This window comes from Oncorhynchus mykiss, chromosome 9, assembly GCF_013265735.2.
Source record: "Oncorhynchus mykiss isolate Arlee chromosome 9, USDA_OmykA_1.1, whole genome shotgun sequence".
In the NCBI taxonomy this organism is placed as follows: Eukaryota; Metazoa; Chordata; class Actinopteri; order Salmoniformes; family Salmonidae; genus Oncorhynchus; species Oncorhynchus mykiss.
Window position 1 is genome coordinate 65045599 of NC_048573.1, and position 143539 is coordinate 65189137.

General features: G+C 44.5%; 5 protein-coding genes and 1 long non-coding RNA gene across 12 annotated transcripts in view; 5 read left to right on the forward strand and 1 right to left on the reverse strand.

Annotated features, from left to right (window-relative positions):
- Positions 1 to 7005: 7005 nt before the first annotated feature.
- On the forward strand, positions 7006 to 16276 carry LOC110532679 (molybdate-anion transporter-like). Of its 3 annotated transcripts, none has more exons than XM_036988699.1 (3): positions 7006 to 7182; positions 12792 to 13183; positions 14522 to 16276. In XM_036988699.1, the coding sequence occupies exons 2-3, from the start codon at positions 12872 to 12874 to the stop codon at positions 15659 to 15661; spliced, it is 1452 nt and encodes a 483-aa protein (XP_036844594.1). In that variant the 5' UTR covers positions 7006 to 7182; positions 12792 to 12871; the 3' UTR covers positions 15662 to 16276. The 3 variants fall into 3 exon arrangements, with proteins under 3 accessions (XP_036844594.1, XP_036844595.1, XP_036844596.1); XM_036988700.1 differs by lacking the exon at positions 7006 to 7182 and adding an exon at positions 7239 to 7621; XM_036988701.1 differs by lacking the exon at positions 7006 to 7182 and adding an exon at positions 7239 to 7616.
- A 2598-nt stretch (positions 16277 to 18874) lies between these two features.
- On the forward strand, positions 18875 to 27808 carry LOC110532681 (protein lifeguard 2-like). Its single transcript, XM_021616773.2, has 12 exons — positions 18875 to 19120; positions 20143 to 20263; positions 20381 to 20487; positions 23141 to 23205; positions 23971 to 24024; positions 24114 to 24164; positions 24287 to 24326; positions 24493 to 24530; positions 25038 to 25125; positions 25259 to 25354; positions 25613 to 25666; positions 27305 to 27808. The coding sequence occupies exons 1-12, from the start codon at positions 19106 to 19108 to the stop codon at positions 27455 to 27457; spliced, it is 882 nt and encodes a 293-aa protein (XP_021472448.2). The 5' UTR covers positions 18875 to 19105; the 3' UTR covers positions 27458 to 27808.
- Positions 27809 to 31846: 4038 nt separating this feature from the next.
- LOC110532682 (sentrin-specific protease 1) lies at positions 31847 to 48547 on the forward strand. 2 transcript variants are annotated; one of them, XM_021616775.2, is made up of 17 exons: positions 31847 to 33044; positions 33478 to 33542; positions 33680 to 33903; positions 34171 to 34252; positions 34337 to 34532; positions 34774 to 34924; positions 35175 to 35293; positions 39256 to 39533; positions 39767 to 39830; positions 39923 to 39961; positions 40148 to 40232; positions 40458 to 40601; positions 41101 to 41232; positions 45858 to 46061; positions 46300 to 46464; positions 46578 to 46673; positions 47233 to 48547. In XM_021616775.2, the coding sequence occupies exons 1-17, from the start codon at positions 32902 to 32904 to the stop codon at positions 47293 to 47295; spliced, it is 2250 nt and encodes a 749-aa protein (XP_021472450.2). In that variant the 5' UTR covers positions 31847 to 32901; the 3' UTR covers positions 47296 to 48547. The 2 variants fall into 2 exon arrangements, with proteins under 2 accessions (XP_021472450.2, XP_021472449.2); XM_021616774.2 differs by having other exon boundaries at positions 34171 to 34532.
- Positions 48548 to 51022: 2475 nt separating this feature from the next.
- LOC110532684 (RNA-binding motif, single-stranded-interacting protein 2) lies at positions 51023 to 85741 on the reverse strand. 2 transcript variants are annotated; one of them, XM_036988703.1, is made up of 13 exons: positions 85587 to 85741; positions 74497 to 74669; positions 62347 to 62405; positions 61758 to 61849; positions 58479 to 58636; positions 58026 to 58105; positions 57802 to 57911; positions 57552 to 57598; positions 57340 to 57433; positions 54210 to 54263; positions 53893 to 54003; positions 53634 to 53714; positions 51023 to 53529 (listed from the first exon to the last, which is right to left on the reverse strand). In XM_036988703.1, the coding sequence occupies exons 1-13, from the start codon at positions 85656 to 85658 to the stop codon at positions 53473 to 53475; spliced, it is 1188 nt and encodes a 395-aa protein (XP_036844598.1). In that variant the 5' UTR covers positions 85659 to 85741; the 3' UTR covers positions 51023 to 53472. The 2 variants fall into 2 exon arrangements, with proteins under 2 accessions (XP_036844598.1, XP_036844599.1); XM_036988704.1 differs by lacking the exon at positions 85587 to 85741 and adding an exon at positions 78208 to 78278.
- Positions 85742 to 121056: 35315 nt separating this feature from the next.
- LOC118966190 lies at positions 121057 to 122832 on the forward strand. Its single transcript, XR_005053456.1, has 3 exons — positions 121057 to 121823; positions 122015 to 122245; positions 122303 to 122832. It is a non-coding gene; the product is annotated as an uncharacterized LOC118966190 (long non-coding RNA).
- An 18138-nt stretch (positions 122833 to 140970) lies between these two features.
- LOC110531237 (low-density lipoprotein receptor-related protein 1) overlaps positions 140971 to 143539 on the forward strand; it is a 214679-nt gene continuing 212110 nt past the window's right edge. For all 3 annotated transcript variants that reach the window (XM_036988705.1, XM_036988706.1, XM_036988707.1), the window contains exon 1: positions 140971 to 141555. In XM_036988705.1, the coding sequence (XP_036844600.1) occupies positions 141378 to 141555 (178 nt within the window). In that variant the 5' untranslated portion in view covers positions 140971 to 141377. The remainder of the gene's footprint in view (positions 141556 to 143539) is intronic.

Genomic DNA, 143539 nt, shown 5'->3' on the forward strand with positions numbered 1-143539 from the left:
AGAAAGGGACAGGGTTTTGTTCTTTCTGGATTCCATTAGAATGATGATCACAGAGAAAGGGACAGGGTTTTGTTCTTTCTGGATTCCATTAGAATGATGATCACAGAGAAAGGGACAGGGTTTTGTTCTTTCTGGATTCCATTAGAATGATGATCACAGAGAAAGAGACAGGGTTTTGTTATTTCTGGATTCCATTAGAATGATGATCACAGAGAAAGGGACAGGGTTTTGTTCTTTCTGGATTCCATTAGAATGATGATCACAGAGAAAGAGACAGGGTTTTGTTCTTTCTGGATTCCATTAGAATGATGATCACAGAGAAAGGGACAGGGTTTTGTTCTTTCTGGATTCCATTAGAATGATGATCACAGAGAAAGAGACAGGGTTTTGTTCTTCCTGGATTCCATTAGAATGATGATCACAGAGAAAGGGACAGGGTTTTCTTCTTTCTGGATTCCATTAGAATGATGATCACAGAGAAAGGGACAGGGTTTTGTTCTTTCTGGATTCCATTAGAATGATGATCACAGAGAAAGAGACAGGGTTTTGTTCTTTCTAGATTCCATTAGAATGATGATCACAGAGAAAGGGGCAGGGTTTTGTTCTTTCTGGATTCCATTAGAATGATGATTGTAGAGAAAGGAACAGGGTTTTGTTCTTTCTAGATTCCATTAGAATGATGATCACAGAGAAAGAGACAGGGTTTTGTTCTTTCTAGATTCCATTAGAATGATGATCACAGAGAAAGGGGCAGGGTTTTGTTCTTTCTGGATTCCATTAGAATGATGATCACAGAGAAAGAGACAGGGTTTTGTTCTTTCTGGATTCCATTAGAATGATGATCACAGAGAAAGAGACAGGGTTTTGTTCTTTCTGGATTCCATTAGAATGATGATCACAGAGAAAGGGGCAGGGTTTTGTTCTTTCTGGATTCCATTAGAATGATGATTGTAGAGAAAGGGACAGGGTTTTGTTCTTTCTAGATTCCATTAGAATGATGATCACAGAGAAAGAGACAGGGTTTTGTTCTTTCTGGATTCCATTAGAATGATGATCACAGAGAAAGGGACAGGGTTTTGTTCTTTCTGGATTCCATTAGAATGATGATCACAGAGAAAGGGACAGGGTTTTGTTCTTTCTGGATTCCATTAGAATGATGATCACAGAGAAAGGGACAGGGTTTTGTTCTTTCTGGATTCCATTAGAATGATGATCACAGAGAAAGAGACAGGGTTTTGTTCTTCCTGGATTCCATTAGAATGATGATCACAGAGAAAGGGACAGGGTTTTGTTCTTTCTGGATTCCATTAGAATGATGATCACAGAGAAAGGGACAGGGTTTTGTTCTTTCTGGATTCCATTAGAATGATGATCACAGAGAAAGAGACAGGGTTTTGTTCTTTCTAGATTCCATTAGAATGATGATCACAGAGAAAGGGGCAGGGTTTTGTTCTTTCTGGATTCCATTAGAATGATGATTGTAGAGAAAGGAACAGGGTTTTGTTCTTTCTAGATTCCATTAGAATGATGATCACAGAGAAAGAGACAGGGTTTTGTTCTTTCTGGATTCCATTAGAATGATTATCACAGAGAAAGAGACAGGGTTTTGTTCTTTCTGGATTCCATTAGAATGGTGATCACAGAGAAAGGGACAGGGTTTTGTTCTTTCTGGATTCCATTAGAATGATGATTGTAGAGAAAGGAACAGGGTTTTGTTCTTTCTAGATTCCATTAGAATGATGATCACAGAGAAAGAGACAGGGTTTTGTTCTTTCTAGATTCCATTAGAATGATGATCACAGAGAAAGAGACAGGGTTTTGTTCTTTCTGGATTCCATTAGAATGGTGATCACAGAGAAAGAGACAGGGTTTTGTTCTTTCTAGATTCCATTAGAATGATGATCACAGAGAAAGGGGCAGGGTTTTGTTCTTTCTGGATTCCATTAGAATGATGATCACAGAGAAAGAGACAGGGTTTTGTTCTTTCTGGATTCCATTAGAATGATGATCACAGAGAAAGAGACAGGGTTTTGTTCTTTCTGGATTCCATTAGAATGATGATCACAGAGAAAGGGGCAGGGTTTTGTTCTTTCTGGATTCCATTAGAATGATGATTGTAGAGAAAGGGACAGGGTTTTGTTCTTTCTAGATTCCATTAGAATGATGATCACAGAGAAAGAGACAGGGTTTTGTTCTTTCTGGATTCCATTAGAATGATGATCACAGAGAAAGAGACAGGGTTTTGTTCTTTCTGGATTCCATTAGAATGATGATCACAGAGAAAGGGGCAGGGTTTTGTTCTTTCTGGATTCCATTAGAATGATGATTGTAGAGAAAGGGACAGGGTTTTGTTCTTTCTAGATTCCATTAGAATGATGATCACAGAGAAAGAGACAGGGTTTTGTTCTTCCTGGATTCCATTAGAATGATGATCACAGAGAAAGGGACAGGGTTTTGTTCTTTCTGGATTCCATTAGAATGATGATCACAGAGAAAGGGACAGGGTTTTGTTCTTTCTGGATTCCATTAGAATGATGATCACAGAGAAAGAGACAGGGTTTTGTTCTTTCTAGATTCCATTAGAATGATGATCACAGAGAAAGGGGCATGGTTTTGTTCTTTCTGGATTCCATTAGAATGATGATTGTAGAGAAAGGAACAGGGTTTTGTTCTTTCTAGATTCCATTAGAATGATGATCACAGAGAAAGAGACAGGGTTTTGTTCTTTCTAGATTCCATTAGAATGATGATCACAGAGAAAGGGGCAGGGTTTTGTTCTTTCTGGATTCCATTAGAATGATGATCACAGAGAAAGAGACAGGGTTTTGTTCTTTCTGGATTCCATTAGAATGATGATCACAGAGAAAGAGACAGGGTTTTGTTCTTTCTGGATTCCATTAGAATGATGATCACAGAGAAAGGGGCAGGGTTTTGTTCTTTCTGGATTCCATTAGAATGATGATTGTAGAGAAAGGGACAGGGTTTTGTTCTTTCTAGATTCCATTAGAATGATGATCACAGAGAAAGAGACAGGGTTTTGTTCTTTCTGGATTCCATTAGAATGATGATCACAGAGAAAGGGACAGGGTTTTGTTCTTTCTGGATTCCATTAGAATGGTGATCACAGAGAAAGGGACAGGGTTTTGTTCTTTCTGGATTCCATTAGAATGATGATTGTAGAGAAAGGAACAGGGTTTTGTTCTTTCTAGATTCCATTAGAATGATGATCACAGAGAAAGAGACAGGGTTTTGTTCTTTCTAGATTCCATTAGAATGATGATCACAGAGAAAGAGACAGGGTTTTGTTCTTTCTGGATTCCATTAGAATGGTGATCACAGAGAAAGAGACAGGGTTTTGTTCTTTCTAGATTCCATTAGAATGATGATCACAGAGAAAGGGGCAGGGTTTTGTTCTTTCTGGATTCCATTAGAATGATGATCACAGAGAAAGAGACAGGGTTTTGTTCTTTCTGGATTCCATTAGAATGATGATCACAGAGAAAGAGACAGGGTTTTGTTCTTTCTGGATTCCATTAGAATGATGATCACAGAGAAAGGGGCAGGGTTTTGTTCTTTCTGGATTCCATTAGAATGATGATTGTAGAGAAAGGGACAGGGTTTTGTTCTTTCTAGATTCCATTAGAATGATGATCACAGAGAAAGAGACAGGGTTTTGTTCTTTCTGGATTCCATTAGAATGATGATCACAGAGAAAGAGACAGGGTTTTGTTCTTTCTGGATTCCATTAGAATGATGATCACAGAGAAAGGGGCAGGGTTTTGTTCTTTCTGGATTCCATTAGAATGATGATTGTAGAGAAAGGGACAGGGTTTTGTTCTTTCTAGATTCCATTAGAATGATGATCACAGAGAAAGAGACAGGGTTTTGTTCTTCCTGGATTCCATTAGAATGATGATCACAGAGAAAGGGACAGGGTTTTGTTCTTTCTGGATTCCATTAGAATGATGATCACAGAGAAAGGGACAGGGTTTTGTTCTTTCTGGATTCCATTAGAATGATGATCACAGAGAAAGAGACAGGGTTTTGTTCTTTCTAGATTCCATTAGAATGATGATCACAGAGAAAGGGGCATGGTTTTGTTCTTTCTGGATTCCATTAGAATGATGATTGTAGAGAAAGGAACAGGGTTTTGTTCTTTCTAGATTCCATTAGAATGATGATCACAGAGAAAGAGACAGGGTTTTGTTCTTTCTAGATTCCATTAGAATGATGATCACAGAGAAAGGGGCAGGGTTTTGTTCTTTCTGGATTCCATTAGAATGATGATCACAGAGAAAGAGACAGGGTTTTGTTCTTTCTGGATTCCATTAGAATGATGATCACAGAGAAAGAGACAGGGTTTTGTTCTTTCTGGATTCCATTAGAATGATGATCACAGAGAAAGGGGCAGGGTTTTGTTCTTTCTGGATTCCATTAGAATGATGATTGTAGAGAAAGGGACAGGGTTTTGTTCTTTCTAGATTCCATTAGAATGATGATCACAGAGAAAGAGACAGGGTTTTGTTCTTTCTGGATTCCATTAGAATGATGATCACAGAGAAAGGGACAGGGTTTTGTTCTTTCTGGATTCCATTAGAATGATGATCACAGAGAAAGGGACAGGGTTTTGTTCTTTCTGGATTCCATTAGAATGATGATCACAGAGAAAGGGACAGGGTTTTGTTATTTCTGGATTCCATTAGAATGATGATCACAGAGAAAGAGACAGGGTTTTGTTCTTCCTGGATTCCATTAGAATGATGATCACAGAGAAAGGGACAGGGTTTTGTTCTTTCTGGATTCCATTAGAATGATGATCACAGAGAAAGAGACAGGGTTTTGTTCTTTCTAGATTCCATTAGAATGATGATCACAGAGAAAGGGGCAGGGTTTTGTTCTTTCTGGATTCCATTAGAATGATGATTGTAGAGAAAGGAACAGGGTTTTGTTCTTTCTAGATTCCATTAGAATGATGATCACAGAGAAAGAGACAGGGTTTTGTTCTTTCTGGATTCCATTAGAATGATTATCACAGAGAAAGAGACGGGGTTTTGTTCTTTCTGGATTCCATTAGAATGGTGATCACAGAGAAAGGGACAGGGTTTTGTTCTTTCTGGATTCCATTAGAATGATGATTGTAGAGAAAGGAACAGGGTTTTGTTCTTTCTAGATTCCATTAGAATGATGATCACAGAGAAAGAGACAGGGTTTTGTTCTTTCTAGATTCCATTAGAATGATGATCACAGAGAAAGAGACAGGGTTTTGTTCTTTCTGGATTCCATTAGAATGGTGATCACAGAGAAAGAGACAGGGTTTTGTTCTTTCTAGATTCCATTAGAATGATGATCACAGAGAAAGGGGCAGGGTTTTGTTCTTTCTGGATTCCATTAGAATGATGATCACAGAGAAAGAGACAGGGTTTTGTTCTTTCTGGATTCCATTAGAATGATGATTGTAGAGAAAGGAACAGGGTTTTGTTCTTTCTAGATTCCATTAGAATGATGATCACAGAGAAAGGGACAGGGTTTTGTTCTTTCTGGATTCCATTAGAATGATGATCACAGAGAAAGGGACAGGGTTTTGTTCTTTCTGGATTCCATTAGAATGATGATCACAGAGAAAGAGACAGGGTTTTGTTCTTTCTGGATTCCATTAGAATGATGATCACAGAGAAAGGGACAGGGTTTTGTTCTTTCTGGATTCCATTAGAATGATGATCACAGAGAAAGAGACAGGGTTTTGTTCTTTCTGGATTCCATTAGAATGATGATCACAGAGAAAGAGACAGGGTTTTGTTCTTTCTGGATTCCATTAGAATGATGATCACAGAGAAAGAGACAGGGTTTTGTTCTTTCTGGATTCCATTAGAATGATGATCACAGAGAAAGAGACAGGGTTTGGTTCTTTCTGGATTCCATTAGAATGACATCACAGAGAAAGAGACAGGGTTTTGTTCTTTCTGGATTCCATTAGAATGACATCACAGAGAAAGTGACAGGGTTTGGTTCTTTCTGGATTCCATTAGAATGACATCACAGAGAAAGAGACAGGGGCAACAACTCTTACAATTACAACTATTGAATCCTGCAAGATACTGTTCTTAATTATACTACTACCTTTTTTAGCAAAAGCAGAGATGCTGCAAAAAAAATGGTACAGAAGTCTATATCGGTCTGCTAATACGAATAAAGGCCCAGTGTTACACCTATATATTTTTTGTAATCTGATTTTTCAGGGGGTGCTACAGCACCCTCAGCACCCCTACTTTCCGCAGTTATGCATAAGGACCTTATATTTCATATCAGCAAGAAATAATTGATTTGTTTTATTGATACTCAACTTTATAGGGTTCCCACACAGCCATATGTCCATGTTACAGAGCTTGTTCACGGAAAACAGACAGAATGCAGAGTAGACTACCTATGCGAATTAGCTATCTGCTTCTCTGAACACTGACAGATGCCACAAACTTGATGTCACTGAAAAATACCATTGGCTGCAACTGTGGTAAAACCAGTTAAAACAGTGTCCAGTAAAATGTTGTTTTGCATTTGTGAAAAGATTGTGATTTGATATGAAAGTAAAGGGATTTATGTTTTTATAACTGTACTGCAATTGATAATCGATTCACGTTTAGATGGAGTATTTGGCTGTTTTGGCTTCCAGAGACAATTCACCCTTTAAACAGAACATATAAGAAAGTCCTTGGAAGGTGGAACGTTAGGCTCCTAAATCCAATATTGGGAAACTGCAAGGTTTCCAGTAGTTACCACAGCCATAAAGTCTAAATTGCTCGTAAAAATTCATGAAAAGAAATGTGCTATTAACACTTAATTTAAGGATAGGGGGTTAGCCATAAGGTTAGTAGTGTGGTTAAGATTAGGTTTAAATATCACAGTTTAAGAAGATGAATTGTATAAAGGTTTACGACTTTGTGACTGTGGTAACTAATGACGACCCAACTTCAAGTGCAGAGATGGAAGTCATGCACAATCGGGATAGAAAAAGAAAGGCTGCCCCCAAGTGGTGAAACTGAAATCAGAACCCGGAAATAGGTGGTGAAATTAGGACGTTGTAGGACACGGTTTATCGGAGCTATCTCCTCTTCTTACTCGTAGTTAAATAACTTTTAAACCCTACTTTAATTTTAAAGTGTCATGGAGCATGTATCAAACAAGATGGTAAGCATATCAGTGAGGTTGTTTGACAAGTTTCGGTAGCTAGCATAATACAAAAAGGATTATGGTGAGCGAGATAGCTAGCTGTGTGTCTAGCTCTGGTCCATTGAGTTACGTGCGGCTTGAGCTTCCTTCATCGCCCTACATGCAAATATATGTTTTAGAATTAACCCAATATAGACCACAGCATTTCGTTTCCAATGGGAACTAGTTGTGGAGAGTCGACTCCAAAAGATTCGATTCCTCGACTTCTATTTCTGGGTGTCAAGCTTCTATTCCGACTTCTAAGATTCTGTATTTTTGCAACGGATGAAACTATTTTCCGTAGACTACTTCGAGAACACAAACTCTCGAATCTTTCACAGGGAGAGAGATGGGAGGGGCACAGCCTGGCCTGTCTGCCACCTGGCAGAACCGTGCATCGGTTATCAAAAGATGTACGGTAGGCTATCGCAATTTACTGGTTTTGTAATGTCTCGCGCAAATTCACTAAAGTAGGGGTTATCAATGAAAAGGCTGAGATATTCTACACGCATTAGACCAAAGACACACTAGTGTTTTTCATGGAGAAGAGAAAGGGGAGCAGGCGAGGGAAAGAGGATTGGAGCAGGTAGAAAGTCAGAACCGTGCTCATAGTCTGTATCTTGGGCATCTATCAATCAATGCCTTCTAAATTCACCAAAAGTATATCCAAAAGTATATTAAAGTAGGCTATATATTAGGCTATAAATGAGTATGGCTAAGCTATTCTTAATAGTGCCAGCGAAGGGGAACAGGTGAATTGAAGTTAGCCAAACATAGCCAAATGCATCAGTTGAATTGGGCCTAAATGATCTTATTTAATGAAACCCTGTCTAGCTATATATGTCCTAGGTCAAGGCTCTCCAACCCTGTTCCTTTCTGTAGGCTTCTCCTCCAACGCCAGTTGTAACTACCCCGATTAAGTTTATAAACCAGCTAATTATTAAATCAGATGCGCTAGACTCGTTTTGAAGTGAAACCCTACATGATGGTAGCTCTCTACGAACAGGGTTGGAGAGCCCTGTCCTACCTAGGCAGTAGATCGCAAAATATCATCCCCGCTAAACATTTTGGAAATGGCAAGTTCACTTTCTCATCCGTAAACACAGTCAAGTGGAAATACGGTTGAGTAACTCAAATCAGCAGGATGTGGTACATTGTTATTGGGAATAACGTCTAACATGGATGGATCGCTAAAATCATGTTTATGATAACACTTTATACATTTAAATATTATGGGGAGACCTATACATTTGGCAGCCAAGCACGAGTTATCAGTGTAGCGTATTGTCGTGTGGACATGACGTTGAAATTAACGAAATATCTGCAGGTCTACAATAAAAGCCTCCAGGCTCCCGTCATAAGAGTCCATTTGAAATAATAATAATAACAATTACAGGGGGCAGTTTGGAAATACTAATCCTGTGTGAATTGGCCTCTGGAATAACGCACATGCTTGGATAATAGTTACAAAACCAATGCCTAGTAGTAATATCCGTCCAATAGGGCTGTAACATGGCAAAGAATAGGTTTATCAGAATAGTGTGTGCCGCATCACATGGGATCCGTCAAGGCTGCACACAGCGGAAATATTCCAGTTTCGACACATCACCTTATATATTCAAACAAAATGGGCAGCCTCGTGCTCATATCAGTCCTCTAGAATGCAAATGTAGTCTTCCTAATAGGATTGCAATAATGAGATGGTGTGTATGTTTGTGCGCATCCGTTTGTGTGTTTTGGGAGTCGACTCCAATCACAGGAGTCGGATTTGGAGTCGAATCCAAAAGTCCTGGAGTCTTGCGCCACAAATGAGTCATAGTGGGCAGGACAAGGGGGGCAGCCAGGGTACTGGTACAGTGTCAACATGCCGGGGGCACCGGTTAGTTGAGGTAATATGTACATGTAGATAGAGTTATTAAAGTGACTTTGCATAGATGATAACAACAGAGTAGCAGTGGTGTAAAGGGGGGGGGGGGCATGCAAATAGTCTGGGTAGACATTTGATTAGGTGTTCCATCTTATTGCTTGGGGGTAGAAGCTGTTTAGAAGCCTCTTGGACCTAGACTTGGCACTCCTATACCACTTGCCGTGCGATAGCAGAGAGAACGGTTTATGACTAGGGTGGCTAGAGTCTTTGGCAATTTTTGGGGGCCTTACTCTGACACCGCCTAGTATAGAGGTCCTGGATGGCAGGAAGCTTGGCCCCAGTGATGTACTGGGCTGTTCGCACTACTCTCTGTAATGCCTTGCGGTCGGAGGCATAGCAGTTGCCATACCAGGCAGTGATGCAACCAGTCAGGATGCTCTCGATGGTGCAGCTGTAGAACCTTTTGAGGATCAGAGGACCCATGCTAAATATTTTCAGTCTCCTTTGTATTTCCCTCTTCATGACTGTCTTGATGTGCTTGGACCATGTTAGTTTGTTGGTGATGTGGACATCAAGGAACTTGAAGCTCTCAACCTGCTCCACTGCAGCCCCGTCGCTGAGAATGGGGGTGTGCTCAGTCCTCTTTTTCCTGTAGTCCACAATCATCTCCTTTGTCAGTGATCATGTTGAGGGAGAGGTTGTTGTCCTGGCACCACACGGCCAGATCTCTGACCTCCTCCCTATAGGCTGTCTCGTCTTGGTCGGTGATCAGGACTACCACTGTTGTCATCGGCAAACGTAATTATGGTGTTGGAGTTGTGCCTGGCTGTGCAGTCATGAGTGAACAGGGAGTGCAGGAGGGGACTGAGCACGCACCCCTGAGGGGCCCCTGTGTTGAGGATCAGCGTGGCGGATGTGTTATTACCTACCCTTACCACCTGGGGGCGGCCCGTCAGGAAGTCCAGGATCCAGTTGCAGAGGAAAATGTTTAGTCCCAGGGTCCTAAGCTTAGTGATGATCTTTGAGTGCACTATGGTGTTGAACGATGAGCTGTGGTCAATGAATAGCATTCTGACATAGGTGTTCCTTTTGTCCAGGTGGGAAAGGACATTGTGGAGTGCAATAGAGATTGCATCATCTGTTGGGGCAGTATGCAAATTGGAGTGGGTCTAGGGTTTCTGGGATAATGGTGTTGATTTGAGCCATGACCAGCCTTTCAAAGCACTTCATGGCCACAGATGTGAGTGCTACGGGGCGGTAGTCATTTAGACAGGTTACCTTAGTGTTCTTGGAGATAGATATATATCTATCTGACTCATTGTTCTATGACAATGAGTCAGTTACTCCAAACTCGTGAAGGTGACAAACTGACATGTTTTCATTTTCGTCAAAAACAACTTTATATTGAAGGAGTGTCTTTGATTTGACCGCCTGCACATGCGCAGTTCAGCGCGAGACGATGTGTTTCTACACATGAGCTTAGCTAGCCAACGTCACCATATTGGAGAAGCAGTTTTAGCTTATCTTCAAACCAGGTTTGGTACCTTAATTGGGGAGGATGGGCTTGTGGTAATGGCTGCAGCAGAATCAGTGGGATGGTATCAAACACATGGTTTGATGCGGTTCCAGACATTATGATGAGCTGTGCTTCATACTGTACCGAAATAATCATATTTCAGATGTGTATCTTACTTAGTTTTTATTTGATTACTTTATTATTTTGAATTCCTTAAAGTCGTCATCTCTGCTGAGGCAGTCGAAGCCAGACAACGTTCTGTGTTTTCCATACTGTACCGTCTTTAGTCATTCTATTTAGCTAGGCTTGCCTGCCCAAGCATGCTGCAAAGATGTCTGACGAAATAATAATAATAATCTAAATCTACTTTCACGAACAGTCTCTATCCCTCTCTCTTGTCGTTGTGAACATGTCTATCTTATGTGGTCTGGAAAAGCCTGGAAAAACAGGTGCAATGGATTATGGTCATTGTAGTTAATTACTACGTTTCTGTGCTGAACTAGGTTGAATATTTGCTTAATGAAACCTACAGCTCCCTTCAGCCCAGAGTCCCACATAGTTATTGACTTGATTTCTGTCAACAATTATTAGATTTCTCTCTAGAGAAATGGCACGTTGGGCTCACAAAAAAAACTAAAAACTAAATGGAGTACTTGAACTGATGTCGGTCAATTAGTTGTTTAACCAACATTGAGTTGTTGTTTTTTGTTATTAATCACTCAGCACTTCATACTGATGGCTGAACGAACCAGAGGTAACTCATTTGGGGGTTTTAAGACTACAAGCTGGCGAGCTCTATTCACCCCTCCATATAGGGCTTTTTTCTCCACCATTTTGTTTAGTTAACAGGCTTCAATATACTTTTGTTACTCACCAAAGTAAAGATGTTGCTGGAGTGCTGACTAACTTTTCTCTGAATGCCGCTAGAATAGCTGTAGGTCACATATGCGTCAGATGCAAAATGCACGTGGATGCATCCAGAATGGAAGAGGCATTCATTGCGGCATCTCGTGGTGCAGATCCAACGCTCAACTCTATTATTTTTTCTTTTGGAGAAACAACAGTTTGCGCAGACAGAGAAATGTTCTAGCCGATTTCATGGTCAATCCAACATCTAGCATTTACAGCGACGCGGTCGCCGCAGAAGTCAGAGCGTTCAAACTTCTTGCACTTCAGGGCGCTGTCATAGTGATTCAGGGCCAGTGGTGTCAAGTACTTCAGTAAAAAATACTTTAACGTACTACTTAAGTAGTATTTATGGGTATCTGTACTGTATTATTTATATTTTTCAGAACTTTTACTTTGACATTCCTAAAGAAAATATGTACTTTTTACTCAACATTTTCTGTGACACCCAAAAGTACTCGTTACATTGTGAATTCTTAGCAAGACAGGAAAAGTGTCCAATTCACACACTTCTCAAGAGAACATCCCTGGTAATCCCTACTGCCTCTGATTTGGTGGACTCACTAAACACGCATGCTTCATTTGTAAATGATGTTGGAGTGTGCCCCTGGCTCCGCAATTGTGTCACAATTAAGGAGCCTCTGGACCACATTTCGCGGAACAAGCATAAATCGGCTTTTAGTTAGCACTCTAGTAACAAATTCCTCCGTGGGGTGAATGGAAAGATGCAGGCTGTTGAAGAAAATCATCCGGACATATTGGCCTGGACCAGAGCTACTAATGTTATCTGCCAAGCTTATGCTAGCTGTTTAGCTATCTTTTGGAAGCAAACTTACAAAATGTACATTGGTGTCCAAGAAGGTTGCTACCTGCCAGATCTTTGGTTTAATTTGAAGCCTTTGAAACAAACAAGGGAAGTATTTTGCTGCCTCGTTCACGTCTTGTCGGAAACTCTGACATCTCTGACTTGCTAACCTTGGCGGGAGAGTGGTATCAGAATCAACCAATGGGAAGCTCTACGCAAATAACTTACATTCATTTGAACTCCGAGGTCCCGAGTTTCCGACATGACTTAATGGTGGCATAACACCTGCAAATCTGTGTACACAACCAATAAACTTTGATTTGACTTGTAGTCCTCTCATCCAGATGAGATGACAACCCTAAGCAAACATCTTCTTTAGATAGCTAGTATGGACACCACGTTTACATAACTTGGCTTTATGTTATTTATGTTGGTAGATATTCACAATAACTCTCTTTATGGTGCCGTTAGTAATGGAGTCTCTGTCTCCACAGCCTTTGACTGAGCCACAACGGATAAGACAGGAGTGAAGAGACCTCCCTGCCCCTAACAGTCACACTTGGACAAACCCATCATGTTGGTGACAGCCTACCTGGCCATGGTGGTCCTATTGGTGCTATGTGTCGGTCTGGAGCTAACGGCACGTCGCCTCACCCCACCTCAACCCACCCCCTCTGCCATGGGCACCAACCCTGCCTTCCGTAGGTTCCAGACCGTGTTCCTCCGAGGCTACCTCTTAGCCTTGTCAGCTGACTGGCTGCAGGGGCCATACCTCTACAAGCTCTACCGCCATTACAGCTTCCTGGAGTCCCAGATAGCCATCCTGTATGTCGTTGGCCTGGCCTCCTGTGTGCTGTTTGCCCCCGTGGCTAGCTGGCTTCCTCAGGTAACAATAACCAGGACCACACTGTAAATAAATCAAATTAAAATGATCTAAGTTTATTCATCAAGTACACCGTTTACTGCAGGTATAAATGATGCATTGTAATGCCTACTTGCAAGCTCCCTCAACAGTGCAGTGTCAATATAATCCAAATTTAAATGTAAAAAAAATAACAAGTAGTAGAAGAAAGTGGTATGCATTTTAGTAATAAAACTGATACAGTATAAATTATGAATGTGCTATGTCAAGTGTGACTATTTAGAAATATGAAATCAATGGTGTCTTGGGTGGGCAATTGAGTAAAATAGTATATAAATAGAACAGCACAGTTGACTGTGTGTGCTTGTGTGTCAGGGTTGACTGTGTGTGCTTGTGTGTCAGGGTTGACTGTGTGCGCTTGTGTGTCAGGGTTGACTGTGTGTGCTTGTGTGTCAGGGTTGACTGTGTGCGCGCTTGTGTGTCAGGGTTGACTGTGTGTGCTTGTGTGTCAGGGTTGACTGTGTGCGCGCTTGTGTGTCAGGGTTGACTGTGTGTGTGCTTGTGTGTCAGGGTTGACTGTGTGCGCGCTTGTGTGTCAGGGTTGACTGTGTGCGTGCTTGTTTGTCAGGGTTGACTGTGTGCGCGCTTGTTTGTCAGGGTTGACTGTGTGCGCGCTTGTTTGTCAGGGTTGACTGTGTGTGCGCTTGTGTGTCAGGGTTGACTGTGTGTGCGCTTGTGTGTCAGGGTTCACTGTGTGTGCGCTTGTGTGTCAGGGTTGACTGTGTGTGCGCTTGTGTGTCAGGGTTGACTGTGTGTGCGCTTGTGTGTCAGGGTTGACTGTGTGTGCGCTTGTGTGTCAGGGTTGACTGTGTGTGCGCTTGTGTGTCAGGGTTGACTGTGTGTGCGCTTGTTTGTCAGGGTTGGCTGTGTAGAGAGTCCATGTAAATAGTCTTTAAGGTGCAGGTCTGAGCAGGTAGACAGCTAACGTTAGCCGTTCAGCAGTTTGATGGCCTGGTGGTAGAAGCTGTCTCAGAGCCTGTTAGTCCAAGAACCGATGATCCGAGAGCCAATAAAAATAAGTCCTTAAACCATTGTTTCCCAATCCTGGTCCTGGGGACCCAAAGGGGTACGCAGTATTGTTTTTGCCCTAGCACTAACACACCTGATTCAAGTAATCAAAGACTTGATGATTAGTTTAATCAAGTTTGTATGTGCTAGGGCAAAAACCATAATGTGAACCCCTTTGGGTCCCCAGGACCAGGATTGGGAAACACTGCGTTAGATTTTTTACAATGTATATGTTGTTGAACTGCTACGACTGAGGTAACTCTATGTATTTAAAATGTGTATTAATTAATTCAGGTCCTGGGGCGGAGACGGACCTGCCTGCTCTTCTGCGTGGCCTACTCAGCCTGTTGCCTCACCAAGCTGTCCCGTGACTACTTTGTCCTGATCCTGGGTCGCGTGCTAGGAGGCCTGTCCACCTCTTTGCTCTCCACAGCCTTCCAGGCCTGGTACGTGCACCGACATGTTGACGTCCACGACTTCCCTAAAGAATGGATCCCCAGTACCTTCACCAAGGCTGCTAGCTGGAACCACGGGCTAGCGATGGGGGCTGGGCTGGTGGCTAACATGTTGGCTGAGTGGCTCCACCTGGGGCCTGTGGTGCCCTTCCTCCTGGCCGTGCCCTGTCTTGGGGCCTGTGGCTGGGTGGTGCTGACTGATTGGGGCCTGGAGGAGAAGGATGGAAGCCTGGAAGGGGACAACAAGAAGCCCTTGCTCGGTCCTTCTAGTTCAGCACCTCTGGCCCGGGCTTCTGCACGGGCCCGGTTCTGGCGCAGCTGTCAGGAAGGCCTCCGCTGTCTCTTATCAGACAGACGGGTGATGCTTCTAGGAGGAGTCCAGGCTCTATTTGAGAGTGTCCTCTATATATTCATCTTCCTGTGGACCCCCGTCCTGGACCCCTATGGCCCTCCGCTGGGCATGGTCTTCTCCTGTCTGATGGCAGCCAGTATGGCGGGGTCCCTGCTCTACCGCCTGGCCACCTCCACCCGCTACCGCCTTCAGCCTGGGCACCTCCTCTGCTTCTCCATGCTGCTCGCCTTTTTCTCCTTCTTCATGCTCATCTTCTCCACTGCACCGGGCCAGCCCAGACCCCACGAGTCCCTGCTGGCCTTCCTGCTGCTGGAGCTGGCCAGTGGCCTCTACTTCCCTGCTGTCAGCTTCCTCCATGGGAGGGTGATCCCAGAGGAGAAGAGGGCCGGGGTGCTGGCCTGGTTCAGACTGCCTCTGCACCTTCTGGCCTGCCTGGGGCTGCTGGCGCTCCACAGGGAGGTGTCGGGGACCGGAGGGGGTGAGGGCGGTAGTGGAACCAGGCATATGTTTGGTGGTTGTGCTGTTTTGATGCTAGCTGCACTCTTGGCTGTGGTCAGTCTCTTTACACTGGGAAGGAACGATGTGGATCTCAGACTGGATGGACCCAAAGGAGAGGGAGATATATGACATTTAGATTCAGAAAACTGAACTGTCCCAACATTGGGCAATGCCATGGAGGAGGAGGACTAGGAATACACTTACTGCTTTGTTTACAGCGATGAAGAGTTGTTTGGGAACTGAACAACTTTTGTATGACTGAAAACTGAAGCTTAATCAACATAGGAGTTGCTAATATAAGACAATGATTTAAAATAATCTGGTGTTGGTAAGGTATATATTTTTTGTTGCAAGATTTCCTGATATTTATTTGTTTTAATTTTGTTAAGACTAGCAAATATCTTGTTAGATTGTTGAGTATATGAAGAAAATGTGTTTATTTGGATTTACTATGTGGCGGTCTGCATCTTGTCAAGGGGTTGGGTTAAATGCAGAAGATACACTTTGGTTGAATGCATTCAGTTGTGCAACTGACTTATTTCTTTAAACACACACACACACACACACTCTGACGCACTTGCTTGTGTATTAATGTTGCACCAGTTGGTAGCTCCAGGATGTTATTTATATCTCAGCCTGACCACGTTATAGGGTTTATCAACTGCATTGTTCAGGGTATACCTCTCAGCCAGGGCAGAACAAGGCTTCCATCACTAGCGTTGTTCAGGGTGTACCTCTCAGCCAGGGCAGAACAAGGCTTCCATCACTAGCGTTGTTCAGGGTGTACCTCTCAGCCAGGGCAGAACAAGGCTTCCATCACTAGCGTTGTTCAGGGTGTACCTCTCAGCCAGGGCAGAACAAGGCTTCCATCACTAGTACAGCTGCTTGCTCCAGCAGAAATATCACCCACTCTAATATCACATAACAAGTACTTCAGTGTATCAATTCAGTTTCAGCTGTAACTTTGCAATCAATTGACATTACACATTGTCAGTGTAAGGAAAATACACTGCTCAAAAAAATAAAGGGAACACTAAAATAACACATCCTAGATCTGAATGAATGAAATATTCTTATTAAATATTTTTTTCTTTACATAGTTGAATGTGCTGACAACAAAATCACACAAAAATGATCAATGGAAATCAAATGTATCAACCCATGGAGGTCTGGATTTGGAGTCACACTCAAAATTAAAGTGGAAAACCACACTACAGGCTGATCCAACTTTGATGTGATGTCCTTAAAACAAGTCAAAATGAGGCTCAGTAGTGTGTGTGGCCTCCACGTGCCTGTATAACCTCCCTACAACGCCTGGGCATGCTCCTGATGAGGTGGCGGATGGTCTCCTGAGGGATCTCCTCCCAGACCCGGACTAAAGCATCCACCAACTCCTGGACAGTTGGATGAAGCGAGACATGATGTCCAAGATGTGCTCAATTGGATTCAGGTCTGGGGAACGGGCGGGCCAGTCCATAGCATCAATGCCTTCCTCTTGCAGGAACTGCTGACACACTCCAGCCACATGAGGTCTTGCATTAGGAGGAACCCAGGGCCAACCGCACCAGCATATGGTCTCACAAGGGGTCTGAGGATCTCATCTCGGTACCTAATGGCAGTCAGGCTACCTCTGGCGTGCACATGGAAGGCTGTGCGGCCCCCCCAAAGAAATGCCACCCCACACCATGACTGACCCACCGCCAAACCGGTCATGCTGGAGGATGTTGCAGGCAGCAGAACATTCTCCACGGCGTCTCCAGACTGTCACGTCTGTCACATGTGCTCAGTGTGAACCTGCTTTCATCTGTGAAGAGCACAGGGCGCCAGTGGCGAATTTGCCAATCTTGGTGTTCTCTGGCAAATGCCAAACGTCCTGCACGGGGCTGTAAGCACAACCCCCACCTGTGGACGTCGTGCCCTCATACCACCCTCATGGAGTCTGTTTCTGACCGTTTGAGCAGACACATGCGCATTTGTGGCCTGCTGGAGGTCATTTTGCAGGGCTCTGGCAGTGCTCCTCCTTGCACAAAGGCGGAGGTAGCGGTCCTGCTGCTGGGTTGTTGCCCTCCTACGGCCTCCTCCACGTCTCCTGATGTACTGGCCTGTCTCCTGGTAGCGCCTCCATGCTCTGGACACTACGCTGACAGACACAGCAAACCTTCTTGCCACAGCTCGCATTGATGTGCCATTCTGGATGAGCTGCACTACCTGAGCCAATTGTGTGGGTTGTAGACTCCGTCTCATGCTACCACTAGAGTGAAAGCACTGCCAGCATTCAAAAGTGACCAAAACATCAGCCAGAAAGCAAAGGAACTGAGAAGTGGTCTGGTCACCACCTGCAGAACCACTCCTTTATTGGGGGTGTCTTCCTAATTGCCTATAATTTCCACCTGTTGTCTATTCCATTTGCACAACAGCATGTGAAATGTATTGTCAATCAGTGTTGCTTCCTAAGTGGACAGTTTGATTTCACAGAAGTGTGATTGACTTGGAGTTACATTGTGTTGTTTAAGTGTTTCCTTTATTTTTTTGAGCCGTGTATATTATGAATGGTTTGTTGTGGAGCAATATCAGATAATTTCATCATAATTTCCTTTTTTTTCAATAGCTGTTATAGAAACAGAACTTGTATGGGGCTTGTCAGACCTGAATACATCTTGGAGAGGCATTGGTACTTGCCTTATTCTTAAATCCTTGTCCTCCAGGACCTTCAGTAAAACAGGACATGTTGTAAATATCTAATAAATAAGATTTTAATACCCTCTGACATTTTGTGGTCCTTTGAATTGCAGTGTTGATGTTGTTAGACTGATTTGTCATACTCCACATAGATAACATCAATACATTTTCTACAGTCTTACATGAATATTTTACATGTAGGAGATTCTAGTATTTTCATGAATGTAGTAGTCGTTCAGGAATGAAATGTAGAGTGCTGAATTATTGCATTACCTAAAAATAGACCATTTTAAACTTTGTTTTTTCTTGCTCTTAATTTACTGCAAAAAAATATGAATGCTGTTTTTATTTATAGCCTAACTGCTTCTGACAAGGATGTAGAGGGTAAACACAACTTTCAGAACATGTAATACCATCTACGTCATCCTATATATATTCTTTTGTACTGCAGACCAAATATTCCAGTTCTCTCTGGCCCTTTCCTCACTTGACTCGCACAATGATACATCAGTACCCCCCCCCCCCCCCCCCCCCCCCCCCCCCCCCTTTTTGCCAAGCGTATTGGTACAGTCCAATCTTCCCACAGCACTGCTGCTTCACCTGGATGTTGCTAGAATGTTCCTTTTTGGGTAGGGGGGGGGGGGGTCTGTGAGAATCCTAACTGCGTGGCTGTTGGATTAAGAAGCTGCAGCATCAGAAAGGGTTTAATATAAGAGAAGCAACAGCAGAGAGCGACCTAGTGTCAGTCCTTTTATTTTGACTGCAAGTACGACTGGGCAACAAGGATACATATAAGAGGATACAATAACAAAAGGAAAGCAGAGCTTCTTTGACTGGAGCAGAGAGATAAATAAACCATTGTAGTATCTGCTGCAGACACCAAACACAGCCATTATGACCCAGGGCAAGGTAAGGGCCTTACAGACACATCCTACATATCTCATTCTATGCTCTATTCATTACATGCTCATTCTGCTGCAAAAATATAGTAAAATAAGTTTCTTGGCTTCTTTCCTTTTTAATGTGTTTGGTCCCGAGTCTTCCGTCGTCATTGTGGCAGCATGTACACAGGCTGTGTGTCTGCCATCCTCGCATGTGCCTCTATTCAGGAGCTCATCTCATTGTGTTGCTCAGTAATGGTGCAAAGTCTGTTCCGCAGCAGATAATAGTATTGTCATCAGAGAATGAATAGAGGAAAATAAAATAACAGCTATAAACTAGATTGAATGGCGATAGAGACAAAGGTAGTCTTTAGCCTGCGTCACTGCCTTCACTCCAGACACGTACTACTCCTCTTTCTCACGTTGCTATTTCTCTCACAGCCAAGTGCTAAATGTCAAATCTGAAATGTTGCTGTTATGCATTGACTGGAGGCTGATGAAATGATAGAAATATATTTAGCCCACTTAAACCAATTACTGTAAATTAGCTCATAAGACTGCTAATTGTATTTATATGCAGGAAATATGGAGGTACAGAGAGACAGAAGATGGATATTCATATTCTTTGGTACATTAGCTCAGGGCCAGATAGGCCATCTGGACAGTTGTGTCATGTCTAATTCGCTGATTCTGGAACAGTCTGGGGTTCTGGAGCTATGCTACAGCAGAGGGCTCGTCTAAGAACTGATCTCAGTCCACATCTTACAGTCAGCAATCAGAGAATCAGATACAATTTCAAATTCACCTCAAATTGTGAATGCAAATTATTTGTGTTTTCTGCTTAAAATGTAGATTGTTTTTGTTGTTAAAAAATGTACATTTTCAAAGCAAATTCAATGAACTTGGATTCACAAGTTGGGGCTAATTTCAGATCAAGTATCACTTCTTAGTTGGTTAGATTGGCTCATAAGAATTCTCTGACAATTATTAAAAAGTATTTACAGACAGCTATTAAGTCCTGATTGGGGATCTTATGTTATTTACCCCCAGATTTCAGTCGCAAACAAAGCTGCTGAAGCAGGAGAGAAGCAGTATGGGACCTCAAGTGGAGAATCAGGAGGGCCACCTGCCCCTCCCACCTATGAGGAGGCCACTGGCACAAGTGAGAAAGGTATGTTTGTGTCGCAAAAACAACCGCCGTATCACCACCCCTCTCTATCAATGAAAGCGAGAAAAATAACTGCCCATTTACTGTGTGTGTGTGTGTGTGTGTTGATCTTGTCGGCAGGCCTCAGCGGCAGCCCCTGTTACGGTGGGGCTTGTCCTAGTGACGAGGAGATGCTAACAGAATTCAGCTGGAGTGATAAAAACATCCGGCGGATCTTTATCCGCAAGGTAGGCGATAATTAAAGCTATTACTACCACATTACTACCAAAGACGTATATAAACCCTGGATTGCTGATGCTATGTATTAGCCACCGGTTGGCCATATTGGCACATCCTAGTAGGAGCAGTCCTCCATAGGAATGAATAGAATTCTACAGTATTTCAATTACATGTTTGAAGGACAAAATGACATGTATTTAAGTACTGTTTTGTTCTAATGTGGACAGTAGCATTAGTACTCTCTAAAAATAAATACTTTAAGGAAAATGTATGTTTGTATATATTTTTTCATTTGATTTTTGTATGTTTAGCTCACATAATATACAGTGCCTTGCGAAAGTATTCGGCCCCCTTGAACTTTGCGACCTTTTGCCACATTTCAGGCTTCAAACATAAAGATATAAAACTGTATTTTTTTGTGAAGAATCAACAACAAGTGGGACACAATCATGAAGTGGAACGACATTTATTGGATATTTCAAACTTTTTTAACAAATCAAAAACTGAAAAATTGGGCGTGCAAAATTATTCTGATTCTCAAAACTGATAGAGACATACCCCAAGCGACTTACAGCTGTAATCGCAGCAAAAGGTGGTGCTACAAAGTATTAACTTAAGGGGGCTGAATAATTTTGCACGCCCAATTTTTCAGTTTTTGATTTGTTAAAAAAGTTTGAAATATCCAATAAATGTCGTTCCACTTCATGATTGTGTCCCACTTGTTATTGATTCTTCACAAAAAAATACAGTTTTATATCTTTATGTTTGAAGCCTGAAATGTGGCAAAAGGTCGCAAAGTTCAAGGGGGCCGAATACTTTTGCAAGGCACTGTAATTTAAACGTATGCATTAAGGTGTCTGTAATAGAATAAACATGTCAAAATAGAGTGCAGTCATTAATAAATGAATTTCTTTGCACACTCTTGGCATTCTCTCAACCAGCTTCATGGGGTAGTCACCTGGAATGCATTTCAATTAACACGTGTGCCTTGTTAAAAGTTAACTTGTGGAATTTATTTCCTTAATGCAATTGAGCCAATCAGTTGTGTTGTGACAAGGTAGGGGTGGTCCTAGTGACGAGGAGATGCTAACAGAATTCAGCTTGAGTGATAAAAACATCCGGCGGATCATTATCCGCAAGGTAGGCGATAATTAAAGCTATTACTACCAAATTACTACCAATATACAGAAGATAGCCCTGTTTGGTATGAGACCAAGCCCATATTACGGAAAAAACAGCTCAAATATGCAGAGAAAATACAGTCCATCATTACTTTAAGACATGAAGGTCAGTCAATCCGGAAAATATCAAGAACTTTGAAAGTTCCATCATGTGCAGTCTCAAAAACCATCAAGCGCTATGGTGAAACTGGCTCTCATGAGGACCGCCACAGGAAAAGAAGACCCAGAAGTACCTCTGCTGTAGACGATAAATTCATTAGAGTTAACTGCCCCTCAGATTGCAGCCCAAATAAATGCTTCACAGAGTTCAAGTAACAGACACATCTCAACATCAACTGTTCAGAGGAGACTGTGTGAATCAGGCCTTCATGGTCGAAATGCTGCAAAAAAAACACTACTAAAGGACAGCAATAAGAAGTGACTTGCTTGGGCCAAGAAACAAGAGCAATGGACATTAGACCGGTGGAAATCGGTCCTTTGGTCTGATGAGTCCAAATTTGAGATTTTTGGTTCCAACCGCCGTGTCTTTGTGAGACGCAGAGTAGGTGAACGGATGATCTCTGCATGTGTGGATCCCACCATGAAGCATGGAGGAGGAGGTGTGATGGTCTGGGGGTGCTTTACTGATGACAGTGTCAGTGATTTATTTAGGATTCAACTTACACTTAATAAGCATGGCATCCACACCATTCTGCAGCGATACGCCATCCCATCTGGGTTGCGCTTAGTGGGACTATCATTTGTGTTTCAACTGCAGAATGACCCAACACACCTCAAGGCTGTGTAAGGAGTGCTGCATCAGATGACCTCGCCTCCACAATCACCTGATCTCAACCCAATTGAGATGGTTTGGGATGAGTTGGACCCCAGCGTGAAGGAAAAGCAGCCAACAAGTGTTCAGCATATGTGGGAACTCCTTCAAGACTGTTGAAAAAGCATTCCATGTGAATCTGGTTGAGAGAATGCCAAGATTGTGCAAAGCTGTCATTAAGGCGGTTACTTTGGAGAATCTAAAATATGAAATATCTTTTGATTTGTTTAACACTTTTTTGGTTATTACATGATTCCATATGTGTTATTTAATGGTTTTGATGTCTTCACTATTATTCTACAATGTAGAAAATAGTAAAAATAAAGAAAACCCTTGAATGAGTAGGTGTATCTAAACTTTTGACTGGTACTGTCTACCTATTGACTCTTCAAGAATATAACTTATCAATGCCTCATGAGCTTAGTTTAACTGTTTAACACCCCATCAGAGCCCAATATATAAGCTTGTTTTACTCCAACATTTATAAGTATTGTAAATGTGAACAACTACTATAAAACCTCAAAATATGCTTAAAACTATCATTATGATATCTTGCATGGTCAGTCCTTGCATCCATAGCTCTGTCTATGACTGTCATAGTGGTTACATTTCTCCAGACCCATCCTTCAGCTTTTACCACAGTTGTGTTTTTTTGGGGCCTCCTTTTAGGTTTACTCCATCTTGATGATCCAACTTCTTGTCACTCTTTCCATAGTGGCTCTCTTCACATTCTGGTAAGTCTTCTAATACCTCTGAATATGGATGCTACTTTTCACCCTTCAATAGTTCTATCTGGTCAGGCCTGGTCAGAAGTCCTATACTTTGATACAGTAAGGCTCCATCACTCTGTGAACCAGACATTAACCATTCAGTAATGCTCCATCACTCTGTGAACCAGACATTAACCATTCAGTAATACTCCATCACTCTGTGAACCAGACATGACCCATTCAGAACACTCCATCACTCTGTGAACCAGACATGAACCACTCAGAACACTCCATCACTCTGTGAACCAGACATGAACCATTCAGTAATACTCCATCACTCTGTGAACCAGACATGAACCATTCAATAATACTCCATCACTCTGTGAACCAGACATGAACCATTCAGAACACTCCATCACTCTGTGAACCAGACATGAACCATTCAGAACACTCCATCACTCTGTGAACCAGACATGAACCATTCAGAACACTCCATCACTCTGTGAACCAGACATGAACCACTCAGAACACTTCATCACTCTGTGAACCAGACATTAACCATTCAGAACACTCCATCACTCTGTGAACCAGACATTAACCATTCAGTAATACTCCATCACTCTGTGAACCAGACATGAACCATTCACAGGAACTAGATAGGAAGTTGCAAGTTTTGAGATGACTCATATGGAATGTTTAATATAAAAGGAAGAAAACACATATACCAAATACTTTGAAGGAAATGGACAAACATCCCATATTAACAATTCTTTGTGCTTCCTTCATCAGTGAACCAGTGAAGATCTACATTCAGTCCAACCCTGGATGGTACTGGGCTTCTTAGTAAGTCACAGCTTTGATCTTGCGTACATCATTACTATGTTGATTTCATTCTGAAAGTACTAAAATATATGTTTTATTTCTTTACACAGTGCTGTATTCTTTGTCACATACATTACACTTGTCTGCTGTCCTGGACCAAGGTGGGTTTAACACTTTAATGTGTGTGGTTAACGCAACTTCAGTTATTACGATAATAGAGAATGTATCATTTTAGCAGAACGTAACGACAGTACTTACTATGTTTATTTTTTATTTCCGATAGGAGACAGTTTCCATGGAATCTGATCCTGCTAGCCGTCTTTGTAAGTATCATGTAGTGTTTGAAACAATAACATTTATACACATTGATACACATTGTCTAAAGACAATACCTCACATAATTCAGACTCACATGCTTTTCCTTTGAGTGTAACCTACAATAGGTTTTCTCAGTAATGTCTCTTTACTTTGTAATCTCTCCTGTTGCAGACCCTCTCTCTCTCCTATATGACAGGGATGCTATCCAGGTACAGTCTTTCATAGCTGTGTCTACAGTTGGTTTGCCTCTGTTGTCTTACTTCTCACTGTGTCTGTCTCGTCCACTATGCTTTGAATGCCTGCTTCTTCAGACTGACATGGCTAGAATGATGTTTTTTGCAGCCAGGTAAACTGCTCATGTAATATTAAATCCAGCTAGTCAAGGTCTTGGTGAGTTAATCAGGTATGCTAAATTAGGGTTGTACTGAAAGGAATGTAGATCTCCAGGAAGAGGGTTAGGCAGCCATGCATGAAACTGTGTCAGTGTCAATCAGTTATGCCAAAGGTATACATGGTCTTACTAACAGGGACTTACCATACGTCAACATATCACTGTTGCACTGTTGTAGATTTTAGCTTTGCTTTGTTACTGTGTATTTACCAAAATAAGTCATTCAAATGTTATAACTGTATGATAACCATTTTAGTATGTAATTTCTTAGTAACTTAGTATACTTGTCAACTCATTTGTCTAACATATATTTCCCCTTTAATAGTTATTATAACACCAAGTCAGTGGTGATGTGTCTGGGTATTACTGCTATGGTCTGTCTTACGGTCACTCTCGTCAGCTTCCAAACTAAGGTCAGTCTGCCTGAACGTTCCTCCAGTGAAAAAGGAACTTCTACAATTTAAAAGACAGATACTTTTGTTATTTTTAACTCGTGATCAAGTTACCTTCTCTTTTCTCTCCTATCTTCCCTTCTGTCCTATTCAGTTTGACGTGACCTCATGCCAAGGCGTATTGTTTTCCTTCTGCATGGTCATGATGGTGTCTGGACTGGTCTTGGCCATCGCCCTGCCCTACGGATATGTAAGATAATAATACACTTTCTTTGTAGAGCACATTGTCATACAGGAAGACTGCTAATCAAAGTGCTATACATAGTACGAAGTTAAACTACCCTAATCAGAACCTATATAATGAATTAGATTAATAAATGAATGCAGATGGAGACTAACATGAGGAACTAGACAGAGGTCTCTACCAAGCCTATAGCTGGGTCAGATCTATTTGAATGTGTTGGATATGATATTTCATAGATATAATATCACATGTCATGTGCTGCAGGTGCCCTGGGTGCATGGTGTCTATGGTGTCTTGGGAGCGTTACTGTTTACCATGGTAAGTGTAAAACCGATATAGTCTGATTTACTACACAGTCTATCAATGACAACTATCAAAGAGAGATGTACAGTTGTGGCCAAACGTTTTGAGAATGACACAAATATTAATTTTCACAAAGTCTGCTGCCTCAGTTTGTATGACGGCAATTTGCATATACTCCAGAATGTTATGAAGAGTGATCAGATGAATTGCAATTAATTGCAAAGTCCCTCTTTGCCATGCAAATTAACTGAATCACCCAAAAACATTTCCACTGTATTTCAGCCCTGCCACAAAAGGATCAGCTGACATCATGTCAGTGATTTTCTCGTTAACACAGGTGTGAGTGTTGACGAGGACAAGGCTGGTTGAGTTTGAATAACAGACTGGAAGGTTCAAAAGGAGGGTGGTGCTTGGAATCATTGTTCTTCCTCTGTCAACCATGGTTACCTGCGAGCCGTCATCATTGCTTTGTACAAAAAGGGCTTCACAGGCAAGGATATTGCTGCCAGTAAGATTGCATCTAAATCAACCATTTATTGGATCATCAAGAACTTCAAGGAGAGCGGTTCAATTGTTGTGAAGAAGGCTTCAGGGCACCCAAGAAAGTCCAGCAAGCGCCAGGACCGTCTCCTAAAGTTGATTCAGCTGCGGGATCGGGGCACCACCAGTACAGAGCTTGCTCAGGAATGGCAGCAGGCAGGTGTGAGTGCATCTGCACGCACAGTGAGGCCAAGACTTTGAGGATGGCCTGGTGTCAAGAAGGGCAGCAAAGAAGCCACTTTTCTCCAGAAAAAACATCAGGGACAGACTGATATTCTGCAAAAGGTACAGGGATTGGACTGCTGAGGACTGGGTTAAAGTCATTTTCTCTGATGAATCCCCTTTCTGATTGTTTGGGGCATCCGGAAAAAAGCTTGTCCGGAGAAGACAAGGTGGGCGCTACCATCAGTCCTGTGTCATGCCAACAGTAAAGCATCCTGAGACCATTCATGTGTGGGGTTGCTTCTCAACCAAGGGAGTGGGCTCACTCACAATTTTGTCTAAGAACACAGCCATGAATAAAGATGGTACCAACACATCCTCCGAGAGCAACTTCTCCCAACCATCCAGGAACAGTTTGGTGACGAACAATGCCTTTTCCAGCATGATGGAGCACCTTGCCAAAAGGCAAAATTGATAACTAAGTGGCGTGGGGAACAAAACATTGATATTTTGGGTTCATGGCCAGGAAACTTCCCAGGCCTTAATCCCATTGAGAACTTGAGGTCAGTCCTCAAGAGGTGGGTGGACAAACAAAACCCACAAATTCTGACAAACTCCAAGCATTGATTATGCAAGAATGGGCTGCCATCAGTCGGGATGTGGTCCAGAAGTTAATTTGACAGCATTCCAGGGCGGATTGCAGAGGTCTTGAAATAGAAGGGTCAACACTGCAAATATTGACTCTTTGCATCAACTTCCTGTAATTGTCAATAAAAGCCTTTGACACTTATGAAATGCTTGTAATTATACTTCAGTATTCCATAGTAACATCTGACTAAAATATCTAAAGACACTGAAGCAGCAAACTTTGTGGAAATTTATATTTATTTCATTCTCAAAACATTTGGCCACGACTGTACTAACGCTTCAATTGTTTGATTCTCTGTTTAGTTTTTGGCGTTTGACACACAGCTACTGATGGGGAACAAGCGCTACACAATAAGTCCAGAGGAATACGTCTTTGCCACTCTCAACATCTACCTAGATATTATCTACATCTTCTCCTTCTTCCTGTCCCTGTTTGGAACAGAGAGAACAAACTGAATCCACATCCAGGCCAGCATTGCAGATCACCATCTACACAGGACCCGTATTCATAGTCTCAAACTGCATTTACACATGTAGCCAAATTCAGATTATTTTTTCACTAATTGCTATTTTGACCAATCAGATCAGCTCTAAAAAATGTCTGATGTGAAAAGATCAGATGTGATTGGTCAAAATACCAATTAGTGGAGAAAGGTCTGAATTGGGCTGCAGCCTCAGAGTAGTAGTGTTGATCAAGGATTTGCCATTTAGATCATCAAATCAAATGTATATAGCCCTTCTAACATCAGCTGATATCTCAAAGTGCTGTACAGAAACACAGCCTAAAACCCCAAACAGCTAGCAATGCAGGTGTAGAAGCACGGTGGCTAGGAAAAACTCCCTAGAAAGGCCAAAACCTAGGAAGAAACCTAGAGAGGAACCAGGCTATGAGGGGTGGCCAGTCCTCTTCTGGCTGTGCCGGGTGGAGATAACAGAACATGGCCAAGATGTTCAATGTTCATAAATGACCAGCATGGTCAAATAATAATAATCACAGTAGTTGTCGAGGGTGCAACAAGTCAGCACCTCAGGAGTAAATGTCAGTTGGCTTTTCATAGCCGATCATTAAGAGTATCTCTACCGCTCCTGCTGTCCAGAGAGTTGAAAACAGCAGGTCTGGGACAGGTAGCACGTCCGGGGAACAGGTCAGGGTTCCATAGCCGCAGACAGAACAGTTGAAACTGGAGCAGCAGCACGGCCAGGTAAACTGGGGACAGCAAGGAGTCATCATGCCAGGTAGTCCTGAGGCATGGTCCTAGGGCTCAGGTTCTCCAAGAGAGAGAAAGAAAGAGATAATTAGAGGGAGCATACTCAAATTCACACAGGACAAAGGATAAGACAGGTGAAGTACACCAAATATAACAGACTGACCCTAGCCCCCCGACACATAAACTACTGCAGCATAAATACTGGAGGCTGAGACAGGAACGGTCAGGAAACACTGTGGCCCCATCCAATGATACCCCCGGACAGGGCAAAACAGGCAGGATATAACCCCATCCACTTTGCCAAAGCACAGCCCCCACACCACTAGAGGGATATCTTCAACCACCATCCTGAGACAAGGCCGAGTATAGCCCACAAAGTATCATAATATTATATACAGGAGGATCTGATCCTAGATCAGCACTATCAGCTATAAATACAGGCTTTGATCTCACCATCATTATGTACTGTACAGAACCCATTGATCCTTGATCCACCACCTCCTCTAGCATGATATGGACCTATACTACTGTACCAGTATTGAGTTTTTAGCTTGTCTATTAAGCTGTTGATCTCAGCACTAATGTACAGCAGTTTTCACCCATGGGGCCACAGATCTATAGATTTACATTGCTCGCAGTAGACAGATGTGAAAGAAAAAATAACATGCAAAAATACTGAGTCTAAAATCTATAACTGACCGTAGGTGTTTGTGTCATGCAGATGTGATGTCCTTGTGTTCTCCTATCTTTTAACAACAACAGTCATCTATGACACTGCTCTAAAGGAGATCCCCTCTTATCACTCCTGAACACATGAATATCAGAATCACCTTTATTCGCCAACTACATTTAAATATACCCAGGATTTGATTCAGTAAAATGGTGGTGATAAGTCTCCTTTCCGATTGGCTTGAAGGGCATTCTAGAGTGTGCATTATTTCCCTATAATGCACAGTATATTTGCATGGCAGAATTCAATGGCTATATTTAATTTTACATGTTTTGTTTGAGCTGCTTTTTAAAGCAAAAGTCAAAATGAAAACAGTATTGCTATTGTTGAATTTGATTTTCAGAACTAATACTAATGGTTTGAGCGTTCTCTGGCACTCCAGGATGGAATTCCGTTTGAGTCTTTGCATGTCAAAAAAGATACACGTCAAAGGTGTCAAATAATACTATTGCATTGGTGCTAGCTAGGTACCAAGCTAAAGCTAGCTAGCTACCCCAGAAGTCTCTAATAACAGCTGTATCAAAGATATTTGCAAACATTTTTGATTCTAATCTAATTTAAAATGCTCACACAGACGTTTTCCCATTCGGTCGAACAAATAATGCCTTATTACCAACACAGTATTGTACAGCTTTGACAGTGATCGTAATGGTGGCGCTTGGCTTGCACGTGCAAATTCAGCACACACAACATTCCATAATGGAATTGTGTTATTTGAAGTGTCAAATTAAAAGCTTATTTGACCATGTATATTTTTTGACACATAAAGACCCAAACGGCGTTCCATACTCCAGAGTCAATTTACAAACACACCCTACATCAGTGTTATTCAATTTACATGTAACCTTTATTTAACTAAGCAAGTCAGTTAAGAACAAATTCTTATCTACAATGATGGCACACCCTGGCCAAACCCAGACAACGCTGAGCCAATTGTGCGCTGCCCTATGGGACTCCCAATCACGGCCAGATGTGATACAGCCTGGATACTGGTACTCAAAGGTCTTTACATAGTAGAGTGGAACCAGAGACTGTCGTGACACCTCTTACACTGAGATGCAGTGCCATAGACCACTGCACCACTTGGGAGCACTTCGAGTACAGATGTAGGAACTTAATTTGATCACTCTGTTGCAGGAGAACTTTCCGGCAATGCAGAAAATGTTAAACTTATAGTGTGTTTAAGTTTTAAAATGTATTTGGGAGTTTTTCATTTAAAAATTAATCAACTCCTACAGAAATGTCCATTAATTAGAATCCACATAATAATTCACATTTCCTGTTGCTGCAGGATTATTTTAATGCTGCAGCAAACTGGCACCTGTGCACAGTATGTCTATGGTTTGTTGTTTTCTAATGCCTGTCCTCCGGTCTGTCAGCTCTTAGCCTACTGGTTTAAATCTCAAACGAACATAAGATCCAGAGTATGCAGGCAATTGAATCCAATTCTGAATAAATGTGCATGTGGGCTAATTGCTTGGTTTTCCATGGCTGCTTTAAATCAAGTTGCTCTTAAACTGGAGATGCAATCCTGTCTATATGATGAGCCATAGTCCAATGATGTCAGTAGGGGTTTCACCACTCAACCCTGATTGGCTGCTATGAAGTTCTAATTTATTTACAGATGGTCTAAACCAATGACTTCATACCCATTATTTGCTGAGCATGTTTTGGGGGTCAATCTGGACAACTTTTAAAATGTAGGTTTGTGGTAAATGTATTTGCTCCAGATGTTATATGTTCATGACTGAACTTGGTGGTTGTTACTGTTTTTATAGAGACCGAAATAGTTGTTATATTTTGTAAAATCAAAAAATGTTAATTATTGTAAAAGTTCATCGTTTTGAATATTGTAACTAAAAATAGTTAGTCATGCTTGCAACATGTCTGATATGTACATGACAAAAATAATAGCATATTGTATTCGACCTGAAAAATAGGAAACATACAGTACCAGTCAAAATGTTGGACACACCTACTCATTCAAGGGTTTTTCTTTATTTTTTACTATTTTCTACACTGTAGAATAATTGTTAAGACATCAAAACTCTGAAATAACACATATGGAGTCATGTAGTAACCAAAAAAGTGTTCAACAAATCAAAATATATTTTAGATTCTTCAAAGAAGCCACCTTTTGCCTTGATGACAACTTTGCACACTCTTGGCATTAACTCAACCAGCTTCACCTAAATGATTTTTCAACATTATAGAAGGAGTTCCCACATGTGCTGAGCACTTGTTGGCTGCTTTTCCTCCACTCTGCGGTCCAACTCATTCCAAACCATCTCAATTGGGTTGAGGTCAGGTGATTGTGGAGGCCAGGTCATCTGATGCAGTACTCCATCACTCTCCTTCTTGTTAAAATAGCCCTTACACAGCCTGGAGCTGTGTTGGGTCATTGTCCTGTTGAAAAACAAATGATATACCCCCTAAGGGCAAACCAGATGGGATTCCGTATCGTAGCAGAATGGTTGGTTTTGCAGCAATTCAACCATGAAGACCTGATTCACGCAGTCTCCTCTGAACAGTTGATGTTGAGATGTGTCTGTTGAACTCTGTGAAGCATTTATTTGGGCTGCAATCTGAGGTGCAGTTAGCCCTATTTGGTAAAAGTTATCTTCTGTATACCACCCCTACCTTGTCACAACACAACTGATTGGCTCAAACACATTAAGAAGGAAAGAAATTCTACAAATTAACTTTTTACAAGGCACACCTGTTAATTGAAATGTATTTCAGTTGACTACCTCATGAAGCTGGTTGAGAAAATGCCAAGAGTGTGCAAAGCTGTCATCAAGGTGAAGGGTGGCTACTTTGAAGAATTTCAAATATAACATATATTTTGATTTGTTTAACACTTTTTTGGTTACTACATGATTCCATATGTGTTACTTCATAGCTTTGATGTCTTCCCTATTATTCTACAATGTAGAAAATAGTAAAACATTAAGAAAAACCCTGGAATTAGTAGGTGTGTCCAAACTTTTGACAGGTACTGTATTTGCTTACGTAACACCCTGAACGGTTCATATGTGTATGAAATGTGTGGCCTTGGAATAGTCTTATCTGAACAAATTGTAATGAATTTGCAGGTGTAAATATGCACCTCTTGGCTAAGTGCATTGCGTGTTATTCCATATGAATGTGTTAGAATTTTTAAAAAATGTTTTTTTTTTTTTTTTTTACAATTCTTGCTGTACATAATACATTTATTTATTAGAACGGGAATGTGAATGTTTATTGCATTTACTTCTAAAATAAAATTTAAAAAATGGACTCACCAATCTTCCATTTTTTTGTATCTCAGACACTAAATAGAATACAACAGAAAAATCCGTGTAGAATATAATATGCGTGTCGAAATATGTGAACATCAAAGTAGCGCCAGAAAAAAAGCACTCCAATCAGCCAATCACGTTTCAGAATACTTTGATCTACTCGAGATGCTCATCCAATGAAAACGTTTCATGGTACAACTTCGAGCTCAGCCATGTTGTGGTTTTGAATGAGGAAGAAGCGGGAGAGGTTATCGTTTAGTGAGTTTATACACCGTATTTTTGTATTTGAAGTATTACATTGGGTTATTTTTGGCCCCTTGGTTATTTAAGGAACATCAATTGCATTGTAGAATGTTGTATCAGTGATTAAACTCAGTCAAGTGCGGATTAAAATCCTAATAGCTAAAGCCACATACAACAAGCTTGTTAGCTAGCTAGTTTAGCTAACCAGTTTTCAAGCTTGTTAGCTGTGCGAGCTAAATAACTAACTCATTTCATGGGAAGGAAGGGGGAAGGTAACCTGATTAGTAGTGTTGGTCAACTAGCTACGATTTACTTGACCCGGACGAATGACGTTGGGTGGCTTTATGTGCTTTTGGCTGCGCTGGCAGGCAGGTTGGAAGCAACCATAGGGATACCTTTTTTTCGCGGGCGGGAGGTTTTAAACTTCTCTAGCTAAACATGTTCAATAAATTTTACGAATGGATTGGAACGGGCTTCGCTAATCTCCGCTACGGACTGCCAGCTCCGGACCAACAGGATAACGTTGATACACACGGAATACAACAACGGCGTCCGATCAGGAGAAAAAGACCTATCGACTGGTAAGTTAAGGTTAATATTAGCTATAATAGCTGACTAACGTTATCTGTTATTATATTTGTTGTTTAGAAAGTTAGTTAAATAATTTCGCTTAGTTTTAGTTGGTGGTGACAAGGGATGACCAGTCAGTTTGTTTTATGACATAACTAGTTGTCTGTTAGTTATGTCTGAGTTGTAAATTTGCTGTCTAGTTAATTAGAAATTGTGGTGAGATGCTAGCAGGTATGGCACACTTTGTCTGACATGTGTGAGTGGGTTGTTGAGCAATCAAACTTGCTTACTCAACAACCCCTATGTATGGAGTGGATTGTAACAGGTCGCTGTCTAAAGTGAATGTAGTTAACTAGCTATGAGAGTTCTAATGACAATACCCGCTATCACTGACTGGGTCTCTGGCTTATTCTCATTTTGAATGTTTTCCCCTTTTTCTCAAAGTTTGGAGGACGGAGAGGCTGTTGACCATGATGACCAAGCCCTAGCAGTGAAGAAATTCCGGATGGGTAAGCTTTGCTACAGCCATGGCCATGCAGTCATAAGCATATATCTTGTGTTGTCTAACATGTTCTTGGCACTGTGTATACTGTGATCTATAAACAAACCATGGCTCCCTGTCTTAGACTGCATGTATGTCTTACAGGGGATCTTGTTGATACCGTAAAGACTGCGGCTGAAGGGGTGAAGAGCCATAGTGCCGATGTGGCTTCGTGGGTACGGAACAGTGTGACCCCTACCTTGAGGAACATACTGCCTGCTTCCCCTGGCCCTCTAGAAGAACACCCAGGGGAAGAGCCTCCAGAAGAGCCCCTACTGGAGCCCTCAACCTTTGCACCCCCTCCCTCAACTGTCTGGGAAGAAACTGAGGTATTGGAGCTCTGTTTCAGGGCCCATAATTTGCAAACCATCTCGGAGTAGGGTGTGCTGATCTTGGATTGGCTTTGACTTTTAAAACATTATAAATACGAGCGGGGACCTGATCCTAGATCAGCACTCCTTCTCTTAATATACTTTTTTAATATAGGCCTAGTAGTAGATTTCTACGCATTCATTACTCCAGTTTACTGCAGTCCAGAACTTTGTTATATTCATATTGAACATTAATATCCTGTGTTTTAATGGTGGTGTTTTCAGGTCCTCGAGGTGAGGAACTCTACTCCTCTGGATGGGACTGTTGCTCCTTCAACAACTCTGAAATGGAAAAGCTCTAAATCAGGCAAGACTATTGTACATTTTCTAAACTCTGAATGTCTTTGCCGGCTGGAAATGGACACTCTTTTTCCTCCTTTCTTCACTGCAGAGTCCTATAGCATTGAGAAGTCGATGGTGGGATCGACGGTCTGCAGACGGAAAGTTTGCATGGCTCTTACACATCGTGAAGCACCCAAAACAAATGGGCACTCTGTCAGTCAGCCTCCTTCCTCCAGCAGCACCTCTAAGCCATGTCCCTCTCCCCACCCGGGAAGGACCCACTTCAGAACACCTACATCAAATAGGTATGCTCATATTGCCAATAGATATAGGCCTTAATTTCTCAATGATAAAAGTTAATTCTGCTATTAATTAATCAAGCATTGTATGGGTGCTTGAAAACCTCAAATTAGATTGATTTTGAACCGTACCATTTCAAGGTTGTGAAAGTGTTTGATTTGAAAAAGTGCTTAAAAGTGCTTTATTTTCTGTGCGTGATAGTGCTCCATTCACAATAATCTAGTTGAATTCTCTGTCTGTCCGCAGACGGTTTACCTCAGCAGGGTTAGGTACAGGAAGCGGCTCCATCACCAGCATCTATGAGAAGACCTTCCCTATCCGCGTGGTGCAGAGTCCTTCACACGGCAGCTCCTCCTACCGCCTCCTCAGAGCCAGGGCTCGCTGCACTGCACAAGAGGTCAGATACCACCTACCAGTATTTTTATGGATCCCACTCGCTGCACCGTTTGCTGAACTTTTGCTATTGGGCTGTTTTGGATGAACTTTGTTATATTATTATTATTCTGCTTGTCAGCCAAGATAAACCTGAATAGATACAATATAATAATTTTCCCCCAGAGGGAAGTTTGGTTAAGATGTAATGTTGCATCTTTTCCATATCAAAGCCCCATTTATAATATAGTGTTGGGTCCTCTGGGTGTCTCCAGTCTGTCCGTGAGGAGGAGAAGGAGGTGTACAGACAGCTACTGGCCATGGTCTCAGGTGGACAGTCCTCCTCGTGTCACAACGGCAGCTCCCATGGCTTTCCGCACTCACACAGAGACTTGTGAGTACAACAACCACAAAGCCAAGACTACAGTCCTCTCACTTCCCCAGTCGACACAGACAATTCAAATCCAATGTTTATTGGTCACATATACACATTTTTAACAGATGGTGTAGTGAAATGCTTGTGTTCCTAGCTCCAACAGTGCAGTAATATCTAACAACTCACTACGATATACAAATCTAAAAGTAAAATAATATAATTAAGAAATATATAAATATTAGGACAAGCAATGTCGGAGTGGCATATTTTAAATTACAGTAGAAATAGAATACAGTATATACATATGAGATGAGTAAAGCAGTATGTAAACATTATTGAAGTGACTAGTGTTTCATTAAAGTGACCAGTGATTCCATGTATATGGGGCACCAGCATCTAAGGTGCGGGGTTGAGTAACTGGGAGGTAGCCAGCTAGTGATGGCTATTTAACAATCTGAGGCCTTGAGATAGATGCTGTTTTTCATTCTCTCAGTCCCAGCTTTGATGCACCTGTACTTCGTTCTAATATTTTTTTATTGAACACACAACAATGGTGTATAGGTATAAAAGACAAGTATGCAATTCTTATCTAAACATGAAAGAGCGGACAGAAACAACAAGAGTTCTAGGTACAAAACAAATAATACAAAACAAGACATGCAGAACAAGGACATGTAGAAAGAAAGAGGGTAGATGTCGCCCCCCCCCCCCAACTGCTCGGGTGCCGGGGCCAGCACATGCTGCCTAAAGGTAGATTCAAATATTACAATTGAGAGTGCTTTAAAATGTACAAATTCACAGCGCCGACTGGTCCAAGTAAGAGAGGCAAGGCTGCCAGATTTGATCAAATGTTGATCATTTATTGTTCAGAATATATCTAATTCTTTGTAAGTGTGCAGTGTTTGCCAATTCGCTGAGCCATCATTTGGTAGAGGGAGCTTCCCTCCTTTTCCAAAACAGCAAGATAGTCTCATTTCGTCAAAAAAGGTTTAAGTGATGAGTTGTTTTGGGGGTTTGGTTCATCCGTTTTGGGAATCAGACACTCCCAGGATTATCAAAGCGGGTCTGGGTCTATTGAAGTCTAGAACTTCAGAGAGGATCCTAAGAATTCCACACCAATAACCATACAAGTTAGAGCATAAGGCAAAGCAGTGGAGTAGTGTACCCTGCGCAGCCTGACATTTATCACACATAGGGGATGTATCAGGAAATATCCTATTCAGTTTAGTTTTGGAATAGTGTCATCTGTGTAATACCTTGAATTGTATGAGACGATGTCTGGAGTTAATGGAGCAGGTGTGGATATACTCCAATCTATCTTCCCAGTCTGCCACAGAAATGTCCCTAGTTCTTCCTCCCATTTTGCCTTAATGGCATCTGTAGAAGGTGTGCTAACAGATTGAAGAGTGTCATATTGACCAGATATCAGTTTGTCTGAGGTGGGGCATATTTTTATGCATCCGTCAAACATGGAAGGTTTAGCATTCCCAAATGTCGGGAGGTGTTTTCTAACTTAGTCTCTAATCTGTAGGTATCTGAAAAAGTTACTTCTGGGAAGAGTATAAGTTTCCTTCAGCAAAGGTCCCTTCTATATATATATAGATCCCCTATGGTATTTATCCCTAGCTCTCCCCGTCGCTCAAAGGTGTTATCAAGGTTAGCGGTGGCAAAGGAGGGATTCCTCGCAACAGGAAGCATGAATGCTATTGGTCTAAGATCAAAATTGACTTCAATTAGCTTCCAGATTTGGACTGCTATGTATAATAAGATTGTTACTATAACGTGACATCTCCAGATTGACAGGTGACAAAATCACAGCGCCAATAGAGAAGGGGTGACACTCCTCACGCTCCATACTAAACCAGCTGGATGACGGCAGGATACACCTGTACTGACCTCACCTTCTGGATGGTAGCGATGTGAACAGGCAGTGGCTCGGGTGGTAGATGTCCTTGATGATCTTGTTGGCCTTCCTGTGACATCGGGTGCTGTAGGTGTCCTGGAGGGCAGGCAGTGTGCCCCGGTGATGTGTTGGGCGGACCGCACCACCCTCTGGAGAGCCCTCCGGTTGCGGGCGGTGCAGTTGCTGTACCAGTCTGTGATCTAGCATGACAGGATGCTCTCAATGGTGCATTTGTAAGAGTTTGTGAGGGTCTTAGGGCCCAAGCCAAATTTCTTCAGCCTCCTGAGGTTGTAGAGGTTGACCGATTTAGGATTTTTCAACACCGATACCGGTTATTGGAGGACCAAAAAAGCCGATACCGATTAATTGGCTGGTTTTAAATTTTTTATAAATGTATTCGTAATAATGACAATTACAACAATACTGAATGAACACTTATTTTAACTTAATATAATAGATCAATAAAATCAATTTAGCCTCAAATAAATAATGAAACATGTTCAATTTGGTTTAAATAATGCAACGACAAAGTGGAGAAGAAAGTAAAAGTGCAATATGTGCCATGTAAGAAAGCTAACGTTTCAGTTCCTTGCACAGAACATGAGAACATATGAAAGCTGGTGGTTCCTCTTAACATGAGTCTTCAATATTCCCAGGTAAGAAGTTTTAGGTTGTAGTTATTATAGGAATTATAGGACTATTTATCTCTATACCATTTGTATTTCATATACCTTTGACTATTAGATATTCTTATAGGCACTTTAGTATTGCCAGTGTAACAGTATAGCTTCCGTCCCTCTCCTCGCCCCTACCTGGGCTTGAACCAGGAACACATCGACAACAGCCACCATCGAAGCAGCTTTACCCATGCAGAGCAAGGGGAACAACTACTAGAAGGCTCAGAGCGAGTGATGTTTGAAACGCTATTAGCGCGCTAACTAGCTAGCCATTTCACTTCGGTTACACCAGCCTCATCTCGGGAGTTGATAGGCTTGAAGTCATAAACAGCACAATGCTTGAGGCACAATGAAGAGCTGCTGGCAAAACGCACGAAAGTGCTGTTTGAACAAATGTTTACGCGCCTGCTTCTGCCTACCACCGCTCAGTCAGATACTTAGATGCTTGTATGCTCAGTCAGATTCTATGCAATGCAGGACACGCTAGATAATGTCTAGTAATATCATCAACCATGTGTAGTTAACTAGTGATTATGATTGATTAGTCTAATTAGTCTAAGTCTAATGCTAGCTAGCATATTACCTTGGCTTACTGCATTCGCGTAACAGGCAGTCTCCTTGTGGAGTGCAACGAGAGAGAGGCAGGTCATTATTGTGTTGGACTAGTTAACTGTAAGGTTGCAAGACTGGATCCCCCGAGCTGACAAGGTGAAAATCTGTCATTCTGCCCCTGAACGAGGCAGTTAACCCACAGTTCCTAGGCAGTCATTGAAAATAAGAATGTGTTCTTTAACTGACTTGCCTAGTTAAATAAAGGTCTAAAAAAATAATTTGGCAAATCGGTGCCCAAAAATACCGATTTCCGATTGTTATGTATACTTGAAATCGGCCCTAATTAATCGGCCATTCCGATTAATCGGTCGACCTCTAATAGGGAGAGATTGAATATGTCCATAAACACACCAGCCTGCCGGTCTGCGCATGCTCTGAGGACGCGGCTAGCAATACCGGCAGCCTTGCGAGGGTTAAAGCGCTTAACTGTCTTACTCACGTCAGCCATGGAGAACAAGCACCCACAGTCCAATGTTATTATCCGAGGCTACCCGGAACATATCCCAGTCTGCGTGATCAAAACAAATCTTGAAGCATGGATTCCGATTGGTCAGATCAGCATTGAATAGACGTTAGCATGGTTATTTCCTGTTTGAGTTTCTTTAGTCATACTCAATGACATGTACTGGCAAGTTGATGCAAGTGCACATGTTTTCTACCTCTCCTTGGGGTTTATAATCCTACATTTAGTCCATACATTTTTGTGTACTGGTGCTCCATTCTAGTATTCTCCTCCCCTTTTTCTTAGTTCTGACCTGTGTTCGTCTCTCGCCCTCACTCACTCTCAGCACCAGCTTCCTGAATACCAGCAGACGTCTGCTCCAGTGTTCGTCCCCTGCCGGGTCAGGAGATGCCTCACGGGGCCCCAGTGGACCCCCAAGCCCCTGTCCAGAGTCCAGCCAGGGGTACAGCAACGTCCCCAGCCCAGGGGAGGGCTCCAGTGGGGCATGGAACCAGCCATGTGCCTCTGACTCAGACCTCAGCCCCAGGGGACAAGAGCCAGTACAGTCTGCCCCTTCCCCAGTTACCATACTGGACACCTTTTCTCAGGACTCACAATCATCAGGTAATGCATGAGACAATCATTTTTCACTTCCTCCAAGGTGATTCAATTCGATTCATATTAACTTAGTTCATCCCTTTCAATTGCTCGTAGGGAATGAATAACGTTTATTGAATTGGTGGTTGGATGCTGTAGAACCAATTTAGTGTGTTGTGTCATGTTTCAATTAAAGCCTACCTGTTTGTCTCTCCTCACCATCATGTAGTTGTGGTCACCTCTTGTCTTGTTCTGTACAGCTCATGATGGGGACTCCGTAATCATTGTGAAAGAGCAGAAGGGCAAAAGGCCAGACAGTTCAAGGTAAGCATTTTGAATAGTTTGTTTCTATTGTGGGTGTGTTGTGGTTTGTTGTCCCCATCTAGCCTGGTTACTTTATATCTCTGTCTCTGCAGTGTACCATGCTTCCAAGCTGAGCTCTGGATCAAAGAATTGTAAGTTCCCTGATTCCTTACACTCATGATTGGTACCGTTTTTGTTTCTTGGTAGATTCATGGTTAGCTGTATATCGCCATGCACCAGTGCATACTAGATGCTACGTAGAAATAAAAATGAAACTCTCTTCTAACCCATTACAGAAGTCCTTTCCTCAAGTCAATTTGAGTGTCTGTGTTTCCCAGGTCTAGCATGTACGACTTCCGTGCCCGGGAGAGACGGAGGCAGATAGAGGGGCAGGAGGCCCTAACTGCTCAGCTGCTGCGACAGGTACTTTCTCTGTCCTTCTCATTGGTCTGATGTCGCTCGTCATTTCAATACATAGTCCTACACATACCTCAGCCATGGTCCACAGAAATAACTTCTCCCTCTAGGCTTTATTCATCATTGCATACGAATATGAAATGAGATGCTCTTTTACCACTGAAATAAACATTCACCTCTGTGGCGATAGCTCTGAACCTAACCTTCTTCTGCTGTGGTCTGGGGGTCCAGCGTATCTCAGATGACAGCCAGCTGGGCCACAGGGCCGTGGAGCTGCATGTTAGAGTCCCTCTGGAGAAAGAGGTTCCTCTGGCTCCCTTCATAGAGGAACCCAAACCCACAGAGGAGAAACCAGAGTTCCCTGAGCTCACTGAGGTACATTCACTGTCTTTTAGTTTTGTCTATTGTGCGAAAGAGCATTGCCAATAAAATGCATTATTGTTAAGTACATTGAGGTGTTTTAACTGTAGTTTAAATCAATGAAAATTATTTGATCGCTGTGCGCATCAGGAATGTACATAATAATAATAGATTGGATTTATATAGCACTTTTCTACCAACTGAGGTTTTTATTTAATTTAACTAGGCAAGTCAGTTAAGAACAAATTCTTATTTACAATGACGGCCAAACCCGGACGACACTGGGCCAATTGTGCGCCGCCCTATGGGACTCTCCATCACAGCAGGATGTGATACAGCCTGGATACTGGTACTCAAAGCTCTTTACATAGCAGGGGAAAATTCACCTCATCCACCACAGTGACCATTTCTGTGCCAGAACGTTCACCACACATCCACTATCAGGAGGTGAGGAGTGATATATGCCATTTAGCCTTTAGCTCAGCCGTCTTGTTTGTTTGTCCGTGCCAACCAGGATATGGAGGGGGAGGTGGGCCGGGCGCTGACGGTAGGCAGCCAGGACGAGGTGCTGAGTGAAGGCTTCAGACTCACCATCACACGCAAAGACCTCCAGACCCTCAGCCACCTCAACTGGCTCAACGATGAGGTGAGAGCTCATCACACTGCTTCTGCTTGTCATGCTGCTGCCTGCTCATTTTTCTGTGCCTAATGTGAGTTGTTCTTATTTTAGTGTGTGAGTGACAATTGAGTGTACTGGACACGTGTCTAGCGTGTACTGGACACGTGTCTAGCGTGTACTGGACACGTGTCTAGCGTGTACTGGACACGTGTCTAGCGTGTACTGGACACGTGTCTAGCGTGTACTGGACACGTGTCTAGCGTGTACTGGACACGTGTCTAGCGTGTACTGGACACGTGTCTAGCGTGTACTGGACACGTGTCTAGCGTGTACTGGACACGTGTCTAGCGTGTACTGGACACGTGTCTAGCGTGTACTGGACACGTGTCTAGCGTGTACTGGACACGTGTCTAGAGTAGAGGTCGACCGATTCTGATTTTTCAACTCCGATACCGATTATTGGAGGACCAAAAAAAGCCAATACTGATTAATCGACTAATTATTTTTATTTATTTTTGTGTGTCTATGTATGCATACAGTTGGAAGTCAGAAGTTTACATACACCTTAGCCAAAGACATTTAAACTCAGTTTTTCACAATTCCTGACATTTAATCCTAGTAAAACTTCCCTGTCTTAGGCCATTTAGGATCACCACTTGATTTTAAGAAAGTGAAATGTCAGAATAATAGTAGATTTATTTCAGCTTTTATTTATTTCATCACATTCCCACTGGGTCAGAAGTTTACATACACTCAGTTAGTATTTGGTAGCATTATCTTTTCGTTTAACTTGGGTCAAACGTGTCGGGTAGCCTTCCGCAAGCTTCCCACAATAATTTGGGTGAATTTTGTCCCATTCCTCCTGACAGAGCTGGTGTAAAACTGAGTCAGGATTGTAGGCCTCCTTGCTCCCCCACGCTTTTTCAGTTCTGCCCACAAAATTTCTATGGGATTGAGGTCAGGGCTTTCCTCCCTCATGATGCCATCTGTTTCCTCCAGCATCTTCACAAGGTCCTTTGCTGTTGCTCTGGGATTGATTTGCACTTTTCGCACAAAAGTACGTTCATCTCTAGGAGACAGAACGCGTCTCCTTCCTGAGCGGTATGACGGCTGCGTGGTCCCATGGTGTTTATACTTGCGCACTATTGATTGTACAGATGAATGTACCTTCAGGCGTTTGGAAATTGCTCCCAATGATGAACCAGACTTGTGGAGGTCTACAAAATGTTTTCTGAGGTGTTGGCTGATTTCTATTGATTTTCCCATGATGTCAAGCAAAGAGGCACTGAGTTTGAAGGTAGGCCTTGAAATACATCCACAGGTACACCTCCAAATGACTCAAATGATGTCAATTATCCATGACATAAATTTCTGGAATTTTCCAAGCTGTTTAAAGGCACAGTCAACTTAGTGTATGTAAACTTCTGACCCACTGAAATTGTGATTAGTGATTTTATAAGTGAAATAATCTGTAAACAATTGTTGAAAAAATTACTTGTCATGCACAAAGTAGATGTCCTATCCGACTTGCCAAAACTATAGTTTGTTAACAAGAAATTTGTGGAGTTGTTGAAAAACAAGTTTTAATGACTCCAACCTAAGTGTATGTAAACTTCCAACTTCAACTGTATGTACAGTGGGGCTAAAAAGTATTTAGTCAGCCACCAATTGTGGAAGTTCTCCCACTTAAAAAGATGAGAGGCCTGTAATTTTCATCATAGGTACACTTCAACTATGACAGGCAAAATGAGAGAAAAAAAATCCAGAAAATCACATTGTAGGATTTTTTATGAATTTATTTGCAAATTATGGTGGAAAATAAGTATTTGGTCACCTACAAACAAGCAAGATTTCTGGATCTCACAGACCTGTAACTTCTTCTTTAAGAGGGTCCTCTGTCCTCCACTCGTTACCTGTATTAATGGCACCTGTTTGAACTTGTTATCAGTATAAAAGACACCTGTCCACAACCTCAAACAGTCACACTCCAAACTCCACTATGGCCAAGACCAAAGAGCTGTCAAAGGACACCAGAAACAAAATTGTAGACCTGCACCAGGCTGGGAAGACTGGTAAGCTGCTTGGTCTGTAGAAATCAAATGTGGGCGCAATTATTAGGAAATGGAAGAAACACCATACCTACTGTGAAGCATGGGGGTGGAAACATCATGCTTTGGGGCTGTTTTTCTGCAAAGGGACCAGGACGACTGATCCGTGTAAAGGAAAGAATGAATGGGGCCATATATCGTGAGATGTTGAGTGAAAACCACCTTCCATCAGCAAGGGCATTGAAGATTAAACGTGGCTGGGTCTTTCAGCATGACAATGATCCCAAACACACCGCCTGGGCAACGAAGGAGTGGCTTCGTAAGAAGTATTTCAAGGTCCTGGAGTGGCCTAGCCAGTCTCCAGATCTCAACCCCATAGATACTCTTTGGAGGGAGTTGAAAGTCCATGTTGCCCAGCAACAGCCCCAAAACATCACTGCTGTAGAGGAGATCTGCATGGAGGAATGGGCCAAAGTACCAGCAACAGTGTGTGAAAACCTTGTGAAGACTTACAGAAAACGTTTGACCTCTGTCATTGCCAACAAAGGGTATATAACAAAGTATTGAGAAACTTTTGTTATTGACCAAATACTTATTTTCCACCATAATTTGCAAACGAATTCATTCAAAATCCTACAATGTGATTTTCTGGATTTTTTTTCTCATTTTGTCTGTCATAGTTGAAGTGTACCTATGATGAAAATTACAGGCCTCATCTTTTTAATTGGTGGCTGAGTAAATACTTTTTTTGCCCCACTGTATGTGTAATAATGACAATTACAACAATACTGAATGAACAATGTCAGTTTTTTATTATAACTTAATATAAGTTAATATACATAATCTATTTAGTCTCAAATAAATAATGAAATATGCTCAATTTGGTTTAAATAATGCAAAAACACATTGTTGGAGAAGAAAGCAAAGGTGCAATATGTGGCATTGTAAAAAAGCTAACGTTTAAGTATCTTGCTTAGAACATATGAAAGCTTGTTGTTCAATACTCCCAGTTAAGAAGTTTTAGGTTGTAGTTATAGGAATTATGACACGTCGACTATTTCTCTCTATACCATTTGTATTTCTTATACCTTTGACTGTTGGATGTTCTTATAGGCACTTTAGTATTGCCAGCCTAATCTAGGGAGTTGATAGGCTTGAAGTCATAAACAGCGCAGTGAATCAAGCATTGCTAAGAGCTGCTGGCAAACGCAGTAAAGTTTAATGGATGCTTACGAGCCTGCTGCTGCCTACCACCGCTCAGTCAGACTGCTCTATCAAATGTCAAATCATAGACTTAATTATAATATAATAAACACAGAAATACGAGCTTTTGGTCATTAGTATGGTAAAATCCGGAAACTATCATTTCGAAAACAAAACGTGCATTCTTTCAGTAAAATACAGAACCTTTCTGTATTTTATGTAACGGTTGGCAACCATAAGTCTCAATATTACTGTTACATTGCACAGCCTTCAATGTTATGTCATAATTATGTAAAACTCTGGCAAAGTAGTTTGCAACGAGCCAGGCGGCCCAAACTGTTGCATATACCCTGACTCTGCGTGCAATGAACGCAAGAGAAGTGACACAATTTCCCTAGTTAATATTGCCTGATCAAATAAATTAATGTTAACTAAATATGCAGGTTTTAAAAAAAATACTTCTGTGTCTTTAAGAAAGGCATTGATGTTTATGGTTAGGTACATTGCGAACGCGCTTTTGTTAAATCATCACCCCTTTGGCGAAGTAGTCTGTGATTCGATGATAAATTAACGGGCAACGCATTGATTATATGTAACGCAGGACAAGGTAGTTAACTACACATGGTTGTTGATATTACTAGGTTAACTAGTGATTATGTGAAGATTGATTGTTTTTTATAAGATAAGTTTAATGCTAGCACCTTACCATGGCTCCTTGCTGCACTCGCATAACAGGTAGTCAGCCTGCCACGCAGTCTCCTCGTGGAGTGCAATGTAATCGGCCTCCAAAAATGCTGATTACCGATTGTTATGAAATCTTGAAATCGGCCCTGATTTTAAATCGGTCAACCTCTAGTCTATAGTGTGCTGGACAGGTGTGTAGAGAATCTCAACCAGTGGGTTGCAAGTGTCTGCGTAAAAAATATATATATATTGTTTTAATGAAAACGACTTAAACCAGGTAGAAATGATAATGAATTTACATTTAAAATATTTGAACCTCCTGATTTATTTAATATATTCAATATAGAGAGATTAGCAGCATTCTGTATGGTTGTTTTGTGGTCTCAAGCCAGTGCGTTTAACATACTTCATCAAGAATATGGGGAAAATTGTATTATTGACAAATGAAAAACTAACCATATAATTTATACATTTACTATCAATATAGCATTAAATTGTTTTCCAGATTGTATTTTGGTGATTCTTTTTCGAAATGTGAGTTGGGTCGTGACAGAGAACCTGGTTCAATTTGGGTCTTGAGGAAAAACCAGTTGAGAACCACTGCAGTGGTGTACTGGACAGGATGTGTATGCAGTGGTGTACTGGACAGGATGTGTACGCAGTGGTCTACCTATGTTGTATTTTCTTCATCCGTTGCCTCTCCTTTTTACTCTGCAGGTGATCAACTTCTACATGAACCTGCTGGTGGAGCGCAGTAAGGATCCCAGCCTGCCGACGGTCCACACCTTCAACACCTTCTTTTTCCCCAAGCTACGCAGCGCAGGCTACTCTGCCGTACGCCGCTGGACCAAAAAGATGGACATCTTCTCAATGGACGTCATACTGGTGCCTGTCCACCTGGGGGTGCACTGGTGCCTCTCTGTGAGTACTGAACAGCAGCCCTGTTATAACTAACTATTATACTGCAACTCTCCTCCAGTCAGCGATGCCTGATTCCATCTAAAGAGCCGAGCTGTACTGGGCTGGCCTGGAACCTTTCTGGAAAGGACGGTGTCAAAACAAATGATCAGAGCCAGGACAGTGTGGTTCAGTTCGGCCCTGTAGTGTGAATCACACTATCTGAAGTGTGATGTGTATTTTAACATCCTTCTCTTCGCAGGTAGTGGATCTCCGTAAGAAGAGTATCACATACTTTGATTCAATGGGAGGGAACAATGACGAAGCCTGCAGGATACTGCTGCAATATCTGCAGCAGGAAAGCAAGGACAAGAAGGGCAAAGACCTGGATACCGCAGAATGGACTGTGCAGAGTAAGAAACGCCATGTGAGTGTTATATCTAACAGGGATCTCGGTCAACTCAACCAACATTCCTTAACACATCACTGACGGATGTTGCCATCTTTTAACATTTATCTCCAAAATATTTCTCCCATTAGGAGATTCCTCAGCAGATGAACGGAAATGACTGTGGAATGTTCACATGTAAATATGCAGAGTACGTCACCAAAGACAAGCCAATCACATTCACACAAGTAAGTACTGTAAAACTTCAATAAATATCCCAGGAGCCAAGCTGCCCCTGTGTCTGTTAGAGACAGGCTTGTATTGGAGGCCAGTGTTTAATACAGTCTGTGTGCAAAGCCCGGGTCACCCTGTTATGATTCAGTTTAATGTTCTATCACCAATAGCCCTGTTTGATATTCAGAACACTGTATGGAATACACTGCATCTGTTTCAAACGGGATGAATTGATTAGTACTTTTCACTGGCTACATGGACAGACTTGCGTTTTGACAAGCATGGATCAATAATTTAGCGTGAGGTAGAGATTCTGTGAAATTCTACTGGAGCAGACTGGCCTAAAGCGGGCACGCATCGTTTTACACCCGGCACTTGTAAGAGACTGCCGTTTAGTTGCTCAAATGTGAAGCGATGGCCGGTCACTATGAGACCGCGACGTGCTGGAGACTCTGGGTTTAATGGAAGTGTTACGGTAAGCATGAGCAGTCCTGCCAGTACAGGAATGTCCTACAATCCAATGACTTGACTATGAGTAACTAACTCAATATTTCCCTTCCCTCCAATTGACAGAAACACATGCCCTACTTCAGGAGACGCATGGTCTGGGAGATATTGAATCGGAAACTGTTGTGATGAAATCATGGAGAGATTTTTGAACTGATAGCTACAGTTTGCTCAAGGGGAGGTGTCTGCAATGATGATGGTGCCTAAGACGCTGTGGCTGTTAAGGAGGATTCAGGGAGGAGGATTCAGCTGGTCCGCTCCTGGGTGGGAAAGAGACTCAGAACACGGACCTATGACCTTAATCTGGTGGAGCTCCAATCCAGGGGAGGATTTGACTTGAAAGGAGGAATGGAATGGAAAAGCACTACCTCATCTCAGTGTTTTATGTTGTGGTCCACTGTCACAAGTTGGGAAGTCTGGGGTCATTTTGTATCACCCAGCAAAGTTTGAATTGGTGTTGTTTTCAATAACAAATCATACTCATCAGAACTTCTGTCTAGTGAAGTTGGACCAACCAGTATTTTGTCACTGATATTTTTGTAAACTACTTAAGTACAGCTCAAAGAAAGTTTGGTGTTCTGACGCTGACACCTTATTTTTCTAGTGTATGGTTCACACCCATACCTGGTTCATGGTTCACACCCATACCTGGTTCATGGTTCACACCCATACCTGGTTCATGGTTCACACCCATACCTGGTTCATGGTTCACACCCATACCTGGTTCATGGTTCACACCCATACCTGGTTCAATAAACTGGTTCAGTCAGAGAACACAGATGCGGTGACATTCTTTGATTTATATCTGGACACCCACATTTGATTGTTTTTAGCTAAATTGAAAATATGCAACTGATTACGGTACGTGTACCATTACCTCAGAGTATAATTTGTAAAGGGGTTGCTGTTGTATTGTACTTTTATTTAACTAGATAAGTTAGTTAATAATTTCTTATTTACAATGATGGACGATGCTGGGCCAAATTGTGCGCTGCCCTATGAGACTCCCAATCACGGCCGGATGTGATACCGCCTGGATTCGAACCAGGGTGTCTAGTGACGACTCTAGTACTGAGATGTAGTGCCTTGTGCCACTCGGGAGCCCCATACTTGAGGTGACAGTAATATCTTCATTGGTAATTGGACCCCAAAACAGATAAGCTGCAGTGATGCTTCCTTGTTCAAGAGACCTACAGTTCCACAACTAAATTGTAACTTGAAGTTTAGTCTATTTTGTTTAAGTAAGCAAAGCAAAAAAACAGTTTAGGGCTTTCGTCAGGATATTTTCAACAATGTACGTACAGTTTCTTGGATAATGTATTTAATATACAGTTTGTACCTCGATCAATATTTTTTTGAAATAAATCAAGTATTGTGTATATGCCTCTGTATGTTCTTGTACAGTACACCTTTCCAAACAAAGTAATAAAAGGCACATGGACAAAAACAATTTATTTAAAAAAAGCACCAAGTTCAAAAACATCAAACCAAAAAAAACTCTTAAAGCTGTGTTTGTCTAGAACAGGACAATTAAGACCTGCTAGTGTGGCACATACGTGAATAAAAGTACAATCACTAGAACCCACTTCTCTGCAAACCTTCAAATCCTAAATTGCTGCAAGATGATTCAAGTGGACTCTTCATGTGAATCACGTGTCACTCATTCCACGGAGGGCAGAGAATCTGTTTTTTTTCCGCTCTTCCAACTTGATTGATGAAATAAGGTCACTGATTAGTAAGTAACTCCTGACCTGGTTGTCATTTGGAAAGTATTCAGACCACTACCCTTTTTCCACATTTTATGTTTCAGCCTTATTCTGAAATAGATTTTTTTCCTTGTTAATCTACACACAATACCCCATAATGATGGGTTTTTAGACATTTTTGAAAATGTATTTACAAAAGTCTTCAGACCCTTTACTCAGTACTTTGTTAAAGCACCTTTGGCAGCAATTACAGCCTCGAGTCTTCTTGGGTATGACGCTACAAGCTTGGCACACCTGTATTTGGTGAGTTTCTCCCATTCTTCTCTGCAAATCCTCTCAAGCTCTGTCAGGTTGGATTGGGAGCGTCGCTGCACAGCTATTTTCAGGTCTCTCCAGATGTTCAATCGTGTTTAAGTCCGGGCTCTGGCTGGGCCACTCAAGGACATTCAGACTTGTCCCAAAGCCACTCCTGTGTGGTATTGGCTGTGTGCCTAGGGTCATTGTCCTGTTGGAAGGTGAACATTCGCTCCAGTCTGAGGTTCTGAGCGCTCAGGAGCAGGTTTTCGTCAAGGATCTCTATTTTTATTTTACCTTTATTTAACTAGGCAAGTCTGTTAAGAACAAATTCTTATTTTCAATGACGGCCTAGGAACAGTGGGTTAACTGCCTGTTCAGGGGCAGAACGACAGATTTTTACCTTGTCAGCTCGGGGATTTGGACTTGCAACCTTCCGGTTACTAGTCCAACGCTCTAACCACTAGGATGTACTTTGCTACGTTCATCTTTCCCTCGATCCTGACTAGTCTCCCAGTCCCTGCTGCTGAAAAACATCCCCAAAGCATGATACTGCCACCACCATGCTTCACCGTAGGGATGGTGCCAGGGTTCCTCCAGATGTGAAGCTTGGCATTCAGGCCAAAGAGTTCAATCTTGTTTTCATCAGACCAGAGAATCTTGTTTCTCATGGTCTGAGAATCCTTTAGGTGCCTTTTGGCAAACTCCAAGCGGGCTGTCATGTGCCTTTTAATGAGGAGTGGCTTCCGTCTGGCCACTACCATAAAGGCCTGATTGATGGAGTGCTGCAGACATGGTTGTCCTTCTGGAAGGTGCTCTCATCACAGAGGAACTCTGGAGCTCTGTCAGAGACACCATTGGGTTCTTGGTCACCTCCCTGACCAAGGCCCTTCTCCCTTAATTGTTCAGTTTGGCCAGGTTTCAAATTTCTTCCATTTTAAGAATGATGGAGGCCACTGTGTTCTTTGGGACCTTCAATGCTGCAGAAATGTTTTGGTACCCTTCCCCAGGTCTGTGCCTTGACACAATCCTGTCTTGGAGCTCTACAGACAATTCCTTTGACCTCATGGCTTAGTGCATGATAGAGCAAAAAACGTCAACTGTGGGACCTGATATAGACAGGTGTGTGCCTTTCCAGATCATGTCTAATCAATTGAATTTACCACAGATGGACTCCAATCCGGTTGTAGAAACATAAAGGATAATCAATGGAAACAGGGTGCACCTGAGCTCAATTTTTAGTCTCATAGCAAAGTGTCTGAATACTTATGTAAATACATTTTTCTTCTAAACTTTATTCACTTTGTCATTATGGGGTATTGTGTGTAGATAAGGAAAACATGTTAATGAATCCATTTTAGAATAAGGCTGTAATGTAACAATGTTGAAAAGTGAAGCGGTCTGAATACTTTCTGAATGCACTGTAGGTCTTAATTGAAAGGAAAACCAGCAGACGCTACTAGGCCCTTCATGGAGTGACACTGACACCCCTGAATGAATATCTGAACTATGGAAAAGAGCATTTTGACATTTCAAACTAAGGCTTAACATTTTATATGAGTTGAACAACAATCTGGAATGAGGACGGCCTCAAAATAAATATGATGGATAGTGTATCAAACATTGAATTGTGGTTTCCTAAAACTGATACTAATCTAAGAAAAGTAGTCCTGTTTGTCAAACATTTGCAGACAATGGCTGAATGTTTCCAGATAGCAATGTAGTGTGTAGCACTCTTTAAATCCCCTCTTGATGAAATCTAAGGCATTTCTGTGATTCTTACTTCCTACCACAAATGAATTAATGATTCATAGAGATTATTACTAGTGTCAACAAATCAATGGAAAGGAACAAGATAAAACAAATGACAGATTTATTCTACAGCATTGATCACTTAGAAGAAATGTTCAAATGCCTACCGGAAGTCGTCTTTGGTAACAAACAAAATAAATCTACCAATATTTGGTTAACCAACAACAATAAGGACCCTATCTGGATGGATAAGGTAGTCTGTATCCCATTGTTAGATGGTGTGAGGCCTTTTGCAAGATAGCTGAGGGATTTGCTCCAATCTCATGAACCATTCCCTTTTATGCAGCCATCTTACTGTCATTAGATGAACAATGAGGCTGATAGTCGTACAACTGGAGGTTTTGGATTAAGTTCAACTCAAATGAAAGCCACTGATAGCAGAATGATACATTTGTGTTTCAAAAGTCACTATTGACAAACAGTCCATTGTTGTCACCTGAAATATAAGTATTGCATTATTGTAGACAATAAATTAATTGCATAGATCACTGGCCATTTTGAGAAATAACAGTCGGATTAGAGGTTTGACCTTGGATGGTGGCCTAGTTTCTGAACATAGGACAGAAGAGTGAAGATATGGACACAGTACCTGCTGTGACTGTGAGAGCCGCCTTGAGAACCATGGAAGTTGTGACCTCATAAAACATCTCAGAACCTTGCACATTAACATTATTCAAGGTTCTACATTGCTCTAGGAGGTAATATAACTTTTCAGACACTGCATTCCCTAACCACTGACTGAATGATTACAATTTGGGACACATTTCAGAAATTATTTGTAAGAGGTATAACACATAATTATCTTGGACTGATGAGCAGTAAGCACACCAGTGTGAAATTGCCAAAACCTGTTGACACAGATGGATTGGAAATCTCAAACATTTAAAGCCTTTTCCATGTGATTGAAAATAAAACCAGAGATGGAGAAAAACAAACACACAGTTCTCACTAGCAGGAGTACTGCTATGACTGGAAGTGCCTTCTTCGTATCAGGTTAGGAGAGTTTACAAAGCAAGTTAGGATCATTATCGTGGCAGGTTAATGTTAGGAAAATGGTTAGGGTTAATGTTAGGGTTAGGATAGGAAAAGGGTTAGGGTTAATGTTAGGGTTGGGGTTAGGGGTTAGCTAAAATGTTCTAAGCTGCTATGACAATTCTGGACGTAGCTGTATTCCCTGCAGTCACAACCCAAAACACAAATGACAGTAATGGTAGACACTATTTCAAAAGAAAAAGACAACAAATATGTATTTTTGACTTGAATCTACTGTCCAAAGAAACAAGTACCTACTCAATGCACACTACCAAAAATAACATTGATCAATCTTAAAAGTACTAAATTGAATATTTTTTTTTTTTTTAAATCAAGAAAACTTTTTTAAATAAACAAAATGTTCACTCATAATCAAAACAAAAACAGAGGAATCAACAGACAGAGAGAAAGCTGGAATCAAAAAGACACGGCAAAGTATCTCAGTACTGGCCATACTTTTTGGATCGCTAATTTACTTCTTTAAACTACTAGCTCAACACTCAATGATATGAACTCCTAAGAACAACTTTGGGTCTGTTTAAACGGTAGCAGCTTAACCCACTAAAACCAGATTGAAGGACTTATTTATGTTGTTGGGTAGCATTGGAGCAATACATTCACAAAATATAACCAACAACTAAATTACTCAATTTTATTGTGCGTATATTTTTCATTTTCCCTGTATAATTTTATTATAATTAGCCAGAATCTGGAAATAATCATTTCAATATATTTGATTGTCTTAAGCGTTCTTTCTAAACATCTATTTAAATTGTGACAGTTTTAACTAGGGACCCAAGTGCTAAAAACAGTAAGACCACTTCCAATAATGTTTCATTCTCCTGCAATACTTGTCCCTTTAGAGAGAAAACAGTTGATACCACCAGATGACACACATCTAAGTAACTTGAGCAGTTTGTTCAGCCTTCTCTCTTCAAACAATTACACAATTAAAACAAGCAGCGTGAAGTGAACAAAAACAACAATGGCATTGTGAAATTAAGAAACAAATCATTGATCATTTACTTTTTGAATCTGTGCAACAAAAACAAACGGATGAAAAGCTTAAAAATAACATGACCAAAAAAATGTCAAACTAAAACTAAAGGACGACTCTAAAATGACACATGGTGGTGTAACTTATATTGCTGGTTTTCATTCTCCCCAGAATAGTGTGAAAAATAATTTGTTAATACGTGCACAGAAAATAATGTGTGTGTGTGGTGTTTTTCTCTTTCTTCGACAAAAGAGTCATGTTCTGTTATCAAAATAGATGTTCCACGTGTCCAACAGTTTACCATAACCTCTGATTTGAAAATATCCTTTTGTCTTTAGTGTGACAGTCTGGTCCGTATTCCTCCGCCTGTCTGGTGTGTACTGCCCAGAGTCACTATGAGCTGAGCTGTATGGGCGGCAGGTTGCCCAGGAGACAGACTCTAGTAAACCCACCAGTGTCTCCTCTTCACTTGCTGTGCTGGTAGGAGTAGTCTGGGTGTTCTGTGGGCGTCTCCAGGGCAACCTGTTGTAGGACGGCAAGTTCCTGTTAATATATTGAAGAGGTGAGGAGGATCAATTGGTCATTGAACCGTCAGTGAAGTGACTGTGTAGGAGGACGTTTCTTACCTCGACTGAAACGTTGCTTTGAGGCACTTGGGTGTACTGAGGGATGTAGGTCCCTTGCATTGATGTGTTTGCCGGCATGTACTAAAATAGAGAGGAGAAACATCTTAGAAAGTAATCATTTTAGAATCTATTCATGTGTCTGAATAAAACTGTCTTTATGGGGGGATGGAAATTGGCATTAGGAATTACACTGCAAACACAATGTCTTTGTCCAATGTATGCATCTATGTGTCTATAGTTGTGTTCTGTGGGGACTGACCGTGCCACTGCTGCCCATAGAGAGGTGGCTGAGCTGCTGTGTGGGAGGCCCCATCATAGAGGTGGGCTGGATAGACATGGTGTGGTCCATGCCCTGTGTCAGGAGTTGGCCCTAAGGACACACACAGAGAGTTGTCATACACACAGTCAAACAGAAATGCATGTATGCACATACACACAGGTGTCTCAGCTCAAACATCACAGAGAGCATTTGTTTATCCTTAACAGGTGTGTCTCTCTCACACAGAGACGGATCACACTGATTCACTAATAGGCAGTAACAGACCCACAATAACAATAGCGGTGGGTACAACTTACTGAGGTCTGCATGAGGTACGACTGATGATGCATCCAGGACTGTGGACTGTGGATCTGCAGCAGAGTGAAGACACAACATAAGATTGATTTTTGCAGATTTTCAAAATAGGAAATACATCCTCTTTACACAGTAACACAATAGACCGTGTACTGACCAGGTAGGTATTTACAGGAGAAATACAATAGACCATGTACTGACCAGGTAGGTATTTACAGGAGAAATACAATAGACCATGTACTGACCAGGTAGGTATTTACAGGAGAAATACAATAGACCATGTACTGACCAGGTAGGTATTTACAGGAGAAATACAATAGACCATGTACTGACCAGGTAGGTATTTACAGGAGAAATACAATAGACCGTGTACTGACCAGGTAGGTATTTACAGGAGAAATACAATAGACCGTGTACTGACCAGGTAGGTATTTACAGGAGAAATACAATAGACCATGTACTGACCAGGTAGATATTTACAGGAGAAATACAATAGACCGTGTACTGACCAGGTAGGTATTTACAGGAGAAATACAATAGACCGTGTACTGACCAGGTAGGTATTTACAGGAGAAATACAATAGACCGTGTACTGACCAGGTAGGTATTTACAGGAGAAATACAATAGACCGTGTACTGACCAGGTAGGTATTTACAGGAGAAATACAATAGACCATGTACTGACCAGGTAGGTATTTACAGGAGAAATACAATAGACCATGTACTGACCAGGTAGGTATTTACAGGAGAAATACAATAGACCGTGTACTGACCAGGTAGGTATTTACAGGAGAAATACAATAGACCGTGTACTGACCAGGTAGGTATTTACAGGAGAAATACAATAGACCGTGTACTGACCAGGTAGGTATTTACAGGAGAAATACAATAGACCATGTACTGACCAGGTAGGTATTTACAGGAGAAATACAATAGACCATGTACTGACCAGGTAGGTATTTACAGGAGAAATACAATAGACCATGTACTGACCAGGTAGGTATTTACAGGAGAAATACAATAGACCATGTACTGACCAGGTAGGTATTTACAGGAGAAATACAATAGACCATGTACTGACCAGGTAGGTATTTACAGGAGAAATACAATAGACCGTGTACTGACCAGGTAGGTATTTACAGGAGAAATACAATAGACCGTGTACTGACCAGGTAGGTATTTACAGGAGAAATACAATAGACCGTGTACTGACCAGGTAGGTATTTACAGGATAAATACAATAGACCGTGTACTGACCAGGTAGGTATTTACAGGAGAAATACAATAGACCGTGTACTGACCAGGTAGGTATTTACAGGAGAAATACAATAGACCATGTACTGACCAGGTAGGTATTTACAGGAGAAATACAATAGACCATGTACTGACCAGGTAGGTATTTACAGGAGAAATACAATAGACCATGTACTGACCAGGTAGGTATTTACAGGAGAAATACAATAGACCATGTACTGACCAGGTAGGTATTTACAGGAGAAATACAATAGACCATGTACTGACCAGGTAGGTATTTACAGGATAAATACAATAGACCATGTACTGACCAGGTAGGTATTTACAGGATAAATACAATAGACCATGTACTGACCAGGTAGGTATTTACAGGAGAAATACAATAGACTGTGTACTGACCAGGTAGGTATTTACAGGAGAAATACAATAGACCGTGTACTGACCAGGTAGGTATTTACAGGAGAAATATAATAGACCATGTACTGACCAGGTAGGTATTTACAGGAGAAATACAATAGACCATGTACTGACCAGGTAGGTATTTACAGGAGAAATACAATAGACCATGTACTGACCAGGTAGGTATTTACAGGAGAAATACAATAGACCATGTACTGACCAGGTAGGTATTTACAGGAGAAATACAATAGACCATGTACTGACCAGGTAGGTATTTACAGGAGAAATACAATAGACCATGTACTGACCAGGTAGGTATTTACAGGAGAAATACAATAGACTCTGTCAGGGGCGTAGCCACACCCACCACTGGGGAGCCAGGCCCACCCAATCAGATTGACAAATAAAAAGCATAAAAAATGCTCAGTGTTTTACCTAAACATGCAAACACCATCAGACCGATTCCTAGCAAGCACGGCACTGGGTTGGTCAGATATGATTAAATATAACAGAACAGTTGAACTGGAATGACATTCACTTTCACGGGATTGGTTGCCAAAAATAACTAACTGAAAGCCACACCCATAATAGCCACTAATATGACCACACTGAGACATATGTCACTGTGCTTCTATTGCTATCTGCACCATGCCACTGACTACTTCAGTTGTTCATTTAGCAAACAAGACAGTTCATGATCCAGTGCCTTTATCACAGTCAACACACCTATATTTAAGCTTTAATTAGCTTTACAAATGCTACATTTTCTCTCAGTCTCATGTAAAAATGTGTAGAATAGCAGAAAATTAGGTTAAAACAACATTTTCTCTCAGTCTCATGTAAAAATATGTAGAATAGCATGAGATTTGCTATAAAACAGCACATTTTTCTCTTTGACCCAGACCCATGGAAAAATGTGTAAGATTACATGAAGTTAGCTGCTTCCCTCCCCAAAACAGATGGTGTACTGAGCTTTTACGTATTTATAGGGGAAATACATACACATTTTATTCATTTAGTAGACACTCTTATCTAGAGCAACTTACAGTTGTGAGTCCATACATTTTCAGACTTTTTTGTACTGGTCCCCCGTGGGAATCAAACCCACAACCTTAGCATTGAAAGCACCATGCTCTACCAACTGAGACACATGGGACAACTGACAGTGTACTGACCTGGTAGATACAGTATTTACAGGAGAGATACAACAGACTGTCCTGACCTGGTAGATACAGTATTTACAGGAGAGATACAACAGACTGTCCTGACCTGGTAGGTATTAACAGGAGAGATACAACAGACTGTCCTGACCTGGTAGGTATTAACAGGAGAGATACAACAGACTGTCCTGACCTGGTAGGTATTAACAGGAGAGATACAACAGACTGTCCTGACCTGGTAGGTATTAACAGGAGAGATACAACAGACTGTCCTGACCTGGTAGGTATTAACAGGAGAGATACAACAGACTGTCCTGACCTGGTAGGTATTAACAGGAGAGTGCATGTAGGGGGGGAGGGAGGTCTGAGCGATCATTCTGTTAGGGGCCATACTGTAGGGAGCTGAGTAGAACCTAGAGACACACACAGACAGAGAGAAGAAACCCATCAGTATCCAACACATACTGCTTCCCCTGCAGTACATATGTCTAGGATTATCTCTCTGAGGTTTAGTGGAGTATCTGAACTCACCCATTCTGTAAGGCTGTGGTGGGGTCATAGGTCAGTGTCATTCCTCCCTGTGGTCAAACAGATACATGCAGTAAGCACACATACATTATTACATTATATATTTTTCTTTAACCTTTATTTAACTAGGCAAGTTAGCAGACTGTTTACTGTCTCAATGAGAGGCTACGGGGACCATAGCAGACTGTTTACTGTCTCAATGAGAGGCTACGGGGACCATAGCAGACTGTTTACTGTCTCCATGAGAACTCACCGTTTCTCCATCTCTTGTCCAGGGACGGCCGTGCTGCAGGTACTTTCCCTGGCTCTGTCTCTTCTTCTGTCCTCCGTCTGCAAACTTACACAACAGGGGTTCTGAGGGCACTGTGTTGTGGAGGAGAGGGAGAGGGTTGAGTGACTGTGGAACACTGAAGGGGCTATTCTGTGTGTATATTGTTTATTAAAAAAATAACACCTGTTCAGATAGAGATGTCTCACCTGGAACTCCAGGTGGAGTCTTGATATATTTGCCGTTGAAATGTTGAATGATAGTCTCACATTTCTCTGTTGACTCCATCCTGAAAAGAAAGTGTAATTTAAAGGAGGATGTGATGTACTATCGCCAATGACCAGCAGAGGGTCCAGCAGATAGCTGAGTTCACCTGGCAAGCCAGCCCTGCCTTAACCTGACGAAGCAGGCGTAAAGAAACATCTGAGCGGGGTCTACAGAAACCGGAAGCATTAGGTTCTCAGGCTCCGCCTCTTCCTCTATGCTTTTGCCCTAAACCGGGTGCTTCCGGTTCTGTCGACCCCGCTGAGGGTGGCCACACGTTGACAAAGGCATATGAATCCATAACATTGCATTTGTCACTGTTTAAATATGGAGGTACGCATTACTCAGCACGAGAGAGTCTGTTTATGCTTCTCCTACATAGCTGTGAAATTGTTTACCTGGCAAAGCCCACTCCTCTGCTGGTGCCATTGGCGTCTCTGAGGATGCGTGTAGAGATGACCTGACTGAAGGGCTTCAGCATATTCTCCAGCTCCTGCTCATCCAAAGACACAGGCAGGTTGGAGATGTACAGGTTAGTGGGGTCCTGCTCCTGTTGCTGTGGGGAGAGGGAGAGAGAAAGGGAGGGGGGTACAGGGTTAAATCTGCTCGTCCATATACACAGGCAGGTTGGAGATGTACAGGTTAGTGCATGGGGTCTTGTTTCTGTTGCTGGATTACAGACAGGGAGATGAAAGAGAGTGAGAGGCCTTTAACAGCATACACACCTGAGGCAGGGCTAGGCTACAGCATTCAGTTGACTTTCTATACTTGAGGGAATTATATAAGATATCTGGCAGAAACAATTGTGAGACATTATCTGTGTGGTTCCTACGTGGGTGATAAATGGGAGTTGAAGGAGGGAAACGGGACAATAGAAGCAGGGTAGAGGTAAAAGAGGGGGATGAAGTGGAGATCTAGAGAAAGACAGTCTGGCTGGACGTCATCTGACCTCACTGAAGAGAGGGTTCTCTCACTCTCTCTCGGCCTCACTCCCTCTCTCTCGGCCTCACTCCCTCTCTCTACCCCTCGGCCTCACTCCCTCTCTCTCTACCCCTCGGCCTCACTCCCTCTCTCTCTGCCCCCCCTATCCCTATCCTCAACACGTTATTAGACAGCCAGTCACGGAGGAGAGAGAAAACAGGTCCATTGTGTTAGACTAGCTGTGTTAACAGGACAGTTAGGTAATATCATATCACAGTATAATTGCTATGCAATGGGCTCTGAGTCTCCACAGATATTCTCTACAATGATTGTGTTATCTTTTGACAGAGATCTTCCGGAGATCTACAGACTTTTGGAAATCCTTCTGATTAATTTCTATGGCTCCACACACCATCATATTCCCAATGGGGATCTGATCAGGGCATGACAAAATGTGTCAGTCACATGCATAATCCTGACCTTGAATTCATATGCTCTTCTGGCTTGCATATATCAGTAAAATGATGGTTACTGGCCCAACGCTCTTCAGCTATGACAAATGCCATCTGAAACTCAAAGAGTCAAGAAGTCCTCGGAAAAATTGAGTTTTTCTTGAAATACCTGAATGATGCTTTTGATTAATTCAAGTGATTTTCCACTTCTACTCCATATTCTACCTGCCTGCCAAAACTACCTGAATTGGAATAACAGCAAAGTAAGATAGCCGTATGATAGCGTATCTGAATCTCAACCATAACGGTTTTGCATATTCATTAATGTGTCGATGTGAATAAAACACTATAAAATGCATTTCAGATTAATCTACATCATGAATTATGTATAGTTTAATCACTGTGACCTGTATTGAAGGTGATTCCCACGAGGAACACACACACACACACACAGCCCACGAGGAACACACACACACACAGCCCACGAGGAACACACACACACACACAGCCCACGAGGAACACACACACACAGCCCACGAGGAACACACACACACAGCCCACGAGGAACACACACACACACACACACAGCCCACGAGGAACACACACACACACACAGCCCACGAGGAACAGACACACACACACACAGCCCACGAGGAACACACACACACACACACACACAGCCCACGAGGAACACACACACACAGCCCACGAGGAACACACACACACACACACAGCCCACAGGATCAGAACAAAGCAGAGGATAATTTCACCAGAAATGACTCACAAGGGCCTCCCCAGTGGCGCAGTGGTCTAAGGCACTGCATCACAGTGTTAGAGGCGTCACTACAGACCCAGGATTCGATCCCAGCCTGTGTCGCAGCCGGCCACGATTGAGAGAACCATGAGGCGGCGCACATTTGGCCCAGCATCGTCCGGGTTAGGGGATGGTTTGCATGCACGCTGACACGGTCGCCAGGTGTACGTTGTGTTTCCTCCAACAAATTGGTGCGGCTGGCTTCCGGGTTAAGCGAGTAGTGTGTCAAGCAGCAGGGCGGCTTGGCAGGGTCGTGTTTCAGAGGACGCACGGCTCTCAACCTTCGCCTCTCTCAAGTCCATACGGGAGTTGCAGCGATGGGACAAGACTAACTACCAATTGGATACCACGTAATTGGTGAGAAAAAGGGGTAAAAAGTACAAAAAAATAAATTACTCACTAGGTTGTAAACCTCCCAATGAACAATGAGGTTGTAAACCTCCCAATGAACAATGAGGTTGTAAACCTCCCAATGAACAATGAAGTTGTAAATTCTCCCAATGAACAATGAGGTTGTAAATTCTCCCAATGAACAATAAAGTTGTAAACCTCCCAATGAACAATGAGGTTGTAAACCTCCCAATGAACAATGAGGTTGTAAATTCTCCCAATGAACAATGAAGTTGTAAATTCTCCCAATGAACAATGAAGTTGTAAACCTCCCAATGAACAATGAGGTTGTAAACCTCCCAATGAACAATGAGGTTGTAAACCTCCCAATGAACAATGAGGTTGTAAACCTCCCAATGAACAATGAGGTTGTAAACCTCCCAATGAACAATGAGGTTGTAAACCTCCCAATGAACAATGAGGTTGTAAACCTCCCAATGAATGCCAGGCAAACATACTGAAATAATACATGTGATTTATTCGGTATGCAAGAACTATGGTTGCAAAAAAGGAATGCCGGAACAAGGAGGACATCCGGTATCCGCCAATCAGGATTTCTGGAAAATCAGTGAATGTATTGAAGTTCCCACAATTTTGCAATGCTAGTGAGAACCCTTTTGTGAATGTCAGTGATCCAGCCCAAGCTTCTCTGTGGGGTTTGGCGTGTGACGGTGATGGTGATTGGAACAGTATGTGTGTGGTTTTAAAGTGTGTGTCTGGTGTGTGTTGTTGATGATGTGGCACTGAGGCTGAGGTTGGAGCTGTGTGTGAGAGTTTATGGTTGCCAAATGTGTGGTTTGAGATTGTGCCGAGGGGCTGGCCGGTGGGCCGTGGCTCATGGCTGGGCCCTGGTGACTGGGATGGGAAGGCTGGGGGAGAAAGCTGCTCAGACAGTGACGCAGCCTCCTGCCTCACCACCAAGGAGAACAGGCTAGCCCTTTGTACAGGGTGCTGAGGAAGCAGTAGCTGCCTGCCTGGGACACACTACCCGAGCACCTCTCTAAGACACACACCACTCGGTGCACACACACATACATACAAAAGTCCTCACACACACACTCATAGGCAGGAGACGAGTTAGGGAGGAGGAGACGTCTTACCTTAGCCATCTGAGCCTGGACTCCACCAGCCTTCAGTGCTGTCACTGCTTTCTGTGCCGCTGATGGACTGTCAAAGTCTACAAAGCCATAGCCTGCAGACAAAGACAGACATACTTTGATTTGTGACACTGAGAAATACACAATGTGGCAACAGTCTAGGGGCAGGAGTTTTGTGAAAACTTCAGGCACTAATTAGACTGTAGCTAGTGCCCAGAGTTGTTCCTGGACAGGTGAAGGGTCACGATAATGAAAATCTCCTGTCCCTTTAAAGTACTATCTTATCTTGTGCCTGACATCAACTTCTGGAAGCACTACTGTGATGTACCCAGGTAATGTACAGTACGCTTTGAATGGAGGTCAAACCGCAGGCAGGTTTGGGATCATGTTGAAGAACAGAAAAACTCTACCGTGGTCAGATGTGGAGTTATGTAACCAATGCTCCCGCTGTCCAAAGTGGTGTTCTGGTTACATCATGACACACATGCTGAGAATAAACAGACAGGCGCTCTCTGGGATGTTCGAGCTTTGTGTGACATACAGCGACATGTAGGTGCAGTGTGGGTGTTTGTCACAAAACACCTCTCCTCACCTTTGCATGTGTTAGTGGTCTTGTCCAGGATGGCTTTTGTGGACACAATTTTCCCATACCTGTAAAACACAAAGGTGGATGGATGGTCAGCGTTTCTAGGGACCAAACAAGGCTTCTACTCTACTGACACATTTTTTTCATTACTATCATCATATCATGTTAGCAACGTTGACAGGATTGAAGTATTATAATGGCTTTGGGTTGTAATCTAGTTCAAAGTGATTACGGGATGTGAATTGAACAAATCGATCTGTGGAGATAAATGTTTTGAGAGGTGGAATGTGGTAGAGAGTAGAACCAGGGGACTAATTCTCTTAAGGAATCCCACATCCTACTGGAATGCGGTTTTAACCCATCAGCATTCATGATTAGACCCACCCGTTGTATAAAATCCAACATCACTCCATCAATGTCTATGAGGTGCATCATAAACCTGTCATGTCAAGATGGAGAACACAGTGAATTGGAGTGTTGTTGTACTAAAAATGAACAGACATGCAGTCCTGTGATTCAGACAGATTCACAGGACTGCATGTCCTGAATGGAAATTGTAGATGAGCAATGACACACTGTTTAGTTGTGAATATAAATAAACTCATACGATTTCCCTCTGTTGGGAAAGCTCCCTGCATCTCTCTAGACATGTGCATGTTCATGTTCTCCTTGCCTTGCCTTGGCTGTGCTGTTCTGGTACATGGTATCTCTCTCCTTGCCTTGGCTGTGCTGTTACCTGGTATCTCTCCCCTTGCCTTGGCTGTGCTGTTCTGGTACATGGTATCTCTCTCCTTGCCTTGGCTGTGCTATTCTGGTACCTCTCTCCTTGCCTTGGCTGTGCTGTTCTGAAACGCGACCATTCTCTCCTTTCCTTGGCTGTGCTGTTCTAAAACTTGATATCTCTCTCCTTGTCTTGGCTGTGCTGTTCTGAAACTTGATATCTCTCCCCTTGCCTTGGCTGTGCTGTTCTGGTACCTGATATCGCTCCTTGCCTTGGCTGTGTTGTTATGTGCTGTAGAAGCAACCCTGGCTGGCTGAGATCCACAACCACACTCTCTCTGGGCAACACAACAGCCAGAACAGAGCCTCGTCTCTGGGTCCTACTGCCCCTCTATCTACCTAGCATAGCTGTCCGAGTGCCACTGAAGGGTATAGCAACACATTAACTAAAGGAGTCTCTCTCAGCACCGATTTTACTACAGAAAATGAACATCATACCTGTTAAGAAGGAGACAGGTTTTTTGAAAATCCATATAGCTGATGATGTTATTGTAGGATTGATATAGTGAATCTATGAAAAATAGAACAAGTGGTAGTAGTGTGATAGTCCCTGAGAGCATTTGAGAGAGTGTGATAACCCAGGTGTTGATATCCTTGTGAAACAAACCTCTCATTGTTTCTCAACGTGCACTGTGCTAACAGAGCCAGGCAGAACAGGAAGTAGAGCCCCCCTTGTCTTTTTATGTAGACTTTCCTCCAACTGTATACAGGCATTTGGTATATATATATATATATATATACAGTGCCTTGCGAAAGTATTCGGCCCCCTTGAACTTTGCGACCTTTTGCCACATTTCAGGCTTCAAAGGCTTATTTTTTTGTGAAGAATCAACAACAAGTGGGACACAATCATGAAGTGGAACGACATTTATTGGATATTTCAAACTTTTTTAACAAATCAAAAACTGAAAAATTGGGCGTGCAAAATTATTCAGCCCCCTTAAGTTAATACTTTGTAGCGCCACCTTTTGCTGCGATTACAGCTGTAAGTCGCTTGGGGTATGTCTCTATCAGTTTGCACATCGAGAGACTGACATTTTTTCCCATTCCTCCTTGCAAAACAGCTCGAGCTCAGTGAGGTTGGATGGAGAGCATTTGTGAACAGCAGTTTTCAGTTCTTTCCACAGATTCTCGATTGGATTCAGGTCTGGACTTTGACTTGGCCATTCTAACACCTGGATATGTTTATTTTTGAACCATTCCATTGTAGATTTTGCTTTATGTTTTGGATCATTGTCTTGTTGGAAGACAAATCTCCGTCCCAGTCTCAGGTCTTTTGCAGACTCCATCAGGTTTTCTTCCAGAATGGTCCTGTATTTGGCTCCATCCATCTTCCCATCAATTTTAACCATCTTCCCTGTCCCTGCTGAAGAAAAGCAGGCCCAAACCATGATGCTGCCACCACCATGTTTGACAGTGGGGATGGTGTGTTCAGCTGTGTTGCTTTTACGCCAAACATAACGTTTTGCATTGTTGCCAAAAAGTTCAATTTTGGTTTCATCTGACCAGAGCACCTTCTTCCACATGTTTGGTGTGTCTCCCAGGTGGCTTGTGGCAAACTTTAAACGACACTTTTTATGGATATCTTTAAGAAATGGCTTTCTTCTTGCCACTCTTCCATAAAGGCCAGATTTGTGCAATATACAACTGATTGTTGTCCTATGGACAGAGTCTCCCACCTCAGCTGTAGATCTCTGCAGTTCATCCAGAGTGATCATGGGCCTCTTGGCTGCATCTCTGATCAGTCTTCTCCTTGTATGAGCTGAAAGTTTAGAGGGACGACCAGGTCTTGGTAGATTTGCAGTGGTCTGATACTCCATCCATTTCAATATTATCGCTTGCACAGTGCTCCTTGGGATGTTTAAAGCTTGGGAAATCTTTTTGTATCCAAATCCGGCTTTAAACTTCTTCACAACAGTATCTCGGACCTGCCTGGTGTGTTCCTTGTTCTTCATGATGCTCTCTGTGCTTTTAACGGACCTCTGAGACTATCACAGTGCAGGTGCATTTATACGGAGACTTGATTACACACAGGTGGATTGTATTTATCATCATTAATCATTTAGGTCAACATTGGATCATTCAGAGATCCTCACTGAACTTCTGGAGAGAGTTTGCTGCACTGAAAGTAAAGGGGCTGAATAATTTTGCACGCCCAATTTTTCAGTTTTTGATTTGTTAAAAAAGTTTGAAATATCCAATAAATGTCGTTCCACTTCATGATTGTGTCCCACTTGTTGATTCTTCACAAAAAAATACAGTTTTATATCTTTATGTTTGAAGCCTGAAATGTGGCAAAAGGTCGCAAAGTTCAAGGGGGCCGAATACTTTCGCAAGGCACTGTATATATATATATATATATATATATATATATATATATATATATATATATATATATATATATATATATATATATATATACACACACTCACACATATATTTTAAATATGTTACTAAAATATCCTATTCTGCATATACTACAATGGTGGTTTGATTGAATGAACCCAGTGTCTACAATTCCAAACAACTCTAGAGAAATGGCTAAAGAACATTCTCCACCATACTGTATTGTGTTTTATAGCACATTTGACCTCCAATGTAACATTACTATTTGACATTACATTTCCTGATCTATGCAGGATGCCATCAGTAACATTATTCTTTGGCATAACATATCCATTATTTTCTAGTGACATGAACATTAGTTCATTAGTTCTTTATGGATAAACATACCTTTTTAATTCCAGCCCCTGTTCATGCAGGAAGCCTTTTGCCTCTTGGTAGTCTGTCATTGTAAATAACAATTTGTTTGTAATTGACTTGCCTATTTAAATAAAGGTCAATTAAGAACATTTTAAAAACAATTGATAGTATTGCTCTGTGTGCACATGAAAAAAAACTTAGAAAACTGCATGGTGGCAAGTTAAAGGCCTTGTCATGGCTCACATCAATGCCAATACCCCAGAAACCCTGGACCCACTCCAATTTGCATACCGCACCAACAGATCCACAGATGATGCAAACTCTATTGCACTCCACACTACCCTTTCCCACCTGGACAAAAGGAACACCTATGTGTGTCACGTCCTGACCATAGAGAGCCCTTGTTTCTCTATGGTGTAGTAGGTCAGGGCGTGACTAGGGGTATTCTAGTTTATAATATTTCTATGTTGTGTTCTAGTTTATATTTTCTATGTTGGTGTTTTGTATGATTCCCAATTAGAGGCAGCTGGTAATCGTTGTGTCTAATTGGGGATCCTATTTAAGTAGCTATTTTTCCCACCTGTGTTTGTGGGATATTATTTTGCGTTTGTGCACCACGTAGTCACGTTCCGTTGTTCGTTTATTCTATTTATTGTTTTGGCTTCTCTCTCGGAGGACCTGAGCCCTAGGACCATGCCCCAGGAATACCTGACATGATGACTCCTTGCTGTCCCCAGTCCACCTGGCTGTGCTGCTGCTCCAGTTTCAACTGCTCTGCCTTATTATTATTATTTGACCATGCTGGTCATTTATGAACATTTGAACATCTTGACCATGTTCTGTTATAATCTCCACCCGGCACAGCCAGAAGAGGACTGGCCACCCCACATAGCCTGGTTCCTCTAGGTTTCTTCCTAGGTTTTGGCCTTTCTAGGGAGTTTTTCCTAGCCACCGTGCTTCTACACCTGCATTGCTTGCTGTTTGGGGTTTTAGGCTGGGTTTCTGTACAGCACTTTGAGATATCAGCTGATGTACGAAGGGCTATATAAATAAATTTGATTTGATTTGATTTATGTTTCACTTTGGAATGAATATGTGGAACTCAATCTCCGCTGCGCCTTGGTCCCGTTCTTACGACAACCGTGACAACGTGAGACTGCTGTTCCTGTTTATAAGCTAGGACAGAGTACAGTGTCCAGCGCCAATGGTCAGCTGGAGCCGGGCCAGAGCCAGTCAGCCACCAAAAGAAGCGCTCTGCAGGAGGCAGAACCCCCAGAGCTGGGTTCAAACAGTATTTTAAATATTTTAAATACTTTTTCTGTGCTTAATTAGGCTGGCCTGGTGCAATGGAACCAATGGAAGTCTCATAAGTGCACATCTGGCACAGAATTGGTATGTGCAATCACGCATTCAAATTATTTGGATGAAAACAAATACTGTTTGAACCCAGCTCTGGGAGTTCTGCCCTAGCCCCCGCAGAGCGCTTCTTTTGGTGGCTGACTGGCTCTGGCCTGGCTCCAGCTGACCATGGGCGCTGTGCTACACTGGACACTGTACTCTGCTCTCTCACACATGGCTGAGTCTCCTGCCCCTCCAACCTCCCTCTCTCCACATTATATAGCTACGGAGTCAGACCTCCCAGCTGAATGCAATAGTAGACAGACATCTCTCCATTGCGCAAGTAAGGATTACCCCATCAGAGCTCAGAGCGCTTTACCTCGCATGGAGAAACTGGCAGTTAGTGAGTTATGTCAGCTACACATTGGGGGAGAGGGCTGTGCTTTCTCCTGATACGCTGTGAGCCCTGTTTCCTGTGGTTTTCACTTCATCATTCATTTCATGACTTTTATTCAGGGTCTTCCCTGTATCACCAAGCTCTCTATATTAACATATATACAGTAGACCTTACTGCTCTCTATATTAACATATATACAGTAGACCTTACTGCTCTCTATATTAACATATTTACAGTATACCTTACTGCTCTCTATATTAACATATATACAGTAGACCTTACTGCTCTCTATATTAACATATATACAGTAGACCTTACTGCTCTCTATATTAACATATATACAGTAGACCTTACGGCTCTCTATATTAACATACACTGCTCAAAAAAATAAAGGGAACACTTAAACAACACAATGTAACTCCAAGTCAATCACACTTCTGTGAAATCAAACTGTCCAAGCAACACTGATTGACAATAAATTTCACATGCTGTTGTGCAAATGGAATAGACAACAGGTAGAAATGATAGGCAATTAGCAAGACACCCCCAATAAAGGAGTGGTTCTGCAGGTGTTGACCACGGACCACTTCTCAGGTCCTATGCTTCCTGGCTGATGTTTTGGTCACTTTTGAATGCTGGCGGTGCTTTCACTCTAGTGGTAGCATGAGACTACAACCCACACAAGTGGCTCAGGTAGTGCAGCTCATCCAGGATGGAACAACAATGCAAGCTGTGGCAAGAAGGTTTGCTGTGTCTGTCAACGTAGTGTCTAGAGCATGGAGGCGCTACCAGGAGACAGGCCAGTACATCAGGAGATGTGGAGGAGGCCGTAGGAGGGCAACAACCCAGCAGCAGGACCGCTACCTCTGCCTTTGTGCAAGGAGGAGCAGGAGGAGCACTGCCAGAGCCCTGCAAAATGACCTCCAGCAGGCCACAAATGTGCATGTGTCTGCTCAAACGGTCAGAAACAGACTTCATGAGGGTGGTATGAGGGCCCGACGTCCACAGGTGGGGTTTGTGCTTACAGCCCAACACCGTGCAGGACGTTTGGCATTTGCCAGAGAACACCAAGATTGGCAAATTCGCCACTGGCGCCCTGTGCTCTTCACAGATGAAAGCAGGTTCACACTGAGCACGTGGGTTCCTCCTAATGCAAGACCTCATGTGGCTGGAGTGTGTCAGCTGTTCCTGCAAGAGCAAGGCATTGATGCTATGGACTGGCCTGCCCGTTCCCCAGACCTGAATCCAATTGAGCACATCTGGGACATCATGTCTCGCTCCATCCACATTGCACCACAGACTGTCCAGGAGTTGGCGGATGCTTTAGTCCAGGTCTGGGAGGAGATCCCTCAGGAGACCATCCGCCACCTCATCAGGAGCATGCCCAGGCGTTGTAGGGAGGTTATACAGGCACGTGGAGGCCACACACACTACTGAGCCTCATTTTGACTTGTTTTAAGGACATTACATCAAAGTTGGATCAGCCTGTAGTGTGGTTTTCCACTTTAATTTTGAGTGTGACTCCAAATCCAGACCTCCATGGGTTGATAAATTTGATTTCCATTGATAATTGTTGTGTGATTTTGTTGTCAGCACATTCAACTATGTAAAGAAAAAAGTATTTAATAAGAATATTTCATTCATTCAGATCTAGGATGTGTTATTTTAGTGTCCCCTTAATTTTTTTGAGCAGTGTATATACAGTAGATCTTACTGCTCTCTAAAGACCATATACATAGTAGACCTTACTGCTCTCTAAAGACCATATACATAGTAGACCTTACTGCTCTCTAAAGACCATATACATAGTAGACCTTACTGCTCTCTATAGACCATATACATAGTAGACCTTACTGCTCTCTAAAGACCATATACATAGTAGACCTTACTGCTCTCTAAAGACCATATACATAGTAGACCTTACTGCTCTCTAAAGACCATATACATAGTAGACCTTACTGCTCTCTATAGTAACATACAGTACCAGTCAAAAGTTTTAGAACACCCACTCATTCAAGGGTTTTTCTTTATTTTGACTATTTTCTACATTGTAGAATAATAGTGAAGAAATCGAAACTATGAAATAACACATATGGAATCATGTACTAACCAAAAAGGTGTTAAACAAATCAAAATATATTTTTTATTTGACATTCTTCAAATAGCCATCCTTTGCCTTGATGACAGCTGTGCACACTCTTGGTATTCTCTCAACCAGCTTCATGAGGTAGTCACCTGGAATAAATTTCAATTAACAGGTGAGCCTTGTTATAGGTTAATTTGTGGAATTTCTTTCCTTCTGAATGCAATTGAGTCAATCACTTGTGTTGTGACAAGGTAGAGGTGGTATACAGAAGATGGTCTTTTACCAAATAGGGCTAAGTCCATATTATGGCAAGAACAACTCAAATAAGCAAAGAGAAACAACAGTCCATCATTACTTTAAGACATGAAGGTCAGTCAATATTATTTGACCAAGAAGGAGAGTGATGGAGTGCTGCATCAGATGACCTGGCCTCCACAATCACCCGACCTCAACCCAATTGAGATGGTTTGGGATGAGTTGGACAGCAGAGTGAAGGAAAAGCAACCAACAAGTGCTCATCATATGTGGGAACTCCTTCAAGACTGTTGGAAAAGCATTTAAGGTTAACTTGGTTGAGAGAATGCCAAGAGTGTTCAAAACTGTAATCAAGGCAAAAGGTGGCTACTTTGAAGAATCTCAAATATAAAATATATTTAGATTTGTTGAACACTTTTTTGGTTACTGCATGATTCCATATTTGTTATTTCATAGTTGTTATGTATTGACTATTATTCTAAAAAAACAGCCCCAGACCATTATTCCTCCTCCACCAAACTTTACACTTTGGCACTATGCATTTGGGCAGTTAGCGTTCTCCTGGTATCCTCCAAACCCATATTCGTCCGTCGGACTGCCTAATAAAGTGTGATTCATCATTCCAGATGGTCCAATGGCGGCGAGCTTTACACGACTCCAGCCGACGCTTGGCATTGCATAGTGATCTTAGGCTTGTGTGTGGCTGCTCAGCCATGGAAACCCATTTCATGAAGCTCCTGACAAACAGTTATTGTGCTGACGTTGCTTCCAGAGGCCGCTTGGAACTTGGTAGTGAGTGTTGCAACCGAGGACAAATTATTTTAACGCACTACGTACTTCAGCACAAGGCGGTCCCATTCTGTGAGATTGTGTGCGCTACCACTTCGCGTTGTTGCTCCTAGACATTTCCACTTCACAATAACAGCACTTAGAGTTGACCAGAGCAGCTCTAGCAGGGCCAAAATTTGACAAACTGACTTGTTGGAAAGGTGGCATCCTATGACGGTGCCAAGTTGAAAGTCATACTTACCTGTATTAATGGCACCTGTTTGAACTTGTTATCAGTATAAAAGACACCTGTCCACAACCTCAAACAGTCACACTCCAAACTCCACTATGACCAAGACCAAAGAGCTGTCAAAGGACACCAGAAATAAATTGTAGACCTGCACCAGGCTGGGAAGACTGAATCTGCAATAGGTAAGCAGCTTGGTTTGAAGATATCAACTGTGGGAGCAATTATTAGGAAATGGAAGACACACAAGACCACTGATAATCTCCCTCGATCTGGGGCTCCACGCAAGATCTCACCCCGTGGGGTCAAAATGATCACAAGAACGGTGAGCAAAAATCCCAGAACCACACGGGGGGACCTAGTGAATAACCTGTAGAGAGCTGGGACCAAAGTATTAAAGCCTACCATCAGTAACACACTACGCTGCCAGGGACTCAAATCTTGCAGTGCCAGACCTTTCCCCCTGCTTAAGCCAGTACATGTCCAGGCCCGTCTGAATTTTGCTAGAGAGCTTTTGGATGATCCAGAAGAAGATTGGGAGAATGTCATTTGGTCAGATGAAACCAAAATAGAACTTTTTGGTAAAAACTCAACTCGTCGTGTTTGGAGGACAAAGAATGCTGAGTTGCATCCAAAGAACACCATACCTACTGTGAAGCATGGGGGTGGAAACATCATGCTTTGGGGCTGTTTTTCTGCAAAGGGACCAGGACGACTGATCCGTGTAAAGGAAAGAATGAATGGGGCCATATATCGTGAGATTTTGAGTGAAATCCTCCTTCCATCAGCAAAGGCATTGACGATGAAACGTGGCTGAGTCTTTCAGCATGACAATGATCCCAAACACACTGTGGGCAACAAAGGAGTGGCTTCATAAGAAGCATTTCAAGGTCCTGGAGTGGCCTAGCCAGTCTCCAGATCTCAACCCCATAGATAATCTTTGGAGGAAGTTGAAAGTCCGTGTTGCCCAGCAACAGCCCCAAAACATCACTGCTCTAGAGGAGATCTGCATGGAGGAATGGGCCAAAATACCAGCAACAGTGTGTGAAAACCTTGTGAAGACTTACAGAAAACGTTTGACCTCTGTCATTGCAAACAAAGGGTATATAACAAAGTATTGAGATAAACTTTTGTTATTGACCAAATACTTATTTTCCACCATAATTTGCAAATACATTTCTTAAAAAATCCTACAATGTGATTTTCAGGAATTTTTTTTCTCATTTTGTCTGTCATAATTGAAGTGTACCTATGATGAAAATTTACAGGCCTCTCTCATATTTTTAAGTGGGAGAACTTGCACAATTGGTGACTGACTAAATACTTTTGTGCCCCACTGTATAGTAGACTTTGCTTATCAACATGCATTCCTGTTTTATTGCCTTTTTTAAACATAGCATATTTTCATCTCAGTAATGGTACACAAAACTGTACACTTTTTAAAGCTCTCCCCTACTCAAAAACAAATTTCATGCAGTGATTTGATCTACTCTGCAAAAACCACAGTAGAGACCTAACTACCCACATACCACCAGTCTGATACAGAAAACCTTAGCTCCCTATATTCCTCTGTCTGATTATCCCGCCCTCTCTCCCTCCACCCCCACCTCCCTCCCTCTTCATGCCATTGGTCTTGTTTGTCTTTCCTTTTCCCCTGGGCTCGGGGTTTCCTGTAGGGTTGGGCAGCTTCATGTGAGCCATATCTTCCAGACAGCTGTAAAATAGCAGGCCTCACTCCCTTTCCTTCTCTCCTGCCCCACTCTCTCTCTGAATTATTCTCTCCCTCTCTCTACTTCCCAACCTTTATCGCTCTCTCTCCCCACCCTTTCTTGTTCTCCTTCATTCACTCTCACCTCCCCCTCTCTCTCGCTTCCCTGTGCCCTCCCCGCTCTCTCACCTCCCCTCTGTCACTCTCTCGCACCTCCCCCCTCTCTCTCTCGCCTCCCTCTCTTGCTTCCCCCCTCCCTCTCGCTCACCTCCCCCACTCTCACCTCCCCTCTGTCTGTCTCTCGCGCTCTCCTTCCCACCCTTTCTCGCTCTTCTTCATTCTCTCTCGCCTCCCCCCTCTCTCTCGCCTCCCCATCTCATATATATATAAAAATCTCACTTTCCATTCATTCTCCCCTCCACCCTCTTTCCTTCCCTCTCTCTCTCCTTCCTTCCATCTCTCTCCTCTCAATGTCTTTTTCTCTCTCTTTCCACCATTTTGTTTCTCACCAGGCTCCAGTTTTCAGAAGCCAGCTCATTCATCTTCACCCAACGGTCTCTTTCCTCTGTTTCCCTGAATATCTAACAAACACAGACCAAGTGACTCTGGCATTCTGTTCTTGTTATCACTGTTGTGTGTATAATGCATATTGATATATCAAGGTAAAGCACATGTTTGACTGCAGTCATGTGGGTTTTATTATTCAGAGATACCAACCAGTCCAGCCACTGGAAGCTTAGTGAGCCCATTCCCTGGTGATGGCAGGACCATCATACAGAGAGGAAGCACCAGGGAGAATAGCTAGCAGATGTCTGTGTCCAGTTGCAGGTGGTTCCTTTTAATTTAGAAAATGCTCAGTTATAAAAAATAAATAAATGTTTTGCTCCATGAAGGAATCCAAATATGTGTACGTCACTATCTTGTCTATTTCATCATGGTGGCACACACATCATTGGATTCCTTCATGGAGCAAAACATGTATTTATTTTAATAACGGAGCATTTTCCAAATTCAAACGAACCTCCTGCAGCTGGTCACAGACATTTTAGAAGATACAATCTTCATTTTTGATTCGGCCAAACATGTATCACCAAATTAATTAATTGTCTGGGCTACACCAAACAGTACCTATCCTGTAACAGTTAGACCTGCAGCACATTAGCCCATTACAATCTACTAACTACAGGGAGAGAGACAAAACATGCTTAGTAAGCTCGCTGTTGGAAAGTCTCCCCTCAATTCAAGCCATTCAGGGATGCTAACTACCTTTAGTATGGTTGGTATGGTTTTGGAAACATAAGGAACGTATCTTTCATATCAGTGAGAAATGATTTCCAAAAAACAAAACACCTGTGTGTAAACAGAAGACAGATGCAGGCCACAAACATGTTGTCACTGAAAAATACTGTCGGCCGCAACTGTGTTAAAACCGGTTAAAACAGTCTACAGTAAGTGTAGATTTTGCATTTGTGAAATTATTTTGATGTGAAATTAAAGTAGAGGGGTTTATGTTTGTAGAACCGTTGAGAATGGATTCATGTTTAGATGGAGTATTTGTCTGTTTTGGCTTCCAGAGACAATTGGCCTCTAAACAGAACATGTAAGGCCCTTGGACAATACGAAGTGGTGCCACTCTGAAAGGTTTGATGTTGCAACCCAAGCTCCTGTTGATCTTTCCACAGGCCACAGACTGGTGACATACTTGTGCACCCACTTCTTGCTCTTTTCAGATTAAGCATTATTTCAGGCCCCCATTAACACAATTTCCTCAATCACTATCCTCTTCTAGTTTAGTTAATTTATATCACACAGATCCATAGATTTATTGTGAGGTGTTGTGTGGTGGAAGAGTAGTTTGTTGATGAGCTACTCACGGCTGACACAGTTTGGCCAGGTCCTGATCTGTGGTTCCCGGGTGGAGGCCGCGGATGTAGAGGTTAGTTTTGCTCAGCTGCTCTCCACTGAGGCTGCCGCTACTGCTGCTGCTGGTGGTGGTGTGGTTGGGGCTGGGTGGAGCCATCTGGTGGCTGGAGGACACATACGTCGGCTGGGGCAAGACAGAGACAGGATATGACATTAGCAACATGATATGATGACATTGGGTAGTAGCTGGACAGCATGTTACGGGAGATGTGGTTCTGGGTGAGATTAGATATTTGGTGGTAATGTAATAGGGGAGTTTGGTAAAACAAATTTGCGTGTAGAGTAGGTTAACCTTGCTTGAGTTGAGATTTTATGCCTATAGGCTTTAGCACAGAAGGCTAAGATGTGCAGGAGACACAGATTTAAATGCCAAACTGTCACAGTGCAATCCTACAGTCCACCATCTTGAAAAGGCACAAGCATTAGATAAAGTCAGTGCTGTTATCAGTCAACTCTCCAGGGGCCTCATTTATCAATATTGCATAGAAACTATTTAAAAATACTACTTATGAATGGAATTTAGAATGGTCGTACACATATAAAGTGTAATTTATCAAACAATCCTACGAGCGTCATACACACACCGCTAGGAGATAATCATTGGTAAATACCAATTGTTCTCAGCCTCAGTTCTTGTGCACGACCTTTGCTGTTTGCATTTCGAAACACCCCTAACTATCCATATACTGTATGGTCAAAATCATCTCTTTAAAACCTGTGGGGAATATGACTACCGGCTCTCACAGTCTACATCAGAATTAGATGTTCATCCATGTATCTCAAATGTCAAATTTCGAAGATATTCTACACGTTAAATTTGGAAGAGTTTAAGTTCAGGCTTTAACTCCAAATTCTTAAGGTTAGGCATTAACTCTAAATGGTTAAGATAAGTGTTAAGGTTTGGAATAGGCTTATAAGAAAAATATCAAAAACAACTTTCTATTGCAGGAATTGAACTTGCAACCTTTGGAATCAGGGGCAGATGCTTACGCCCATCCCGGTCCACAAAACTGAAACCAACATGAAGGTAACAGTGCTCACTATTGCTTCTAGTGGCCGGTTTCCACGTCATCGCCTGACATCCTTAGACATGGATGGACGTCGAATGCTGACTTGTATCACAGGTGACGTGGCTGGAATATACAATGCTGTGTCATGAAATACAATGGCGCTAAGAGAGGAAAAACAGTTTCAGAGACTGAACTAGACGTGCTAGTGTCAGAGATTGAGTACAACCAGAAGGTTATATTTGTCTCACTCAGTTGTGGCTTGACCGGTAAAAAAACATAGCTACAAAGAGATGACCATTAGGACAACTAAAGATGCTTTAAAACGAGTAGGTAACACTCATCCACTCCCTCCTGTAGGACTATAGGCCAACATTGCTGTTCTGCAGAATGATTGAGTTGGGCATTCCACCCTGGCCACCACATTCAGCAGTGTCTTTTGCACATCACATAACCTATCACCTACACATTAAGTGTAGAGGCCTTTTCTGTTCACATAGTTGAAATCGTTTTGGAATGGTGATTTTATGGCAACGTGGGGGCCATTTGTATTTGGGGACCCATTGATGGCATCATGGTAAAGAAACCCCTCTTGGAACCCCTGTTGTTCAATGGTGTATGGAAATTGTATGTGCTACTGTTCGTTTAGCTGATTTTTAAAATGTATTTTAACTAGGCAAGTCAGTTAAGGACAAATTCTTATTTACAATGACGGCCTACTCCGGCCAAACCTGGACGGCACTGGGCCAATTGGACGCTGCCCTATGGGACTCCCCATCACGCCCGGGTGTGATACAGCCTGAATTAGAACCAGGTACTATAGTGATGCCTCTTGCACTGAGATATAGTGCCTTAGAGCGCTGCACCACTCTGGAGCTGATGATTGTCCAAAACTTTGGCTCATTGAGGGCTGTGAGATGCCGATGGACAAGCTCCCACTGAAACGTGCCAGTTGCCAAACACCAGAGGGTGGATAGGACTTGGATGTGCACCGGAATGGCATGTGTTCACCTTTTTAAAGTAGGTCTTAAAGCTGCAATATGCAACTTTTTTCGGGCGACCCGACAAAATCTTATGAGATTGGTTTTGGGAAACAATATCTGATGAGCCAATCTGTACTTTCTGCAAAAAAAGTCCCACAAAAAAAGCGTTCTCTGTGAAATGCAGCATGTGCCAAATCTAACAACAGAGAAAGATCAGACATCTCATTCGATTTCTCATTTTCTCAGACTTTTATAGTATTTCAACAATGGTTTCACTTTCACACATACCTTTAATTTAACAAATGACTGTAAATGATATGGATTATTATCATAACAAATGAACTGATTTGGTCAGATTATATAGCATGTCAATATGTTGCATCAATTCACAATGGAAATACAATGAACTGAAACATTCTGATGTATCATTGCTCTCACAATTTCACACATTTTCAATATATACAGTATTTTCCCCATTCTACTCTTGCAGTTCCCTTATTTCACCACTTGATACTGTGTGTACGCATAGTCATGTCTGTGTGTAAATTTACCACACTCTCAAGCAAACGTTCATCTTGATAAACCTCACACTTTGCGTGGAAAGGATCCCACGCATGGTTTACACATAGATTTGTGTCTATGCATGATTGACGAATGAGGCCCCAGGCTTCTCATGGCCCCACTGAGTGTAGCCTAATTTACACAAATCAATGAAGAAAACAATTAGCAAAAAGGCAACATTTCAAAATGGTACCCTACAGATCTGGGGTCAGGGCTGACAAATCAATAGCAATTTGCTTAGGGTGGTAGGTAGCCTAGCAGTTAAGAGTGTTGGGCCACTAATCAAATGATCATTAGTTCGAATACCTGAGCTGACAAGGTGAAACATATGTCGACGTGCCCTTGAGCAAGGCACTTCACCCTAATGTTTTCCAGGGGCGCCGTGCTACTATGGCTGACCTTGTAAAACAACACATTCCACTGCACCTATCTGGTGTATGTGACAATAAAACAGTTTTTGTAATCTAACTACACTGCCTGCTAGATAGGCTTTCAGTGTACTTAAATGTCTGCTAGATGGGCTTTCAGTGTAGTTAACTGTTTGCTAGATAGGCTTTCAGTGTACTTAAATATCTGCTAGATAGGCTTTCAGTGTACTTAAATGTCTGCTAGATGGGCTTTCAGTGTAGTTAACTGTTTGCTAGATAGGCTTTCAGTGTACTTAAATATCTGCTAGATAGGCTTTCAGTATAGGAATACCCTGATCTGCTAATAGGGCAATATTAACATAAACATTACCATCTTGACCTATAAATCACCAGACCGTAGATACACTTCTAGACAGAGAACTCTTCACATTAATCACATTAATTATATTTCAGTTGAGTCAGCACTTTACACGGCTGCTATAGCATCAAGTCAATTTATATCAATACTGAGCTTTGGAGTGGAAATCAGTTACTGTTCCAACCAATGACAGGCCATTGTGAATCAATGCTGTCAATTTGGTGGAAAAAGAGATTGCACATATTAGATACAGTAGAAGGTGAAAGCAAGCAGTGTGTCTCAAAATGGATGAAGCTCAGTTAGCCTAATGAGCTTCATTCCAGCCCTCTGTAGTCACCTCCCACTCTGTTAATAACCCCCAGCTCCACTCTGCTTCAGTACTGACCTTGTGGTGTCCAACTAGCTGGGACCGTTGTTTCCTTTGCTCGTGATTGGTGACCTGCTCTAATGAAACAATTCCTCCTCCTCCTCCTCCTCCCACCCTCCTCCTCCTCCTCCTCCTCTCTCTCTAACAACTTACATCCTTCCCCAAACCACTGTTCTTGTCACACCCTGATCTGTTTCACCTGTCCTTGTGATTGTCTCCACCCCTCCAGGTGTCGCTTGATTTCCCCAGTGTATTTATCCCTGTGTTTCCTGTCTCTCTGTGCCAGTGTATTTATCCCTGTGTTTCCTGTCTCTCTGTGCCAGTGTATTTATCCCTGTGTTTCCTGTCTCTCTGGGCCAGTGTATTTATCCCTGTGTTTCCTGTCTCTCTGTGCCAGTGTATTTATCCCTGTGTTTCCTGTCTCTCTGTGCCAGTGTATTTATCCCTGTGTTTCCTGTCTCTCTGGGCCAGTGTATTTATCCCTGTGTTTCCTGTCTGTGCCAGTGTATTTATCCCTGTGTTTCCTGTCTCTCTGGGCCAGTGTATTTATCCCTGTGTTTCCTGTCTCTCTGTGCCAGTGTATTTATCCCTGTGTTTCCTGTCTCTCTGTGCCAGTGTATTTATCCCTGTGTTTCCTGTCTCTCTGTGCCAGTGTATTTATCCCTGTCTTTCCTGTCTCCCTGGGCCAGTGCATTTATCCCTGTGGTTCCTGTCTCTCTGTGCCAGTGTATTTATCCCTGTGTTTCCTGTCTCTCTGGGCCAGTGAATTTATCCCTGTGTTTCCTGTCTCTCTGGGCCAGTGTATTTATCCCTGTGTTTCCTGTCTCTCTGGGCCAGTGTATTTATCCCTGTGTTTCCTGTCTCTCTGTGCCAGTGTATTTATCCCTGTGTTTCCTGTCTCTCTGTGCCAGTGTATTTATCCCTGTGTTTCCTGTCTCTCTAGGCCAGTGTATTTATCCCTGTGTTTCCTGTCTGTGCCAGTGTATTTATCCCTGTGTTTCCTGTCTCTCTGGGCCAGTGTATTTATCCCTGTGTTTCCTGTCTCTCTGGGCCAGTGTATTTATCCCTGTGTTTCCTGTCTCTCTGTGCCAGTGTATTTATCCCTGTGTTTCCTGTCTCTCTGTGCCAGTGTATTTATCCCTGTGTTTCCTGTCTCTCTGGGCCAGTGTATTTATCCCTGTGTTTCCTGTCTGTGCCAGTGTATTTATCCCTGTGTTTCCTGTCTCTCTGTGCCAGTGTATTTATCCCTGTGTTTCCTGTCTCTCTGTGCCAGTGTATTTATCCCTGTGTTTCCTGTCTCTCTGTGCCAGTGTATTTATCCCTGTGTTTCCTGTCTCTCTGTGCCAGTGTATTTATCCCTGTGTTTCCTGTCTCTCTGTGCCAGTGTATTTATCCCTGTGTTTCCTGTCTCCCTGGGCCAGTGTATTTATCCCTGTGGTTCCTGTCTCTCTGTGCCAGTGTATTTATCCCTGTGTTTCCTGTCTCTCTGTGCCAGTGTATTTATCCCTGTGTTTCCTGTCTCTCTGTGCCAGTGTATTTATCCCTGTGTTTCCTGTCTGTGCCAGTGTATTTATCCCTGTGTTTCCTGTCTCTCTGGGCCAGTGTATTTATCCCTGTGTTTCCTGTCTCTCTGGGCCAGTGTATTTATCCCTGTGTTTCCTGTCTCTCTGGGCCAGTGAATTTATCCCTGTGTTTCCTGTCTCTCTGGGCCAGTGTATTTATCCCTGTGTTTCCTGTCTCTCTGGGCCAGTGTATTTATCCCTGTGTTTCCTGTCTCTCTGGGCCAGTGTATTTATCCCCGTGTTTCCTGTCTCCCTGGGCCAGTGTATTTATCCCCGTGTTTCCTGTCTCTCTGTGCCAGTGTATTTATCCCCGTGTTTCCTGTCTCTCTGGGCCAGTGTATTTATCCCTGTGTTTCCTGTCTCTCTGGGCCAGTGTATTTATCCCTGTGGTTCCTGTCTCTCTGGGCCAGTGTATTTATCCCTGTGTTTCCTGTCTCTCTGGGCCAGAATAATATTTATCCTGTCTTTCTACTCCTCTACCTTTCTGTCTTCACTCAGTTTTGTATTCAACATGGCCTTCAAAACATCCAGCAGCACCGAGCCTTGAACCCCTCCATAAATCAGAGGAGTTTTACCACCCCTTCATTTATCACTGTTACTCTCTCAGAGCCCCTTCTTTCACCATGCCCATTCTACATCTCTAATCTGCCTCTCTTCAGCATCAATAGTAAGCATTGCATTGTTTGTTTCCTACAATCACAACCTCTTCCTGTCTGGAGACCCTATCAGGAGGGATGCAGCTGCCTGGGTACTGGGTAGATAGGATCTGTACATGGCTGGTGAATGGGAGCTGGGACTGGGGATGGCTATAGAATCTGTATGATACTTGGATGGAGATGTATGGAGCCTGGTGGTGGACAGGAATTGTATGTTTAATAGTTATATAATCTGTATGCTGGAAGGAGCCTAAGCCTAGATGAGGCCTGTCTGGATTTGTCTGTTGGTTGGATGATGGGGGTGGATAGATGGGCATCGGCCTGCCTATAGGATTTGTGTGATGCTTGACAGAGGATGGAGCCTGGGCTTGGTGCTGAATAGAGCTGTGTGCTGCTGGATGAGGCCTGTCTGGATGGGGCTGGATGGATGGACGTGGGCTATTGAGACCTGTCTGGATCTATGTGTTGCTGGGGGAAGCCTGTCTGGATGGATGGGCGTGGGCCATTGAGGCCTGTCTAATTGGAGATGTGAGCTGGTTAGTGGAAGGCGCTAATCCCTCTCATGTGCTCTCCGGTCAGAAGGTACTGACTCATTAAGGCTGCTCTGCTATGCTCTGTTCATTCTGAGAAAAGGAAGATGGCAGAGAATCAGATGGATCCATACCCACTACCCACTACCCACTACCATACCCACTAGGCTGCCTGCCTGCCTGCCTGCTTGCTGCCTGCCTGCCTGCCTGCCTGCCTGCCTGCCTGCCTGCCTGCCTGCCTGCCTGCCTGCCTGCCTGCCTGCCAGTTACAGGTGTTATCTTGTGACACACAGTACAGCAGGGCTCCCATGAAAAAGAGATGAAAACATTCCTGACCTGGCATGTGTCTGTGTCCACAATGTACAGTATGTAACTGTACGGCTGCACATGATGTAGTTTTGCTCACACAACTCGCACATGAGGTGAATCTCAAAAGTACTTTTCTCGATTCCTCGAATCCACTCTCCTTGCCTCCTCAAAGCTTCATAGGGAAGCAAGGAAAGCCTTTGAGAAGAAGATCCAAGGAGTGAAACGATCCTAGTATCATTTATACGCAGTTCTCAATAAAACACACTTTCTAAATCTGTCAACATTGCACATTTGGCACAAATAAATTAAACATTGCACATCTATTCAAATTCTGCAAAAAGTATTCAATTGTTTTATCTTAGACTTCTATCTGAAAAAGCAAAGGGTTACCTGCTTGGCACAAGTGATTTTCAGAGGCACTGTACAAAATATAATGTTTATGAAAATACACAAGCTCTCTATTTGCTGCCTGGTACTGTATTCTGCTACAGTGTGCAGAAAAGGTTTTGGGAAAAACAAAAGATGGTGGAAAAATAGCGATGGCAGCCTTCTGATACTTCTACTGCAACCTGCAACCTCACCAACAACTTAGAGACAACTGGTGAGGCTTCATTCTTCTCTCCCTCTCTGAGTCAATCTAGTTCTACATTCAAAAGTGCAAAAAACCTAAACCAGCAAACTGTTGTTTTAGATATGCAAAAAAAGACAGTGAAGAAAGAGGAACACCCAGGGTTTGAGAAAAGGGGTTAACTTCAGTCTGTACAGAGAAAGGAAATATTTGCTGGCTCCCTTGTGCATGGGAACAGAACCACTGACAGCCAAAGAAGTCAAGGTATGTAAAACAGAGTGTGGAAAAAAAGAAGAAAATGGGAGAAGAGAGAAGGGGAAGGGATTGTAATCAAAAGCAGGAGAAAGAAAGAGAAAAAATCTGTGAATTCTTCTCTTTGCTGGACCCTTTTTTCTCGTAGTAAAAAGACACAGAGCAGAGTTTACCACTTGACGTTGGTTTTACAAGTTTTCCCCCAGTAACTTTTGAGCTCTCACAATGAGACTAAACGTTTTCCTGGCAAAAAAAGGCTTGAGTTTGCAAAAGCAGAGTAACAGACACCCCTTCTATCCTGAAATGAGCACATTGTTTGAAACCAGAGTGAGCGTCCCAAATGGCACCCTACTTCCTATGTAGTGCACTGCTTTTGACCAAGGCCCATAGCACTCTGGTCAAAAGTAGTGCACTACAGGGAATAGGGTGCCATTTGGGACATAAACAGAATTCCATGAATTCCAGGTCATTAATCTGAGCAATCTGAATTCCTGCCAACCATGAGGCAGGGAAAGGAATAACACAGCCCGGGAGGAGGGAGCTAGTGTTATGTTTCACGAAAGTTAAACACTACCTAGGCCTGTTTCAGCAATGTTCAGAAACAAGTAACATGTGAAAACATCAGGATGAAAACTAGGATCACAAAAAAGTTCATTCTAATTCTGAATTGTACAACTATCTGTGGAAAAACATATGCTTTATAGTTTCTTCATTAAAATTCCCTTAATACCTCACCATCTAACACCCCATATTCAACTTCAGCATTATATTCTGTTCTTTGGATGTTCCATAGCAAAATCATCAGAGTACGTCTTTAAAGTGGCAATCAGCAGATGAAACAATAACAAAGCGTCTTCCCCGCCACTATTTCTGTAAAAAGACGGCCGATGAGGCTGGAGAAATGTAACCACCGTCAAATTCATAGACAGACAGAGCTATGGATGCAAGGACGGACCATCCATGATATCAAAAGGATAGTTTAAATCATGTTTTGAGGCTGTACAGTGTTTGTTTACATTTACTTTGTTTACAAACATTGGAGTAAAACAAGCTTACATTTTGTGTTCTGATGGGGTACGACAGTTGAATTAAGCTCATGAGGCATTTATACTTCAAGAATCAATGGGTATATATAATTAATTTATAAGTCAAGAATTGGATGTAGCACCTGCAGATTGCACTTTTAAATGGTTAATTTTAAAATAAAATACATCTTATCAACTACCAATCAACATCAGTATCATTACAAACTGCTTCAACTGTTGCAAATATGTTACATAATAATCCATCAGCATATTCAATTGAACTAGTTCAGTAGGCTACAGTATTTACAGCTGTGCACTAGCATTTTACATTCAGACAACTCTAATGTGGATGCAACATTAGATAATTATTGGTTACTAATGCCAATAGTAGATCTATATACACTACCGGTCAAATGTTTTAGAACACCTACTCATTCAAGGGTTTTTCTTTATTTTTACTATTTTCTATATTGTAGAAAATTAGTGAAGACATCAAAACTATGAAATAACACATATGGAATCATGTAGTAACCAAAAAAGGGTAAACAAATCAAAATATATTTTATATTTGAAATTCTTCAAATAGCCACCCTTTGCCTTGATGACAGCTTTGTACACTCTTGGCATTCTCTCAACCAGCTTCATGAAGTAGTCACCTGGAATGCATTACAATTAACAGGTATGCCTTGTTAAAGGTGCATTTGTGGAATTTCTTTCCTTCTGAATGCATTTGAGCCAATCAGTTGTGTTGTGACAAGGTAGGGCTATTTGGTAAAAGACCAAGTCCATATTATGGCAAGAACAGCTTAGATAAGTAAAGAGAAACGACAGTCCATCATCCCTTTAAGATATGAAGGTCAGTCAATACGGAAAATGTAAAGAACTTTGAAAGTTTCTTCAAGTGCTGTCGCAAAAACCATCAAGAGCGGTGGAAATTTGTCCTTTGGTCTGGAGTCCAAATTAGAGATTTTTCGTTCCAACCGCCAATCTAAAATATATTTTGATTTGTTTAACACTTCTTTGGTTACTACATGATTCCATATGTGTTATTTCATAGTTTTGATGTCTTCACTATTATTCTACAATGTAGAAAATAGTAAAAATAAAGAAAAACCCTTGAATGAGTAGGTGTTCTAAAACTTTAGACCAGTAGTGTATATTGATTCAAAAATATAAATGCAACACGTAAAGTGTTGTTTCCATGTTTCATTAACTGAAATAAAAGACCCCAGAAATGTTCCATACACACAAAAAGCTTATTTCTCTCAAATTCTGTGCACAAATTTGTTTACTTCTGTTAGTGAGCATTTTTCCCTTGCCAAGATAATCCATCCACCTGACAGGTGTTGCATATCAAGAAGCTGATTAAACAGCATAATCATTACACAGTTGCACCTTGTGCTGGGGACAATAAAAGGCCACTCTAAAATGTGCAGTTTTGTCACACAGCACAATGCCACAGATGTCTCAAATTTTGAGGGAGCGTGCAATTGGCATGCTGATTGCAGGAATGTCCACCATTGATTGCAGGAATGTCCACCAGAGCTGTTGCCAGAGAATAGTAGGTTCATTTCTCTACCATAAGCCACCTCCAATGTAGTTTAAGAGAATTTGGCATTACATACAACCGGTCTCACAACCGCAGACCACTTGTAACCACGCCAGCCCAGGACCTCCACATCCGGCTTCTTCATCTGCGGGATCATCTGAGACCAGCCACCCGGACAGCTGATGAAACTGTGCCCCTACCCAGTCATGTGAAATCCATAGATTATGGCCTAATGAATGTATTTCAATTGGCTGATTTCCTCATATGAACTGTAACTCAGTAAAATCATCGAAATTGTTGAATGTTGCATTTATATTTTTGTTCGGTATATATTCAGCATTTCTATATCTGTAAGAGTAACTGTTTTATATTAGGAAAACAAAGCCAACGTTCCCAGCCATTTCAAGGGGTGGGGCAAATAAAGAAAGCTATTATATTTGGTTAACTTACGTTGCGATCTTTTCAAAGAGAGACCTTATTCTCATCAATATGTAAAACTGATTTGACACATCCAACAATTGGTCGTTGGGTTTACAATTAGCCTTTTGTATTAAACCCGAGAATGAGCGCAAAATGATCTCTGGGATATTCGCAGCGCAAATTTAATCCGTGCATTGACTTTCTCTGTGCCTATGGATAAAGAGAGGAAGAACACTAACGTTCGGATCGCCCCCGACACATAGACTATAATTAATTAATTATACCGGTATCCTATTCTATTATCTTTTCCCAATCTTATTTGGAGGATAGAAAACAGTTCAAAACAATGTTAAATCTACAAAATAGCCTACAGTTAATTTCTATATGGTCCACTTTCAAGGACACTGCAGTTTATAGCCGAGCAACCTAACTGCCAAAGCCGATCCAGGAATGATAGCGGCATATACTATACACTACCATTGGCATAACATTCAGATGGAGTAAATAGAATACAGTATCGCTTTACCTTTTTACTAAGTCTGCTGGTATAGCCGTTGTATGGGTTGAATCCTGTCCTTGGCGGCACAGAGAGCAGCATTTTACAGCACTATGTCCGGAGCGGAGAGCACAGCCAAGCAGGCAGTCATCAGCTGACGTCAGCCAAGGAAATTCAGATTGGAAACTGACTGGGGTTGTGATTTGAGTGGCGCTCTCCCAGCTCTCAGCCATTGGTGTAGCGGCAGCCTATGTATATGTGCGTTGAAGAGCGCGCTTTCTGTGTTCCTTTTTCCATGTATGGCTATTTAGTAAACCTGGACACCACCAGACAGATAACATGTAGGCTTTAGACGTAATAACTTTTTAATGTTCCTATTAAGTATAAATGTCTGTACACACATTTCACTTTCATTGGTATTGTATAAAGGCTTGTATAGTCCTCAAAAATATTATACACTATAAATACATATCATTAAATGATATCTAACATTTGGACTAAAAGTCTAATAGGCCTATAGGTTACTAATATTGACCATGGCCCAACTGATATTTTACCAAAGGCGCAAGGCATTACACCATCACAATCACTATAAAGTATGGCAGTGGGTCATGAATGATCTCTAAACCTCATGTCATGTTCAGGACACTGATGTATTTGGATGGCTCTTATAATTATGTAATGACAGTGTTTTTATAGCCAACTGCAAGTCGCTTGGCAACACAGTCAGTCCCTCAACCCTCTCTCTGCCTTTGCTCCTTGTGTATCTACCCTGATTAGCCCTCAAGGGTGCACAACATGTGTATGCAAGTGTTCACTCTCATCTACATAGTAGTATAAGTGTGAATAGAACAGAACAGAATCAAATCAAATAGAATACCTAGATTTTTTCCAGAGAGAACTTCGGTTGCGGCATTCGGATTAGATAGTAAACACAATGAATTCATTCACATGACAGATTCAACTGCAAATGTTCTTTCAGATACTGAAATGCACCGCAACAAATGACAGTTAAAAACTCCTTTAAAGGCCAGTTTAGGCCAGTTTGGACTAGGCAGAACACAGAAATAGGCTCCCATTTATCTCATTGACATATTAGGAAAACTGGGATTTCACCCAGATTTCATCATAGTGTCTAGTCAGACAGAGTAGAAGCAGAGCGGAATGTATAATAATTGTGTTCCGTCTGTAAAGTTCCAGGACAGTGTGAGTAAAGTGACTTATACCAAATCAAGGAAATGTTGTTACCGGATGGGTGCAGGAGCATTGCAGTTTGATCTGAGTTATAGTTTGGACTTGAATTAACACAGGAATATTGAGCATATTTTAGATTATATTGTTTTATTTTCATGGGGGGACATGTAGGCAATAACAATTGTAAGCAGACTAATGTATGTACCTACAATGTTATTTCCACAGACAATATAACAATGTTCGATATCTATGGTTGTTAAATTGTAACTACCGGCAACCATGTGAATACACAGGTTTTTGACACCTGTTGTGAGCTGAAGAGGGGCCAGAACTGTAGGTTTGGACACTTGTTGTAAAGTGAGTCCAGAACTGTAGGTTTGGACACTTGTTGTAAAGTGAGGCCAGAACTGTAGGTTTGGACACTTGTTGTAAAGTGGGACCAGAACTGTAGGTTTGGACACTTGTTGTAAAGTGAGGCCAGAACTGTAGGTTTGGACACTTGTTGTAAAGTTAGTCCAGAACTGTAGGTTTGGACACTTGTTGTAAAGTTAGTCCAGAACTGTAGGTTTGGACACTTGTTGTAAAGTGGGACCAGAACTGTAGGTTTGGACACTTGTTGTAAAGTGGGACCAGAACTGTAGGTTTGGACACTTGTTGTAAAGTGGGACCAGAACTGTAGGTTTGGACACTTGTTGTAAAGTTAGCCCAGAACTGTAGGTTTGGACACTTGTTGTAAAGTGGGACCAGAACTGTAGGTTTGGACACTTGTTGTAAAGTTAGTCCAGAACTGTAGGTTTGGACACTTGTTGTAAAGTTAGTCCAGAACTGTAGGTTTGGACACTTGTTGTAAAGTTAGTCCAGAACTGTAGGTTTGGACACTTGTTGTAAAGTTAGTCCAGAACTGTAGGTTTGGACACTTGTTGTAAAGTTAGTCCAGAACTGTAGGTTTGGACACTTGTTGTAAAGTTAGTCCAGAACTGTAGGTTTGGACACTTGTTGTAAAGTTAGTCCAGAACTGTAGGTTTGGACACTTGTTGTAAAGTGGGACCAGAACTGTAGGTTTGGACACTTGTTGTAAAGTGGGACCAGAACTGTAGGTTTGGACACTTGTTGTAAAGTGGGACCAGAACTGTAGGTTTGGACACTTGTTGTAAAGTTAGTCCAGAACTGTAGGTTTGGACACTTGTTGTAAAGTGGGACCAGAACTGTAGGTTTGGACACTTGTTGTAAAGTGGGACCAGAACTGTAGGTTTGGACACTTGTTGTAAAGTGGGACCAGAACTGTAGGTTTGGACACTTGTTGTAAAGTGGGACCAGAACTGTAGGTTTGGACACTTGTTGTAAAGTGGGACCAGAACTGTAGGTTTGGACACTTGTTGTAAAGTGGGACCAGAACTGTAGGTTTGGACACTAGTTGTAAAGTGGGACCAGAACTGTAGGTTTGGACACTTGTTGTAAAGTGGGACCAGAACTGTAGGTTTGGACACTTGTTGTAAAGTGGGACCAGAACTGTAGGTTTGGACACTTGTTGTAAAGTGGGACCAGAACTGTAGGTTTGGACACTTGTTGTAAAGTGGGACCAGAACTGTAGGTTTGGACACTTGTTGTAAAGTTAGTCCAGAACTGTAGGTTTGGACACTTGTTGTAAAGTGGGACCAGAACTGTAGGTTTGGACACTTGTTGTAAAGTGGGACCAGAACTGTAGGTTTGGACACTTGTTGTAAAGTTAGTCCAGAACTGTAGGTTTGGACACTTGTTGTAAAGTGGGACCAGAACTGTAGGTTTGGACACTTGTTGTAAAGTGGGACCAGAACTGTAGGTTTGGACACTTGTTGTAAAGTGGGACCAGAACTGTAGGTTTGGACACTTGTTGTAAAGTTAGTCCAGAACTGTAGGTTTGGACACTTGTTGTAAAGTGGGACCATAACTGTAGGTTTGGACACTTGTTGTAAAGTGGGACCAGAACTGTAGGTTTGGACACTTGTTGTAAAGTTAGTCCAGAACTGTAGGTTTGGACACTTGTTGTAAAGTTAGTCCAGAACTGTAGGTTTGGACACTTGTTGTAAAGTGGGACCAGAACTGTAGGTTTGGACACTTGTTGTAAAGTTAGTCCAGAACTGTAGGTTTGGACACTTGTTGTAAAGTGGGACCAGAACTGTAGGTTTGGACACTTGTTGTAAAGTTAGTCCAGAACTGTAGGTTTGGACACTTGTTGTAAAGTTAGTCCAGAACTGTAGGTTTGGACACTTGTTGTAAAGTTAGTCCAGAACTGTAGGTTTGGACACTTGTTGTAAAGTTAGTCCAGAACTGTAGGTTTGGACACTTGTTGTAAAGTTAGTCCAGAACTGTAGGTTTGGACACTTGTTGTAAAGTTAGTCCAGAACTGTAGGTTTGGACACTTGTTGTAAAGTGGGACCAGAACTGTAGGTTTGGACACTTGTTGTAAAGTTAGTCCAGAACTGTAGGTTTGGACACTTGTTGTAAAGTTAGTCCAGAACTGTAGGTTTGGACACTTGTTGTAAAGTGGGACCAGAACTGTAGGTTTGGACACTTGTTGTAAAGTTAGTCCAGAACTGTAGGTTTGGACACTTGTTGTAAAGTTAGTCCAGAACTGTAGGTTTGGACACTTGTTGTAAAGTGGGACCAGAACTGTAGGTTTGGACACTTGTTGTAAAGTGGGACCAGAACTGTAGGTTTGGACACTTGTTGTAAAGTTAGTCCAGAACTGTAGGTTTGGACACTTGTTGTAAAGTGGGACCAGAACTGTAGGTTTGGACACTTGTTGTAAAGTGGGACCAGAACTGTAGGTTTGGACACTTGTTGTAAAGTGAGAAAAAAGTAGACCTGCAGTGTCGATGTTCAGTCCTGGCCAGACAGGGTGTGTTTCCTTCTGCCCAAGAACAATTTGTAGAGTGACTCAGTCAGTTTGTGTCAGGGCCAGCATACAGCCCACACTGGGTATGGTTCCAAAAGGCACCCTATTCTCTATATAGGGCACTACTTTTGACCAGAGCCTACAGGGCCTACAGAGCTCTGGGTACCATTTGGGACAAAACCTGTGACTTCAGCAGAAGTGTCCTCATCATCAGTAACGGGAACGTATTCAAGAAAGGGGCCTAGCTACAGTGACTGAGGTCAGGATGGAGGGTAAAGATTAGGACAGCTATCACCATTGAGACCGTGTCTGTGCCTCGACCTAGGTTGGGCAAAACTAAACATGGCGGTGTTCGCCTTAGCAATCTCACTAGGATAAAGACCACCTCCATTCCTGTCATTATTGAAAGAGATCATGATACCTCACATCTCAAAATAGGGCTACTTAATGTTAGATCCCTTACTTCAAAGGCAATTATAGTCAATGAACTAATCACTGATCATAATCTTGATGTGATTGGCCTGACTGAAACATGGCTTAAGCCTGATGAATTTACTGTGTTAAATGAGGCCTCACCTCCTGGCTACACTAGTGACCATATCCCCCGTGCATCCCGCAAAGGCGGAGGTGTTGCTAACATTTACGATAGCAAATTTCAATTTACAAAAAAAAAAAATGACGTTTTCGTCTTTTGAGCTTCTAGTCATGAAATCTATGCAGCCTACTCAATCACTTTTTATAGCTACTGTTTACAGGCCTCCTGGGCCATATACAGCGTTCCTCACTGAGTTCCCTGAATTCCTATCGGACCTTGTAGTCATAGCGGATAATATTCTAATCTTTGGTGACTTTAATATTCACATGGAAAAGTCCACAGACCCACTCCAAAAGGCTTTCGGAGCCATCATCGACTCAGTGGGTTTTGTCCAACATGTCTCTGGACCCACTCACTGTCACAGTCATACGCTGGACCTAGTTTTGTCCCATGGAATAAATGTTGTGGATCTTAATGTTTTTCCTCATAATCCTGGACTATCGGACCACCATTTTATTAAGTTTGCAATTGCAACAAATAATCTGCTCAGACCCCAACCAAGGATCATCAAAAGTCGTGCTATAAATTCACAGACAACACAAAGATTCCTTGATGTCCTTCCAGACTCCTTCTGCCTACCCAAGGACGCCAGAGGACAAAAATCAGTTAACCACCTAACTGAGGAACTCAACTTAACCTTGCGCAATACCCTAGATGCAGTTGCACCCCTAAAAACTAAAAACATTTCTCATAAGAAACTAGCTCCCTGGTACACAGAAAATACCCGAGCTCTGAAGCAAGCTTCCAGAAAATTGGAACGGAAATGGCGCCACACCAAACTGGAAGTCTTCCGACTAGCTTGGAAAGACAGTACTGTGCAGTACCGAAGAGCCCTTACTGCTGCTCGATCATCCTATTTTTCTAACTTAATTGAGGAAAATAAGAACAATCCAAAATTCCTTTTTGATACTGTCGCAAAGCTAACTAAAAAGCAGCATTCCCCAAGAGAGGATGACTTTCACTTTAGCAGTGATAAATTCATGAACTTCTTTGAGGAAAAGATTATGATTATTAGAAAGCAAATTACGGACTCTTCCTTAAATCTGCGTATTCCTTCAAAGCTCAGTTGTCCTGAGTCTGCACAACTCTGCCAGGACCTAGGATCAAGAGAGACGCTCAAGTGTTTTAGTACTATATCTCTTGACACAATGATGAAAATAATCATGGCCTCTAAACCTTCAAGCTGCATACTGGACCCTATTCCAACTAAACTACTGAAAGAGCTGCTTCCTGTGCTTGGCCCTCCTATGTTGAACATAATAAACAGCTCTCTATCCACCGGATGTGTACCAAACTCACTAAAAGTGGCAGTAATAAAGCCTCTCTTGAAAAAGCCAAACCTTGACCCAGAAAATATAAAAAACTATCGGCCTATATCGAATCTTCCATTCCTCTCAAAAATTTTAGAAAAGGCTGTTGCGCAACAACTCACTGCCTTCCTGAAGACAAACAATGTATACGAAATGCTTCAGTCTGGTTTTAGACCCCATCATAGCACTGAGACGGCACTTGTGAAGGTGGTAAATGACATTTTAATGGCATCGGACCGAGGCTCTGCATCTGTCCTCGTGCTCCTAGACCTTAGTGCTGCTTTTGATACCATCGATCACCACATTCTTTTGGAGAGATTGGAAACCCAAATTGGTCTACACGGACAAGTTCTGGCCTGGTTTAGATCTTATCTGTCGGAAAGATATCAGTTTGTCTCTGTGAATGGTCTGTCCTCTGACAAATCAACTGTAAATTTCGGTGTTCCTCAAGGTTCCGTTTTAGGACCACTATTGTTTTCACTATATATTTTACCTCTTGGGGATGTTATTCGAAAACATAATGTTAACTTTCACTGCTATGCGGATGACACACAGCTGTACATTTCAATTAAACATGGTGAAGCCCCAAAATTGCCCTTGCTAGAAGAATGTGTTTCAGACATAAGGAAGTGGATGGCTGCAAACTTTCTACTTTTAAACTCGGACAAAACAGAGATGCTTGTTCTAGGTCCCAAGAAACAAAGAGATCTTCTGTTGAATCTGACAATTAATCTTAATGGTTGTACAGTCGTCTCAAATAAAACTGTGAAGGACCTCGGCGTTACTCTGGACCCTGATCTCTCTTTTGAAGAACATATCAAGACCATTTCAAGGACAGCTTTTTTCCATCTACGTAACATTGCAAAAATCAGGAACTTTCTGTCCAAAAATGATGCAGAAAAATTAATCCATGCTTTTGTCACTTCCAGGTTAGACTACTGCAATGCTCTACTTTCCGGCTACCCGGATAAAGCACTAAATAAACTTCAGTTAGTGCTAAATACGGCTGCTAGAATCCTGACTAGAACCAAAAAATTTGATCATATTACTCCAGTGCTAGCCTCTCTACACTGGCTTCCTGTCAAAGCAAGGGCTGATTTCAAGGTTTTACTGCTAACCTACAAAGCATTACATGGGCTTGCTCCTATCTATCTCTCTGATTTGGTCCTGCCGTACATACCTACACGTACGCTACGGTCACAAGACGCAGGCCTCCTAATTGTCCCTAGAATTTTTAAGCAAACAGCTGGAGGCAGGGCTTTCTCCTATAGAGCTCCATTTTTATGGAACGGTCTGCCTACCCATGTCAGAGACGCAAACTCGGTCTCAACCTTTAAGTCTCTACTGAAGACTCATCTCTTCAGTGGGTCATATGATTGAGTGTAGTCTGGCCCAGGAGTGGGAGGGTGAACGGAAAGGCTCTGGAGCAACGAACCACCCTTGCTGTCTCTGCCTGGCCGGTTCCCCTCTTTCCACTGGGATTCTCTGCCTCTAACCCTATTACAGGGGCTGAGTCACTGGCTTTACTGGGGCTCTCTCATGCCGTCCCTGGAGGGGGTGCGTCACCTGAGTGGGTTGAGTCACTGATGTGGTCATCCTGTCTGGGTTGGCGCCCCCCCCCCCCCCCCTTAAGTTGTGCCGTGGCGGAGGTCTTTGTGGGCTATACTCAGCCTTGTCTCAGGATGGTATGTTGGTGGTTGAAGATATCCCTCTAGTGGTGTGGGGGCTGTGCTTTGGCAAAGTGGGTGGGGTTATATCCTTCCTGTTTGGCCCTGTCCGGGGGTGTCCTCGGAGTGGGCCACAGTGTCTCCTGACCCCTCCTGTCTCAGCCTCCAGTATTTATGCTGCAGTAGTTTATGTGTCGGGGGGCTAGGGTCAGTTTGTTATATCTGGAGTACTTCTCCTGTCCTATTCGGTGTCCTGTGTGAATCTAAGTGTGCGTTCTCTAATTCTCTCCTTCTCTCTTTCTCTCTCTCGGAGGACCTGAGCCCTAGGACCATGCCCCAGGACTACCTGACATGATGACTCCTTGCTGTCCCCAGTCCACCTGGCTGTGCTGCTGCTCCAGTTTCAACTGTTCTGCCTTATTATTATTCGACCATGCTGATCATTTATGAACATTTGAACATCTTGGCCATGTTCTGTTATAATCTCCACCCGGCACAGCCAGAAGAGGACTGGCCATCCCACATATGCTCTCTCTAATTCTCTCTTTCTTTCTCTCTCTCGGAGGACCTGAGCCCTAGGACCATGCCCCAGGAATACCTGACATGATGACTCCTTGCTGTCCCCAGTCCACCTGACTGTGCTGCTGCTCCAGTTTCAACTATTCTGCCTTATTATTATTCGACCATGCTGGTCATTTATGAACATTTGAACATCTTGACCATGTTTTGTTATAATCTCCACCCGGCACAGCCAGAAGAGGACTGGCCACCCCACATAGCCTGGTTCCTCTCTAGGTTTCTTCCTAGGTTTTGGCCTTTCTAGGGAGTTTTTCCTAGCCACCGTGATTCTTCACCTGCATTGCTTGCTGTTTGGGGTTTTAGGCTGGGTTTCTGTACAGCACTTTGAGATATCAGCTGATGTACGAAGGGCTATATAAAATAAATTTGATTGATTGAGGACACAAATTCCAGACGCAGACTTATTCATAAAAAATGTTTTTCAGTCTTTGGGAAAAACTCTGTTGTGTTGTGCAATGATGTACTTTTTACATTCACCCCTCAATATACAATTTTGTCTTTGCCCCAAACACATTCCATTCAGACTTGTACCAAAGTAATGTCATTACATGTACCAACAAGTTTTGTGTATTTTACAGGTAATCTATGAATTCTGTGAAAGCGAACAGAGTGTCGAGGAGGGGTTGAGAGAGGTAGGGAAAGGGGGGAGAGTGTAGCGGGGAGGAAGTGAGGGGGTGAGTGTAGGGAGGGAAAAAAGGTTGAGTGTAGTGAAATGAGGTGGAGGGATACCAGTGTAGTGAAAAGGAAGTGGAGGGATACCAGTGTAGTGAAAAGGAGGTGCAGGGATACCAGTGTAGTGAAAAGGAGGTGGAGGGATACCTGTGTAGTGAAAAGGAGGTGGAGGGATACCAGTGTAGTGAAAAGGAGATGGAGGGATACCAGTGTAGGATAAGAGGAGGTGGAGGGATAACAGTATAGTAAAAAGGAGGTGGAGGGATACCAGTGTAGTAAAAAGGAGGTGGAGGGATACTAGTGTAGTAAAAAGGAGTTGGAGGGATACCAGTGTAGTAAAAAGGAGTTGGAGGGATAACAGTATAGTAAAAAGGAAGTGGAGGGATACCAGTGTAAGGGGAGAGGAGGTGGCGGGGTACTAGTGTAGGGGGAGAGGAGGTGAAAGGATACCAGTGTAGTGAAAAGGAGGTGGAGGGATACCAGTGTAGGGGAGAGGAGGTGGAGGGATACCAGTGTAGGGGAGAGGAGGTGGAGGGATGCCAGTGTAGAGAAAAAGAGGTGGAGGGATACCAGTGTAGGGGAGAGGAGGTGGAGGGATACCAGTGTAGGGGAGAGGAGGTGGAGGGATACCAGTGTAGAGAAAAGGAGGTGGAGGGATACCAGTGTAGGGGAGAGGAGGTGGAGGGGTTCCAGTGTAGAGAAAAGGAGGTGGAGGGATACCAGTGTAGGGGAGAGGAGGTGGAGGGATACCAGTGTAGGGGGAGAGGAGGTGGAGGGATACCAGTGTAGGGGACAGGATGTGGAGGGATACCAGTGTAGGGGAAGAGGAGGTGGAGGGATACCAGTGTAGGGGAGAGGAGGTGGAGGGATACCCGTGTAGGGGGAGAGGAGGTGGAGGGATGCCAGTGTAGAGAAAAGGAGGTGGAGGGATACCAGTGTAGGGGAGAGGAGGTGGAGGGATACCAGTGTAGGGGAGAGGAGGTGGAGGGATACCAGTGTAGGGGGAGAGGAGGTGGAGGGATACCAGTGTAGGGGGAGAGGAGGTGGAGGGGTACCAGTGTAGGGGAGAGGAGGTGGAGGGATACCAGTGTAAGGGAGAGGAGGTGGAGGGAGACCAGTGTAGAGAAAAGGAGGTGGAGGGATACCAGTGTAAGGGGAGAGGAGGTGGAGGGGTAGCAGTGTAGGAGGAGAGGAGGTGGAGGGATACCAGTGTAGTGAAAAGGAGATGGAGGGATACCAGTGTAGGGGAGAGGAGGTGGAGGGATACCAGTGTAAGGGGAGAGGAGGTGGAGGGGTACCAGTGTAGGGGGAGAGGAGGTGGAGGGGTACCAGTGTAAGGGAGAGGAGGTGGAGGGGTACCAGTGTAGGGGACAGGAGGTGGAGGGGTACCAGTGTAGGGGGAGAGGAGGTGGAGGGATACCAGTGTAGGGGGAGAGGAGGTGGAGGGGTACCAGTGTAGGGGAGAGGAGGTGGAGGGATACCAGTGTAAGGGAGAGGAGGTGGAGGGAGACCAGTGTAGGGGGAGAGGAGGTGGAGGGATACCAGTGTAGGGGGAGAGGAGGTGGAGGGCTACCAGTGTAGGATGAGAGGAGGTGGAGGGATACCAGTGTAAGGGAGAGGAGGTGGAGGGGTACCAGTGTAGGGGGAGAGGAGGTGGAGGGGTACCAGTGTAGGGGAGAGGGGGTGGAGGGATACCAATGTAGGATGGGAGGAGTTGGAGGGATACCAGTGTAGTGAAAAGGAAGTGGAGGGATACCAGTGTAGTGAAAAGGAGGTGCAGGGATACCAGTGTAGTAAAAAGGAGGTGGAGGGATACCAGTGTAGTGAAAAGGAGGTGGAGGGATACCAATGTAGTGAAAAGGAGATGGAGGGATACCAGTGTAGCAGGAGAGGAGGTGGAGGGATATCAGTGTATTGAAATGGAGGTGGAGGGATACCAGTGTAGGATGATAGGAGGTGGAGGGATAACAGTATAGTAAAAAGGAGGTGGAGGGATACCAGTGTACGGGGAGAGGAGGTGGAAGGGTACCAGTGTAGGGGAGAGGAGGTGGAGGGATACCAGTATAGTGAAAAGGAGATGGAGGGATACCAGTGTAGCAGGAGAGGAGGTGGAGGGATATCAGTGTATTGAAATGGAGGTGGAGGGATACCAGTGTAGGATGAGAGGAGGTGGATGGATACAAGTGTAGTGAAAAGTAGGTGGAGGGATACCAGGGTAAGGGGAGAGGAGGTGGAAGGGTACCAGTGTAGTGAAAAGGAGTTGGAGGGATACCAGTGCAGTGAAAAGGAAGTGGAGGGATACCAGTGCAGTGAAAAGGAGGTGGAGGGATACCAGTGTAGTAAAAAGGAGTTGGAGGGATACCAGTGTAGTAAAAAGGAGTTGGAGGGATACCAGTGTAAGGGTAGAGGAGGTGGCGGGGTACTAGTGTAGGGGGAGAGGAGGTGAAAGGATACCAGTGTAGTGAAAAGGAGGTGGAGGGATACCAGTGTAGGGGAGAGGAGGTGGAGGGATACCAGTGTAGAGAAAAGGAGGTGGAGGGATACCAGTGTAAGAGGAGAGGAGGTGGATGGATACCAGTGTAGAGAAAAGGAGGTGAAAGGATACCAGTGTAGTGAAAAGGATGTGGAGGGATACAAGTGTAGGGGAGGGGAGGTGGATGGATACCAGTGTAGAGAAAAGGAGGTGGAGGGATACCAGTGTAGGGGAGAGGAGGTGGAGGGATAACAGTGTAGGGGGAGAGGAGGTGGAGGGATGCCAGTATAGAGAAAAGGAGGTGGAGGGATACCAGTGTAAGGGGAGAGGAGGTGGAGGGGTACCAGTGTAGGAGGAGAGGAGGTGGAGGGATACCAGTGTAGTGAAAAGGAGATGGAGGGATACCAGTGTAGTGAAAAGGAGGTGGAGGGATACCAGTGTAGTGAAAAGGAGGTGGAGGGATACCAGTGTAGTGAAAAGGAGATGGAGGGATACCAGTGTAGCAGGAGAGGAGGTGGAGGGATATCAGTGTATTGAAATGGAGGTGGAGGGATACCAGTGTAGGATGAGAGGAGGTGGAGGGATAACAGTATAGTAAAAAGGAGGTGGAGGATTACCAGTGTAAGGGGAGAGGAGGTGGAGGGGTACCAGTGTAGGAGGAGAGGAGGTGGAGTGATACCAGTGTAGTGAAAAGGAGATGGAGGGATACCAGTGTAGGGGAAGATGAGCTGGAGGTATACCAGAGTAGGAAGAGAGGAGGTGGAGGGATACCAGTGTAGATGGATAGGAGGTGGATGGATACTAGTGTAGTGAAAAGTAGGTGGAGGGATACCAGTGTAAGGGGAGAGGAGGTGGAAGGGTACCAGTGTAGGGGAGAGGAGGTAGAGGGATACCAGTGTAGGGGAGAGGAGGTGGAGGGGTACCAGTGTAGGATGAGAGGAGGTGGAGGGATACCAGTGTAGAGGAGAGGAGGTAGAGGGATACCAGTGTAGGGGAGAGGAGGTGGAGGGATACCAGTGTAGGATGGGAGGAGTTGGATGGATACCAGTGTAGGGGAGAGGAGGGAGAGGGATACCAGTGTAGGGGAGAGGAGGTGGAGGGATACCAGTCTAGGATGGGGGGAGTTGGAGGGATACCAGTGTAGGGTAGAGGAGGGAGAGGGATACCAGTGTAGGGGAGAGGAGGTGGAGGGATTCCGGTGTAGGGGGAGAGGAGGTAGAGGGATACCAGTGTAGGGGAGAGGAGGTGGAGGCATACCAGTGTAGAGAAAAGGAGGTGGAGGGATACCAGTGCAGTGAAAAGGAAGTGGAGGGATACCAGTGTAGTGAAAAGGAGGTGGAGGGATACCAGTGTAGTAAAAAGGAGTTGAAGGGATAACAGTATAGTAATAAGAAAGTGGAGGGATACCAGTGTAAGGGGAGAGGAGGTGGCGAGGTACTAGTGTAGGGGGAAAGGAGGTGAAAGGATGCCAGTGTAGTGAAAAGGAGGTGGAGGGATACCAGTGTAGGGGAGAGGAGGTGGAGGGATACCAGTGTAGAGAAAAGGAGGTGGAGGGATACCAGTGTAGGGGAGAGGAGGTGGAGGGATACCAGTGTAGGGGGAGAGGAGGTGGAGGGATGCCAGTGTAGAGAAAAGGAGGTGGAGGGATACCAGTGTAAGGGGAGAGGAGGTGGAGGGGTAGCAGTGTAGTAGGAGAGGAGGTGGAGGGATACCAGTGTAGTGAAAAGGAGATGGAGGGATACCAGTGTAGGAGGAGAGGAGGTGTAGGGATACCATTGTAGTGAAAAGGAGATGGAGGGATACCAGTGTAGGGGAGAGGAGCTGGAGGGATACCAGTGTAGGATGAGAGGAGGTGGAGGGATACCAGTGTAGATGGATAGGAGGTGGATGGATACTAGTGTAGTGAAAAGTAGGTGGAGGGATACCAGTGTAAGGGGAGAGGAGGTGGAAGGGTACCAGTGTAGGTGAGAGGAGGTGGAGGGGTACCAGTGTTTTTGGGAGAGGAGGTGGAAGGGTACTAGTGTAAGGGAGAGGAGGTGGAGGGGTACCAGTGTAGGGACAGGAGGTGGAGGTGTACCAGTGTAGGGGAGAGGAGGTGGAGGGATACCAGTGTAGGGGGAGAGGAGGTGGAGGGGTACCAGTGTAGGTGGAGAGGAGGTGGAGGGCTACCAGTGTATTGAAATGGAGGTGGAGGGATACCAGTGTAGGATGAGAGGAGGTGGAGGGATAACAGTATAGTAAAAAGGAGGTGGAGGGATACCAGTGTAAGGGGAGAGGAGGTGGAGGGGTACCAGTGTAGGATGAGAGGAGGTGGAGGGATACCAGTGTAGTGAAAATGAGATGGAGGGATACCAGTGTAGGGGAAGAGGAGCTGGAGGGATACCAGAGTAGGCTGAGAGGAGGTGGAGGGATACCAGTGTAGATGGATAGGAGGTGGATGGATACTAGTGTAGTGAAATGTAGGTGGAGGGATACCAGTGTAAGGGGAGAGGAGGTGGAAGGGTACCAGTGTAGGGGAGAGGAGGTAGAGGGATACCAGTGTAGGGGAGAGGAGGTGGAGGGGTACCAGTGTAGGATGAGAGGAGGTGGAGAGGTACCAGTGTAGGATGAGAGGAGGTGGAGGGATACCAGTGTAGAGGAGAGGAGGTAGAGGGATACCAGTGTAGGGGAGAGGAGGTGGAGGGATACCAGTGTAGGATGGGAGGAGTTGGAGGGATACCAGTGTAGGGGAGAGGAGGGAGAGGGATGCCAGTGTAGGGGAGAGGAGGTGGAGGGATACCAGTGTAGGATGGGGGGAGTTGGAGGGATACCAGTGTAGGGTAGAGGAGGGAGAGGGATACCAGTGTAGGGGAGAGAAGGTGGAGGGATACCAGTGTAGAGAAAAGGAGGTGGAGGTATAACAGTGTAGGGTAGAGGAGGGAGAGGGATACCAGTGTAGGGTAGAGGAGGGAGAGGGATACCAGTGTAGAGAAAAGGAGGTGGAGGGATACCAGTGTAGGATGGGGGGAGTTGGAGGGATACCAGTGTAGGGTAGAGGAGGGACAGGGATACCAGTGTAGGGGAGAGGAGGTGGAGGGATACCAGTGCAGAGAAAAGGAGGTGGAGGTATAACAGTGTAGGGTAGAGGAGGGAGAGGGATACCAGTGTAGGGTAGTGGAGGAAGAGGGATACCAGTGTAGGGGAGAGGAGGTGGAGGGATGCCAGTGTAGAGAAAAGGAGGTGGAGGTATAACAGTGTAGGGTAGAGGAGGGAGAGGGATACCAGTGTAGGGGACAGGAGTTCTAGCGATGCCGGTGTAGGGGGAGAGGAGATGGAGGGATACCAGTGTAGAGAAAATGAGGTGGAGGGATGCCAGTGTAGAGAAAAGGAGGTGGAGGTATACCAGTGCAGTGAAAAGGAAGTGGAGGGATACCAGTGTAGTGAAAAGGAGTTGGAGGGATACCAGTGCAGTGAAAAGGAAGTGGATGGATACCAGTGTAGTGAAAAGGAAGTGGAGGGATACCAGTGTAGAGAAAAGGAGGTGGAGGTATACCAGTGCAGTGAAAAGGAAGTGGAGGGATACCAGTGTAGAGAAAAGGAGGTGGAGGTATACCAGTGCAGTGAAAAGGAAGTGGAGGGATACCAGTGTAGTGAAAAGGAAGTGGAGGGATACCAGTGTAGAGAAAAGGAGGTGGAGGTATACCAGTGCATTGAAAAGGAAGTGGAGGGATACCAGTGTAGTGAAAAGGAGTTGGAGGTATACCAGTGCAGTGAAAAGGAAGTGGAGGGATACCAGTGTAGTGAAAAGGAGGTGGAGGGATACCAGTGTAGTAAAAAGGAAGTGGAGGGATACCAGTGTAGTGAAAAGGAGGTGGAGGGATAACAGTGCAGTGAAAAGGAAGTGGAGGGATACCAGTGTAGTGAAAAGGAGGTGGAGGAATAACAGTATGGTAAAAAGGAAGTGGAGGGATACCAGTGTAGGGGAGAGGAGGTGGCGGGGTACTAGTGTAGGGGGAGAGGAGGTGAAAGGATACCAGTGCAGTGAAAAGGAGGTGGAGGGATACCAGTGTAGGGGAAGAGGAGGTGGAGGGATACCAGTGTAGGGGAGAGGAGGTGGAGGGATACCAGTGTAGGGGGAGAGGAGGTGGAGGGATGCCAGTGTAGAGAAAAGGAGGTGGAGGGATACCAGTGTAAGGGGAGAGGAGGTGGAGGGGTACCATTGTAGGAGGAGAGGAGGTGGAGGGATACCAGTGTAGTGAAAAGGAGATGGAGGGATACCAGTGTAGGGGAAGAGGAGGTGGAGGGATACCAGTGTAGGATGAGAGGAGGTGGAGGGATACCAGTGTAGATGGATAGGAGGTGGATGGATACTAGTGTAGTGAAAAGTAGGTGGAGGGATACCAGTGTAAGGGGAGAGGAGGTGGAAGGGTACCAGTGTAGGTGAGAGGAGGTGGAGGGATACCAGTGTAAGGGGAGAGGAGGTGGAGGGGTACCAGTGTTTTTGGGAGAGGAGTGGAAGGGTACCAGTGTAGGGGAGAGGAGGTGGAGGGTTACCAGTGTAGGGGGAGAGGAGGTGGAGGGGTACCAGTGTAGGGGAGAGGAGGGAGAGGGATACCAGTGTATGGGAGAGGAGGGAGAAGGATATCAGTGTAGGGGAGAGGAGGTGGAGGCGTACCAGTGTAGGGGAGAGGAGGTGGAGGGGTACCAGTGTAGGGGGAGAGGAGGTGGAGGGATACCAGTGTAGGGGAGAGGAGGTATAGGGGTACCAGTGTAGGATGAGAGGAGGTGGAGGGATGCCAATGTAGGATGGGAGGAGTTGGAGGGATACCAGTGTAGGGGAGAGGAGGGAGAGGGATGCCATTGTAGGGGAGAGGAGGTGGAGGGATACCAGTGTAGGATGGGAGGAGTTGGAGGGATACCAATTGTAGGGGAGAGGAGGGAGAGGGATACCAGTGTAGGGGAGAGGAGGTGGAGGGATGCCGGTGTAGGGGGAGAGGAGGTGGAAGGGATAACAGTGTAGAGAAAAGGAGGTGGAGGGGTACCAGTGTAGGGGGAGAGGAGGTGGAGGGATGCCAGTGTAGAGAAAAGGAGGTGGAGGGATACCAGTGTAAGGGGAGAGGAGGTGGAGGGGTAGCAGTGTAGGAGGAGAGGAGGTGGAGGGATGCCAGTGTAGAGAAAAAGAGGTGGAGGGATACCAGTGTAGGGGAGAGGAGGTGGAGGGATACCAGTGTAGGGGAGAGGAGGTGGAGGGATACCAGTGTAGAGAAAAGGAGGTGGAGGGATACCAGTGTAGGGGAGAGGAGGTGGAGGGGTACCAGTGTAGAGAAAAGGAGGTGGAGGGATACCAGTGTAGGGGAGAGGAGGTGGAGGGATACCAGTGTAGGGGGAGAGGAGGTGGAGGGATACCAGTGTAGGGGACAGGAGGTGGAGGGATACCAGTGTAGGGGGAGAGGAGGTGGAGGGATACCAGTGTAGGGGAGAGGAGGTGGAGGGATACCCGTGTAGGGGGAGAGGAGGTGGAGGGATGCCAGTGTAGAGAAAAGGAGGTGGAGGGATACCAGTGTAGGGGAGAGGAGGTGGAGGGATACCAGTGTAGGGGAGAGGAGGTGGAGGGATACCAGTGTAGGGGGAGAGGAGGTGGAGGGATGCCAGTGTAGAGAAAAGGAGGTGGAGGGGTACCAGTGTAGGGGGAGAGGAGGTGGAGGGATGCCAGTGTAGAGAAAAGGAGGTGGAGGGATACCAGTGTAAGGGGAGAGGAGGTGGAGGGGTAGCAGTGTAGGAGGAGAGGAGGTGGAGGGATACCAGTGTAGTGAAAAGGAGATGGAGGGATACCAGTGTAGGGGAGAGGAGGTGGAGGGATACCAGTGTAAGGGGAGAGGAGGTGGAGGGGTACCAGTGTAGGGGGAGAGGAGGTGGAGGGGTACCAGTGTAAGGGAGAGGAGGTGGAGGGGTACCAGTGTAGGGGACAGGAGGTGGAGGGGTACCAGTGTAGGGGGAGAGGAGGTGGAGGGATACCAGTGTAGGGGGAGAGGAGGTGGAGGGGTACCAGTGTAGGGGAGAGGAGGTGGAGGGATACCAGTGTAAGGGAGAGGAGGTGGAGGGAGACCAGTGTAGGGGGAGAGGAGGTGGAGGGATACCAGTGTAGGGGGAGAGGAGGTGGAGGGCTACCAGTGTAGGATGAGAGGAGGTGGAGGGATACCAGTGTAAGGGAGAGGAGGTGGAGGGGTACCAGTGTAGGGGGAGAGGAGGTGGAGGGGTACCAGTGTAGGGGAGAGGGGGTGGAGGGATACCAATGTAGGATGGGAGGAGTTGGAGGGATACCAGTGTAGTGAAAAGGAAGTGGAGGGATACCAGTGTAGTGAAAAGGAGGTGCAGGGATACCAGTGTAGTAAAAAGGAGGTGGAGGGATACCAGTGTAGTGAAAAGGAGGTGGAGGGATACCAATGTAGTGAAAAGGAGATGGAGGGATACCAGTGTAGCAGGAGAGGAGGTGGAGGGATATCAGTGTATTGAAATGGAGGTGGAGGGATACCAGTGTAGGATGATAGGAGGTGGAGGGATAACAGTATAGTAAAAAGGAGGTGGAGGGATACCAGTGTACGGGGAGAGGAGGTGGAAGGGTACCAGTGTAGGGGAGAGGAGGTGGAGGGATACCAGTATAGTGAAAAGGAGATGGAGGGATACCAGTGTAGCAGGAGAGGAGGTGGAGGGATATCAGTGTATTGAAATGGAGGTGGAGGGATACCAGTGTAGGATGAGAGGAGGTGGATGGATACAAGTGTAGTGAAAAGTAGGTGGAGGGATACCAGTGTAAGGGGAGAGGAGGTGGAAGGGTACCAGTGTAGTGAAAAGGAGTTGGAGGGATACCAGTGCAGTGAAAAGGAAGTGGAGGGATACCAGTGCAGTGAAAAGGAGGTGGAGGGATACCAGTGTAGTAAAAAGGAGTTGGAGGGATACCAGTGTAGTAAAAAGGAGTTGGAGGGATACCAGTGTAAGGGGAGAGGAGGTGGCGGGGTACTAGTGTAGGGGGAGAGGAGGTGAAAGGATACCAGTGTAGTGAAAAGGAGGTGGAGGGATACCAGTGTAGGGGAGAGGAGGTGGAGGGATACCAGTGTAGAGAAAAGGAGGTGGAGGGATACCAGTGTAAGAGGAGAGGAGGTGGATGGATACCAGTGTAGAGAAAAGGAGGTGAAAGGATACCAGTGTAGTGAAAAGGATGTGGAGGGATACAAGTGTAGGGGAGGGGAGGTGGATGGATACCAGTGTAGAGAAAAGGAGGTGGAGGGATACCAGTGTAGGGGAGAGGAGGTGGAGGGATAACAGTGTAGGGGGAGAGGAGGTGGAGGGATGCCAGTGTAGAGAAAAGGAGGTGGAGGGATACCAGTGTAAGGGGAGAGGAGGTGGAGGGGTACCAGTGTAGGAGGAGAGGAGGTGGAGGGATACCAGTGTAGTGAAAAGGAGATGGAGGGATACCAGTGTAGTGAAAAGGAGGTGGAGGGATACCAGTGTAGTGAAAAGGAGGTGGAGGGATACCAGTGTAGTGAAAAGGAGATGGAGGGATACCAGTGTAGCAGGAGAGGAGGTGGAGGGATATCAGTGTATTGAAATGGAGGTGGAGGGATACCAGTGTAGGATGAGAGGAGGTGGAGGGATAACAGTATAGTAAAAAGGAGGTGGAGGATTACCAGTGTAAGGGGAGAGGAGGTGGAGGGGTACCAGTGTAGGAGGAGAGGAGGTGGAGGGATACCAGTGTAGTGAAAAGGAGATGGAGGGATACCAGTGTAGGGGAAGATGAGCTGGAGGTATACCAGAGTAGGATGAGAGGAGGTGGAGGGATACCAGTGTAGATGGATAGGAGGTGGATGGATACTAGTGTAGTGAAAAGTAGGTGGAGGGATACCAGTGTAAGGGGAGAGGAGGTGGAAGGGTACCAGTGTAGGGGAGAGGAGGTAGAGGGATACCAGTGTAGGGGAGAGGAGGTGGAGGGGTACCAGTGTAGGATGAGAGGAGGTGGAGGGATACCAGTGTAGAGGAGAGGAGGTAGAGGGATACCAGTGTAGGGGAGAGGAGGTGGAGGGATACCAGTGTAGGATGGGAGGAGTTGGATGGATACCAGTGTAGGGGAGAGGAGGGAGAGGGATACCAGTGTAGGGGAGAGGAGGTGGAGGGATACCAGTCTAGGATGGGGGGAGTTGGAGGGATACCAGTGTAGGGTAGAGGAGGGAGAGGGATACCAGTGTAGGGGAGAGGAGGTGGAGGGATGCCGGTGTAGGGGGAGAGGAGGTAGAGGGATACCAGTGTAGGGGAGAGGAGGTGGAGGCATACCAGTGTAGAGAAAAGGAGGTGGAGGGATACCAGTGCAGTGAAAAGGAAGTGGAGGGATACCAGTGTAGTGAAAAGGAGGTGGAGGGATACCAGTGTAGTAAAAAGGAGTTGAAGGGCTAACAGTATAGTAATAAGAAAGTGGAGGGATACCAGTGTAAGGGGAGAGGAGGTGGCGAGGTACTAGTGTAGGGGGAAAGGAGGTGAAAGGATGCCAGTGTAGTGAAAAGGAGGTGGAGGGATACCAGTGTAGGGGAGAGGAGGTGGAGGGATACCAGTGTAGAGAAAAGGAGGTGGAGGGATACCAGTGTAGGGGAGAGGAGGTGGAGGGATACCAGTGTAGGGGGAGAGGAGGTGGAGGGATGCCAGTGTAGAGAAAAGGAGGTGGAGGGATACCAGTGTAAGGGGAGAGGAGGTGGAGGGGTAGCAGTGTAGTAGGAGAGGAGGTGGAGGGATACCAGTGTAGTGAAAAGGAGATGGAGGGATACCAGTGTAGGAGGAGAGGAGGTGTAGGGATACCAGTGTAGTGAAAAGGAGATGGAGGGATACCAGTGTAGGGGAGAGGAGCTGGAGGGATACCAGTGTAGGATGAGAGGAGGTGGAGGGATACCAGTGTAGATGGATAGGAGGTGGATGGATACTAGTGTAGTGAAAAGTAGGTGGAGGGATACCAGTGTAAGGGGAGAGGAGGTGGAAGGGTACCAGTGTAGGTGAGAGGAGGTGGAGGGGTACCAGTGTTTTTGGGAGAGGAGGTGGAAGGGTACTAGTGTAAGGGAGAGGAGGTGGAGGGGTACCAGTGTAGGGACAGGAGGTGGAGGTGTACCAGTGTAGGGGAGAGGAGGTGGAGGGATACCAGTGTAGGGGGAGAGGAGGTGGAGGGGTACCAGTGTAGGTGGAGAGGAGGTGGAGGGCTACCAGTGTATTGAAATGGAGGTGGAGGGATACCAGTGTAGGATGAGAGGAGGTGGAGGGATAACAGTATAGTAAAAAGGAGGTGGAGGGATACCAGTGTAAGGGGAGAGGAGGTGGAGGGGTACCAGTGTAGGATGAGAGGAGGTGGAGGGATACCAGTGTAGTGAAAATGAGATGGAGGGATACCAGTGTAGGGGAAGAGGAGCTGGAGGGATACCAGAGTAGGCTGAGAGGAGGTGGAGGGATACCAGTGTAGATGGATAGGAGGTGGATGGATACTAGTGTAGTGAAATGTAGGTGGAGGGATACCAGTGTAAGGGGAGAGGAGGTGGAAGGGTACCAGTGTAGGGGAGAGGAGGTAGAGGGATACCAGTGTAGGGGAGAGGAGGTGGAGGGGTACCAGTGTAGGATGAGAGGAGGTGGAGGGATACCAGTGTAGAGGAGAGGAGGTAGAGGGATACCAGTGTAGGGGAGAGGAGGTGGAGGGATACCAGTGTAGGATGGGAGGAGTTGGAGGGATACCAGTGTAGGGGAGAGGAGGGAGAGGGATGCCAGTGTAGGGGAGAGGAGGTGGAGGGATACCAGTGTAGGATGGGGGGAGTTGGAGGGATACCAGTGTAGGGTAGAGGAGGGAGAGGGATACCAGTGTAGGGGAGAGAAGGTGGAGGGATACCAGTGTAGAGAAAAGGAGGTGGAGGTATAACAGTGTAGGGTAGAGGAGGGAGAGGGATACCAGTGTAGGGTAGAGGAGGGAGAGGGATACCAGTGTAGAGAAAAGGAGGTGGAGGGATACCAGTGTAGGATGGGGGGAGTTGGAGGGATACCAGTGTAGGGTAGAGGAGGGACAGGGATACCAGTGTAGGGGAGAGGAGGTGGAGGGATACCAGTGCAGAGAAAAGGAGGTGGAGGTATAACAGTGTAGGGTAGAGGAGGGAGAGGGATACCAGTGTAGGGTAGTGGAGGAAGAGGGATACCAGTGTAGGGGAGAGGAGGTGGAGGGATGCCAGTGTAGAGAAAAGGAGGTGGAGGTATAACAGTGTAGGGTAGAGGAGGGAGAGGGATACCAGTGTAGGGGACAGGAGTTCTAGCGATGCCGGTGTAGGGGGAGAGGAGATGGAGGGATACCAGTGTAGAGAAAATGAGGTGGAGGGATGCCAGTGTAGAGAAAAGGAGGTGGAGGTATACCAGTGCAGTGAAAAGGAAGTGGAGGGATACCAGTGTAGTGAAAAGGAGTTGGAGGGATACCAGTGCAGTGAAAAGGAAGTGGATGGATACCAGTGTAGTGAAAAGGAAGTGGAGGGATACCAGTGTAGAGAAAATGAGGTGGAGGTATACCAGTGCAGTGAAAAGGAAGTGGAGGGATACCAGTGTAGAGAAAAGGAGGTGGAGGTATACCAGTGCAGTGAAAAGGAAGTGGAGGGATACCAGTGTAGTGAAAAGGAAGTGGAGGGATACCAGTGTAGAGAAAAGGAGGTGGAGGTATACCAGTGCATTGAAAAGGAAGTGGAGGGATACCAGTGTAGTGAAAAGGAGTTGGAGGTATACCAGTGCAGTGAAAAGGAAGTGGAGGGATACCAGTGTAGTGAAAAGGAGGTGGAGGGATACCAGTGTAGTAAAAAGGAAGTGGAGGGATACCAGTGTAGTGAAAAGGAGGTGGAGGGATAACAGTGCAGTGAAAAGGAAGTGGAGGGATACCAGTGTAGTGAAAAGGAGGTGGAGGAATAACAGTATGGTAAAAAGGAAGTGGAGGGATACCAGTGTAGGGGAGAGGAGGTGGCGGGGTACTAGTGTAGGGGGAGAGGAGGTGAAAGGATACCAGTGCAGTGAAAAGGAGGTGGAGGGATACCAGTGTAGGGGAGAGGAGGTGGAGGGATACCAGTGTAGGGGAGAGGAGGTGGAGGGATACCAGTGTAGGGGGAGAGGAGGTGGAGGGATGCCAGTGTAGAGAAAAGGAGGTGGAGGGATACCAGTGTAAGGGGAGAGGAGGTGGAGGGGTACCATTGTAGGAGGAGAGGAGGTGGAGGGATACCAGTGTAGTGAAAAGGAGATGGAGGGATACCAGTGTAGGGGAAGAGGAGGTGGAGGGATACCAGTGTAGGATGAGAGGAGGTGGAGGGATACCAGTGTAGATGGATAGGAGGTGGATGGATACTAGTGTAGTGAAAAGTAGGTGGAGGGATACCAGTGTAAGGGGAGAGGAGGTGGAAGGGTACCAGTGTAGGTGAGAGGAGGTGGAGGGATACCAGTGTAAGGGGAGAGGAGGTGGAGGGGTACCAGTGTTTTTGGGAGAGGAGTGGAAGGGTACCAGTGTAGGGGAGAGGAGGTGGAGGGTTACCAGTGTAGGGGGAGAGGAGGTGGAGGGGTACCAGTGTAGGGGAGAGGAGGTGGAGGGATACCAGTGTAGGGGGAGAGGAGGTGGAGGGGTACCAGTGTAAGGGAGAGGAGGTGGAGGGATACCAGTGTAGGGGGAGAGGAGGTGGAGGGATACCAGTGTAGGGGGAGAGGAGGTGGAGGGCTACCAGTGTAGGATGAGAGGAGGTGGAGGGATACCAGTGTAGGGGAAGAGGAGGTGGAGGGGTACCAGTGTAGGGGGAGAGGAGGTGGAGGGGTACCAGTGTAGGGGAGAGGAGGTGGAGGGGTACCAGTGTAGGATGAAAGGAGGTGGAGGGATACCAATGTAGGATGGGAAGAGTTGGAGGGATACCAGTGTAGGGGAGAGGAGGGAGAGGGATACCAGTGTATGGGAGAGGAGGGAGAAGGATATCAGTGTAGGGGAGAGGAGGTGGAGGGGTACCAGTGTAGGGGAGAGGAGGTGGAGGGGTACCAGTGTAGGGGGAGAGGAGGTGGAGGGATACCAGTGTAGGGGAGAGGAGGTATAGGGGTACCAGTGTAGGATGAGAGGAGGTGGAGGGATGCCAATGTAGGATGGGAGGAGTTGGATTGATACCAGTGTAGGGGAGAGGAGGGAGAGGGATGCCATTGTAGGGGAGAGGAGGTGGAGGAATACCAGTGTAGGATGGGAGGAGTTGGAGGGATACCAATTGTAGGGGAGAGGAGGGAGAGGGATACCAGTGTAGGGGAGAGGAGGTGGAGGGATGCCGGTGTAGGGGGAGAGGAGGTGGAAGGGATAACAGTGCAGTGAAAAGGAAGTGGAGGGATACCAGTGTAGCAAAAAGGAGTTGGAGGGATAACAGTATAGTAAAAAGGAAGTGGAGGGATACCAGTGTAAGGGGAGAGGAGGTGGAGGGATGCCAGTGTAGAGAAAAGGAGGTGGAGGGATACCAGTGTAAGGGGAGAGGAGGTGGAGGGGTACCAGTGTAGGAGGAGAGGAGGTGGAGGGATACCAGTGTAGTGAAAAGGAGATGGAGGGATACCAGTGTAGTGAAAAGGAGGTGGAGGGATACCAGTGTAGTGAAAAGAAGATGGAGGGATACCAGTGTAGCAGGAGAGGAGGTGGAGGGATACCAGTGTAGTGAAAAGGAGGTGGAGGGATACCAGTGCAGTGAAAAGGAAGTGGTGGGATACCATTGTAGTGAAAAGGAGGTGGAGAGATAACAGTATAGTAAAAAGGAAGTGGAGGGATACCAGTGTAGGGGAGAGGAGGTGGAGGGATACCAGTGTCGGGGAGAGGTGGAGGGATACCAATGTAGGGGGAGAGGAGGTGGAGGGATACCAGTGTAGTGAAAAGGAGATCGAGGGATACCAGTGTAGTGAAAAGGAGGTGGAGGGATACCAGTGTAGTGAAAAGGAGGTGGAGGGATAACAGTGTAGTGAAAAGGAGGTGGAGGGATACCAGTGTAGTGAAAAGGAGGTGGAGGGATACCAGTGCAGTGAAAAGGAAGTGGATGGATACCAGTGTAGTGAAAAGGAAGTGGAGGGATACCAGTGTAGAGAAAAGGAGGTGGAGGTATACCAGTGCAGTGAAAAGGAAGTGGAGGGATACCAGTGTAGTGAAAAGGAAGTGGAGGGATACCAGTGTAGAGAAAAGGAGGTGGAGGTATACCAGTGCATTGAAAAGGAAGTGGAGGGATACCAGTGTAGTGAAAAGGAGTTGGAGGTATACCAGTGCAGTGAAAAGGAAGTGGAGGGATACCAGTGTAGTGAAAAGGAGGTGGAGGGATACCAGTGTAGTAAAAAGGAAGTGGAGGGATACCAGTGTAGTGAAAAGGAGGTGGAGGGATAACAGTGCAGTGAAAAGGAAGTGGAGGGATACCAGTGTAGTGAAAAGGAGGTGGAGGAATAACAGTATAGTAAAAAGGAAGTGGAGGGATACCAGTGTAGGGGAGAGGAGGTGGCGGGGTACTAGTGTAGGGGGAGAGGAGGTGAAAGGATACCAGTGCAGTGAAAAGGAGGTGGAGGGATACCAGTGTAGGGGAGAGGAGGTGGAGGGATACCAGTGTAGGGGAGAGGAGGTGGAGGGATACCAGTGTAGGGGAGAGGAGGTGGAGGGATGCCAGTGTAGAGAAAAGGAGGTGGAGGGATACCAGTGTAAGGGGAGAGGAGGTGGAGGGGTACCATTGTAGGAGGAGAGGAGGTGGAGGGATACCAGTGTAGTGAAAAGGAGATGGAGGGATACCAGTGTAGGGGAAGAGGAGGTGGAGGGATACCAGTGTAGGATGAGAGGAGGTGGAGGGATACCAGTGTAGATGGATAGGAGGTGGATGGATACTAGTGTAGTGAAAAGTAGGTGGAGGGATACCAGTGTAAGGGGAGAGGAGGTGGAAGGGTACCAGTGTAGGTGAGAGGAGGTGGAGGGATACCAGTGTAAGGGGAGAGGAGGTGGAGGGGTACCAGTGTTTTTGGGAGAGGAGTGGAAGGGTACCAGTGTAAGGGAGAGGAGGTGGAGCGGTACCAGTGTAGGGGACAGGAGGTGGAGGGTTACCAGTGTAGGGGGAGAGGAGGTGGAGGGGTACCAGTGTAGGGGAGAGGAGGTGGAGGGATACCAGTGTAAGGGGAGAGGAGGTGGAGGGATACCAGTGTAAGGGGAGAGGAGGGAGAGGGATACCAGTGTATGGGAGAGGAGGTGGAGGGATACCAGTGTAAGGGGAGAGGAGGTGGAGGGATACCAGTGTAAGGGGAGAGGAGGTGGAGGGGTACCAGTGTTTTTGGGAGAGGAGTGGAAGGGTACCAGTGTAGGGGAGAGGAGGTGGAGGGTTACCAGTGTAGGGGGAGAGGAGGTGGAGGGGTACCAGTGTAGGGGAGAGGAGGTGGAGGGATACCAGTGTAGGGGGAGAGGAGGTGGAGGGGTACCAGTGTAAGGGAGAGGAGGTGGAGGGATACCAGTGTAGGGGGAGAGGAGGTGGAGGGATACCAGTGTAGGGGGAGAGGAGGTGGAGGGCTACCAGTGTAGGATGAGAGGAGGTGGAGGGATACCAGTGTAGGGGAAGAGGAGGTGGAGGGGTACCAGTGTAGGGGGAGAGGAGGTGGAGGGGTACCAGTGTAGGGGAGAGGAGGTGGAGGGGTACCAGTGTAGGATGAAAGGAGGTGGAGGGATACCAATGTAGGATGGGAAGAGTTGGAGGGATACCAGTGTAGGGGAGAGGAGGGAGAGGGATACCAGTGTATGGGAGAGGAGGGAGAAGGATATCAGTGTAGGGGAGAGGAGGTGGAGGGGTACCAGTGTAGGGGAGAGGAGGTGGAGGGGTACCAGTGTAGGGGGAGAGGAGGTGGAGGGATACCAGTGTAGGGGAGAGGAGGTATAGGGGTACCAGTGTAGGATGAGAGGAGGTGGAGGGATGCCAATGTAGGATGGGAGGAGTTGGAGGGATACCAGTGTAGGGGAGAGGAGGGAGAGGGATGCCATTGTAGGGGAGAGGAGGTGGAGGGATACCAGTGTAGGATGGGAGGAGTTGGAGGGATACCAATTGTAGGGGAGAGGAGGGAGAGGGATACCAGTGTAGGGGAGAGGAGGTGGAGGGATGCCGGTGTAGGGGGAGAGGAGGTGGAAGGGATAACAGTGCAGTGAAAAGGAAGTGGAGGGATACCAGTGTAGTAAAAAGGAGTTGGAGGGATAACAGTATAGTAAAAAGGAAGTGGAGGGATACCAGTGTAAGGGGAGAGGAGGTGGAGGGATGCCAGTGTAGAGAAAAGGAGGTGGAGGGATACCAGTGTAAGGGGAGAGGAGGTGGAGGGGTACCAGTGTAGGAGGAGAGGAGGTGGAGGGGTACCAGTGTAGGGGAGAGGAGGTGGAGGGATACCAGTGTAGGGGGAGAGGAGGTGGAGGGATGCCAGTGTAGAGAAAAGTAGGTGGAGGGATACCAGTGTAAGGGGAGAGGAGGTGGAGGGGTACCAGTGTAGGAGGAGAGGAGGTGGAGGGATACCAGTGTAGTGAAAAGGAGATGGAGGGATACCAGTGTAGTGAAAAGGAGGTGGAGGGATACCAGTGTAGTGAAAAGGAGGTGGAGGGATACCAGTGTAGTGAAAAGAAGATGGAGGGATACCAGTGTAGCAGGAGAGGAGGTGGAGGGATACCAGTGTAGTGAAAAGGAGGTGGAGGGATACCAGTGCAGTGAAAAGGAAGTGGTGGGATACCATTGCAGTGAAAAGGAGGTGGAGAGATAACAGTATAGTAAAAAGGAAGTGGAGGGATACCAGTGTAGGGGAGAGGAGGTGGAGGGATACCAGTGTCGGGGAGAGGTGGAGGGATACCAATGTAGGGGGAGAGGAGGTGGAGGGATACCAGTGTAGTGAAAAGGAGATCGAGGGATACCAGTGTAGTGAAAAGGAGGTGGAGGGATACCAGTGTAGTGAAAAGGAGGTGGAGGGATAACAGTGTAGTGAAAAGGAGGTGGAGGGATACCAGTGTAGTGAAAAGGAGGTGGAGGGATACCAGTGCAGTGAAAAGGAAGTGGATGGATACCAGTGTAGTGAAAAGGAAGTGGAGGGATACCAGTGTAGAGAAAAGGAGGTGGAGGTATACCAGTGCAGTGAAAAGGAAGTGGAGGGATACCAGTGTAGAGAAAAGGAGGTGGAGGTATACCAGTGCATTGAAAAGGAAGTGGAGGGATACCAGTGTAGTGAAAAGGAGTTGGAGGTATACCAGTGCAGTGAAAAGGAAGTGGAGGGATACCAGTGTAGTGAAAAGGAGGTGGAGGGATACCAGTGTAGTAAAAAGGAAGTGGAGGGATACCAGTGTAGTGAAAAGGAGGTGGAGGGATAACAGTGCAGTGAAAAGGAAGTGGAGGGATACCAGTGTAGTGAAAAGGAGGTGGAGGAATAACAGTATAGTAAAAAGGAAGTGGAGGGATACCAGTGTAGGGGAGAGGAGGTGGCGGGGTACTAGTGTAGGGGGAGAGGAGGTGAAAGGATACCAGTGCAGTGAAAAGGAGGTGGAGGGATACCAGTGTAGGGGAGAGGAGGTGGAGGGATACCAGTGTAGGGGAGAGGAGGTGGAGGGATACCAGTGTAGGGGGAGAGGAGGTGGAGGGATGCCAGTGTAGAGAAAAGGAGGTGGAGGGATACCAGTGTAAGGGGAGAGGAGGTGGAGGGGTACCATTGTAGGAGGAGAGGAGGTGGAGGGATACCAGTGTAGTGAAAAGGAGATGGAGGGATACCAGTGTAGGGGAAGAGGAGGTGGAGGGATACCAGTGTAGGATGAGAGGAGGTGGAGGGATACCAGTGTAGATGGATAGGAGGTGGATGGATACTAGTGTAGTGAAAAGTAGGTGGAGGGATACCAGTGTAAGGGGAGAGGAGGTGGAAGGGTACCAGTGTAGGTGAGAGGAGGTGGAGGGATACCAGTGTAAGGGGAGAGGAGGTGGAGGGGTACCAGTGTTTTTGGGAGAGGAGTGGAAGGGTACCAGTGTAAGGGAGAGGAGGTGGAGCGGTACCAGTGTAGGGGACAGGAGGTGGAGGGTTACCAGTGTAGGGGGAGAGGAGGTGGAGGGGTACCAGTGTAGGGGAGAGGAGGTGGAGGGATACCAGTGTAAGGGGAGAGGAGGTGGAGGGATACCAGTGTAAGGGGAGAGGAGGGAGAGGGATACCAGTGTATGGGAGAGGAGGTGGAGGGATACCAGTGTAAGGGGAGAGGAGGTGGAGGGATACCAGTGTAAGGGGAGAGGAGGTGGAGGGGTACCAGTGTTTTTGGGAGAGGAGTGGAAGGGTACCAGTGTAGGGGAAAGGAGGTGGAGGGTTACCAGTGTAGGAGAGGAGGTGGAGGGGTACCAGTGTAGGGGAGAGGAGGTGGAGGGATACCAGTGTAGGGGGAGAGGAGGTGGAGGGGTACCAGTGTAAGGGAGAGGAGGTGGAGGGATACCAGTGTAGGGGGAGAGGAGGTGGAGGGATACCAGTGTAGGGGGAGAGGAGGTGGAGGGCTACCAGTGTAGGATGAGAGGAGGTGGAGGGATACCAGTGTAGGGGAAGAGGAGGTGGAGGGGTACCAGTGTAGGGGGAGAGGAGGTGGAGGGGTACCAGTGTAGGGGAGAGGAGGTGGAGGGGTACCAGTGTAGGATGAAAGGAGGTGGAGGGATACCAATGTAGGATGGGAAGAGTTGGAGGGATACCAGTGTAGGGGAGAGGAGGGAGAGGGATACCAGTGTATGGGAGAGGAGGGAGAAGGATATCAGTGTAGGGGAGAGGAGGTGGAGGGGTACCAGTGTAGGGGAGAGGAGGTGGAGGGGTACCAGTGTAGGGGGAGAGGAGGTGGAGGGATACCAGTGTAGGGGAGAGGAGGTATAGGGGTACCAGTGTAGGATGAGAGGAGGTGGAGGGATGCCAATGTAGGATGGGAGGAGTTGGAGGGATACCAGTGTAGGGGAGAGGAGGGAGAGGGATGCCATTGTAGGGGAGAGGAGGTGGAGGGATACCAGTGTAGGATGGGAGGAGTTGGAGGGATACCAATTGTAGGGGAGAGGAGGGAGAGGGATACCAGTGTAGGGGAGAGGAGGTGGAGGGATGCCGGTGTAGGGGGAGAGGAGGTGGAAGGGATAACAGTGCAGTGAAAAGGAAGTGGAGGGATACCAGTGTAGTAAAAAGGAGTTGGAGGGATAACAGTATAGTAAAAAGGAAGTGGAGGGATACCAGTGTAAGGGGAGAGGAGGTGGAGGGATGCCAGTGTAGAGAAAAGGAGGTGGAGGGATACCAGTGTAAGGGGAGAGGAGGTGGAGGGGTACCAGTGTAGGAGGAGAGGAGGTGGAGGGGTACCAGTGTAGGGGAGAGGAGGTGGAGGGATACCAGTGTAGGGGGAGAGGAGGTGGAGGGATGCCAGTGTAGAGAAAAGTAGGTGGAGGGATACCAGTGTAAGGGGAGAGGAGGTGGAGGGGTACCAGTGTAGGAGGAGAGGAGGTGGAGGGATACCAGTGTAGTGAAAAGGAGATGGAGGGATACCAGTGTAGTGAAAAGGAGGTGGAGGGATACCAGTGTAGTGAAAAGGAGGTGGAGGGATACCAGTGTAGTGAAAAGAAGATGGAGGGATACCAGTGTAGCAGGAGAGGAGGTGGAGGGATACCAGTGTAGTGAAAAGGAGGTGGAGGGATACCAGTGCAGTGAAAAGGAAGTGGTGGGATACCATTGCAGTGAAAAGGAGGTGGAGAGATAACAGTATAGTAAAAAGGAAGTGGAGGGATACCAGTGTAGGGGAGAGGAGGTGGAGGGATACCAGTGTCGGGGAGAGGTGGAGGGATACCAATGTAGGGGGAGAGGAGGTGGAGGGATACCAGTGTAGTGAAAAGGAGATCGAGGGATACCAGTGTAGTGAAAAGGAGGTGGAGGGATACCAGTGTAGTGAAAAGGAGGTGGAGGGATAACAGTGTAGTGAAAAGGAGGTGGAGGGATACCAGTGTAGTGAAAAGGAGGTGGAGGGATACCAGTGCAGTGAAAAGGAAGTGGATGGATACCAGTGTAGTGAAAAGGAAGTGGAGGGATACCAGTGTAGAGAAAAGGAGGTGGAGGTATACCAGTGCAGTGAAAAGGAAGTGGAGGGATACCAGTGTAGTGAAAAGGAAGTGGAGGGATACCAGTGTAGAGAAAAGGAGGTGGAGGTATACCAGTGCATTGAAAAGGAAGTGGAGGGATACCAGTGTAGTGAAAAGGAGTTGGAGGTATACCAGTGCAGTGAAAAGGAAGTGGAGGGATACCAGTGTAGTGAAAAGGAGGTGGAGGGATACCAGTGTAGTAAAAAGGAAGTGGAGGGATACCAGTGTAGTGAAAAGGAGGTGGAGGGATAACAGTGCAGTGAAAAGGAAGTGGAGGGATACCAGTGTAGTGAAAAGGAGGTGGAGGAATAACAGTATAGTAAAAAGGAAGTGGAGGGATACCAGTGTAGGGGAGAGGAGGTGGCGGGGTACTAGTGTAGGGGGAGAGGAGGTGAAAGGATACCAGTGCAGTGAAAAGGAGGTGGAGGGATACCAGTGTAGGGGAGAGGAGGTGGAGGGATACCAGTGTAGGGGAGAGGAGGTGGAGGGATACCAGTGTAGGGGGAGAGGAGGTGGAGGGATGCCAGTGTAGAGAAAAGGAGGTGGAGGGATACCAGTGTAAGGGGAGAGGAGGTGGAGGGGTACCATTGTAGGAGGAGAGGAGGTGGAGGGATACCAGTGTAGTGAAAAGGAGATGGAGGGATACCAGTGTAGGGGAAGAGGAGGTGGAGGGATACCAGTGTAGGATGAGAGGAGGTGGAGGGATACCAGTGTAGATGGATAGGAGGTGGATGGATACTAGTGTAGTGAAAAGTAGGTGGAGGGATACCAGTGTAAGGGGAGAGGAGGTGGAAGGGTACCAGTGTAGGTGAGAGGAGGTGGAGGGATACCAGTGTAAGGGGAGAGGAGGTGGAGGGGTACCAGTGTTTTTGGGAGAGGAGTGGAAGGGTACCAGTGTAAGGGAGAGGAGGTGGAGCGGTACCGGTGTAGGGGACAGGAGGTGGAGGGTTACCAGTGTAGGGGGAGAGGAGGTGGAGGGGTACCAGTGTAGGGGAGAGGAGGTGGAGGGATACCGGTGTAGGGGGAGAGGAGGTGGAGGGGTACCAGTGTAAGGGAGAGGAGGTGGAGGGATACCAGTGTAGGGGGAGAGGAGGTGGAGGGATACCAGTGTAGGGGGAGAGGAGGTGGAGGGCTACCAGTGTAGGATGAGAGGAGGTGGATGGATACCAGTGTAGGGGAAGAGGAGGTGGAGGGGTACCAGTGTAGGGGGAGAGGAGGTGGAGGGGTACCAGTGTAGGGGAGAGGAGGTGGAGGGGTACCAGTGTAGGATGAAAGGAGGTGGAGGGATACCAATGTAGGATGGGAAGATTTGGAGGGATACCAGTGTAGGGGAGAGGAGGGAGAGGGATACCAGTGTATGGGAGAGGAGGGAGAAGGATATCAGTGTAGGGGAGAGGAGGTGGAGGGGTACCAGTATAGGGGAGAGGAGGTGGAGGGGTACCAGTGTAGGGGGAGAGGAGGTGGAGGGATACCAGTGTAGGGGAGAGGAGGTATAGGGGTACCAGTGTAGGATGAGAGGAGGTGGAGGGATGCCAATGTAGGATGGGAGGAGTTGGAGGGATACCAGTGTAGGGGAGAGGAGGGAGAGGGATGCCATTGTAGGGGAGAGGAGGTGGAGGGATACCAGTGTAGGATGGGAGGAGTTGGAGGGATACCAATTGTAGGGGAGAGGAGGGAGAGGGATACCAGTGTAGGGGAGAGGAGGTGGAGGGATGCCGGTGTAGGGGGAGAGGAGGTGGAAGGGATAACAGTGCAGTGAAAAGGAAGTGGAGGGATACCAGTGTAGTAAAAAGGAGTTGGAGGGATAACAGTATAGTAAAAAGGAAGTGGAGGGATACCAGTGTAAGGGGAGAGGAGGTGGAGGGATGCCAGTGTAGAGAAAAGGAGGTGGAGGGATACCAGTGTAAGGGGAGAGGAGGTGGAGGGGTACCAGTGTAGGAGGAGAGGAGGTGGAGGGGTACCAGTGTAGGGGAGAGGAGGTGGAGGGATACCAGTGTAGGGGGAGAGGAGGTGGAGGGATGCCAGTGTAGAGAAAAGGAGGTGGAGGGATACCAGTGTAAGGGGAGAGGAGGTGGAGGGGTACCAGTGTAGGAGGAGAGGAGGTGGAGGGATACCAGTGTAGTGAAAAGGAGATGGAGGGATACCAGTGTAGTGAAAAGGAGGTGGAGGGATACTAGTGTAGTGAAAAGGAGGTGGAGGGATACCAGTGTAGTGAAAAGAAGATGGAGGGATACCAGTGTAGCAGGAGAGGAGGTGGAGGGATACCAGTGTAGTGAAAAGGAGGTGGAGGGATACCAGTGCAGTGAAAAGGAAGTGGTGGGATACCATTGTAGTGAAAAGGAGGTGGAGAGATAACAGTATAGTAAAAAGGAAGTGGAGGGATACCAGTGTAGGGGAGAGGAGGTGGAGGGATACCAGTGTCGGGGAGAGGTGGAGGGATACCAATGTAGGGGGAGAGGAGGTGGAGGGATACCAGTGTAGTGAAAAGGAGGTGGAGGGATAACAGTGTAGTGAAAAGGAGGTGGAGGGATACCAGTGTAGTGAAAAGGAGGTGGAGGGATACCAGTGCAGTGAAAAGGAAGTGGTGGGATACCATTGTAGTGAAAAGGAGGTGTAGGGATAACAGTATAGTAAAAAGGAAGTGGAGGGATACCAGTGTAGGGGAAAGGAGGTGGAGGGATACCAGTGTAGAGAAAAGGAGGTGGAGGGATACCAGTGTAGGGGAGAGGAGGTGGAGGGATACCTGTGTAGGGGGAGAGGAGGTGGAGGGATGCCAGTGTAGAGAAAAGGAGGTAGAGGGATACCAGTGTAGAGGAGAGGAGGTGGAGGGATACCAGTGTAAGGGGAGAGGAGGTGGAGGGATACCAGTGTAATGGGAGAGGAGGTAGAGGGATACCAATGTAGGGGAGAGGAGGTGGAGGGATACCAGTGTAAGGGGAGAGGAGGTGGAGGGATACCACTGTAGGGGAGAGGAGGTGGAGGGATACCACTGTAGGGGAGAGGAGGTCGAGGGATACCAGTGTAGGGGGAGAGAAGGTGATGTATTACAAAGGGGATGTATTACAGACTTAAATACTCCTCAGGTTTATCACCTGTCCGGATGCTTTCAGATGATTCCGCAGGTGAAGAAGCCAGATGTGGAGGTCCTGGGCTGGTGTGGTTACACATGGTCTGTGGTTGTGAGAGTACTGTCAAATTCTCTAAAACAATGTTGGAGGCGGCTTAGGGTAGAAAAATGTACATTCAATTCTCTGGCAACAGCTCTGGTGGAGTTTCCTGCATTCAGCATGCCAATTGCGCGCTCCCTCAAAACTTGAGACATCTGTAGCATTTACTGTCCCCAGCACAAGGTGCACCTGTATAATGATCATGCTGTTTGATCAGCTACTTGATATGCCACACCTGTCAGGTGGATGGATTATCTTGGCAAAGGAGAAATGTTCAATAACAGGGATGTAAACAAATGTATGCACAAAATTGGAGAGAAATACGTATTTTGTGCATATGGAACATTTCTGGGATCTTTTATTTCAGCTCATGAAACATGGGACCAACACCTTACATGCTGCGTTTATATTTTATATCTCCTGAGCTGCTTCTGCTAGGCTGCCTTCCAGGTAGCTATAGCTAGTGAAAGGAGTCGTGTGTGTGTGTGTGTGTGTGTGTGTGTGTGTGTGTGTGTGTGTGTGTGTGTGTGTGTGTGTGTGTGTGTGTGTGTGTGTGTGTGTGTGTGTGTGTGTGTGTGTGTGTGTGTGTGTGTGTGTGTGTGTGTGTGTGTGTGTGTGTGTGTGTGTGTGTGAGAATGCGTGTTTGTCTTGCAGGTATCTAGCCTGGTAAAGGGAGTCTGCTGTTATCACTGAGGTAATTATTTAGCAGGCTGACAACACCTGAGGAATGTAGAGCATGCACCCACCAGCAGAAAGACTTCTCCCTACCACCCTATAACCTCCCCCCTCTCCCCCCTCCACACCTCTCTCCACTGTCTCCCCCCTATATTCAACCCCCCCCCCCCCCCTTCCACCTGCATCCCTGCACCTCCTCTACACTGGCATCCCCCCACCTCCAAATAAATGTTTCACGGAGTTCAAGTAACAGACCCATCTCAACTGTTCAGAGGAATCAGGCCTTCATGGTCGAATTGCTGCAAAGAACCACTACTAAAGGTAATCAATGAGAAGAAGAGACTTGCTTGGGCCAAGAAACATGAGCATTGGACATTACATGGAGGAAATTTGTTGTTTTGTCTGATGAGTCCAAATTTGAGATATTTGTTTCCAATAGCCGTGTCTTTGTGAGACGCAGAGAAGGTGAACGGATGATCTTCACATTTGTGGTTCCCACCGTGAAGCACGGAGGAGGTGGTGTGATGGTTTGGGGGTGCTTTGCTGGTGACACTGTCTGTGATTTATTTAGAATTCAAGGCACACTTAACCAGCAGGGCTGCCAATGAGTAGGTGTGTCCAAACATCTGACTGGTATTGTACTGCTGTCACGACTCTTGTCGTCAGTGGAAGAAGTGGACCAAAGAGTTCATGATTTATTGTCAAAACACTTGAACAAAATAACACAGAGCAAAACGACAATGAACAGTTCTGTCAGGTGCAGAAACACAAAACAGAAAATAATCACCCACAAACACAGGTGGGAAAGGCTGCCTAAGTATGATTCTCAATCAGAGACAACGATAGACAGCTGTCCCTGATTGAGAACCATACCCAGCCAAAACATAGAAATACAAAACCTAGAAATATAGAACATAGAATGCCCACCCAAATCACACCCTGACCAAACCAAATAGAGACATAAAGAGGCTCTCTAAGGTCAGGGCGTGACAGTACCCCCCCCCCCCCCCCCCCCCCCCCCATGGTCATTGTATTCAACATTTTCTGGCCCATCGTGTTGCACTTATAAGAATATTTTGAAGATAAATACACAACGCAGAGACAGAAGACTAAAAGTCAATGGAGTACTAACCATCAATGGAAATAGTGTTTCCTCTGTAATAGGGGATTAATGCAGAGACATGGGAGGAATGTGTCTATATATTGAGTTTGAAATAGGATGCGTGTTATTTGGCCATTGGCACAGTTTTATTGCATGGAATTCTAATTGGTCAACCACAGGCTAGGGCTGGGTTATAAACTACATCCTGTTCATTTGTTCTGTGGGGAGAATCACTGAGGACAGGGGAACATGAACATCTGCCATCTACCTCTCAGCATAATATCTTTGATTTATCGTATTTGAATAAACCAATTTTCCTCCTCCTGATTTGCTTTGGGGTCAGTGTAATAAAAGAATAACATCAGCTGCTAACATTTGGTGTCGTGACCGTGTGAATTGGTCTGAACAACAAGAAAAACCCAACGGTGTGTTGATCCAGAAGAAAGAGTGAAGGCTGAGCACAACCCACCTTGGGAGAGTCAACTCTTAATCTCCTGATTGATGGCAGAAGTGCTGGGTGAGTCTAGACCAATATAAGTTTAAAATATCCAAATTAGGTTAAAATATATGCATGGAATAAGTGATAGGTATCTGTGATGTATAGGGGTTTGAGTCCTCTATATAAGGGTTGAGTCCTTTTGTTAAATCCAGTGATGTATAGGGGTTTGAGTCCTCTATATAAGGGTTGAGTCCTTTTGTTAAATCCAGTGATGTATAAGGGTTTGAGTCCTCTATATAAGGGTTGAGTCCTTTTGTTAAATCCAGTGATGTATAGGGGTTTGAGTCCTCTATATAAGGGTTGAGTCCTTTTGTTAAATCCAGTGATGTATAGGGGTTTGAGTCCTCTATATAAGGGTTGAGTCCTTTTGTAAAATCCAGTGATGTATAGGGGTTTGTGTCCTCTATATAAGGGTTGAGTCCTTTTGTAAAATTCAGTGATGTATAGGGGTTTGAGTCCTCTATATAAGGGTTGAGTCCTTTTGTTAAATCCAGTGATGTATAGGGGTTTGAGTCCTCTATTTAAGGTTTGAGTCCTCTATATAAGGTTTGAGTCCTCTATATAAGGTTTGAGTCCTCTATATAAGGGTTGAGTCATTTTGATAAATCCAGTGATGTATAGGGGTTTGAGTCCTCTATATAAGGGTTGAGTCCTTTTGTTAAATCCAGTGATGTATAGGGGTTTGAGTCCTCTATATAAGGGTTGAGTCCTTTTGTTAAATCCAGTGATGTATAGGGGTTTGAGTCCTCTATATAAGGTTTGAGTCCTTTTGTAAAATCCAGTGATGTATAGGGGTTTGAGTCCTCTATATAAGGTTTGAGTCCTCTATATAAGGTTTGAGTCCTCTATATAAGGTTTGAGTCCTCTATATAAGGTTTGAGTCCTCTATATAAGGGTTGAGTCATTTTGATAAATCCAGTGATGTATAGGGGTTTGAGTCCTCTATATAAGGGTTGAGTCCTTTTGTTAAATCCAGTGATGTATAGGGGTTTGAGTCCTCTATATAAGGGTTGAGTCCTTTTGTTAAATCCAGTGATGTATAGGGGTTTGAGTCCTCTATATAAGGGTTGAGTCCTTTTGTAAAATCCAGTGATGTATAAGGGTTTGAGTCCTCTATATAAGGGTTGAGTCCTTTTGTTAAATCCAGTGATGTATAGGGGTTTGAGTCCTCTATATAAGGGTTGAGTCCTTTTGTTAAATCCAGTGATGTATAGGGGTTTGAGTCCTCTATATAAGGGTTGAGTCCTTTTGTTAAATCCAGTGATGTATAGGGGTTTGAGTCCTCTATATAAGGGTTGAGTCCTTTTGTTAAATCCAGTGATGTATAAGGTTAGAGTCCACTGTTTTATTTGTTCTCTATTATAGGGGTTCAAGTTCTCTATTAAAATGTTTATATATACTAGTTTTTCAACCACTCCACAAATTTGGACTGGTTGAAAAAGGTTTATATATACTCGTTTTTCAACCACTCCACAAATTTCTTGTGAACAAACTATAGGTTTGGCAAGTCGGTTAGGACTTAATTTTTAAAGTAATTTTTCCAACAATTGTTTACAGACAGATTATTTCACATATAATTCACTGTATCACAATTCCAGTGGGTCAGAAGTTTACATACACTAAGTTAACTGTGCCTTTAAACAGCTTGGAAAATTCCAGAAAACGATGTCATGGCTTTAGTATCTTCTAATAGGCGACTTGACATAATTTGAGTCAATTGGAGGTGTCCCTGTGGATGTATTTCAAGGCCTACCTTCAAACTCAGTGCCTCTTTGTTTGACATCATGGGAAAATCAAAAGAAATCAGCCAAGACCTCAGAAAATATTTTGTAGACCTCCACAAGTCTGGTTCATCCTTGGGAGCAATTTCCAAACGCCTGAAGGTACCACGTTCATCTGTACAAACAGTAGTACGTAAGTATAAACACCATGGGACCACGCAGTCGTCATACCGCTCAGGAAGGAGACGCGTTCTGTCTCCTAGAGATGAACGTACTTTGGTGCAAAAAGTGCAAATCAATCCCAGAACAACAGCAAAGGCCCTTGTGAAGATGCTGGAGGAAACCGGTACAAAGTATCTATATCCACAGTAAAACGAGTCCTAAATCGACATAACTTGAAAGGCCGCTCAGCAAGGAAGAAGCCACTGCTCCAAAACTGCCATAAAAACGCCAGACTACGGTTTGCAACTGCACATGGGGACAAAGATTGTACTTTATGGAGAAATGGCCTCTGGTCTGATGAAACAAAAATAGAACTGTTTGGCCATAATGACCATGGAGGAAAAAGGGGGAGGCTTGCAAGCCGAAGAACACCATCCCAACCGTGAAGCATGTGGGTGGCAGCATCATTTTACAGGTGCACTTCACAAAATAGGTGGCATCATGAGAGAGGAAAATAATGTGGCTATATTGAAGCAACATCTAGAGACATCAGTCAGGAAGTTAAAGCTTGGTCGCAAATGGATCTTCCAAAAGGACAACAATCCCAAGCATACTTCCAAAGCTGTGGCAAAATGTCTTAAGGACAACAAAGTCAAGGTATTGGAGTGGCCATCACAAAGCCTTGACATCAATCATATCGTAAGATTATCATGTAAGATTTAACATCTTACAACAGAATTTGTATGATTCTAAATTCGGGTAAAACAAAATGCATGGTGCTTTCCAATGCCAGGCATGTTACAAATCATTGTTACATTAGCTGGACATACTATAGAGCAAGTTAAAGTGTACAAATATTTGGGTGTGTGGGTTGATGATAAGCTGAGCTTCACTGTGCATGTAGAGAACATGATAAGGAAGCTCAAGCTGAAAATAGGATTTTATTACCGGCATAAGGCTTGTTTTTCTTTTATGGCCAGGAAGGAGCTGGTACGATGTACATTACTGTCGGCTGGTCATCATTGTCCTTGTGTAGGCTTAAACACTGGTATACACTGATTTATAAGGCCATTTTGGTTAAAAATGCCATTTTATCTCTGTTCTTTTTTAGTCAGGTCAGTAAATAAATATCAGTTACGGTCCCATTCTGATTTGCTTCTAAAAGTACCAAAAATTAGAACAGGTCATGGTAGAAATAGTTTTAGTTTTAGCACCGTGGTCCTGGAATTCTCTCCTGAACATTTTAAAATTGTCACGTCCTGACCTTAGTTCCTTTTTTATGTTTCTATTTTGGTTGGGGTGGGCATTCTATGTTTTTCATTTCTATGTTTTGTTCTGTGTGTTGTATTTCTATGTGTTTGGCCTGGTATGGTTCCCAATCAGAGGCAGCTGTCAATCGTTGTCTCTGATTGAGAACCATACATAAGTAGTCTGTTCCCACCTGTGTTTGTGGGTAGTTGTTTTCTGTTTTGTACCTTGCAGAACTGTTTGTTTGTTATTTTTGGTCAATTGTTCATATTTATTAAATGCATGATGAATAATTACCACGCTGCACCTTGGTCCTCTTCTCCTTCTCCCGACGACATTCGTTACAAAAATGTGATGATCTAGTTTAATTGGTGGAGTTTAAACACTTGATCGATGTATATATCATAGAATAGTGTAATTGTTTTTAAGCCAGCTATTTTTAGTTAAGATGTTTGTGTTTTTAATGTAATATGTAATTGTTGTACTGTATGTTTGTTTATAGTTTTGTTTAATGTTGTGTTAGTGTATGTAAGTTGTTTTGTCTGAAACGTTGTTCCCCCTGCTGCTATTGGACCAGGTCTCTCTTATAAAAGAGATATTATCTCAATGAGAAAAAACCTGAATAAATAAAGGTAACATTTTTATTTTATTTTTATTCTGATATATAAAAAGCTTGGGGAAAAGTACAGAGAATGTCTAATTCCTTGACAAAGACACAAAGGTCTTTAACTGCATTAGCCAAAGTAAGAAACCGGGATGAGAAATTATTTCTGGAGAATCATGATAGGACACTGCAGAGAGATAAAGAAAGTTTGGAAACTCTTGGTGGACAGATCAAAACCTTGAAAGAAGAAATTCAACAATTACAGGCAAGGGTCATAAAACCAGACTTGGCTCCAACATGTGGAGGACCCTTTGTTCCTTCAATCCACCCTCAGGCTGAGTTGCTCAAGGATGATCGGGTTTCAAGCATCTGGTCAGCACTGCCTAGCTTTGAGTCAACAGATACTGACAGCGGTGACGAACGATGTCTTAGGCCAACCACAACACTGGCTGTAAAATGTGGTAAAGACAAACCCACCGGTGACAGTAATCACACATAATAATTCAGCATCTCCAAAACAGTTGGATGGTCGAAAACTTTGAAACATCCCTGAAAAGTGGGTATGAAAACATGGGACCATTTGAAGTGTTATAAGAAACTCTACAATCTCCATCCTTATGATGGGTTACAGTTCTTAGCCATTGTTTTGAACAACCGTGAACATGGTGTACTTGAAGAAAAGGTTTATAGAGCCGTGGGTGGAGAAGAGCAAGATGTGGCCGATGGATGGAGAGCCATACATGTTTTCATTAAGGGTCCGACCAATTGGGGAGAGAAAAACCAAACAAACCGTTTGTTGAATTTGAAGAAAGGTAGAAAGCAGAGGTGGTTAGACACAGTGGGTTACCTGACATGGAAGATGAAGATACACTCAATTCCTCCAAAAAGGGGGCAATCACTCATCAGCTGATGCAATCCATACATGATGATTTGCGAAAAACTTTTGTTTCCACAACTAATGACTGGGAGAGACAAAACTACGGCAACATCATCGACAGGTTGTCACTACTGGACAGAGACATCAATCAACATAATAAACCGGCTGTTATCAGAGGTTCCGAGTGAAACCAACAACATTATTCATTCAGCACAAGAGAAACCTGGTGTTTGTCACTATTGCGGGATTTCTGGTCACTGGCAACAAGAATGTTGGAAAATAAAACGTGTTCTTGTGAGGAATGGCCAGGAGAAGCAAGGTCCGTCTAAGGGAAAATAGAATCAAGACAACAGCCAACACAATGTTTTTTATTTTTTATTTTACCCTCTTTTCTCCCCAATTTCGTGGTATCCAATTGTTTTGGTAGCTACTATCTTGTCTCATCGCTACAACTCCCGTACGGGCTCAGGAGAGACGAAGGTCGAAAGCCATGCGTCCTCCGAAACACAACCCAACCAAGCCGCACTGCTTCTTAACACAGCGCACATCCAACCCGGAAGCCAGCCGCACTAATGTGTCGGAGGAAACACAGTGCACCTGGCAACCTGGTTACCACGCACTGCGCCCGGCCCGCCACAGGAGTTGCTAGAGACAAATGAGACAAACCCTACCGGCCAAACCCTCCCTAACCCGGACAACGCTAGGCCAATTGTGGACCTCCCGGTCACGGCCGGCTGCAACAGAGCCTGGGCTCAAAACCAGAGTCTCTGGTGGTACTGTTGGCACTGTGATGCAGTGCCCTAGACCACTGCGCCACCCGGGGGGCCCCCCAATGACACAATGTTGATGCAGAAATTTAAGAAGCTCTCTGCGGCTCAGCATCCAGTTTGCTGGATTCTGTGGAGGGAAACTAGTAGACCCCCTCTTACGTCACATCTCAGCTGGTGTAAATATGAAATTGGATGAAATATATGTGAACATGATGGTTAACAACTTTTCAGTATATTATTTAGTATCTACGGGTGCTGTATTGCCCATATCTAATGCAAAACATATATGTTCTCAGCACACGGCAAGAAGATGAGAGCAACAAGAGTGGTGGGGGGGGGGGGGGGGGTTAGGCTTTGATGTTATTTGGATTACACAGAAAAATGAGTGTGGAACTTTGGATATGGAACCAGTGTGCTAGCAAAGAAAGCTATGGCTGCTACTAAAGTAGTGGAGGCTCCTTACATCATTATACAACGTGGCACACCATGTAATCCAGCTACTCTGATGCTTCCTACAGATACCACATTACTTGAACACGACTGTTGTGAGTTGGTTTTGGATCTGATGGGTTTATTAAGAGTCATCCATTGGAAAACCCTGAGTTTATCTTTTACACGGAGGGTTCAAGCATTTTAGAGAGGGGTGTGAGGATGGCAGGCTGGGCAGTTGCTACAATGGACAATGTGATAGTGACAGGCACGTTATCTGCAGGAACATCAGCACAGGTTTGCAGAATTGGTGGCTTTGACAGAAGCATGTAAATAAGCTGAAGGAAAAACAGATAATATCTACACAGACTCAAGGTATGCTTTTGGTGTTACCCATGATTTTGGAAAAAATATGGAAAAACAGAGGATTCATATCATAACTGGAAGCTCCTGTGAAGAATGGACCAGAGGTGATGGCTCTACTGAATGCTCTCCAGTTACCTGGACAAGTTGCAATTTTGAAAATGGAAGCACATGGAAGAATCTTTACAGACAAGACTAAAGGTAATGATTTGGCTGACAGAGCTGCCAATGCGGCTGCCAAGAGAACACTGTCACCTAAACTGATTAGGAGATACCACTTGGACAGATTGCAACACATTAGAGATATGCAAAGCAGTGCACCAAAAGATGAAGTGTGGGAATGGATGGCTGCAGGATGCAAACTCAGTCAAGAAGGTGTGTGGAAATACAACCTGAGATGTGTAGCACCAAATGCACTCTTACCCTACTTGGTGACACAGATCCACTCTTTGGGACACATTGGTGTGGACAAGATAGTTTATAGTTTTGTGGGCAAATGGTGGAATCCAAGTGTGCGGAAAGAGGCTAAGGCTGTTGAGGTGAATTGCAACATTTGTATGGAAAACAACACCAAGGGACTAGTGAAAGTACGGACACGACGAGCGCCTGCCCCACGAGGACCCTTCAGACATCTACAGCTTGATTACATCATGCTGCCCAAATGTAAAGGAAATCAAGATGTCCTTTACATGAATAGTTTATTTTAATAGTTTCTCATGATGGGTTGAAGCCTACCCTACTAAGAAAGAAACTGCACAACACACAGCTAAAATTCTGATTCGAGAAATCATTCCCCGATGGGGATTTCCGGAACAAGTAGATTCCGACCAAGGCACTCATTTCACAATCAGGATGTAGCTCATCTTCTGAACATAGACTGGCAACTACATTGCCCTTATCATCCTCAATCTAGTGGACAGGTAGAAAGCACCAATTTAGTTTTGAAAGAGAGACTTTCAAAGATGCATCAAGAAGGGATGGCATGGCCAGATGCATTGCCTACCATATTATGTATTATACGGACAACACATAATACAACCACAGGATTGAGTCCATTTGAGATTGTCACAGGTCGAGCAATGCCACTACCAGATACGTTACACTTGAGAAAAGCAGACGTTCACTTTATGAGTGACACACAATGTTTAACTATTGCAATCAACTCACTAATGCAGTAGGGGAAGCAGACAGATAAGTAAAAGAGGCCAGGGAAATAAGTCCCGAGAGGGGACATGACGTAGTACCAGGAAAGTCGGTGATGGTAAAAAATATGTAACAGACACATTAGGGACAAAATGGGAAGGTCCTTATCAAGTTTTGCTCATAACGAGGTCAGCAGTAGAAGTCAGGGGAAAATCACGATGGATACATGTTTGCAAGGTTGCCCATTTTGATGACAAAGCAGAGCCTGGAGAATAAAGAACTGATTGATTAGCAATCGGGGGCCAATCTCAGGTGAAGAAGCATAGTAAGATGATCAGAACCTGATAAGTTTCTATGTTGTACATTGCAGTCATCATATTATGGATATCTAGGTGAAATGTCCAACTTTTTCCTGAAAATTAGGACATGCTTACTTAGGGAAATCTATGTGAAATGTCAATTTCTCTTGAAACCAGGACATGTTGCGTTCACTTGTTTGTTTCCTTCGTTACAGGTTATGAGAATCTACAGTCTGAAGCTGAAGCAATATCCTTCGATTCAAGGACTGTACCTGAAACGACACAAGATCACCGGTGGTGCAACCAGTGGAACGGAAGAATTCCTCACTACTGGCAGACTGTCAGAACATAATTTCTAATAGTTATCTATATGAGACTGATACTGATGTGGAGGAGCTGGTCACTTTTATTTTTTTTGTGAGCTTCCTCCTAATACAGGATGTGGTAGGTACTGTAAGGGACATCATTATTACACCTGTTAATACTTATTTTCTATAACTTTGTTTGACAAATATTTCTTATTGTAAAAGCAAGTAGAATATGCCCTTTGTGTTTTATAGAATTATTTTATGCTTACTGCTAATGTTTTTTAGACTGTCTATTTTTTTATGTTTTCAATTGTTCTCTAAAAATATGTTTTAAGTATATTTATTTTTAAAATGGTCTAGGGGGAGTATAAGAATATTTTGAAGATAAATACACAACGCAGAGACAGAAGACTAAAAGTCAATGGAGTACTAACCATCAATGGAAATAGTGTTTCCTCTGTAATAGGGGATTAATGCAGAGACATGGGAGGAATGTGTCTATATATTGAGTCTGAAATAGGATGCGTGTTATTTGGCCATTGGCACAGTTTTATTGCAAAGAATTCTAATTGGTCAACCACAGGCTAGGGCTGGGTTATAAACTACATCCTGTTAATTTGTTCTGTGATGTGTAATGTTATTGTCCAATGGCTGATGAGCAACTCTCTATTATTATAGTTCTATCTATAATTTCTCTTCATATGACAAGGATTGAAAAGGATTTGCTCGTAGATTGTCGACTTGATTCATGATGATGACTGCTTGTCTAACTTGCTAGCTAAGATTTTGAAAATATGATGTTGACATCAGTCCAATCAAAGCAACGGTAGATATAACGTGATTTTAAGTAATTTTATCTGTGGCCAATGACCTTGAGTCTTCTTGGATAGGCACTTCTAATATAAATCTATGGCAGCACCCAATGGACTTGAATTTTCTTATACACCCGGTAGATTTTTCAGCGACGTTGTGTCCCCATGAGTGACAGAACACTGAGCCAATCACCGCACAACTTGAGAACGTTACCAACCCCTACACGTTGTATTTTACACTGGCTGCCCCACCACCACAGATAGCACTGAGCTAGGCTGAAACACCTGCATTTTGGAGCTGCCTTGCCCAAGAAAGCAAAAAGCATAATGTTTGTATGCGGTTTTATTAACTAAATGATTTGTTTTAACATTGTTTGCGAACTTATATGTGACACGTATTAATGCCAAAATAACATGCAAACAGACCCACAAACTGATGGGTCGCCTCTGCCACTACCTCTTGCTGTGGAGGAAGGAAACCACTCAGGGATTTCACCATGACACCAAAGTTAACTTTAAAAGTTTAATGGCAGTGATAGGAGAAAACTGAAGATGGTTCAACAAGATTGTAGTTACTCCACCATACAAACTTAAATGACTGTGAAAAGAAGGTTGCCTGTGCAGAATAAAAAATATTCCAAAACATGCATCCTGTTTGCAATAAGGCTTTAAAGTAAAACTGCTATAAATATGGCAATAAAATGTCCTGAATACAAACCATTGTTTGGGGCAAATCCAAAACAACACATTATTAAGTACCGCTCATATTTTCAAGCATGGTGGTGGCTGCATCATGTTATGGGTATGCTTGTCATCGGCAAGGACAAGGGAGTTTTTTAGGATAAAAAGAAACGGAATTGAGCTAAGCACAGGCAAAATCCTAGAGAAAAACCTGCTTTCCAACAGACACTGGGAGAGACAAATTAATATTTCAGCAGGACAATAACCTAAAACACAAGGCCAAATATACAGTGGAGTTGCTTACCAAGAGACAACCCTGAATGTTCCTGAGTGGCCTAGTTACAGTTTTACTTAAATTGGCTTGAAAATCTATGGCAAGACTTAAACATGGCTGTCTAGCAATGATCAACAACCAACTTGACAGAGCATGAAGAATTTAAAAAAGAATAATGTGGATAGAAGTAGAAATCAAATCATATTGGTCACATACACATGTTTAGCAGATGTTATTGCAGGTGTAGCAAAATGCTTGTGTTTCTAGCTCCAACAGTGCAGTAATATCTAACAAGTAATATCTAACAATTTCACAACATATACACAATACACACAAGTCTAAGAAAATGAATGGCATTAAGAATATATAAATATATGAACGAGCAATGTCAGAGACTAAGATACAGAGATACAAAAACTAATACATTCTAAAAGCTTTAACAAGAGCAAGGTATTGTGTTTCATTTGAAAACAGCATAACAGTTTGTAAAAGCAGAATATTTCAATAGAATAGGATACAGTATATACATATGAGATGAGTAATGCAAAATATCTAAACATTATTAAAGTGACTAGTGTTCCATCCAGCAAACGCAAGTAGAGGTGTTTTTGTATTTCGTTTTCCCAACATTTGCAAAAAAATCTAAAAACATGTTTTCACTTTGTCATTATGGGGTGTGTTGTGTAGATGGGTGAGATTTTTTTAAATTTAATTAATTTTGAATTCAGGCTGTAACACAACATAACATGGAATGAGTCAAGGGGTATGAATAATTTCTGAAGGCACAGACGCTTTTATCCAAGGCGATTTACAGTCATGCGGGCATACATTCTTTTCATATGGTTGGTCCAGGGAGTCAAACACACTCTCCTGGTGTTGCAAGCACCATGCCAACTCCCTCCATGTCTAGACCATCCCCCCTAGACTCCCTCCATGTCTAGACCATCCCCCTAGACTCCCTCCATGTCTAGACCATCCCCCTAGACATCCCTCCATGCCTAGACCATCCCCCCTATACTCCCTCCATGCCTAGACCATCCCCCCTAGACTCCCTCCATTTCTAGACCATCCCCCCTAGACTCCCTCCATGCCTAGACCATCCCCCCTAGACTCCCTCCATGCCTAGACCATCCCCCTAGACTCCCTCCATGCCTAGACCATCCCCCCCTAGACTCCCTCCATGCCTAGACCATCCCCCTAGACTCCCTCCATGTCTAGATCATCCCCCCTAGACTCCCTCAATGTCTAGACCATCCCCCTAGACTCCCTCCATGTCTAGACCATCCCCCCTAGACTCCCTCCATGCCTAGACCATCCCCCTAGACTCCCTCCATGCCTAGACCATCCCCCTAGACTCCATCCATGCCTAGACCATCCCCCCTAGACTCCCTCCATGTCTAGACCATCCCCCCTAGACTCCCTCCATGTCTAGACCATCCCCCTAGACTCGCTCCATGCCTAGACCATCCCCCCTAGACTCCCTCCACGTCTAGACCATCCCCCCTAGACTCCCTCCATGCCTAGACCATCCCCCCTAGACACCCTCCATGTCTAGACCATCCCCCCTAGACTTCCTCCATGTCTAGACCATCACCCCTAGACTCCCTCCATGTCTAGACCATCCTCCCTAGACTCCCTCCATGCCTAGACCACCCCCCATAGACTCCCTCCATGCCTAGACCATCCCCCCTAGACTCCCTCCATGCCTAGACCATCCCCCCTAGACTCCCTCCATGCCTAGACCATCCCCCCTAGACTCCCTCCATGCCTAGACCATCCCCCCTAGACTCCCTCCATGCCTAGACCATCCCCCTAGACTCCCTCCATGCCTAGACCATCCTCCTAGACTCCCTCCATGCCTAGACCATCCCCCCCTAGACTCCCTCCATGCCTAGACCATCCCCCTAGACTCCCTCCCCCCCTAGACTCCCTCAATGTCTAGACCATCCCCCTAGACTCCCTCCATGTCTAGACCATCCCCCCTAGACTCCCTCCATGTCTAGACCATCCCCTAGACATCCCTCCATGCCTAGACCATCCCCCCTATACTCCCTCCATGCCTAGACCATCCCCCCTAGACTCCCTCCATGCCTAGACCATCCCCCCTAGACTCCCTCCATGCCTAGACCATCCCCCCTAGACTCCCTCATGTCTAGACCATCCCCCCTAGACTCCCTCCATGCCTAGACCATCCCCCCTAGACTCCCTCCATGCCTAGACCATCCCCCCTAGACACCCTCCATGTCTAGACCATCCCCCCTAGACTTCCTCCATGTCTAGACCATCCCCCCTAGACTCCCTCCATGTCTAGACCACCCCCCCTAGACTCCCTCCATGTCTAGACCATCCCCCCTAGACTCCCTCCATGCCTAGACCACCCCCCCCTAGACTCCCTCCATGCCTAGACCATCCCCCCTAGACTCCCTCCATGCCTAGACAATCCCCCCTAGACTTCCTCCATGTCTAGACCATCCCCCCTAGACTCCCTCCATGCCTAGACCATCCCCCATAGACTCCCTCCATGCCTAGACCATCCCCCCTAGACTCCCTCCAGGCCTAGACCATCCCCCCTAGACTCCCTTCATGCCTAGACATCCCTCCATGTCTAGACCATCCCCCCTAGACTCCCTCCATGTCTAGACCATCCCCCCTAGACTCCCTCCATGCCTAGACCACCCCCCCTAGACTCCCTCCATGCCTAGACCATCCCCCCTAGACACCCTTCATGCCTAGACATCCCTCCATGTCTAGACCATCCCCCCTAGACTCCCTCCATGTCTAGACCATCCCCCCTAGACTCCCTCCATGCCTAGACCACCCCCCCTAGACTCCCTCCATGCCTAGACCATCCCCCCTAGACTCCCTCCATGCCTAGACCATCCCACCTAGACTCCCTCCATGTCTAGACCATCCCCTAGACATCCCTCCATGCCTAGACCATCCCCCCTATACTCCCTCCATACCTAGACCATCCCCCCTAGACTCCCTCCATGCCTAGACCATCCCCCCTAGACTCCCTCATGTCTAGACCATCCCCCCTAGACTCCCTCCATTTCTAGACCATCCCCCCTAGACTCCCTCCATGCCTAGACCATCCCCCCTAGACTCCCTCCATGCCTAGACCATCCCCCTAGACTCCCTCCATGCCTAGACCATCCCCCCTAGACTCCCTCCATGCCTAGACCATCCCCCTAGACTCCCTCCATGTCTAGACCATCCCCCTAGACTCCCTCCATGTCTAGACCATCCTCCTAGACTCCCTCCATGTCTAGACCATCCCCCCTAGACTCCCTCCATGCCTAGACCATCCCCCTAGACTCCCTCCATGCCTAGACCATCCTCCCTAGACTCCCTCCATGCCTAGACCATCCCCCCTAGACTCCCTCCATGCCTAGACCATCCCCCCTAGACTCCCTCCAGGCCTAGACCATCCCCCCTAGACTCCCTCCATGCCTAGACATCCCTCCATGCCTAGACCATCCCCCCTAGACTCCCTCCATGCCTAGACCATCCCCCCTAGACTCCCTCCATGCCTAGACCATCCCCCCTAGACTCCCTCCATGCCTAGACCATCCCCCCTAGACATCCCTCCATGCCTAGACCATCCCCCCTAGACATCCCTCCATGCCTAGACCATCCCCCCTATACTCCCTCCATGCCTAGACCATCCCCCCTAGACTGCCTCCATGCCTAGACCATCCCCCCTAGACTCCCTCCATGCCTAGACCATCCCCCCTAGACTCCCTCCATGCCTATACCATCCCCCCTAGACTCCCTCCATGCTTAGACCATCCCCCCTAGACTCCCTCCATGCCTAGACCATCCCCCCTAGACTCCCTCCATGCCTAGATCATCCCCCCTAGACTCCCTCCATGCCTAGACCATCCCCCCTAGACTCCCTCCATGCCTAGACCATCCCCCCTAGACATCCCTCCATGCCTAGACCATCCCCCCTAGACATCCCTCCATGCCTAGACCATCCCCCCTATACTCCCTCCATGCCTAGACCATCCCCCCTAGACTGCCTCCATGTCTAGACCATCCCCCCTAGACTCCCTCCATGTCTAGACCATCCCCCTAGACTCGCTCCATGCCTAGACCATCCCCCCTAGACTCCCTCCATGCCTAGACCATCCCCCCTAGACTCCCTCCATGCCTAGACCATCCCCCCTAGACTCCCTCCCTCTCTACTTTCATGTCCTCCCCTGTCCACTCCCCTTGGCTGGGTCAGTAAAGCAGGGGGATTGACTGTGTGCTGCTGCAGATGTACAGTCTGGAGAGAGGCCAGGTTGCCTTGCCTGGGATAACATGTGGTCATGGACTATTTACCCTGGCACCCTTTCAGACTGTCTCCCACACACCATGATGTGTCCATGCCAGATTCACAGTACTAGCAATGGCTGAACACCCTGTCTACATCCTCTAGGGGGATTATCAGGATGAGAATTTCAGGTTGAGATTATCAGGTTGAGTTGTTACCAAGTATAATTGATGATTAATTGTATTGACAGAACAAATTCATACTTAATAAGATTCTATGTCTCTAAAAGTAATTCAAGTATATACAAAACTGAACATAAAATCCAGTCAGATATATTGCTTTGTAATGAGGTTCATCCACTTCAATTTACCCAACCTTGTTAATTCTTAGCTAAGGGCTGAGGAGTGATTGTCTAGACATTCTGCTGGTGTCTAGGGATACCCAGACGCTGTTTTTCACAGATTCTCCACGACATTACATTCTACCATTCTATGCTTCTGTCTCTTAACAAACATCTACACTCTCAGAAAAAAAGTGTTCCTAAGGGGTTCTTTGGCTGTACCCATAGGAGAACCCTTTTTGTTTCCAGGTAGAACCAGCAGCACACCACCCTGCATACCACTGCTGGCTTGCTTCTGAAGCTAAGCAGGGTTGCTCCTGGTCAGTCCGTGGATGAGGGACCACATGCTGCTGGAAGTGGTGTTGGAGGGCCAGTAGGAGGCACTCTTTCCTATGGTCTAAGAAATATCCCAATTCCGCAGGGCAGTGATTGGGGACACTGCCCTGTGTAGGGTGCCGTCTTTCGGATGGGATGGTAAACAGGTGTCCTGACTCTGTGAAGTCATTAAAGATCCCATGGCACTTATTGTAAGAGTAGGGGTGTTAGCCCTGGTGTCCTGGATAAATTCCCAATCTGGCCCTCAAACCATCATGGTCACCTAATAATCCCCAGTTTACAATTGGCACATCCATACCCCTCCTCTCCCCTGTAACTATTCCCCAGGTCGTTGCTGTGAATGAGAATGTGTTCTCAGTCAACTTACCTGGTTAAATAATGGATAAATAAAAACATGTTAAAAAAAACTCTGTGGAAGGGATCAAGATGAAACCCAAAAGGGTTCTACCTGGAACCATAAAGGGTTATCCTATGGGGACAGTGAAATAACCCTAACCCTTTTTATGTTCTAGTTAGTGTGGTTTTTCTAAGAGTGTATGTCGGAAGACTTCTGCAGGCTGGGGTGTTTTCTGAACCAAACACTGAAAACTAACATCCGTACCCTGCAGCTTTTGGTTGTGATAGTAAGCTGAAATGTAACATTTGAAAGCTGCAGCAATTACTTATTCAATATTCAATCTTTTAAAATGAATCTTTGCTATTATTACAATGATTAAATGGTTATTGTGCTTTTAAATGAAATAACCCCAGTAAACATAAGATGTCTAAATATTAGTTAATAATAATTTGTCAACAATAATAATTTATCCTATATACACTCAGCAAAAAAAGAAACGTCCTCTCACTGTCAACTGCGTTTATTTTCAGTAAACTTAACATGTGTAAATATTTGTATGAACATAACAAGATTCAACAAATGAGACATAAACTGAACAAGTTCCACAGACATGTGACTAACAGAAATGGAATAATGTGTCCCTGAACAAAGGGGGGTCAAAATCAAAAGTAACAGTCTGGTGTGGCCATCAGCTGCATTAAGTACTGCAGTGCATCTCCTCCTCATGGACTGCACCAGATTTGCCAGTTCTTGCTGTGAGATGTTACTCCACACTTCCACCAAGGCATCTGCAAATTCTCAGACATTTCTGGGGGGAATGGCCCTAGCCCTCACCCTCCGATTCAACAGGTCCCAGACGTTCTCAATGGGATTGAGATCCGGGCTCTTCGCTGGCCATGGCAGAACACTGATTCCTGTCTTGCAGGAAATCACGCACAGAATGAGCAGTATGGCTGGTGGCATTGTCGTGCTGGAGGGTCATGTCAGGATGAGCCTGCAGGAAGGGTACCACATGAGAGAGAAGGATGTCTACCCTGTAACGTACAGTGTTGAGATTGTCTGCAATGACAACAAGCTCAGTCCGATGATGCTGTGACACACCGCCCCAGACCATGATGGACCCTCCACCTCCAAATCGATCCCGCTCCAGAGTACAGGCCTCGGTGTAACGCTCATTCCTTCAACGATAAACGCAAATCCAACAATCACCCCTGGTGAGACAAAACTGCGACTCGTCAGTGATGAGGACCTGCCTTACAACAGGCCTACAAGCCCTCAGTCCAGCCTTTCTCAGCCTATTGCGGACAGTCTGAGCACTGATGGAGGGATTGTGCGTTCCTGGTGTAACTCGGGCAGTTGTTGTTGCCATCCTGTAACTGTCCCGCAGGTGTGATGTTTGGATGTACTGATCCTGTGCAGGTGTTGTTACACGTGGTCTGCCACTGTGAGGACGATCAGCTGTCCGTCCTGTCTCCCTGTAGCGCTGTCTTAGGCGTCTCACAGTACAGACATTGCAATTTATTGCCCTGGCCACATCTACAGTCCACATTGCTCCTTGCAGCATGCCTAAGGCACATTCATGCAGATGAGCAGGGACCCTGGGCATCTTTCTTTTGGTGTTTTTCAGAGTCAGTAGAAAGGCCTCTTTAGTGTCCTAAGTTTTCATAACTGTGACCTTAATTGCCTACCGTCTGTAAGCTGTTAGAGTCTTAACGACCGTTCCACAGGTGCATGTTGATTAATTGTTTATGGTTCATTGAACAAGCATGGGAAACAGTGTTTAAACCCTTTACAATGAAGATCTGTGAAGTCATTTGGATTTTTACTAATTATCTTTGAAAGACAGTGTCCTGAAAAAGGGACCTTTCTTTTTTTGCTGAGTTTATCTTGATGGTTGATACTTGATATACAGTACATTGAAAGTCTAACTCTATACTACAACAAGCATTCCATTTACACCATGTTCAGTGTTCAGTGCCCTCTACAGGTCTGGAAGGGTTAGATCATTTTAGTTTCTGGTTTTCATTCTAAAATCAACTACTATAAGCTGTCTATCTAAAATCCAACAGAAGGCATGATATCATGTAAGGTCGCGATAGAAGTACCTTTTTGAGTCATGTACTTTCGAAGTTTCATATTGTAGTTTGACTATAGCAACAAGCCAGGTCAATCCCTGTGCACAGAAGTCATCACTGAAGGCATATAAAAGATGTGTGTTGTGAATGATCTGTCCTTTGTATGCCTCTCTGGGTTGAATGTACTGTGCTATCCAAATCCCCCCACTCCATATTTGTAATAGTTGCTTATTACTTACAACAGTAGGAATCAGCCTTATATTGTCTGCTTCCCAAATGGCTCCTTATTCCCTACATAGTTCACTACTTTTGACCAGAGCACTATATAGGGAATAGGGTGCCCTTTGGGATATGAATTCTCTCAGAGGGAGATCTAGATAGGATCTTTGTTTGTACTCGGACTTCCCCTCTCCTCAGGCCTTGAAACCACACCAAATCCCTCTCTATGTTTTCTAAGTCCGTGATAATGGATTATGAATGGGCCAAAGTTTGTTAGATCGATATACGTTTTGACAAACCGTCTATGTGTTTTAGACTCATAGGGAGAATCTTAATTGCATACTCCTCGCGTCCTCGCTCCTCGTCTCCTTCTCAAAACCCATTGGATGAGAAAGCTAGAGGACCCTCCCCCTGACTATGTCACTCACATTCTTCTTAAGTATCAGTCTTCACACTAGACTGAGGGAGCGAGGGGGAGGGAGTACGGAGAGAGGGCGAGAGAGAGAGGCAGGAAAGAGAGAGAGATTTAAGAGAGAGGGGAGATTTAAGAGAGATTTAAGCCATCCTCAAATCTCTGTCCCTCTCTGAGGGGTCACAGACAGTTTCATTGTCTTACTGCTCCAGATGAAAAACATCTTACTACCCCCAGCCTTGTCTGCTTCCCAACTAGCACCCTATTCCCTATGTACCGTATTGCACTACATTTGACCAGGGCCCTAAGATATCCTTATGATAGGAATCCCTGTGACAAAGAACTGGTCAAAAGCAGTGCACTATAGGAAATAGGGTGCCATTTGGGACTCACTTTGGAAACAAAGCTATAATACAACTCCGCTGCTTTGGGGAGAAAACAGAGCTTTTTACTATGCAGCATTGTGAACTGAGCTGACATTCATAGGATCAGAATCCATATGTCACAGATGATTTGATCATGAAGTCAGGTTTCATGTCAAAGTCCAGAGTCCATTTGTTACGTGCAGTTTGGCTATGGCTGGGTCTTTCATTGACTTTGTCTAAGGTCAATGAAATGTGTAACTATTTTATAGCCTAACTCATGGGCTATTCTATGCATATGAATTGCATTGCTTAAAGTTATTGTTCAGTACATTTGCCTAAAATGCTGTATTTATTTTTTTGCATTCATTTCCCCCCCAGCCCATATACTCTACAGTTATTATGAGATGTTGCCATGTTAGACTATTGCAATGTGCCTACTAGGAAAACTCTGTGCTACTACTGTTGAGTTTATATGCCATGTCCTTCATTTACCACAAGAGGAGGTTCTCTCCTGAGAAATGCAGTGGACTGGGTTCAATTATGTATATAAACCCTCAATTACTGATGCCATATATTGGCATTTGAGAGTATGCAAAGTCCTCCATAGGAATTGATGGAATTCTATTTTATTTCAATTAAAGGACAACATTATTTAAGTATTTTTTGTTGTTGTAGTGGGTTGTACTACATTTAATTGAAATACTATAGAATTCCATTCATTCCTATGGAGTACTGCTCCTACAGGGGAGTGCCACTGCCAATATGGCCGACCAGTGGCTTCAAAACTTCTCAATGGCACAAACATAGCATCAGCAATCAAGGGTTTAGATACATCATCGGTCTGAGTCAGAGAATGTTCTCTGAGCGGGATGTCATAGAAAGTCCAAAAACCTGTTTTGAATATAGCACAGCCTTCCTCTCTGGAACCCTGGCTGGAACAGGGTTCCCATGATCTCATCTGTCATCATAGTAACATAGAAGCATACTGGTATGATTCTTGGGAGCTCTACCATGCATACCTATCAGTGCTGAAGTTAAAAGTAGCTGTGTGTGCACAAAGCTAGGGAAAAGCTTCCAGTGTTGGAAGACCCAGTGTGGCATTCTTTAAAAAGTTTTAAAATATTAAATAAACGTTAAATAAATTCTGTGTTATGTACAGTAGGCCAATGTGTTATAATATTTCGGACCTGTTCAACTCTAATGACAGACAGATTTGAGGGTGTACACTTGTCAATCAAATTGAAACTGCAGAAAACAACTGTCCTTGTGCCAATATGGTTGGTGTATAGGCGCCAGTTTAATGCGCAGAAAAGCGTCTCCGCGCTTGCGCAAAGGGAGCTTGCCGCGTAGTTTTTCGGTTTTCTGTAAGAATTGAATTGGTGACGTCATCCACTGGTTCCAGAGTGCTGTGTGTGTCGGCGCTTTACACTCACCGCCATCCACTCAACGTGTTGTAACCACCAGTAACAGAGCGGTGGAGCTCCCAAAGAAAAAGGCGCTTTTATTTTTTATTTTATGGCATGGGTTATTTTCAACACTGCTGCAGTGACGGAAATCCGAGGAGATTGTGAACTAGTGGGACATTTCTAGATGAATGGTGTTCACAATATATTTTCCTTTGAAAAATAGTGTGTGGGCTTATATGGATCACGCATGCTGATACTGTATAAAACATATACATGACTGCATGAGAACAACTCGTAGGCTCACTAGGTTGTAGCAAGCCTTTCAATGTTTCTACATTTGTATCCATTGCCTACTTCTGCCAGTGAAGCTACCTTAGCTATTCTCAGTGCGTGGTTGCAGGGCGCAAAGAGAACGGACAATCGCACCGGACCATTCGGGGTGTTTGGATGAGGTGTTTGAATATATTTTTTGATCTTAGAATTCTAGCCAGCGTTATATCCAGTATTTTATATATATTTAAAAAAGCAATGACATCTGGCATTGCAAAGGTGTTGGCAATGAGGTTGTTCTTCGTGGGATTCTTGCTCAGTTTGGAGATCCTATCTCCTACAGCATCTATTGATGGTAAGTGACAGTCTAGTGTGTTGTAGCCTATTGCTTTGTGAAACTGCATGCCCACTCTTTAGCAATATAGGTCTAACATGGAATGTAGTCTATTCACCACATAGCCTACTATTGGCCCAGGACAAATGTCTTCATAACACCTATAGGCTTTAGACTCAACCAGTCTGCTAGTGATCGATATGAACAATAGGGCTGATCATATAGGTGCCATGTTTGTGAGACAGACTTCATAGGATATAGGCTATCTTGCCTGCTCACCTTTTGTCAAATGAGCATTTCATAACCACCTGTCTGTAGCCTGGCATACCTGATTCATTTAGGGTGTTATTGACATAAAACAACTGTCAACTAAACTACAGATGTGTTGAGCTTCATATGGGTTCATTTTTTCTTAAATCAAAGGGGAGTCAAAGCCATGCATGGCTACACGGACAGTGTTGTAATGCCAGCTACTCGGTTTGATTCCCATTCACAGATGAGATGTAGCCCCACGAATGATTCGAAATACTGTATGCCCTTTGTTCTTGTGCTGTTGTTGACATGCTCGTTCAATGTTGTCTTGTAAGGTTATTCAGCAGGTAGACGATACATATATCACAGCACATCCGTGAAAGGGAAAGGCCTGCGTGTCCCCAGTTCTAGGTAGGCTAGACAGACACGGCAGTACACTTTTCCTTGGATCGATCAGTAGGCTAATACGGACCCGATCAATATGACTATGGCGTATTTATGCGTGTGACTGATTTATGGGTCAGAATCTATATGGCTGTAGGCTAAGGAGTTTTTTTGTTGCGGTGATCAGGTTACACCTTCGCGGGTTCACTTCAAACCAAATCCTATTGAAAAGCTGCATGCGCTTAGAATGTAAAAAATCTTTATAAATATAGGCTATTGTCGTGACTTGTCCGGACGAGCAGCTAAGTTTAGAATGTATTGGAAACTATGCATTCATCACAACATCATATAGCCTATAGAGAACTGATTTAAATAATCGAGTAATTTTCGAGTAATTGACTATAATGATCAGCTACATTCTAAAGTGCATTCTTGCAACAGTTATACTATCTCGTGCGACATTATGGCCATGCACTTTCAGAGCGAGAACATTGTAGACAATGATTTGAAACGTCTGGCAACATTGTTGCTATACAGTGTCAAATAGACCAGCATTTGTCATATAGTGTCACTGTCATAGTTCATTTGACTTAAAGGGAATGAATAGGCTGCTCTTGTATTATAGATAACTCATACCACATTGGCTATGCATATCTAAAGCCACAACCAGATATTGGACTGAATAGTTTTCCTCATGAACATTTTGTTGTGATAGAGAGATGGACTTTACTTGTTTTGGTGTTTTAAAACCTAATGTCACTCAATAGTGCAGTAGTAAGGCAGCACAATGTGCGTTACAAAATACACTCTTACTAAACAACCCACTATTGCAAAAAAAAATACTAATAAAATAGTGATGCTCATAAATAATGCTTTGGGTTTCCAAGGCATTGAAGGCATGTTTATAAAGGTCCCTAGCAACCAATTTGAATAATACAGTTGGCCTACATCCACTCATTTAGTTCTTGAAACTAGGGATACTGAGATAGCAGTAGGTTTCCTTCTATTCACCTTCATAATCCTCCATATAATCCATATTGTTCAAATGTAGACTACTCCATAGTAGAAGCTAACAATGATGCTCTGGTATGAACATTAAAGAAAGAGACAATACTTCAGTCAATCAGTGCAGGCTCACAATTTGGGGACTGTTGGGAAACATTGGACAGTACTAAACAGTACAGCAGCTGATCGTGTTGCTAGCACTCGCCACTGATGGGGAAATGCACACTTTACCAGCAGCAGAGGTGGACAAAGTACTCAATTGTCATACTTGAGTAAAAGTAAAGATACGTTAATAGAAAATGACTCAAGTAAAAGTGAAAGTCACCCAGTAAAATACTACTTGAGTAAAAGTCTAAAAGTATTT

Bases quoted from the DNA above. Each gene is read 5' to 3' on its own strand.
- LOC110532679 (XM_036988699.1), top strand. From the start codon at position 12,872: ATGTTGGTGACAGCCTACCTGGCCATGGTGGTCCTATTGGTGCTATGT. The intron at 13,184-14,521 runs GTAACAATAACC...TAATTAATTCAG, and splicing joins TGGCTAGCTGGCTTCCTCAG to GTCCTGGGGCGGAGACGGAC.
- LOC110532681 (XM_021616773.2), top strand. The intron at 20,264-20,380 runs GTATGTTTGTGT...TCTTGTCGGCAG, and splicing joins CACTGGCACAAGTGAGAAAG to GCCTCAGCGGCAGCCCCTGT. The intron at 24,025-24,113 runs GTAAGTCACAGC...TTCTTTACACAG, and splicing joins GGATGGTACTGGGCTTCTTA to TGCTGTATTCTTTGTCACAT.
- LOC110532682 (XM_021616774.2), top strand. From the start codon at position 32,902: ATGTTCAATAAATTTTACGAATGGATTGGAACGGGCTTCGCTAATCTC. The intron at 40,602-41,100 runs GTACATTCACTG...CGTGCCAACCAG, and splicing joins AGTTCCCTGAGCTCACTGAG to GATATGGAGGGGGAGGTGGG. The intron at 41,233-45,857 runs GTGAGAGCTCAT...TTTACTCTGCAG, and splicing joins TCAACTGGCTCAACGATGAG to GTGATCAACTTCTACATGAA.
- LOC110532684 (XM_036988703.1), bottom strand. From the start codon at position 85,658: ATGCTGCTCTCTGTGCCGCCAAGGACAGGATTCAACCCATACAACGGC. The intron at 57,599-57,801 runs GTGAGTTCTCAT...GTTTGACCACAG, and splicing joins GGACAAGAGATGGAGAAACG to GGAGGAATGACACTGACCTA. The intron at 53,530-53,633 runs GTAAGAAACGTC...GTCCTACAACAG, and splicing joins AAAGCAACGTTTCAGTCGAG to GTTGCCCTGGAGACGCCCAC.